Below are 142359 nucleotides of genomic sequence, written 5' to 3'. Positions count from 1 at the left end.
CTGTCAAGGCGATCCTCGGTGGCGAATTGTGTTCGATGTTTTTGCACGCTTAATGTTTTTCCTTGTTTGCGCACTTATTACTCTTTCTAACTGTCTAACTTTACTCGAATATTCTACGATCTGCTTACACATTACAACTTACAATGTAACCAATAACGGAAACGCTTGATTTGATTCAGTGGTCGGTCATTTACATGTGACAAAACGTCCTCTGACTAACTTCTATATGGGTAGTTGTCGTACTTGTAGGGTGTGACAAGACAGCACGATTGAATCGCAACTACTGTATGGGTTTTTTACGGTTTTTGTTGAATATCTCAGGAATGAATGAATTGACAGCTGCACAAAATGGTGTTCTTTACTCAAAGTGGCTCAAAATCGACATGCGACAAGTTAGAACGATCACAATGAACAGTTCTGCCTCGGATGTCGTAAATAATCATTTTTACTTCCAATCTCTTGCGGATATATTTTGACACCTTTGAAAGTACTTAGTCAAAGTTTTTATTGATGGGTTTTTTTTGCAATCATCCAAGCGTATACGAATGCTCATAGTAATCTGACTAAGCAAGAAAAGTTTTCAAAAAATTCACTGAAGTTCTTGAACTAAATTGAACAACTAGAGGCACTACAGTTTGGAGCTATTGCCTCCTTGGAATTGGCCTAACTTGTTCTAAATTCAGTGTGGCCAGTTGTTTACTATTCTTAGTTTTTTTTAATCTAACAAAATTAAATTTCAATCAAAACATGTTCAAAATGTCTATTACGTTAAGAGAACATACTCTCGCCAAACTATGTACATAAATGAAAACTCATGGCAAAGCTTCAATGCAGCTTAACAACATTGTTACAAAGAACACATATTTACGATACGCTCACAACGACAAAATACACAAACCCACCTACATACACACACACACACACAACTATAATTTAGCTGCTACTACTAATTTCCATACACTCACCCACCCACGTGTGCAACCATAGGACAAATTTAGAGAGTATTGTTAACCTTCTAGTTTTTGTGTCTAACGCATTAACGAGATGCTTTTCATTTCGGAAAACCTCCCCTCACCACCTCCGATGTAATCTGATAGAAAAGTATAACTTAAATTGCAGTGCCCCGTCCCAAGTGTGTGCTTCAGTGTTTAGATTAACCGAACAAACGCGTGTAAATACAAGTTTGCCCCAAACCCCACGAATCCCGTGTAAATATCTACGAGCACGCCAGAATCCTCTGAATAGGCAACAGCTACAGAACTAGCAGCAACAGAGCATCGTTGTCACGATGGTTGAGAATTTTTATATTCATATACACACATACACACGCTGAGAGATTTTAACCTGATGTAACGTGCGCGCCTACGCCCTTGAATGATTGAGAGTTGTAAAACTAGAGCATAAACTGCATTCCGATACATAACTAGATGTTTATTCGTGTTGTGGGTAGCGAGGGGAAACGGGCAAGAGCGGGAGAAACATAAACACCCATTAAATGTGTATTTGTGCAACATTGTATGTGCGGAGTACTTATGAAATTATGGAGCGCAAATTATGCTACGTAACTGGAAATTGTAGAATTCATACACAATACAAGCAAAGCAATGTAATTGGGCCAATGTCGACGTCTAAACAAAGAGTCTATTCTGCTTCCTAATAGTAGTTTATGCAACAAGTTGCAAAAAGAGGATTTTTTCAGCACGAGTCGTGAACCTCGTTGGATAAATACGAAGAGTGCTGAAAAAAACAAGTTTTGCAACGAGTTCCATACAACTTTTTTTGCAATTCCCAAAAACACTCACTGAGTGAAATTATAAGTCAAATTTTCATGTATTTTGTCAATAAATCGTTTAAATAAAAAAAAATGTTGAAAAGTGTTACTTATCGAAACAAGTGCTGAAAAGTAGAACTTTTCAGCATTTATTTTGAAAAGTGTTGCTATTCTATTCTGTTATTTTTGGTACAGAAAAGTAGGTTATTTCGTCGTTCAAGAATTACAGGAAAATTGAGTAGTTTCACGACGGAATTGCAAAAATAAATATTCTTTCTATTCTCGTTCCTAACGTAAACATCAACTGTCGTAAGCAGGATAGACTCTTTGTTTACAATTTGACACTGGCCCGTTTAGATTGTTTTGCTTGAAATACTAGAATTCAAAACTGACAAGAGTCGAAATGTCGGTCTTCTTTAAATTTTTCGTTTGTACGTTGGAAAAGGTGAACTTTTAATGTAAAAAAATGTTTTGACACACCTTCATTTAAAAAAACTGTAAATTATCAGCAAAAATATGCAGCAATTCCCCACAAAACCAGCCTTCGATTCGAAGTTGTCCGATAGGGCTAAAAATAGACTTGAGGTTTCTCTGGTCGAAATAATTAGACCCATATTTTTTTTGCACATTGGGGAGCGTTCTTTTATTACGTAACGCAGTTGGGGGAGGAGGCTCGGAGGCCGTGCTCTACATATATTTTTTATTAATTTGTATGGAAATTTTATTATAAGGGGGAGGGGGTCTATAAATCCATTTTTTGCGTTACGTAATAAAAGAACGCTTCCTGAGGGTGGCATCAATACTAATGTCTGGAGAAAATTAAAATACAAAATCCCAAGTAGCACACTTCGTTCGCCAAAAGATTTCCGAACTTGTTGTTGAACTCATTTACTATGTTTTCCCAACGTCCCTGAGAACTCTTGAACGCTGGAAAAAGCGCACGTTTTTCTTTTGTTGAACATCTCTTAACCTGTTAGAAATGTGCGTGGTTTCTGCCTTTAAGATTCAGGAGGGAGTTAGGCAAACGTTTTTATAACCGTTCAAGAACATATCGTGGCAGACAAGAATGTTAAACAGGCTTTTCATAAAATACGTCCAAGGTGTTCGCTCAAAAGTTGTTTTTTCTTTATTTAATCCTTTATTTGTGAGTAATGTCGCTTTACGATACTTTAACTACTAGTTTTTTGTAATTTATTAGTTTGGACAGGGATACGCCATTTATGAATAATAATAATATGAATGATGGATAATACAAAAATATCAACCATAAAAAATCATTCAGTTTCCTAGTTATGCCTTTGGGGATTTTTTTCAATTATGATTCAGTGGTAATGAACATCGCTTGCTGCTACTACTCTACTACTGCTGCTGGTTCCCAGTGCTGCATTATCAGTTTTCCTTTTTGATGAAGAATGCTCAGGGCAAGTATCGAACCCAAGATCACTCCAAATGTCAAGTCCGGGCGCGCGTCTGCTTCTTTCCACGAGGGGTTATGTTGGATGAGCAGGCCTAAACGTCAATAAGAAGTCTGCGGTCATCTAGGTTTTACCAAGTTCACTAACAGTTTGCCCAAACTTCTTTCGAACGTAAGCTGTTTCTATTTTTAGAACTATCCTTGCTTGTTTCGTCAACATGTCCTTGCTCGGATTTTAGAACACGAACGCGAACTTCACATAAACAACTTGTTTACGAGAAATCCCAGCCGAAGAGAAAGGTCAAATCTACTATGTTATCACGTTCAGCAAACTGAAATGAAACATCATGTCTGCAAATGTCATTTTGCTTTACGAGTTCTACGAGCATGTTTCATTGAGGTCAGAATAAACTTCAAAATGAACTATTCGTAATCCGTTGCTAGATTTGGCATTTGTGTTACACAGCCATGTTGAACAATGGTTTTTTGATTAAAATGTGAACAATTGACCAAATGTGTTGCCACTTGTTCAATAATTAACGAATAAAACACTTATGCAGCAATTGTTCAACAAAAAAATAAAGAGCGATGTTTTTCTTGCTACTTGGGTAAGAAGTCTGCGGTCATCTAGGTTTTACCATGTTCACTAACAGTTTGTCAAAACTTCCTTTGAACATTAGCTGTTTCTATTTTTAGAAATATATGTGCTTGTTTCGGCAACATGTTCTTGCTCGGTTTTTAAAACACGAACGCAAACTACACATAAACAACTTGCTTACGAGAAATCCCAGCTGAAACCAAAGGTTAAATCTACTATGTTATCATGTTTAGCAAACTGAAATGAAACATCATGTCTGCAAATGTCATTTTACTTTTCGAGTTCTACAAGCATGTTTCATTTAAGTCAGAATAAACTTCAAAATGAACTACTCGTAATCCGTTGCTAGATTTGGCATTTGTGTTATACAACCATGTTGAATAATGGTTTTTTGATCAAAATGTAAACAATTGACCAAATTGTATGACACTTGTTGAATAATTAACGTATAAAAACGCTAGTGGAACAATTGATCAACAAAAACAATAAAAAGCGATGTTTTACTTGCTACTTGGGAAAGCAAATGTAAAGTTCCACAAATTAAGTAAATAATTTAAAAAAATATATATTGTAGGTTCCTTAACGAAATCGAAAATAATGTCTACATCGAGAAAGGCCATTCAGCCACACGAATCGAGGTGGAACCTTTTTTTCCAATAAAAGGATAAAGGATACTAATATCGGTATCTTTCCATCAGCCAGGGGCCGGACATCATCACAAACCTGTCGCCCCACACCGTCCAGCTTTTTGGCTGCTGGTTGTTGGACAAAATGTAATATCGATGTTTTGGTCAAAGGACATTTTTGGGATCGTGGGAGAGAGTGAGTGAGTGAGTGAGTGTGTGCTCGTAACCCCTGGGTCTGCTGGGCATGCCCTAACCCAAGGCCTAAACCACATAGCGTGGCTAGCAAATGTGAAAAGTGGAAACAGTATATCACGAGTTAGTACCTTTATTGGGAGAAAGCTTTTATTTTAGAGTCGATTGGTTTGAAATCAATTCGTTGTTTTTTTATTCAAAAACATATAAAGTTGAATAATTGTGTCAAAATTTAGCCTAATATAGATCGGTTTACCTTATTTTTCGTCTTCTTCACTTTCTGTAGGTTTTTCTGAAGAGTACGGTCTATTGGAAGCTTTTAAGGTTGGCCAATTTATCTGACCAGCCAAGATTAACCAGAATTCGAGAAGTCAATTTTATTTTATTTTTTAGCTGAGACTGTTCAAATTAGATGTTCAAGAGGACAATTTAACTTTCAATTTGTCCTTTCCCTTTTTTGTAAGGATTCCTATTCGAGAAATAAACCTGGCTTATTATAGTTGCAGGGTATTTTAGTTAATTAAATTAAAATACTCCATCTCTACAGCTACGACTTGCAGGAGAAGAGTCAAATAGCAAATTATGAATTCATTATTTTGCGCTCCTCTCAATGCCATTTGGCGCACTGCTTGAATCTCATTCCGACAGACTCCATAGAATTGCTGTCGCCATTTTTTGAAAGTATAAATATTTCATCTCCTGTCAGCTGTGCAAATTTTTATCCCAGTGTTTATATTGCTATGTTGGTTGTCATTCAATGGTTCCATGGTGGCTCGAAAAAAATAAAAGCAAATGTTCTCTCTCTAACCTTGAACGTTGTTCAAAACTGATGATCTAAGGGAACAACGTCTAATTCCAGCGTGCCTCTAATGTTGGCAGGTCAGAACTTTGACGTTCAATTAAAGCGTTTCAACTGACATCGAGTGACAAATAGCTCAATAAGAAGTGAGCAAGCAGATTTCTATTAAAAGTTTTGCAACATTAGTAGTTTAAATAGTGAAATTCTGCAAATTGGATGGAGTTAGGAGCGAGTGCTTAACCTGCCAAACATACGAGAATTTCCCCTAATTTGCTCACTTTTGTCTTCTGGTAAGTAATAATTCAAAAACACATGCTGAAAAAATCATCATTTTACAGCTTGATGCACGTACTTTTTCAGTAAATATGCAAGTTATCGGAAACAAAATTCAGGATAGCCCTAAAAACTTTGAATCCTCAGATCTTCAAGTCTCAAAAGTTTCATATCTGAAAATCTTCTAAAATTAACTTCTTCATCATTGAACTCGAAATCCTGATATTGCTTAAATATTTAAAATCATAATTTCTTAGAAATTTTAACTCATAAGATCTTCAAATCTGAACTGCACGATCCATTTGATATTGCCACAAAAAAATGCAAAACTGAACTCCAACCCGCCGTTATCACCACTAGAGCGCAGACTAAACCCCACATAAGTATATCTTTTTCCGGACATTTTCCCGGAACCTTTTCTCCTCATACTCCCACATGGAAAAATGAGGGCCGAAGGACGACGACGACGACGACGCCGTCAAAAGCCAAACCACCTAGAGTGAGAGCTGGCCCAGCCAGCATGCTTTATGGTGGTTTTATAGCGAGTGTGACAAGCTAACCGCTTAATTAAATACGCCATGCTAATTAAGTCATTAAGCTAGATAAATTAGCTGATTAACGACGTGCCTTTCGCGCGCGCCAGCTTAGTCTTTCTCTCAAAAGGACACTGCAGTTGGTTGACGAGGTTGTCTTGGTGGGGAGTTGCTGTTTTCTTGGGAAATTAATTTAACACCCAAGCTCTCAACATTGAGACTTTAATTGCCTGGAAACGATTGCGATTAATGGGTGCGGTGCCATTGGTGGCATTCATGACAATCTGTCACGTGGATTATGAAATTGAATTTGCTAGGGTAACAACATACGAGCATTTACACCCAAAGGAAAGACCTTTGACAGATAATGCAACTGGTAAATCATAGCATTTATCAGCTTATCTATCATTACGATATATGATTGGTGTTTCAATCTTGTCAGAAGATTTGAATTCCTATTTTTAAGTGTGCAAAATACCCATTATCAGCACATCACCCATCGATTGAGGTCGACAAGATGAAAGTGCCATCTGCCGATACGAATGCCAAAGGTCACGATGCCACAATGAAATCGTACTTAGTCTTGTAACTTGTAACGATTACGTCCTCGGACCATTCCACATCAAGTGGCGGTTGCTGTGGCGTCCTTTGTGGTCACGAACAAAGATGCGAAGAAAGTTGCCCGTCCCCAGAGGATTAAGCTACTCTGGACCACTGCTGCTGGTCTTCATGAATAATTGACCTCTGGCCAGACAGAGAGTGGTTTTCCCCGGAAAGATTTTCGAAGGTTTCGTGTCTGGAATGATTAAGTTTGCCTGCACGGGGATGAAGCTACGCGATTCTGTAAGTGTCGAGGGATAGATTATTCTTCTGTCTTCGACAGATTTGCTGGGAATGTTTAGTAGTTGAATTGGATTTTTGGAACAAAGAAAAATAGGGCAAATATTGATCCTTTAACTGAAACTTGGATTTTCCCGGACCTTTTCATCGCACTTTTGACAACAAGTATTCAAATATCTTGGCATGCAGTTAATGGTTTGTTGACTTTCTGTCATTTAAAATTGTAAATTTATTAATTCAGTTCATCTGGTGCAAGTTACAGTCGACTCTCTGGTTGACAAAATATGTAAAAGAGACCATCGAAGAAAAGAAGCGTCAGTTAAGAGAACGATGAAAAATGAAGACTCGATTGGAAATATTGTTTTCGTGATACCCAGCGATTGGCTGATGCACGCAGAGATTTGCTTTGATTTTTCGACTCTCACCAGCACACCATCATTAATTCGTCAGTTGTATGCTATCTTGTGACAACCACCATTTAGTGGTGACACATTCTCCGGCAATGTACACCTTAGGATGAAATTTTGAAAAGCGTGTATGAGCTATTTGGATATTTTTCCTCGATTCGAACGTTTTGTTGTTCACAATTAAAAATGTTATGTTGCGCAGTTAAACAGTTATGGGTAATTCTCTACCAACTCACACGAAATCGGGAAAAGTTGCCCCGACCCCTCTTCGATTTGCGTGAAACTTTGTCCTAAGGGGTAACTTTTGTCCCTGATCACGAATCCGAGGTCCGTTTTTTGATATCTCGTGACGGAGGGGCGGTACGACCCCTTCCATTTTTGAACATGCGAAAAAAGAGGTGTTTTTCAATAATTTGCAGCCTGAAACGGTGATGAGATAGAAATTTGGTGTCAAAGGGACTTTTATGTAAAATTAGACGCCCGATTTGATGGCGTACTCAGAATTCCGAAAAAACGTATTTTTCATCGAAAAAAACACTAAAAAAGTTTTAAAAATTCTCCCATTTTCCGTTACTCGACTGTAAAAAATTTTGAAACATGTCATTTTATGGGAAATTTAATGTACTTCTCGAATCTACATTGTCCCAGAAGGGTCATTTTTTCATTTAGAACAAAATTTTTCATTTTAAAATTTCGTGTTTTTTCTAACTTTGCAGGGTTATTTTTTAGAGTGTAACAATGTTGTACAAAGTTGTAGAGCAGACAATTACAAAAAATTTGATATATAGACATAAGGGGTTTGCTTATAAACATCACAAGTTATCGCGATTTTACGAAAAAAAGTTTTGAAAAAGTTACTTTTTGCGTTTCTCTTTGTTTCGTCGTCCGTGTCTGTCGCGGGTGACCATGAACGGCCATGATCGATGACGACCAACTTTTTCAAAACTTTTTTTCGTAAAATCGCGATAACTCGTGATGTTTATAAGCAAACCCCTTATGTCTATATATCAAAATTTTTGTAATTGTCTGCTCTACAACTTTGTAGAACATTGTTACACTCTAAAAAATAACCCTGCAAAGTTTGAAAAAACACGAAATTTTAAAATGAAAAATTTTGTTCTAAATGAAAAAATGACCCTTCTGGGACAATGTAGATTCGAAAAGCACATTAAATTTCCCATAAAATGACATGTTCCAAAATTTTTTACAGTCGAGTAACGGAAAATGGGAGAATTTTTAAAACTTTTTTAGTGTTTTTTTCGATGAAAAATACGTTTTTTCGGAATTCTGAGTACGCCATCAAATCGGGCGTCTAATTTTACATAAAAGTCCCTTTGACACCAAATTTCTATCTCATCACCGTTTCAGGCTGCAAATTATTGAAAAACACCTCTTTTTTCGCATGTTCAAAAATGGAAGGGGTCGTACCGCCCCTCCGTCACGAGATATCAAAAAACGGACCTCGGATTCGTGATCAGGGACAAAAGTTACCCCTTAGGACAAAGTTTCACGCAAATCGAAGAGGGGTCGGGGCAACTGCTGTGTGAGTTGGCGGAGAATTACCCTTATATTATTTCCTCAAATTTAATTTAAAAAGCACAAAAGTCAACAAAATAAGTTACGTTGTTTGCAGATTACCCCTTAGGGGCAATGAACAAACGATATGGGCACTTTATTTATAAATTCAAAATAAGCCCTCCTGAAAACTTGAAGCTCCTCACCTCCCTTCTAAAACTTCCACGTGTTTTGTAAGTTGCCCAAAACCATTAAAATATTAAGGGTGCGTTCTTGCATTACGTAACAAAACATTTATATTTTTAGACCCCTTCCACTCCCTGGAAATACATTTCCGATACACTTTTTTTTCGTATAAATCCTCGAACCCTCCTCCCTCCCCCTTGATATTACGCCGTTACGTAATGCATGGACCGTGGTGTAGGGGTAAGCGTGATTGCCTCTCACCCAGTCGGCCTGGGTTCGATCCCAGAAGGTCCCGGTGGCAAATTTTGAGACGAGATTTGTCTGATGACGCCTTCCGTCGGACGGGAAGTAAATGTTGGCCCCGGACTAACCTAAAAAGGTTAGGTCGTTAGCTCAGTCCAGGTGTAGGAGTCGTCTTCTTGGGTCCTGCTTCGGTGGAGTCGCTGGTAGGCAGTTGGACTCACAATCCAAAGGTCGTCAGTTCGAATCCCGGGGTGGATGGAAGCTAAGGTGTAAAAAGAGGTTTGCAATTGCCTCAACAATCAAGCCTTCGGACACCTAGTTTCGAGTAGGAATGTCGCAATCGAGAACGCCAAGGCAAAGCTGTAGAGCGAATAATTTGATTTTGATTTGATTTGTAATGCATGGACGTCCCGTTGCATGGATAGAGGACGGGAGAGGGGGGGGGGGGGGTTTCCTTCGTGATAATGGAATAATACAAAAAAAAAATATTTTGAAAACCCTTTGGAAAACTTCGTAAATCGTACTGCAACTATGAAAGCAGAATAGGGGGAGGGGGGGGGGGGTCTAACATGGGCAAGCCAATCAATTCACATGTCCTTGTACTGTCTATTAATGTCTTATAATCAAATCTTAACCTACAGTTGTTCAGCCTAACAAAAACTATGATTTATTTTGAAACTATAATTTCGTGCCGTTGCAACGCCACGAAAAACCCTGTTTTCAAAAACAGAGCGTTGCAACGTCACGAAATGTAAGCGGTCTTCAAAAATCGAGGTTTATTTTTTTCGAAAAACTAATGATTGCATTCGATTTGTTGGCCAATTTTACACTAAAAATGGAAGAAGAACTCCAAATTTGCCGTTTAACAGAGCAGAGTTAATGGCGAAACATGAATTGGGTCAGAATTGAGAAAAAGTCACGCGTTGCAACGTCACGCTACATATCCCCCTCTCAAAAATAAAATATTCGCTTAAAATAATGTTTCAACATTGTTTCTTATAAGAAATTTAATGTACTTTCCGAATCTGTAATAACATATGCACCGTTTCAATGTAATTTTTGAGTTACAGCCGAAATACTGAAAAAAGAAAAGTCAAAGCGTTGCAACGTCACGGCGGAATGTGTCTAGTACTTTTCGAGAAAATCGATTTTTAAAGTTTGTTGGTAAATAATTTCAAAATTATGAATGATAGAGCCAAACTTTTTGAAGCAATCGGTTCGTATACTATCGCTTAACAAACGCTCCAAGTTTCAACTAATTTGGTTATACCAGTTAAAAGATACAGTAAATTATGTAATCAAAAATCTGAAAAGCACGTGTCGCAAGTGTGTTTCGAAAGTAAAATTGTACTACGTGTCACAAGTGTGCACAGAATTCCCATACAAACTAAAATAAGCTCAAATCAATTGTTTAATCGACTTAATAAGTATATTTTTATAAACAAAATGTTGCATTGCCTTTAGAAAGTATGTGTGTACATAAATTTGTGAAAAACAAGAAAAAATTTCCACATTTTCCAACAACACGTGACGTGTCACAAGTGTGCACAATCATTTTGATAATAAATTGGTCTATGTCACAAGTGTGTATTGCGATATCCGGGAAACGGAAGCGAGTTACCAAAATCGGGTTAAAGCATCTTGTAGTGTTTGTTAAGTATAGCAAAACGTCATCATTAACTCATTTTCGACCAAAATGGTCTATGTCACAAGATAGCACAACGCTGACGAATTGCTTCAGGATCTTTTCCGAAAGAAATCCGGGAAAAAATCCAACAACAATTTGTTCTACAGTAGACTCTCTCTGTGTCGACCAGAGAGACCACTGTAATTTGACGTTTTCTAAGGGCGTTGAAAAGTTTGGTTATGTCACTGCTTGCAAAAACAATGTGAGGAACCCATGACAACGTCCAGCCAACAAAACACAAACGAATGGGAGCGTTCTTTTATTACGTAACGCAAAAAACCGGATTTTTAGACCCCCTCCCCCCGCCTCGTAACAAAATTTCCATACAAATTTTAAAAAAATGTATGGAGCGTAACACGGCCTCCGACTCCCCCTCCCCCTATTGCGTTACGTAATAAAAGAACGCTCCCAATGTCATAGCTCCGTTTCTCACACTATCACTCTCCGAAAAATGTTTATGCAAGCCACAGCAATAACAACAATTTTGTCTTTAGTATTGACAATGAGAACACATTTTTGGAAGAAATACAATTTAAAGGACCGCCGAAAAGGTTCATCGAGAGAGAAAAAAAATCGAGGAAAGAATAATGCAGTTTGAAGTGACTACAGATAACAACAATAGAGGAGAAAAGCAACTCGCGACAAAATTTTTAGGCTAGGAATTTTGACAGGTATGAGTTTCATAAAGTATTCGCCTCCTTTTCTCTCCCACAGAAAAAGTACGGAAAAAGTAGCTGTCAAACTAGGCAAAATTGTTAGTCACTCACAAAATGAACTTTGAGTGATTTGAGTTCATTTCTGACGTCACGATTCTCCTCGTGACGAAATTCTTCTCTATAGAGGAGAAAATCGTGACGAAATTCTTCTCTATAGAGGAGAAAATCGTGACGTCAGAAATGAACTCAAATCACTCAAAGTTCATTTTGCGAGTGACTTTAACAATTTTGCCTAGTTGGACAGCTACTTTGTCCGTACTTTTTCTGTGGGAGAGAAAAGGAGGCGAATACTTTATGAAACTCATACCTGTCAAAATTCCTAGCCTAAAAATTTTGTCGCGAGTTGCTTTTCTCCTCTATAGCTGAAGCAATATTGAGATATCGGGGTAATTCTCCACCAACTCACACGAAATCGGAAAAAGTTGCCCCGACCCCTCTTCGATTTTCGTGAAACTTTGCTCTAAGTGGTAATTTTGGTCCCTGATCACGAATCCGAAGTCCATTTTTTGATATTTCGTGACAGTGGGGCGGTACGACCCCTTTCATTTTTCTGGTTTTTTACTAAGACACGTTTTTCAGTGATTTGTAGCTCGCAACCGTGAAGAGATAGAAACTTAGACGCCCGATTTGATGGCGTACTCAAAATTTCAAAAAAAAAAAGTTAAAAAATAGTTTTAAAATCGCTGCCATTTCCCGTTACTCATCTGTCAAAAATCGTGAGACATGCCATTTTATAGGAAATTTAATGTACTTTTCGAATCTGAAATAACCCAGAAGGGTTTTTTTTCATTTAGAACAAACTTTTTCATTTTAAAATAACGTGGTTTTTCTAACTTTGCAGGGTTACATTTTAGAGTGTAACAATGTTCTACAAAATTGTAGAGCAGACAAAAACAAAAAAAATGTAAAAAAAAAACACACATCGGGCGTCTAATTTTACACTAAAGTCCCTTTGACACCAAATTTCTATCTCTTCACAGTTGCAAGCTACAAATCACTGAAAACGTGTCTTAGTAAAAAAACAGAAAATGAAAGGGGTCGCACCGCCCCACCGTCACGAAATATCGAAAAATGAACTTCGGATTCGTGTTCAGAAATCAAAATTACCCCTTAGAGCAAAGTTTCACGCAAATCGAAGAGGGGTCGGGGCAACTGCTGTGTGAGTTGGCGGAGAATGATCGAACATCGACTATCACGTATTTTGCACGTATTTTTGACAGGTTGGTGATTGTATCGAAACAGGGGGAATTTGCGTATGTTTATTTCAAGAAGATTTATCTAATTTGTTGATTTTCCCTATTAATCAACTAATTTTGCAAAGCATTGAGATGAAACTAGCTTGTCCACTTCCAACTGAGCTATTTACAACTTGATTTTAGTTGAAATAGACTTTTAGAATAAATTTCACATTTTTCCCGTATTTTGAGATAAACTTTCCTGCTTATTTCCTACTTAGCTGTTCATCATCCCTCTAATTCCCCAATTTGTTTCGATAGTTTTTATTTTTCCCGTGTTCAGGGGGTCATTTTGAGTAACTTTTGTTCTACGAACTACTTTACTGTTCTTTTTTTTATGTTTTTATAATTTCATTTAATTTACATGTACCATGTTTAGTTTTAGTTTGCTTCTCAGAGTGTTTGGCTTGTTCTTTCTTTTGTAATTCAAGTTGTTTCATGTTTTTTACAGCCGCCTTTTAATGTTTTGCTTGTTTTCAAATTTTCTTTTGTACCATTATCATTGAAATTGTAATAAAATGCGTAGAGGCATAGTTTGGGCCATTACAAACATTACTGCATACTTATTTATGCATAAAATATTAGAAACGTTCGTAAAAACACAGCCAAAGTTGACCCCTGAAAAAATACATTTTTTTAATCATTAGGAAAATCGCATAAACTAGTCAAACTTCCAATCTTGATGTTTACTGAAAATTTAAAAGATGTAAATTTTAAATTGAAAGATTTAAAAGAATTCAGTTAAATAAACTTTTTTTTAGATCTAGAAAAGACCTAAGGTGGAAAAACACGATGAAAATACATGCGTTCCTCCTAGTCATTCTTTATGATTTTACCACTTATGCACAAAAAGTGCACCACATAATTCTCAGATGGATTACCAGATTTATGTTTTCGTTGCTTTTAGTACTAGTACCGAGTGTAGTTAGAGACAGTACGCAACAATGTAGCCATTAGTCGCTGGCTTTAACTATGTTTAGCCTTTATGTAAAATAAAAACAGTAGTAATCCGGCCAAAAAAACTTTACGTGACCTATAAAAATGAAGATCCTCCACATGTGTTTGTGTGAAAAAATGCTTTTCAGTCAAAATTATATGTCTCGCTTTAAAAAAAAGAACCTTGTTTTGTTAGTCTACTTTGTTTAGTGATGTATAAATAACATAGAAGGTACAGCTAACTAGTAGGAAAATACACTCGACAAAAACACTACCACAAATACAAACAAACAATGAAACACTTTTCACAAAATTAGTTAAACTGGCATCACTAATAAACGCTTATTTTTTCTTTCTCTTTTCCTTCTTCAAACTGTACGACCGACTCTTTAAACCGCATTCAGGTTATAATCTCGGTTGTACCTTACACCAGCACGAACCCGTCGAGATCCGCATAATCTTCCTGCCCAGATCCGGCGTCGTGTTGCAGTGTAAAATGCTAAAATATAGAACCTAAGTAAAACTATTGTTTGTACATGAGTTTCTTTTCTGTGAAAAACGCGATTTAGATATTTGCGATCTCGATAGAAACGATTAGAATTTGTATAAGTGCGGTTAGTTAGCCATTAAGGAAGGTATGATAAATTCAACTCCATCAAATCTGAACATTATCAGCAAAACAGTTTCAATAAACTGATATCAATCGACAAACGATGAGCTTTAACTACGCCCGGTACTCACTTCTTATGAGTTTGATCGTTAAGTTGGGGACGAGTTTTGTAAATAAAGTAAAAAAACGTACTTTGCTAGAAAACGGGAAAAATTAATCGAATTCATAGTTTAATATTTACGTCAAACAAACTTTACGCGATTGATTAAGTAAGTATTTTCTCATAATTAAGTGAAGTAGCTTATACGTTCAGTAAGGCGTAAACAGTATGAGAAACGTTTTTTCCTGTAGAAAAAAAAATCTTAAAATATTTCACTAAAACAATTACAACCTACTTGCAATATTTTTATCTGTCATCATTAAAAATTCAATGCATTGAAGAAAAACATCCTAGTTGATTAATTAAACTTAGTTTTGTTCCATGAAAATTAAAAAAGAAAAACATTTTATATCTCTTTCAAAATCATTTTTGCTCAATTCTACACGATACAATTTTAACATTTGCAGCAAGGATCAGTCTCAATTCACTGAAATGTTTGCATTTTTTTCCACTTTGCATGCTGACAATATTTGATTTTTCGACAAATGCAACAATCCGCAACGCAACAACCTTTTAACCAAAACATTAGCCTGTGCCTTGCCATCCCTTAGTTTATTCTCATCACCGTTACTTGCCCTGCAGCATGCGAAAAAAACAAACACCGCAAACTCACGCAATTAACCTGACCTCTTCATCAACATCCAACAATCCCTTCTTCATTGCCCGCGAACAGCACCAAAATATACTCAGTTTAATTAATTAAACTTTTTTCCCCTCTGTACGTGTTTCAATTTTTTCTGATTTATTTCACAGCCAATACTCGCCACCGCTTGAAAATGGCCCCGAAAAGGAACGCTACTAAAAAACGATGGCTTTTCCTTAAGGTCGTTTGATAAATGAGAGAAAAAAAACTTGAACACTGATACGAAGTCATTTAAATTTAGAATTCATTAAAGTAACACCGTTTGAAAAATAAGAGCATAATTGATGATGATGACATGAGCACAATTAATCCGCTAAACTAAATATTATTTAATTTACCAAAACTTAATAAACAGTTGACCATAAAACGCCCCTCTTACCCTATTTAAATATATTTCCGGCGACACTTCTGATTGGCATTCGTTATGGAAAGGGACGGACACACACATTGCATTCAAATTGGCGGAACGATTTACAGAGCACTTCAATTAGCTATTCCAGCCTCCGGAGGGGTTGACATCCGGTGGCCAGAATCTAGAAAGGTGATTAGCATAAATGGGATTTGATCGGCAAATTGGGTCTGTTATTCAACATCCCGGGAAGCTTCACAGTAGGTCAGGGTGGCCACCAGATTTCGATTTTCAATTTCCCGGTTTTTTCCCGGTTTTCTCCCGGGACCAGAAGGAATTTTCCGGAATGTTTTTAAACCAAATTACAATGTTTTTTAGGCTAACGTTAATATCATCATACTTTTTGAACGCATACATTTGGTTCGAAGTTTGAATTCCTCAAGGAAGCTTTCAAATCTTGAGTAAAAAGTAAGTAAGTTGTAAACGAAGCCGTTTTTATCTGTTATCAATTAAACCTCTAATTTTCAAATTATTGGGTTTTTTCATCAAAAGTCGTTTTTATTTTTTTAAATAAGGTAAATTATCAAAAGAATTTATGAATTTTGTAAAATAGATTTACAAAAATACGTTGCTATCAACATTGATGTAAATGCTCGTTAATTTTCTTTGAAAAAAGGTTTTGTGAATTCAAAAAGAACAATTCTTCCAAGAACTATCAATTTCTGTGAAATTTTTTTGCTAAAATTATGTGAGTACTTTCTTTTTAACCAAAAAAGTCTTTTTGCATCATTAGTCTAAACAAAAATGTATACACTTTGGCAGCAGCGCAGGAAAAGTGCCATACAAATGTAAAAAAATCGATACCTTGAAACTTTCTTTTTAGAATAATTTTAATAAAAAATACTTTCTAAAAAACCCAAAACACATAATGGTAAAAACAATTAAAAAATTATCGTGCTGTGAGTTTTTCAAAAACACATAAGGCGGGTACACATTTTATTTAAAGTTTTTGTTGGCCCGAAAAATCAGGGGACAAAAAATTATTTTTTTTTCATAAAGCATCAAAATTTTAATGGAAATTTAAGTGCAATCAGCTGAAATCAATTTAAAATGCATTCCCTTGCGTCTAGAATAATTTTTAAGCATGTTTGGGTTGATTTAATAATCTTTTGAATTTTTGAAAATTTTCGATCTTTATTTTTTATTCGTTCTTTTTTTTGGTTTCGTCAAATCTTGCATTTTTTGAAGACTTATGATTGCAAAACAACTGAACTAGCGTAAAATGCATTTTTAACACTTTTTGCATTCAAATGTTGTGACTATGGCTTGATTTTTTGAATTTTTATATTTTTTAAGATTTAAACAAACTACACATACTTTTTTGAAGTTGTAGCTATTTTCAATTAAAAAATAATTCTATTTTATCTCTAAAAAAATCAAATGGTTGAGAAAATTCTTTACAGCATTCTTTTTTGAACATTTTTGATCCATTCTTTTGTTGCTGAGATACAGGCCAAGAAAAATATTTTTTGCAATTCCGTTGTGAAACTACTTACTTTTCCTGTCATTCTTGAACGACGAAATAGCCTACTTTTCTGTACCAAAAATAAACAGAATCGAATAGCAACACTTTTCAGCACTTGTTTCGAAAAGTAACACTTTTCAACATTTTTTGGATTTAAACAATTTATTGACAAAATACATGAAAATTTGACATAAAATTTCACTCAGTGTGTGTTTTTTTGGAATTGCAAAAAATGTTGTATGGAACTCATTGCAAAACTTGATTTTTTCAGCACTCTTCGTATTTATCCAACTCGGTGAACCTCGTTGGATAAATGTACGACTCGTGCTGAAAAAATCCTCTTTTTGCCACTTGTTGCATAAACTTCTATTAAAAGAGTGTATTTTGTGTGACAATTTGAAGGAAAAGTCTTGATCTTTAAATTTAGAGAGATATTTACTGTAATGTTGTTTTCGTACCATGATATCCATATTTTCCACTTACAAAAAAATCCTAATTTTAATTTTATGCAAAACTAATTTTTTAGCAAAGATGGGGTAAATATCGCCATTACGGGGTTTGTCTTCCGGACCCCCTGAGACCGCTCGTGGTACCCCCAGGGGTACATGTACCCCAGGTTGAGAACCGCTGGTAGAGCAAACATTTTGCTTTATTAAAAAAAACAAATTCGTCTGGTAAAATTATCATAGGATACAACAGAAAAAAAATCCATAGCCAAGAAGCATGAGTCTATCACATAAATTCAAACATAGATTTCGCGATTTCTTCATTTAGAATAACAGGAATAATATTCTTATTGAGAAAAGAACATATTGAATACATTAAAGAGTCTTTTATCAAATTTTAACGAAACTTAAAATATTTTCCCGGTTTGTCGGTCGAATTCCCGAGTTTTTCCCGGTTTTCTCCCGGTGGATAAAAATCCCGGTTTTTTTCCCGGTTTTCCCGGTTTTTTCCCGAGGTGGCCACCCTGCAGTTGGTAAAAAAAGATAGTAGATTGTTGAAAAATTAAGAATTTTAGTCTCTTTGATAAAATTTTACCTCAATTCATATGTATAGAGCGTCCGATTTCTCGGGGTTACAAAATTCCCGGGAAACGAGAAATTTTCAGCTCATTTCTCGGGAAAATTGAAATTTATTGAAAATTGTTTTGATCCTGGTTCTGATCAATATTTTGCGCCAAAATTGTATAGAATAGCAACAGAAATGGACAAAATAAGTGTGAGAATCAATTAATGCCTTGACAGCAAACAACTTCAAGAAAATATATAAATTTCCTAAATTCATTAGCAGTCTTTAAATTCAAACAGTCATCCATAAAGTACGTCACGCTCTAGGGTGGGGGGAGGGGGGTTTGTCACAAGCGTGACAAAGTGTGACAAGGGGGAGAAGGGGGGTTCTTGAGACTGTGACGTCACGCCAGACTATTTTTAGAACACTGAAAATTCAGTCTTATAATAACTTAAAAAAAGTAACTTTGCATATAATGGATTTAATATGCTTAAATCATCATACTTAAAAAAAAAATTAAAAATTCAAACACAGCCTGTAAAATTAAAAATAAACTACCACGATTGAACTCCGAATTTAAAAAAAAAAATCCTACATTTATAAATCATGCAACATTTGCAAAAATAAATTTTCAAAACAACCTATGAGCCATGGGTTTCCTATGCAAACCTTTAAAAATTTAATCTAGATTCTACAAAAATCAAGATGGAGGGGGGGGGGGCTGACAAAGCGTGACGTACTTTTCGAAGGGGGTTTGGAGCCAGCGTGACAAAGTGTGACAAGGAGGAGAGGAGGCCCCCGGTCGGAAATGGCGGGCACAATTATGGCGTTCGTCTGGGGGCTTGCGCCAGCAATCTGGCAGAATTTCCCCCAGATTTACCTCAGATTTCTGCCATGATTTCTGGCGAATATGACACAAACCGGTCGTGCACGGTTCAACCGATTGAACCGGTTGATTTTGTTGCCAGACAGCAGGCTGAAATTTTGCCCGATTTTCGCCAGATTCGTCTGGCGTTACGCAAAACTTGGCTAGCATAAGTATGCCAAGTGTGTCTGAACTGCACGACAAACGTCCGCCTGCGCCAGACACTCAAATTTACCAGATTATTTTCCGAGTGGGTTCTAGTGAGGAAACAAACGTGTCACTGAAAAAATCAAATTCAAATGATGTATTCCGGCATTGTCAAAAAATGGTATTCAACTCGTTGCAAAACTTGATTTTTTTATGCACTAGCCACGAAAAAGAATGGAAACATAAAAAATCTATATTTTCTTGCTACACAAATACTACCCAACAATCAAATTTTGTTTTTTTCATCCGGTAAATTCAAGAATAATAAAAATGAATTTAAAAAACACGGATATTTTCAAAAGTGGACCTTTTTTTCTAAATTCTTTTTATCAATACCTATAACTAACTTATCAAAAATGATGTGATCAAGTTGTTTGAATATTCACATGACATTTTTGTATGGTAAGCTGTCAAATTTGTATGGACAGCAAAGCTTAGTGATTCGTGAACATAATGCAGAATTGGTTAGCATTGCACAAATAACAAAATTTTATGGACATCAATGTTCTTAATTAAGTGAAATGTTTTAATGAGTCAATATGAAAGTTCATCTTTTCCGGTTCTAAGTAAATCCTTCTTCGTTGATCATATTAAATTTAAAAAAACAAAATATTGTTTAGATTTACACAACATTCGTGGGCATCACATTAACAGACATCGTAATCGTTAGAATCATGGTAGAAGTCGTAGTTCCGCGTAAGTAGCAGAGCAAAATTATATATATATTCACAGAAAAAACAACAACACACAAGCATAAACGGGACCATTTCTATGTCTTGTTGTAGATTCCCTCCAAGAGCCTAAGAGTTTATAAAAAATGACAAAACGAAGGAAAGAGTTGTTTAGAGCGAAGAAAACAGTTTGATATTTTCGTACAAGTCAGTCTTAATAAATATATCAAGTAGGTAAAACCGTTATATCAGAAGATCTATAACTCCATTCGATGTCAATGTTTCCTGAATTTTGAGGATTTTTCCCAAATTAGAAACGAAAAAGGTGTTAAATAAATCCAATTAGTCTCCTGCTGTAGGCGAGAGAAAGCATTTCTACATAAGTATATGGATGAAATAACTTCTGTGTAACGAAGATGAATGTTGCCGTGAATTAAACTTTTATAAACAACCCCAGACGGATGGTGACGATGAAGCGAATCTACTTTTCATCCCTCGCAAAACAAATGGGGCACCACTCTGCATAACGCCTTAAAACTATGAAAGAGTTTTCTGAATTTATATTGTGAGAAATACTAAACACCACACATAATAGGAGCATTATTCTAGCGAACGAACGGACAGCATCTGTCACGGTATCAGTTAGTCAGTCCCCCTTTTCCAACTCTCTCTCTCTTCTAACTTCTCTTCACATATCCTAACCAACTTGAAACAGATTCCAGAATCTTCCTAGTTACTACTATCATTGTCGTCTAATCGATACTCTTGAGCATTGTTAATGAGTGTTAAGAAAACATTTTTCTTCCTCTGTTTACTATCCCGTTTAAATCCGTGATTAAACTAAGAACCTAGAGAAGCTCATTCAAATTACGCAAACAAAAAAACAAAAGAAAAACATACATACATACATACACAAATATACCTAAACCACTTACCATCGAGGACCACGTTTGATACAACATCACATTTTTTCTATAGAGCCTTATTCGACGCGATAATAATTTTTACCATTCAACCATTTCATGGTAGCCAAACAAAACGATTCAGAACGGTACGTCACTTTAATTTCCTTACGAGAATTTTATAGAAAAATGTTCAAACTTTTGACAAACCGAGTTTGATTTAGTCTGTTACAAAAATGTTTGAAAAAAAAGAGAAAAAAAAACTCATTAGGTACAATTTTGTTAAATTAACCATAAAAAAACTGTTAGTTTCTTAAAACCATAGATTTAACTAAAAGTAGCTGTAAACAATATCACAAAGTTCGAACGAATTGTAGACATTTTACTGAACGTACATAATCTTGTATATCTTGAAGACTAAGTATCTTTTAATAATAAAAACAAACAAATCTTTTAAACAAACCCCACCCTCACTACGCCAGTAATAATATCACAACCCCCAAACGAAATCAGCATTATTAATCAACCCGTTCCTCCCAGAGATCTTGATAAGCGGGCTTTAATGGATAGAAAATCGTGCCATTTCCCAAATAAAATAATGACAATTATGGCTCCATTTGACTTATCACACATCGCCCGCTCCACGAACAGTCACGCCACATCGAAATCAGGCTCTTTTGATCACCGAAAATTTACCCGGCCCCATTTCAAAACGTGCTCACTAGAATGCAACAAAACGGGTCAATTTTGTGGACATTTCCGGGCATGATCCGCTAGGTGTACTAAGCCCAAATCTCAAATATAAGCTTGATTGGTTGCAAAAGGCCCAGGCGCATTGTTTTGGAAGTTTAAATGGTATTTAACCCGTAAAATCGGTGCGATTTGGTTTTTACCAGATACCCCTTATCAATTATTGCGAAAAGACTTGTTCTTAACTCTCTTCTGGCAGCACCTGCTGCTACTGCAGAAAAGATTGAAGGTAGGCGTCGCGACGCTCAAGCAACCAAGCAAGCTGATGGTTGCCAGAAGAGCTTGAAGAAAAAAAATGAAGTTTTTAGCGGCGGTGTTATAACATTTTAAATAGTGAACGATACTTTTCGCACTCTTCAGCAAAGTTGTTCGCTGGAACACGGACTATGAGCTAATGAGGTTTTTGAAAAATGCAAAAATCGTTAAGGGGGCTCAAAACTGGCAAAAACCAAAAACGGACCGATTTTACGGGTTATCCCATTTAAAATTCAAAGTCAAAGTGACAAGTCTTGTCGCAACCGACCGAGCTCATAATATGATTTGGAATTCGGGCTCAGTACACCTAGGGGATTATGCCTTGAAATGGCCGCAAAATTGACCCGTTTTGTTACAACCTAGCGCTCACACATGTGGAAAAGCTCACGGACAAGTTTTCCGCTCCCGAACTTTTCCGTTACCCGTTCTGTCAGTGCCAGTGCAGCAGCAGCACTTCTAACATCTAACAATCGTTCCAAGATTGACTGCTACTTTTGCTACGGACAAGTTGATGACAGCGAGTAGCTCTAAGCGGGAGCGGCTCCCACCGCCGGAAACTCCGGCTGAGGTCGGAGAACATACGCAGTCCAAACTTATCAAAGTGCTTGCCGTGGAAGGCTTGCGAAATGTGTTTGATCCGCGAAAGCATCTGATGGAGAGGTGAGTTTGCTAGATAAAGCTGGAATAGGATGGGGTAGAATAAGGTGCAAGTTAGATGAACAAACTTACAACGTTTGCATTTGAACAGTTTGTCTGCACAGCAAAAAAAAGGTAGTTCAGCTTCATACCCAGAAATTTTAGGATGTAAACATTTTTATTTCTTTTCGTTTTGTTTCGAATTTTGTTCAACATTACACGCACAAATATGTAACTGTACCAAAACGTCAAACTTCTTATCCTATCCTAACTATCTTTATGAGCTCTGATAGCCATACGGGCTAAGGCGCAGTCCTCTTCGTGTTAGCTCAGTTTAAACTCATTAGGTTTTTAATATTTATTGTGGGATGTTTAATGTTGAGTGACTATTCCCATACTTGGTCATGAGATTTTGTACTGTGTAGACATCAACATATATCCACCATCATTTAACTTACGATTCTATTTTCACTTATTAAAACAATAATAAGCAATACTCTACGAAATCGGCCGATTTGGACCATTTTTATTTTTTGTATTTGTTGATTTGGCTCAAGCTTTGTGGGTGCCTTCCCTATGATCAAAGAAGCTATTTGTGTCATGTTTTTACCCATACAAGACTCCATACAATTCTGGCAGAAGCCCATACAAAAATGGTACCTAAACATTCCCAAATCTGTAACTTTTGAATGAATTTTATGATTAATTTGGTGTCTGTGGCAAAATTAAAGGTAGGGAAGAGTGGGGAGACTTGATCCCCTTATTTTGTATCGCACATAACTCTGTTCTCTGTTTCTCACAAAACTATGAACTTTTTGCATGAATTGAAAGCTTAAACATTCAACTATGTTTGGCTGATAAGGGTATTACATCAGATAAACTCTTCGAATCATGCCAAGCGTTTTAAAAAAATATTTTAAATTGGCATTTTCAAAATGTTGGGGGTAGTTTGATTCCCCTTTCAACATTTTAAAGAAATATTAAGCAAAATGTTTCTTATTCATCCAAACTGTTAATTTATTATAAGTTACAGCAATTTCATTTCGCACATTAAACCTGTAGGGGAGAGTGGGGTAATTTGGAAAACCCTAAGGAAATTGCTCTGTCACGGGCTGTATGGATATTTTAAAGGAATGTGGATGACACCAGAGGATAATAGAGACCATATTTGATGGAAAAATATAATTTATTTCGATAAATTTTGATGAAAAACCCCTTTTTATCCCAAAAATTAAAAGGTGTCCAAATTACCCCCACATTTTTGTGTGGGAGTAATATGAACACCCCTATGGAGTAATTTGGACATGTCTTGTGGGGTAATTTGGACATGCCTTGTGGGGTAATATGGACATACTTTGTGGGGTAATATGAACACCTTTTGAGGGGTAATTTGGACACATGTTGAAGGATAAGTTTAACATTTGATTTTTTTGAGCATGTTTTTATCCTTCAACCAGGTTTTGTAATTGCTATATATTTTGAAGTGTTGTTTTGCTCACAATATTTCATCAAAGGTTTAAATAATGATTTTGTGATAGAACTATATTTCAATAGGAAGATAACAAGTAGTTTAGTGTAGTATACATAATTTGATCATTAATACTGAAATGAATTAAACATTGATTCTGGATTAGGCACAAGTATAGTTTTTAGTGATTAAGGTATCGTTTATGTTTATATAAATCAATCTTTATATAGAATTTATTAGCCTGAAAATATCATTTTTTTTAAATTTTACATAATGCAGCCCTTCAAATTTAAATATTATTGTAAACCAGCATAGAAATTAGAAATGTCAAAGAAATTAATTAAAAGCAATCAACATTAGAGTCTTGTTAGAGCGTCCAATTTCCCGGGGTTACAAAATTCCCGGGAAACGGGAAATTTTCAAAAAAATTCCCAGGAAATCCCGGGAATTCCCGGGAAATTTGAAATTTAGCTATAATTATTTTAATCTTGTATCTGATTAATCTTTTGCAACGAAATTGCATAGAACGGCAACTTCAATGGTCAAAATGAGTGTGAGGATCAATTAATGGCTTGACTGCTTGTAAAAAATCCAGCAACTTTGAGAAAATATATGAACTTTCTAATTTTTAAATCTTTCAAATCGTCCCAAATGAAAAAAAAAAATATTATTAGTATTTTTTGTTGAAAAGGATTTTTTAAATCAAAGTGTTCAAAGTGACAGTGAAAATCTATGCTCCACAACCATAAAATTGCATTTCAATTTGTCTCAGTGACCATAAAAATAAAATAAAAAAATAAAAAACAAAAAAAAACAACTTGTGAATATATATATAATCATTGAATTTACCTTAAAAATCTAATTTCTAGCGTTTTTTAACTTGAAACACAATTTTTAAACTTGAAAGTTTGATACGAAGTTGTTTTTTATGGTTTTTCATGGTTTTATGATATGATTTGAGTTATATGGTATTCAGCCTAATAAATCAAATAGATTAAAATAATTTTGAGAATTTAAAAGTGGTTGAAATTCAACGATATTTTTTTCCTATATAACCCTCTTACGCCCTTGGTAGCTCACGTGCTTCATAAATTTATAACTTCAATTTGTAATTTCTCGAATACTTAGAAATAAATTCTTCTCACACAAACCTTTTTTTAAAGATTTAATTATATCAGTTGAATTTCCATCCAACATGTTCAAGGTAAAAAAAGTCAAACAAATATTAATGTTGATCTTGGCCGGAAGATGTAAATATCTTATTTTTAAATGATTTTACAAAAAAACAAAAAAACATTAAAAAAGGTTGCCAAAAATAAAATAGTTTATAATCATTCCTTAACAGCGTAAGTTTTGTTGTCCAACATATAAGCAAACAATATTCCTAGTGGTGAATGCTTCAGAAATAAATATTAGGCTGGATTTTCATGGATCATGCAACGACATCGTAAGCACGAGCATCGAAATTTTTACGATGCTCTTGGATGGCGTTATGACTTAGCTATGACTCAAACCTAAATAACGGGCAGACCGCCATTTTTCCCGTTTGCGTTTCAAGAAGGAACGGTAGAAAATGGGAGAGAAACGCTTGGGGAAACGTCAACACAAAGCAACACGTGCACGGAAAAACCAAAGATAAAAATTTTAGACAAATGCAGGGGAACTTTTAATTTAGAACCATTCAAAATTTATTTCCGGATAGAACAAAATAATATTAATATTAATAATGTTTGGCAGCATTTAGTAGAGCACGACAAAATAGACCGAAATAAGACCGACGAGAACGGGAAGTATCTAATTATAGAACGAAAATTCAAAGTATGCTATTTGAAGGGACTGAAAAATAATTGATATATGGAGCGATAGCGAATTGAAATTCAGAAATTTAGAAATTCAGAAATTCAGAAATTCAGAAATTCAGAAATTCAGAAATTCAGAAATTCAGAAATTCAGAAATTCAGAAATTCAGAAATTCAGAAATTCAGAAATTCAGAAATTCTGAAATTCTGAAATTCTGAAATTCTGAAATTCAGAAATTCAGAAATTCAGAAATTCAGAAATTCAGAAATTCAGAAATTCAGAAATTTAGAAATTCAGAAATTCAGAAATTCAGAAATTCAGAAATTCAGAAATTCTGAAATTCTGAAATTCTGAAATTCTGAAATTCTGAAATTCTGAAATTCTGAAATTCTGAAATTCTGAAATTCTGAAATTCTGAAATTCTGAAATTCTGAAATTCTGAAATTCTGAAATTCTGAAATTCTGAAATTCAGAAATCCAGAAATTCAGAAATCCAGAAATCCAGAAATTTAGAAATTAAGAAATTCTGAATTTTTTTCTTAATTTCTTAATGTCTTAATTTCTTAATTTCTTAATTTCTTAATTTCTTAATTTCTTAATTTCTTAATTTCTTAGTTTCTTAATTTCTTAATTTCTTAATTTCTTAATTTCTTAATTTCTTAATTTCTTAATTTCTTAATTTCTTAATTTCTTAATTTCTTAATTTCTTAATTTCTTAATTTCTTAATTTCTTAATTTCTTAATTTCTTAATTTCTTAATTTCTTAATTTCTTAATTTCTTAATTTCTTAATTTCTAAATTTCTAAATTTCTAAATTTCTTAATTTCTTAATTTCTTAATTTCTTAATTTCTTAATTTCTTAATTTCTTAATTTCTTAATTTCTTAATTTCTTAATTTCTTAATTTCTTAATTTCTTAATTTCTTAATTTCTTAATTTCTTAATTTCTTAATTTCTTAATTTCTTGATTTCTTAATTTCTTAATTTCTTAATTTCTTAATTTCTTAATTTCTTAATTTCTTAATTTCTTAATTTCTTAATTTCTTAATTTCTTAATTTCTTAATTTCTTAATTTCTTAATTTCTTAATTTCTTAATTTCTTAATTTCTTAATTTCTTAATTTCTTAATTTCTTAATTTCTTAATTTCTTAATTTCTTAATTTCTTAATTTCTTAATTTCTTAATTTCTTAATTTCTTAATTTCTTAATTTCTTAATTTCTTAATTTCTTAATTTCTTAATTTCTTAATTTCTTAATTTCTTAATTTCTTAATTTCTTAATTTCTTAATTTCTTAATTTCTTAATTTCTTAATTTCTTAATTTCTTAATTTCTTAATTTCTTAATTTCTTAATTTCTTAATTTCTTAATTTCTTAATTTCTTAATTTCTTAATTTCTTAATTTCTTAATTTCTTAATTTCTTAATTTCTTAATTTCTTAATTTCTTAATTTCTTAATTTCTTAATTTCTTAATTTCTTAATTTCTTAATTTCTTAATTTCTTAATTTCTTAATTTCTTAATTTCTAAATTTCTTAATTTCTTAATTTCTTAATTTCTTAATTTCTTAATTTCTTAATTTCTTAATTTCTTAATTTATTAATTTCTTAATTTCTTAATTTCTTAATTTCTTAATTTCTTAATTTCTTAATTTCTTAATTTCTTAATTTCTTAATTTCTTAATTTATTAATTTCTTAATTTCTTAATTTCTTAATTTCTTAATTTCTTAATTTCTTAATTTCTTAATTTCTTAATTTCTTAATTTCTTAATTTCTTAATTTCTTAATTTCTTAATTTCTTAATTTCTTAATTTCTTAATTTCTTAATTTCTTAATTTCTTTATGTCTTTATTTCTTTATTTCTTTATTTCTTTATGTCTTTATTTCTTTATTTCTTTATTTCTTTATTTCTTTATTTCTTTATTTCTTCATTTCTTTATTTCTTAATTTCTTTATTTTTTTATTTCTTTATTTCTTTATTTCTTTTTTTCTTTATTTCTTTATTTCTTTATTTCTTTATTTCTTTATCTCTTTATCTCTTTATTTCTTTATTTCTTTATTTCTTTATTTCTTTATTTCTTTATTTCTTTATTTCTTCATTTCTTTATTTCTTTATTTCTTTATTTCTTTATTTCTTTATTTCTTTTTTTCTTTATTTCTTTATTTCTTTATTTCTTTATTTCTTTATTTCTTTATTTCTTTATTTCTTTATTTCTTTATTTCTTTATTTCTTTATTTCTTTATTTCTTTATTTCTTTATTTCTTTATTTCTTTATTTCTTTATTTCTTTATTTCTTTATTTCTTTATTTCTTTATTTCTTTATTTCTTTATTTCTTTATTTCTTTATTTCTTTATTTCTTTATTTCTTTATTTCTTTATTTCTTTATTTCTTTATTCGTGTTTTTCCTAATTTCTTATTTTCGTAGTTTCTTAATTTAATCTAAATTAGAGAATTTGTTTTCTTCTTCTTCTCTCTCTCTCTCATATGTCTTCCAAAAATGAGGAGGGTGGAGGGGGCTTCCACCCGAATGTACCTGCCCTGGCTTGGGGCCTGTCCAAAATATGTCAACTACCACTTCGGTTTTTAAGAATTTGACGGTTTTAGCTACAACTCCGGGTCTACGAAAATCACCCGACTCCAATAACCTCAATCACGACTACACATTCCTGCTTTCATAAATAACATCAATTCCATTCCATTACTTGCTTTTCTTCTTAATTTCTCCCACCCTTCTAACCTTCAGCCAGAACTATGATGCAATTATTAAATATTTATTCCATAAAAATAAATATGAAAAAAAACTATTTTTTCCATGTTTTCAACTTTCCGTGCATGGTAAACCGTACACACTTTGATCTAGCGTACTGTTTAAAAATGTTCTATGTTTATGGGAAACACTCGTATCATAGGTGGCAATCAACATTTTCCTTGAATTACATACACTTCATGCTGTGAAATAAAATCAAAATTCTTTCTTGTTATTTGAAAACGTAAAAACCCACTTTAAAATAATTTGAGGTAGCCTATCGTCTCTTTTCAAAACTTTGTCGACATCAACATCAGCCGATTCCATTGTTGCCATTTTGGCATTGGAAAAATCTCATGTGTTTGCCACAAAACGCTTGAAACGCTTGCCTGCTTGAAATATTCACGGAAATATTTCACAGCGTTATTTGGTTTGTGTCCATGGTGTCGCGGCAGCAATATGACTGACAGGACAGGCATCGAACTACGATGCACTGACATTTTAGCAAAGCATGGTAGTGACTATGCTTTCGATGTCGGTCATCTTACGATGCTCGTGCATCGAAAATCAAAAGTCGGAAAATCACATTTTCGGGGCTTTCCGGCAATTAGTATTTGTTTCTATTGTTCGTACTGCCATGAACAATCAATCTAAACTATTTTATCACTTAACTTGGTCGAAAAATATGAGTTTTCGACCAAACTTGACCACGAGCATCGAAAGCCGCTTTCGATGTCGGTCATCGAAAAATCCATGAAAATCCACCCTTACAGTCGACTCTCTGGCTGTCGATCTTCTCGATGTCAATAATGCTCCATGTACCGATGAATTCTTCAGTCCCTTCAAACTGCATACTTCGATTGTCTTTATTCCTCGATATTTTCTCTTGCTTGAAAGATCTCTTCCTCGACGGTCCCTTGGATTCTATTTGGTTTAAATATCTATTCCGGTTGTCAATAATTTTACTTTCTCATGGCTTGCATAGACATTTTTCTTTGAGAAACGAAGCTTTGAAGGGTGTTTGACATTTATTTGTTTTTGTTTGCTGGACGTTGCCATGATTCTCTCCTATAGCTGGTCAGCAAGAAAAAACCAATTTCAATCGAGTCTTCATTTTGCATCGTTCTGTAAACTGATGCTTCTCTTCCTCGACGGTCCCTTGGATATTGACAACCAGAGAGTCGACTGTATCTGAACTAAACCTTTACATGAAATTTACAGACAAGCTGATTAGTTCAATATGAACAGTAGATAAAAATAAATAAAATCAAATCAGGTTCTCCAATTATATTTTTTTGTATAATTTCAAAACATGGGTGCCAAAAAGGTAGGAAAATGTATACTTCTGCAGGTATTTCGGGAATTCCCGGGAAATTAACAAATTTCCCGGGACACGGGAAATATTTTTTTCCGGGAATTCCCGGGATTTTTTTTCCCGGGACGGGAAATTGGACGCTCTAAGTCTTGTTGAACGCCAAATGTACAGTAATCAGATTTTCATCGATTCGAATATTGGAATAAATTTATCTTAATTAAAAAATAGGGGTTTATGAAAGTTCTCATTGCTCACATTCCTTTTTGATTGATTTGACATATTAAATCCCTCTAAATTTATCTAAATCGCTTTAAAACTCATCCAACCATGAAAGTTACTTTTTTGTTGCCTGACAGGTAGACTTTCAGGTATGTCCAAATTACCCCACAAGCCATGTCCAAATTACCCCCATAGCATGTTCTATCAAAAATTGCAATTTTTGATGATAAAAATGGATACGTACATATCTCAGGCATCGTCCAAGCAACCCCCTTAAACAAAAATTGCCCACTTTTTTGCCGTATAAACCCTGCAAAACCTTATTTCCCAACCCTCAAAAATTAGAATTATAAGGTAGTGCCAACCGGCCTTTGGAAACTTTTACATATTACACCACAACTACTTAACCTATTCCAACTTTTTTGGTTTGTCCATACTCCTAGGCCATTACTAGTACAGTCATCCCACATATTCGGAACGGTTTCCAGATCGGCCAATGTTCAAAAAATCATAGCACATCGATAATTGAACTTAATGATTCGCTTTTACCGTCATTTGAAAGCTTTTCTTGCGATCTTTCGAATGCTGTATCGAACATCTGCAAATTTTAACTTTTATATGAAGTTTTTGAAGAATTACTTTGACCCTTGAAATCCGCAAATTCGGAACACTTTTTTCTTACGAATGTAAACAAACTTTGGATCTCTCCAGGAGTACATATTTATTATCAAATAATGACTTCACACACTGAAACCAATAAAACTCAAGCTTAGTGATGTTTCATACATGGTTTGATAACTTTTTTAGTGAAAATATCAGTTAAATTCAGGTGTTCCACAATTGTGGGAGGCACAATAACATCCCACAATTATGAAACAGGCAATTTAGAGGAAGTGTTTTGCTGCTCTCAATTAAATAGTCTCGAAATGCAGTTTTTTGTTCAAAAAGAACTACTTTTACTGGTGAAATAGCAAGAGAATGTCCAAATGAAGATCCTAAAAATAGAAGGGTCGCCAGAAAAGATGCATTTGGCATGCTATTGACAAATTATCACAAAAGTGTTCCGAATTTGTGGGTGTTCCGAATATGTGGGATGACTGTACTAGCCTTATCACTTAAATTGCCGGTTTCACTTTATATCCGAAGAAAACGTGATTTTTAAAGGGGTGTCCAAATTACCCCAAACTCCCCTACGTTTATGTTCAAAATATGACAAGTTTAGCATGCAAAATATTTAAAAACTTAATTTTTTTTATTTTAGATCAAAATTGAGCATGTTTACAAAAGCTGGTAATTTTTGTTTACAAAACTTTTGAAAAATGGTTCAAACTACAGTTATATGCAACTAAACGAAACAATGTACGAAAACCCAGCCCAATTATTTAATCTTGAGGCTGATTCCAGTGACTGTAAAAATGCAGGGATCAAGTCTCCCTAAACGCACTTTTTTAAACAATTGATTGTAAAAATAGTATGACGATAAATTTAACGTGAAATGCGTAAGGGTTTTCGCGTTGATATGTTTTTCAAACAATTCATGCATAAAAAATATTTTTTTGAATAATTTTTGAGTGTTTTCTATACTTATTAAAACAAAGAAAAAAGATCTCTTGGAAGTTTCTTGCATCACTTTTTAGAAATATGTTAGTAACTCAATCTGAACATTTTTTAATTTTTTTTCTTTGTTTTCTACAATGAGTTTTAGTAAATTTCGCAAAACTTTCTAGAACAAAGCTAATTGTTTTACCCACATGCTGACGAGATACATGCTTGGGATCAAGTGTCCCCGGGGATCAAGTCTCCCCACTCTCCCCTATTGTTGAGGAATATTCAGAAACAATAGGTACACGAAAAAAATTTACCGATTACTTAATTAACTTTTTTTTACAAAAAATCAATTTCCCAACACATTGTTTCGAGGGCCAAACATTTAATATTACGCCCTTTTGAAATGTTAGTGTTGATACAAAAAAATATTGTTTTCGAAATTAACGGAATATACTACGAATAATTCATGTTTTAACATTGAAAATCGGACCATTTGTTGCTGAGATATCGACATTAGAAAATGGAAGGTTGATTGGGTTAGACTTAAAAAACTTCAATTTTCCTGTTTCTATTTTCCCAATCTTCAATGATTCTTAGACAAAATTATAGGGAATTTTCTAAGGCTGGTACAAATTTTATTTAAAGTTTTTGTCAAGTTTTGGGGTAATTTCAAAAATAGCTAGAAAACTGGTAAATTTGGATCAGAAACATTTATTAGAGGTCAGATATAAGTTAAACATGTAGGTTAGAGTCGCCCAGGACAGCTCAAGTATACAGTCGACTCTCTGGCTGTCGATCTTCTTCATGTCAATATTGCCCCAACTGTCAATAAATTTGTCAGTCCCTTCATGTAGCATAGCATTTATCGTTCTATAATTTAATATCTCCCGCTTTCGACGTTCCTTTCAATATCGACAACGAGAGAGTTCACTGTGTTTCGAGTGGTGTCTTTTGGCAGCAAATATCAATTTCATCCGCGTTCTTTTCCGTTGTGCTTTCAGTTGTACAAATTTCCCAACTTGTTTGGAATGGCACACTTCATTCGGAAGCGGAATCCTTTTTTTCCCCGCTCAATTTCACACTCATATCTGTACGCTTTTCAGAGTCCTGTGGGTGTTCCTGATCGGGTTCGCCGTGTACGGGGCGTTCTTCGTGGGTCGCTCCCAGTGGGTCCGGTTCCAGGCGAGCCCGACCGTCATTCAGCTGGACAAAAACTACCGCGAGTGGGTTGGCACGATGCCAGCGGCAACAGTTTGCTTCCACAACCGGTTCGATCTGGGCAGGGCCCGCGACTACATCGTGAGGTGAGTCATTAATTCAGACTATGGGGATGACAGCGGTTTCATCGATATTCTTTGATGTTTGATTTTCATTTGAATTTAAATAGCGTAAGTATTACAAAATGTAAATCGTTGACATTCAGGACGAGCTCACTTCCATGTATTTCGTTCAGCACACAACTTTTTTGTTTAATACGCATGAAGTAATCCTCACTTCAAAACCATATTGAAATTATCCGTTCCCACGAACACCGCCAGCAATTATGCATATTCTATGAGAACAGTGCAGTGTAAAGTTTATCGTGCTTCCCAGCAAAGGGGAAAATCTGTCAACGATGCACCCCCAGTTCACTGGAACATAGTTTGCAGAAGGATGCGCTGATAGGAATGCATACTCGTATGAAATATTAATAGCCACGCACATTAAAAATGCATCTGCACCTGTACTGATGAAGCATTCACTACGTTGAACTAAAGATGGTGCCTGAACGTTTAAAATGTGATGTGCGGGGAAAATTTTATTACACCCTAAAATGATACTAACCAAAACTCGTACTCATGAAACTTAATTCGTTGAGTGAACAGTTATAAAATATGCGAATCATCAGAAATCAAACTCCGTACTTTATAGACACATGTTTTGTTCCTTCTTTAATGATAGTCAGAACTACCATAACCAAATTCAAATTTCAGGGCAATGCCTAAAATTTGTTTTTCAGTCAATTTGTGAACGTGATGGTGGGTCTAGGTTGGAAAACAATAACTGAACTTTTCTGAATAAATTAAAGTCCCCAAACACGACATTTTTGGTACTTTTGTTTCTATCGAATTTCCTATCAACTACAATTTATTTCTGTTCTCGACAGATTGCTTGGTATTTTCTTTTTTTGAAGCCAATCAATTTTTAAATTATTTTTTAAAGTGTCAAGCAAGACATTGTTCATTTGGTACCTGTTATTTTAATCCTCAGTTTAAAGTGCAGTTCATTAAAAATTCAACGTCGCGCTTCAGACCATGTATGTTTGATAAGCAAATATTCGTTGAGTTTTTCCACGATTTCAGATGGTTCGACACTGCTACCCTGCCAGTAATTTTTCAAAATGTACTCTGTAAACTACGCGGACAACCAAAGCCACCAAACCAAGCTGGAACAGTCCTTCCGGTTCGTGTTCCGGGTGGCTCAATTATTCGGCTCAGCACCATATTTGGGTGAAAGCCCTTACTCGGTAGCACCTCCAAATCGAAACAAAATTAGGGAAGGATGCTTCCAAGTGCTGCTCGCGGTTTGGGTATCACTTCTGTACTTTGCCCATTGGTTCTGTGCGGTGCGAATTACTAAGGTTCTGCTGAGAAAGGATCTCCCGGTGTTTACTTTTATCTTGTACAATATGGAGATGGTCACGTCTCTGATGAACCTTTCGTTGATATTTTTTGGATGTCGGTATCTATCCGCCAAATACGAGGAATTTTGGAACAGAACTCTTGATCTCACCTCTGACTTGAAGCCTTTTGGAGGAGATTTGATCTATCAAAGTCCAGCTCGACAGCATAAGGCGATCGTCAGCGTAACAACAGTCCTTTTCCTCGTGGCTACATTCTGTGATTTTAGTAGCACTGCAACGCCCATCGATAGCTTGATATCAGCTGGAGCGTACATTCTACCACATTGGGTCCTCGTAATCGCCTTAACTCAGTACAACTTTTTAGTGAGTTTGATCCGAGAAGTTTTAAAGTGTGCCAATGACGCAGTGAAAAGCATAACCTTCAATCAAAGTGCAATTGGACCAAACTTACGTTTGCTTGCAATGCTGCATCGGAAAATTGTTACCATAAACTACCTAGTGTACGACATAAGCAAAGTGTTTGGATACTTGTTCCTGAGTGCAGTTATATCAATGATTTGTGTAACCAGCGTTCAGTTGCTGGAAGCTTACCAGTTCAGTCGACGCAGTCGAATTTCGTACCAGGATGGATTGTACTTTCTGTACACAATGATATGGATCACAATGCAATTTTCTCAAGCAATGCTTTTTCTCCTTCCGAACGATATGGTAAAGTATGAGGTAAGTATCTTGTAGTTTTTAGTGTGATGTTTGTTCTAAAGTTAACATTTTATTAGATGAACATAATAGGCCTAAATCTTTGTCAACTTGATCGTGCGCCGTTTATGAAGCTTGTAATTTAAATTCATTTATATGTTTGATTTCCTTTATTAATTTCAAATATTTCAGATGGTAAAATTTTCGGATCTCATACTTATAGGAAAAGGACATCTTTTTTCAGGTGGAATGATACAACTTGATAGGACGATTCTCGTTCCAGTAAGTGTGGGTTGCTTTGGTGTAACTTTTTGCTGAAAAAAAAAAACAATTTCAAAGCTTTATTTTCAAGTTCAAGCAACAAAAGCTATGATAGAATATGGTTTACAAATTAATATAGTTATTCTGCTGTCAATAATTTTACAATTCAAGTTGAGTTTTGTTGAGGTCTAAAAATATACTTACTTACTTACTTACTTGCCTACTTACTTAATTACTTACCGTCATCAGGGGTGATATTGGGTCTGGGCGGTGAGATTGAGTCATACATATTTTACAATTTGAGCAATTCTCTACCAAAACCGGAAATGTATTTTATTTGTATTATTTGATTTGGCTCAAACTTTGTGGGGGCCTTCCCTATGACCAAATAAACTATTTGGTGTGATTGGTTCACCCATACAAGTCTCCATACAATTTTGACAGCTGTCCATACAAAAATGGTATGTAAATATTCAACCAGCTGTAACTTTTGAGTGAATTTTCTGATCAACTAGGTGTCTTCGGCCAAGTTGTAGGTATTGTTTAGGACTTTTGAAAAAAAAAAAATAGGTACACGGAAAAAAATTGCAGATTTTTTAATCAACTTTTTTTCACTAAAACTCAATTTCCCAAAATACGTATTTTTTGATTTTCGAGATATTTTGATATGTTTTAGGGGACAAAAATCCGCAACTTTTGAGCCATAGAGAAACATGGTCAAAAAATCTGCCGCCGAGTTATGATTTAAAAAAAAAAACAATGATTTTTGGAAAAAATCGAAGTTTCATGCAAAAACAAGTTTGACATTATTTATTAATGCAAAATTGAATTTGCAATCGAAAAGTACTTTACAGATTTTTTTATAAAGGACTCCGTTTTCAAGATTTAGCCACCAAAAGTTTGATTTTAGCGAAATATTTGCAGTTTTTTCAATTTTTAAAAATAGTGACCATGAGTGACCATTTCTATTTTTTTTTTTTTTTTTTTTTTGAGAAGTTCAGAAAATTTGCTATAAAATTGTCTAAGAGACATTGAAGATTGGATCTCGGGTTGCTAGAGCCGCTTTAAAAAAAAGAAACACGAAAATTGAAGTTTGCTTAATCTCACCAAAATAACCCACCATTTTCTTATGACCGTATCTCAGCAAATAATGGTCCGATTTTCAATGTTATCACATGAAAAATTCGTGAAATTTTCCGAGCATTTTAAATGGGCGTAATACTCAATGTTTGGCCCTTTTAAAATGTTAGTCTTGATTCAAAAATCAAAATATTTTTTTCGAAAAGAACGGAAAATTTCACGAATGTTTCATGTATTAACATTGATAATCGGACCATTAGTTGCTGAGATACCGTCATTAGAAAATGTTGGGTTATTTTGGTGAGATTAAGGAAACTTCAATTTTCGTGTTTCTTTTTCTTAAAGCGGCTCTATCTCAGCAACCCGAGATCCAATCTTCAATGTCTCTTAGACAATTGTATAGCAAATTTTCTGAACTTCTTAAAAAAATATGTTTAGAAATGGTCACTTATGGTCACTATTTTTAAAAATTGAAAAACTGCAAATATTTCGCTAAAATCAAACTTTCGGTGGCTATATCTTGAAATCAGAGCCCTTTATCAAAAAATCTGTAATGTACTTTTCGATTGCAAATTCAATTTTGCATTAAAAAATAATGTCAAACTTGTTTTTGCATGAAACTTCGATTTTTTCCAAAAATCACTGTTTTTTTTTCAAAAATGCATAACTCGGCGGCAGATTTTTTTGACCATGTTTCTCTGTGGCTCAAAAGTTGCGGATTTTTGTCCCCTAAAACATTTGGGAAATTGAGTTTTAGTAAAACAAAAGTTGAAAAAAATTCTGCAATTTTTTTCCGTGTACCTATTTTTTTCTCAAAAGTCCTCAACAATACCTACAATTTTGCTGAAGACACCAAATTGATCAGAAAATTCAATCAAAAGTTACAGCATACATACCATACCAATCAGCTTAGAACACCATACGCGGTGCCCGTGCTGTATCAAGAAAGTTGTTCCATGTTGCTCGGTTCTGGGCTGCAGCTCGCCAGTCTCCTAGGTTGCAGATCTTTCTTAGGTCCGCCTCGATCTGATTTCCCCATCGTGCACGCTGTGCTGCTGCTCGTCGGCCTGTGCCGCCATCCGGTCGCGCGCGGTCAAAGAGCATCCTGACAGGATGGTCTTCGTCCATCCTCGCGACATGGCCGGCCCACCTGAGCCTCCCGATTCTCGCCAGATGGTCGGTTCTCCCAGCAGCGCGTGCAGTTCGTGGTTCATGCGTCTTCGCCACTCGTTCTGAGCTGTACGTACTCCACCGTAGATCGTTCGCAGCACCTTCCTAATCTAATCTAATCAGACCCTAGCGCAGCCAATCTTTCGAAGGGATCCTGGAGAGTGCCTTAGGTTAGATGACGCCTAGCTCTCTTCTTGTCATTTATTAACATTTGTAGTGCGCCATTGCATTAGAATGCATTGAAACATCACAAGCGTTAAAGCGGCCAGGCCTACTGCGTAAAGCCGAATCGCAGAGATGACTCGTAATTGGATTGAGTTTGAGCACTGAGTGTTCGAACAACAACACAATTCTGAATCTACAGGGGAGGAAGAAGCGTGGGGACACACCACCATACGCTCCGAGATTTGGTTGTATTCGTTGGGAGCACCATGCTAAGAAGGTTTGGTACTCCGGGACTCTCTGGGATGGGACATTGTATTTCCACGAATGCCCTGGACACTATTTGCCGTGGTTATAGCGCCACAACTCGCTCTGTAGATCGTTCGCAGCACCTTCCGTTCGAAAACTCCAAGGGCTCGTTCGTCCTCTTGCCGCAGCGTCCAGGTCTCATGGCCATAGAGGGCAACCGGTCTAATCAGTGTCTTATACAGGGTCAGTTTCGTGGCGCGTTGCACTCGATCAGATGTCAAGGTTTTCCGTAATCCAAAGTAGGCGCGATTCGCGGAGTGGATACGGGTCCGGATCTCTAAGCTGGTGTCGTTGTCGGCCGTTACCAGCGATCCCAAGTACACGAATTGTCGTCCGCATAAGCAAGAAGTTGGATTGTCCTGTTGCAAATCGTGCCTCTCGTATCTATGCCCGCTCTTCGCACAACTCCCTCAAGTCCGATGTTAAACAGCGCATTGGATAAGCCATCACCTTGTCGTAACCCTTGATGCGATCGGAAGGGGTCCGCTAACTCCCCTGCCACTCGCACGTGACGCATCACACGATCCAAGGTAGCCTTGATCAGCCGAGTCAGTTTGTCCGGAAATCCGTTCTCGTGCATGATCTGCCATAGCTGTTCGCGGTCGACTGTATCGTACGCTGCCTTGAAATCGATGAAGATGTGATGTGTGGGCACGTTGTACTCACGACATTTCTCACACGGAACAAAATCTGGTCGTTGGATCCGAAAAATATTTGCGATGAATTCGAAAACATTGGAAGTTTCCGAAATCATCGGGAATGTTTGCGATATTGGAAAAAATGTTTTCGATATTGAAGCAAAAAGTTTGCAAAATCGCAAACACCATGTTTGCGGCGCATTTTTTTGCCCAGTCCGCCGCAGCCAATGCGTTACACTGTCAGGATCAGCTGATCGCATCTTTTTTTTTTTTCATAAAATTATTTTTATTAGGTCCTTTTCGGTACTGGGACCTGGTTAGGACCGAGTCGGCTTTTGTAATTACAAAAAACTTAATAATTACAGAGGATCTTGTGTGTAATGTTCGCATCTTTCGCAAGTAGTAAACTAACAGCAAACATACCTGTTTTTATTTTGTTTATTTCGTTGAGTGTCAACTTGAGTGTCGCAGCAGGTCCAGTTGCTGCTGCTTTTCCCGGATAAAAAAACCACGATTCTGCGTCGGAAACAGTTCCGAAACGGACAAATCTTCAAGGATTTGGTTCTCGCGGTGGTGCCGGTGCGAGGTGCGAGCCGCGGAAGACGCGAACGGGGCCGTGGTCGCGGCAAGGAAGACTCCAAGGAATGGGTTCCAGTGACCAAGCTGGGTCGTCTGGTGCGCGATGGCAAGATCCGCACCCTGGAGGAGATCTACCTGTACTCGCTCCCGATCCTGAGCCGCTCAAATGCCCGTCCAAAAGCAGACTCGTGCCGGTCAGCGTACCCGTTTCAAGGCGCTCGTCGCCATCGGTGACTCCAACGGCCTCATCTGTCTCGGCGTCAAGTGCAGCAAGGAAGTGGCCACCGCCATCCACGGTGCCATTATCCTGGCCAAGCTGTCGGTCATACCGGTTCGCCGTGGTTACTAGGGTAACAAGATCGGCAAACCCCACACCGTGCTCTGCAAGGTCTTTGGCAAGTGCGGTACCGTCCTGGTGCACCTCAATCCGGTTCGCATTGTGTCGGCCCCGGTCCCGAAAAAGCTGCTCCAAATGGCCGGTATCGAGGATTGCGTTGGAGTCGCGAAACTAGAAATCCGGGTCACCAGCTACACCAATCTCTTCGGCGGTTCTTCCGCCATTGTACGTACGCTGACAGTGATTCAAGAAACTGGGATGCCGGTTCCAAATTTCGATCTGAATAGTTCAGTCCGGATAAAACGAACCGAGTGTTTAACCCGTATAGGCCTGGGTGAAATTGGAATCACTAAAATGACCATAACTCAGCGAAAACTCAACCAATTTGCATACTTCTTTATTAGTTGGACTCGTTAGAATGTCTATTTTCCGAAAATGACCCGCAGAACCCGGAAATGTTCCGGTGGCCGGAGATATTCCGGTGGGTCACTGGGTCAAATGGGGTCAAAAATGGCAATTTTTGGGACCCGTATAGATTTTCAAACAGAAATCTTGGAAAAAATACATTTTTTCTTGTTATGATCATTGTTCTACCCACAGACAATGCTAACCATCAATTTTGAACCACCGGAATTGTTCCGGATTGGACGGGTAGGTTCCATACCGCGGGGGAACCGGTCAGGGGGCGGCCAATAATACAAATATTTTTATCATGGCAATATGGGTGTCAAAGTTCACCATTTTCAAAATCTAGCTCATCTAGGATCCCCAAAACCATTTTTGGACCGATCTGGCCACTTTGGGACCGGTTCCCGGTACTCCGGCGAATCCCGGAATACGGCAAATTGCGGAATTATTTCAGAACAATTTTGGACCCAGCAATATGGGTGTCAAAGTTCACCATTTTCAGAATCTAGCTCATCTAGGATCTCCAAAACCATTTTTGGACCGATCTGGCCACTTTGGGACCGGTTCCCGGTACTCCGGCGAATCCCGGAATACGGCAAATTGCGGAATTATTTCAGAACAATTTTGGACCCAGCAATATGGGTGTCAAAGTACACCATTTTCAGAATCTAGCTCATCTAGGATCTCCAAAACCATTTTTGGAACGATCTGGCCACTTTGGGACCGGTTCCCGGTACTCCGGCGAATCCCGGAATACGGCAAATTGCGGAATTATTTCAGAACAATTTTCGACCCAGCAATGTGGGTGTCAATGTTCACCATTTTCAAAATCTAGCTCATCTAGGATCCCCAAAACCATTTTTGGACCGATCTGGCCACTTTGGGACCGGTTCCCGGTACTCCGGCGAAACCCGGAATACGGCAAATTGCGGAATTATTTCAGAACAATTTTCGACCCAGCAATGTGGGTGTCAATGTTCACAATTTTCTAAATACAGCTCATCTAAGATCACCAAAACCATTTTTGGACCGATCTGGCCACTTTGGGACCGGTTCCCGGTACTCCGGCGAAACCCGGAATACGGCAAATTGCGGAATTCTTTCAGATCAATTTTTGACCCAGCAATATGGGTGTCAAAGTTCACCATTTTCAAAATCTAGCTCATCTAGGATCCCCAAAACCATTTTTGGACCGATCTGGCCACTTTGTGACCGGTTCCCGGTACTCCGGCGATTCCCGGAATACGGCAAATTGCGGAATTATTTCAGAACAATTTTGGACCCAGCAATGTGGGTGTCAATGTTCACCATTTTCAAAATGAACCTGTCAGTTCAATTGTTCAAAATTTGTGTTGAACTGACTTCATTGTTTGTTTACTTTTTTTATATTTATTTCATAAGGTTTTACGCCGTGCCTTTATTTGACAGCTCGCGTGCAATGTTTACATGTTCTTCGTTGTCGGTTTCGATGTAAAATGTGGAAAACTTTGTCTAAAAATGACAACGCTATCCTCGTACAAGCCATGTAGTTGCGCGAGCAGGAAACCTAGCTTATTTGGCGCGAACCTCCAAACCCAACCCAAAGCAAAATATAAACCTCTTATATGGTGCGAAAATTCTGTTGCGTTGATTGCATCGAACAAAATTGGGTGAGTTGTCGTTAGCGTGTACATTGTGTGGCGCATCAGCTTTTGACAGGTTGCGCTCGTCGCTTCCCAACCCTGCGGACCAGTATCAGTGTTACCAGAATTAAATCGAAAAAAAAATCTGACAAAACTATCTGGGAAAATCTGGCATGCCACTTTCTCATAATTATTGAGCAAAATTGTGTTCAAAAATTGTGCAATTTTACATTTTATTCATTATCGATTACAATATGGATTTTTTAGCAAAGCCTTTATCTTTATCTGGCAACCTGGCAACTGTTCCATTGACGTCTCTTTGGTAAACGCGTGGCAAGACAGAGAGCAAGAGAAAATTTCTCCTTCTTTCCGTTTTATGCTTTAGTTCGTTCTCGCTTGCTCTCGACTTGTTCCTTGGTGATGAGGTTTCATTCTAGATTGAGTTCTTGATTGCGTCTGATCAAAGCATTTTTTTTGACCGAGTGATGGATACAGAAAGTGAGAGTGAACTTGATGATTACAATGAATCTTCTGATGCAGCGACAGTTTCCGATCTACCAAGTGAAGATGATGAATCAAATCAATCTGCAAGGTAATTTTTTGACTAAAAAGTTTTAAAAAATGTGTGAATGAATGTGTGTGTTTTTGTTTTTTCACAGCAGTGGCACTTCCGAGAGCGACGAAGATTTCGTCGCGAGGAACGGAGTAAGATGGCGAAAAAAACCGGATAAGAAAGCTTTTCGCGGTGAATTCGACCAGTGTAATCATGGGTTGACTGATCATTCGAAGGATTTCAAAACGGCCCAGGACGCATTCGAATTGTTTATGTCAGTCGGTATGCTTGGTATAATGGTGAAATACACCAATATGCATGCGAGATCGAAGCGCCGAAAATGGAATGATGTTACGGTACCGGAAATGCGGGCATTCATTGCTGTCCTAATCGGAGCAGGTCGTCTTCATATGAACGACGTCAACACAAACATCCTTTGGAGTTCAGATGACGTTTGGGCACCAAGGTTCTTCAAGTTGGCTATGGCACGCGATCGGTTCAAGGACATCTTCAATTTTTGGCGATTTGATGACCGAAAAACTCGGAAGAGACGTTTCCGAAAATCGAAGAACAAGTTGGAGCCGGTGAGATTGATTTACGACGATTTCGTGAAACGTTGCATCCGTAACTACAATCCTGGCAGCAACCTAACGATTGATGAGCGACTGTGCGTGTTTCGGGGTAAGTAAAAATTCAAAAATTTAAAAATTCAAAAATTCAAAAATTCAAAAATTCAACAATTCAAAAATTCAAAAATTCAAAAATTCAAAAATTCAAAAATTCAAAAATTCAAAAATTCAAAAATTCAAAAATTCAAAAATTCAAAAATTCAAAAATTCAAAAATTCAAAAATTCAAAAATTCAAAAATTCAAAAATTCAAAAATTCAAAAATTCAAAAATTCAAAAATTCAAAAATTCAAAAATTCAAAAATTCAAAAATTCAAAAATTCAAAAATTCAAAAATTCAAAAATTCAAAAATTCAAAAATTCAAAAATTCAAAAATTCAAAAATTCAAAAATTTAAAAATTCAAAAATTCAAAAATTCAAAAATTCAAAAATTCAAAAATTCAAAAATTCAAAAATTCAAAAATTCAAAAATTCAAAAATTCAAAAATTCAAAAATTCAAAAATTCAAAAATTCAAAAATTTAAAAATTCAAAAATTCAAAAATTCAAAAATTCAAAAATTCAAAAATTCAAAAATTCAAAAATTCAAAAAATCAAAAATTCAAAAATTCAAAAATTCAAAAATTCAAAAATTCAAAAATTCAAAAATTCAAAAATTCAAAAATTCAAAAATTCAAAAATTCAAAAATTCTAAAATTCTAAAATTCAAAAATTCAAAAATTCAAAAATTCAAAAATTCAAAAATTCAAAAATTCAAAAATTCAAAAATTCAAAAATTCAAAAATTCAAAAATTAAAAATTCAAAAATTCAAAAATTCAAAAATTCAAAAATTCAAAAATTCAAAAATTCAAAAATTAAAAATTCAAAAATTCAAAAATTCAAAAATTCAAAAATTCAAAAATTCAAAAATTCAAAAATTCAAAAATTCAAAAATTCAAAAATTCAAAAATTCAAAAATTCAAAAATTCAAAAATTCAAAAATTCAAAAATTCAAAAATTCAAAAATTCAAAAATTCAAAAATTCAAAAATTCAAAAATTCAAAAATTCAAACATTCAAAAATTCAAAAATTCAAAAATTCAAAAATTCAAAAATTCAAAAATTCAAAAATTCAAACATTCAAAAATTCAAAAATTTAAAAATTTAAAAAAAATGTTTTGTAAAATAGATTGTTTTGTTTCTCCCTCCAGGTAAATGCCCTTTCAGGGTTTACATGAAATCGAAACCAGGCAAATATGGCATGAAAGTTTGGTGCTGCTCTTGTGTCCATTGTCAGTACATATGCAACTTGCAGGTGTACACAGGAAAAGTCGACAAAAAACCGGAGAAGGGACAGGGCAAGAGAGTGGTACTGGATCTGATGCAGCCATTTACGGGTCTTTGGAGAGAGGTGACTACAGATAATTTCTTCAGCTCTCTCCAACTCTCCGACGACCTGTTCAAGGACAACACCCTTTTCACGGGAACGGTTCGAACGAACAAACCAGATTTGCCGGATAGCTTCGCCAAGTCGGCCAGCCGGGCACCCAACTCGGTACTGGTCGGCTATAACGGCGTAAGCACCCTGACTTCTTTTATCGACGGACACAAAAAAAAGCCGGCCATTGTACTGACATCAACCCTTACCAAAACCACAATCTGCGGCAAAAAACCACCAATCGTGCTTCACTACAACGGGACGAAGGGCGCTGTTGATGCAGGCGATTTCATCACTCGCAAGACGAACTGTGTCCGAAAGACCAGGGTATGGACGAAGAAACTGGTGATGGAACTCCTGAGCGTCGCCTGCTTGAATGCGAGTTGCCTGTACCGGTTGAAGTACCCGGAGCGGTGCAAGGGCAAAAGTTGGAGATCAAATTTTCTGCAACAACTGTGCGACCAGCTCATTCAGGAGAACGTACAGGAACGTGTAAAATCTCAAAGGCTGACAAAGGAGTTACGAGGGCAGCTGAACGCGTTTTCTTCTCGCCAAATGGAAGCGGGCGCAAAACTGTGCAACTGGTGTGGCAAGGAGTCTAGGCCAATCCGTACCTGTTGTATTTGCGCGGAAGCAGTCTGTAAGCAACACTACACTGAGATGGACCTAAAGTTTTGTAGAGAGTGTAAGAAGCAAGGCCTGAAACCAAAGACGATGAACACAAAGATAAGTCGAGTTCGGTGCGAGACGTGCAAAGTGGATCGGAAAACTGAAACGAAATGTGCTCATTGTGAGACTGCCATCTGTGGCGTATGCGGAAAGTCAGCCAAAGTAATGTTGTGCGAAAAATGTTCAAAAGCTTGAGAGAGAGAGAGAGAGAGAGAGAGAGAGAGAGAGAGAGAGAGAGAGATAGAGATAGAGAGAGAGAGATAGAGATAGAGAGAGAGAGATAGAAAGAGAAAGAGAGTGCGAGCAAGAAAAAGAGTGTGGAAGAAAGAAAGAGAAGGACATAAACAGTGAAAGGGCAACAGAAAAACTGAAAGAATGAAAGAGAAAGAAAAAATAACAAACGAGCGAGCGAGATAGTAAAAGAACAGAACGAATGAGAGACAAAAAAGGAAAGTGAGAGAGAGAGAGAGAGAGGCCTGAATATCTTCAAACTCAAAAAAATATAAATACATTGGACTAATCATGAACTTTTGATTTCTTAGTAAGTAATCCCATAATTTGCCGTTTTCCGGGTTTCGCCGGAGTACCGGGAACCGGTCCCAAAGTGGCCAGATCGTTCCAAACATGGTTTTGGGGATCCTAGATGAGCTAGATTTTGAAAATGGTGAACTGTGACACCCATATTGCTGGGTCCAAAATTGTTCTGAAATAATTCCGCAATTTGCCGTATTCCGGGTTTCGCCGGAGTACCGGGAACCGGTCCCAAAGTGGCCAGATCGGTCCAAAAATGGTTTTGGGGATCCTAGATGAGCTAGATTTTGAAAATGGTGAACTTTGACACCCATATTGCTGGGTCAAAAATTGATCTGAAAGAATTCCGCAATTTGCCGTATTCCGGGTTTCGCCGGAGTACCGGGAACCGGTCCCAAAGTGGCCAGATCGGTCCAAAAATGGTTTTGGTGATCCTAGATGAGCTGTATTTAGAAAATTGTGAACATTGACACCCACATTGCTGGGTCGAAAATTGTTCTGAAATAATTCCGCAATTTGCCGTATTCCGGGTTTCGCCGAAGTACCGGGAACCGGTCCCAAAGTGGCCAGATCGGTCCAAAAATGGTTTTGGTGATCCTAGATGAGCTGTATTTAGAAAATTGTGAACATTGACACCCACATTTCTGGGTCGAAAATTGTTCTGAAATAATTCCGCAATTTGCCGTATTCCGGGTTTCGCCGGAGTACCGGGAACCGGTCCCAAAGTGGCCAGATCGGTCCAAAAATGGTTTTGGAGATCCTAGATGAGCTAGATTCTGAAAATGGTGTACTTTGACACCCATATTGCTGGGTCCAAAATTGTTCTGAAATAATTCCGCAATTTGCCGTATTCCGGGATTCGCCGGAGTACCGGGAACCGGTCCCAAAGTGGCCAGATCGGTCCAAAAATGGTTTTGGGGATCCTAGATGAGCTAGATTTTGAAAATGGTGAACTTTGACACCCATATTGCTGGGTCAAAAATTGATCTGAAAGAATTCCGCAATTTGCCGTATTCCGGGTTTCGCCGGAGTACCGGGAACCGGTCCCAAAGTGGCCAGATCGGTCCAAAAATGGTTTTGGTGATCCTAGATGAGCTGTATTTAGAAAATTGTGAACATTGACACCCACATTGCTGGGTCGAAAATTGTTCTGAAATAATTCCGCAATTTGCCGTATTCCGGGTTTCGCCGGAGTACCGGGAACCGGTCCCAAAGTGGCCAGATCGGTCCAAAAATGGTTTTGGTGATCCTAGATGAGCTGTATTTAGAAAATTGTGAACATTGACACCCACATTTCTGGGTCGAAAATTGTTCTGAAATAATTCCGCAATTTGCCGTATTCCGGGTTTCGCCGGAGTACCGGGAACCGGTCCCAAAGTGGCCAGATCGGTCCAAAAATGGTTTTGGAGATCCTAGATGAGCTAGATTCTGAAAATGGTGTACTTTGACACCCATATTGCTGGGTCCAAAATTGTTCTGAAATAATTCCGCAATTTGCCGTATTCCGGGATTCGCCGGAGTACCGGGAACCGGTCCCAAAGTGGCCAGATCGGTCCAAAAATGGTTTTGGGGATCCTAGATGAGCTAGATTTTGAAAATGGTGAACTTTGACACCCATATTGCCATGATAAAAATATTTGTATTATTGGCCGCCCCCTGACCGGTTCCCCCGCGGTATGGAACCTACCCGTCCAATCCGGAACAATTCCGGTGGTTCAAAATTGATGGTTAGCATTGTCTGTGGGTAGAACAATGATCATAACAAGAAAAAATGTATTTTTTCCAAGATTTCTGTTTGAAAATCTATACGGGTCCCAAAAATTGCCATTTTTGACCCCATTTGACCCAGTGACCCACCGGAATATCTCCGGCCACCGGAACATTTCCGGGTTCTGCGGGTCATTTTCGGAAAATAGACATTCTAACGAGTCCAACTAATAAAGAAGTATGCAAATTGGTTGAGTTTTCGCTGAGTTATGGTCATTTTAGTGATTCCAATTTCACCCAGGCCTATACGGGTTAAAGTAGGAAGAAAGAAAACAAAGGAAGAACAAAGGGGTCAAAGTGATGTCCTGAACGTGGGAGAAGCTGGAAATAATCTTTTTGGACCCACGCAAGTAGCTTTTCCTAGCACGCGTTTGTGGCAAGGTAGCATCATTTGCTGGTTCTGGGTGAAGAAATTAAAGATGGCGGATTGAAAGGAATAAAAAAGTCCACAGAAGGACACGATGATGCAAAAATTGAAGAGCTGACGTCCGATGCCTACTGCGATCATTTGGGTGAGTTCGTTCTATGTTGAACATTTTTGTGGGTGTATGTTGTTGGGTTTTGGGAGCGTTTTATTAATTTGCAACGAAAAATTTAGGGATTTCGTCCACATGATTTTTAAACTAGAGTCAAGTTTAAAGATTTTGGATCCATTATTTAAATTGTTTCAATGCATTTTAGGTTCACTTTTGGATACATCTGGAAGATTTTCATCAAATATATGCAGTTGTTATTAATTTTGATGTCTCTATTTTCGATCAATATTTCTTTTGTTCTATTGATATAAAATTTAAAATAATTCGATTCAATGAACTGTGTCTTTATGGCATTCAATGTTGCAAGTGTTATGTATTGTATGGTTTTATTTTAAACTAATGTTGCTGTCAAAATTAGGACGTTTAATGTATCTACCAAATTGAAATATAGTTCCCTTTCAAAGTTTGCATAAATTAAAAAATGGTCAATTTTAAGTCACAATTTTGGCATCAACATTTATCTATAACATCCATCGCGACCTCCGACACTTATTTGATTATTTTTTTCTGAAACAAATAAAATTTTCATTTTTATGCATATATAGAGCATGTGCAGTGCAGATAAACACTTCGAAGCCTCTTTGAATTCGATAATACGTGAATTGATCGAGAACCGATCGAAATACGACTTTGTTTACAGCTGGCGCTTAAGAGCTTTTGAAAACTAACTCGAGAAATGTTTAATTGTTGTAATCTCAAATATTACAGGTTTTGATCAATCTGGTGGTAAGATTTAATATATATTTTTTAAATATGTTTTCAGATACTCTAAATTTCAGATTCATAATGGAGAGTACTATCATTAAATATTTCACTGTACTTTCTTGTATTGTCTCGATTTTGGCACCAATTTTATAATTACTTAGCTTTATTTACAGATTATTTTAATAATTAAAAAGATATTTTCATGATATCTTTAATGGTTAATACTTAGAGATTTGATGAATTAGTAATTATTATTATTTTTAACAGCTTGGCAGCAAATGCTGTCAAAATCGGGACAGATTATAACTACCAATTAAAACAAGGTTTTTCTTCTCATGCCCTACATTTCTCTATGATTCGGTTTTAGCTTTAGCTATTGTTTTTTTTTTTTTTTTTGCCTAATATGTGTATGGTATTTTAATAAATTATACTGCCCATGTTCGCATAAATGTCCCATATGCAAAAACAGCGAGCTGAGAAAAACGCATTTGAAGTTTGTCCCATACATAAGACTATGTGTTAAGTTCTCGCGAAAAAAAAAGGATTTCCTCCTGATTTCTAGAACAAAGTACTGGATGTTATATGCTCTTTTGAAAGAGCACACGATTTTGAACCAAACTGCATCAATAAATTAATAGTGATGAAAATGCATATGGGACGTTTATGCGATCAGGGGCAGTATAGCTGCTTAAACAAGCATTGGTTTTTTTTTATCCATTATTTAAGATACAATATTATGAGTTGAAACTTCGAAACAATGTGACAAGTTCTTACGTTATATTATATTTATTTATTTTTTTGTATTATTCATATATTTCATATTTATGAACTCTTATTGTATTTATTATATTTATTATATGTATATTATATTTATTATATATATTATATTTATTATATTTATTATATTTATTATATTTTATATATTATACGATATTATATTATATTATATTCTATTAATCAAATGATACATCCCTATAACCCTTCCCTTCCTCCAAACCCAATTCCCTCCCCTCTCGCCCTCACCCCATAAAAATATTATTATGCCAAATTTACACTAACACACCCAACCACAACTGATCCGGAGCGTTTGGTACGGTATGTCCACGCATCCTTCCTCCCCTGTTGATTCTGTGAAATGTGCTCCGTTCACAGAATCTGTCTCTGCGGTTAATGCAACGCAGTAGGCCTGGCCGCTTTAATTTTTGCTATACATCTTCAGGGTTACTCAAGTGTACTGCAATAATTAATATTGACAAGAAAGAACTTGGGGCGTAATCTAACCACAAGTTCTTCCAGGATGCTTTCTTCGGACTGGCTGCGCTTGTGTTCGATTAGATTAGATTAGATTAGATTAGAATAGTTCAGTCCGGATAAAACTAATCAGACTAAGGTTAGTGTCCAATTTTGGCAAAGCTTTCAAACAAAACTCAAAAGCTTCTTTCTAATTCCAGCAGGCGAAATTTGCCACCCCATCTTTACATTTCCGACGATAATTGGGTACTAAAGCCCTATGTAAATTTTTATGTACAACGGTAAATAACACGATTAAAAACAATTTCTGATCACTTTTTTTTTCATTTTAATGCAAAATTTTTTTTGACTAGACAACATTTTTTCGATAGATCAACTATGGTCCCCTTGGAACGAACTGTCAAGTAGGAACTTTTCTGTCAAGAAGGACCGCGAGGTTAATTTTTCAAAATTGATTTAAAAATCCATTTTAAACTCTTTGTGGTCGTATAAAGGTTCATTGTACTCAGAAAAATAAGCTTTATCGCTGTAAACAATAATATCAGCAATCAAAACTTCATTTTAGGACCCAATTGACACGGATGTCCGGTATCTTTGTGCCTCGCTAAGCGATTAGAGTTTGGCCGGAACATCGTTGGTGTAGGTCCACAGCCATACGACTTCAACAGTATTAGCCATTGCGTACGCTACAGCACCGACGACAACCTATACTAGAGGCTCGCCAGAAAAAAAGCCAAGTTTAAAAATACCAATGAAACCAGAAAGAAAACAACAACACAAACATACGAAAAAAATTATACAACATAAATACAAAAGAAAAAAGGAAATTAAAAAATCACACAAATACAAAAATACAAAAATACAAAAGTACAAAAATACAAAAATACAAAAATACAAAAATACAAAAATACAAAAATACAAAAATACAAAAATACAAAAATACAAAAATACAAAAATACAAAAATACAAAAATACAAAAAAACAAAAATACAAAAATACAAAAATACAAAAATACAAAAATACAAAATTACAAAAATACAAAAATACAAAAATACAAAAATACAAAAATACTAAAATACAAAAATACAAAAATACAAAAATACAAAAATACAAAAATACAAAATACAAAAATACAAAAATACAAAAATACAAAAATACAAAAATACAAAAATACAAAAATACAAAAATACAAAAATACAAAAAAAATACAAAAATACAAAAATACAAAATACAAAAATACAAAAATACAAAAATACAAAAATACAAAAATACAAAAAAATACAAAAATACAAGAATACAAAAATACAAAAATACAAAAATACAAAAATACAAAAATACAAAAATACAAAAATACAAAAATACAAAAATACAAAAATACAAAAATACAAAAATACAAAAATACAAAAATACAAAAATACAAAAATACAAAAATACAAAAATACAAAAATACAAAAAAACAAAAATACAAAAATACAAAAATACAAAAATACAAAAATACAAAAATACAAAAATACAAAAATACAAAAATACAAAAATACAAAAATACAAAAATACAAAAATACAAAAATACAAAAATACAAAAAATACAAAAATACAAAAATACAAAAATACAAAAATACAAAAATGCAAAAATACAAAAATACAAAAATACAAAAATACAAAAAAAAACAAAAATACAAAAAGAGAATTTTAGAGAATTTTAGAGAATTTTAGAGAATTTAAGGGAATTTTAGGAAATTTTAGGAAATTTTAGAAAATTTTAGAGAAATTTAGAGAATTTTTGATAGTTTTAGAGAATTTTAAAGATTTTTAGAGATTTTTATAGAATTTTACAGAATTTTAGAGAATTTTAGAGAATTTTAGAGAATTTTAGAGAATTTTAGAGAATTTTAGAGAATTTTAGGGAATTTTAGAGAATTTTAGGGAATTTTAGAGAATTTTAGAGAATTTTATAGAATTTAAGAGAATTTTAGAGAATTTTAGAGAATTTTTAAGAATTTTGAAGAATTTTACTGAATTTCAGAAGTTTTTGGAGAATTTTTGAAATGTTTAGAAATTTTGTTGAGATTTTTAGGTAAATTTAGAGATTTTTGGTTTTTTTTTTTTTGAGAATTTCAAAGAGTTTTGGAATATTTAACAGAATTTTGGAAAAACTTCTCAAATTTTAGATAATTGTAGAGAATTAAAAAAAATAGGGAATTTTTTTTTTTTTTGAATTTTGGACAATTATTTTATTTGAGTCGAGAGACAATAATATTGCAATTTATTTTTGTGTTATATTTCACAGGCTCGCGACTGCAGCGTGAGTTTGGCAAACGCCTTCACAGATCCGACTTCTGGTGAAGATTCTGAGGACTTGTTCAATCGGAGGACACTCTGCTCAAGTCGATCCTTGAGGTGTAGGAAGGAATTGGAATCGTGATCGTGACTTTGGCGCCTTTGTTGCCCTCGTGTGGCGCCACATGCTCCAGAGTCACTCGGGCTCCGCCATAAACCTACGCGAATCCGCTCAAGGGACGTGCCAGATCAACCACCCGTGCACGCTGCACCTGTCTCAGCACCTCCATCCGGATCGGCTAGCCGCCGACGTCACCGAGCACGAGAAGGACCTGAAGAATCGTCACCGAAGCATCGCCGTCGCGGTGACGGTTCCGGTCACAAAGACTTTAGCAAGTGCATGGCGTATTTTTTACCAAGCAAAAGCAAAACACAACTGATATAATCAATATTTCGTAGTAAGCAACTCACGTAATTTCTCTGATTCGGTTTTGTACTATGAATAAATAAATTCAAAAAATAAACCTCTTCTTCTTCTTCTTATTTCCACCAAAAAAATCGGGAATCAACGGTCAATTCAAAAAAGTAAATATTGTGGTGGCTGCGTGCTGCGTGCTTTTGGCGGGGTAGGCGTTACTGCGTTACGTTTGCGATATCGAAAATCATCGTTTGCGATATTGGAAGCAATGCTTCCTGCTGACGGGTGCAAACCAAGATTTGCGATTTTTAGAGTAAATCGGAAGCAAAGTTTGCGATTCCGCAAACCGGATTTTGTTCCGTGCAAGGATCTGCCGGAGCGAAAAAATTTGGTCCGTGGTGGCCCGAGCGCCAGTAAACCCCGCTTGGCCCACGAACCTCCGTGCGTACGGCGTCAGCAGACGGCAGAGGATCTGGGAGAGGATTTTATAGGCCGCGTTGATAAGCGTGATGCCGCGGTAGTTGTCGCAGTCCAGCTTATCGCCCTTTTTGTAGATGGGACACACGACACCATCCATCCATTCTTCTGGTAGTTTCTCCTCCCTCCAGATCTTAGAAATCACCAAGTGGATCACCCTCGCCAACTGCTCTCCTCCATATTTGAAGAGCTCACCGGGTAACCGATCTTTACCGGCGGCCCTGTTGTTCTTCAGTTGCCTGATCTCCTTCTTCACCGTCTCCAGATCAGGTGCCGGGAACTGTTGGTCAGCAGCGGGCGGTCCAAGTTGGGCTTCAAAGCCGTCTCCATGCGCTACATCGCCGTTGAGGTGCTCGTTGAAGAACTGCTGCCACCTGTTCAACACCTCGCCTTTGTCCATAAGAAGGTTTCCCTTGGCGTCCCGACAAGTGTTGGCTTGCGCCTTTGCGGGACCGGTTAACCTTCTCGTAGAACTTTCGCGTCTCGTTCTGCCGGAACAGCTGCTCCATTTCGGTGCGATCACGATCTTCCAGCTGGCGCTTCTTGAGCTTGAAGACCGTTCTCTGCTGTTTCAGCGCTTATTTGTATCTGGCCACGTTCTCATCAGTTGCAGCTCTCAGCTTCACCGCATAAGCTGCTTTCTTCTCGTCAAGTAGCCGCTGGCACTCCTCGTCGAACCAGCGCTGCTTTCCAACTCGGACCGTACTACCTAGCGCGGCTTCAGCGGCACTGCCGATGGCCGAGCTTATTCTGCTCCATCCATCGTTGACAGCTTGACAGCTCCAAAGTTACAGCTGTTTGAATATTTACATACCATTTTTGTATGGACAGCAGCCAAAATTGTATGGAGACTTGTATGGGTGAACCAATGACGCAAAATAACTTATTTGGTCATAGGGAAGGCCCCCACAAAGTTTAAGTCAGATAAAAAAATACAAAAAATAAAAATGGTCGAAATCGGCCGATTTCGTAGAGAGTTGCTCATTTTTGTACGACCCAATCTCACCCCCAAGACCCAATGCACCCCTGATGACGGTACTTACGTATTTACTTATTTACTTACTTACTTACTTACTTACTTACTTACTTACTTACTTATTTTTTAATAAACTGAAAACCTTACACATGGGGCGAATTGCGACAGCAGTTTTAACCAAGTTAGACAGCAGTATTTTGATTTTTCTTGTTGGTTTCGGATAGAACAGACTCAGACCAACAAAAAAAAATGTGTACATCCATTTCCAAATTTAAAACCTTTAAGTGCTCTTAACACTGCTGTCCCTATTCAGACTGTAGTCCCGATTCACCCCAGATGACGGTACATTGATTTACACCTAAACACCTTAGCTCGAGAAAAAGGAGGAATTTCCACATAAATTCCCCTTTTTCTCGACCTTGGATGTTTAGGTGTTGAAGGTGGTAAAGTGGTCAGTTTGGCTAACTGCATCATTTGACCTAAATGTCCAAATTATTATTCTCGACATTATTTGAACGAAGGTTCAGTTTTTTTTTCTGAGTTTCTTAATCTTTTAACAATCCGTTTGTTCCAGATCACTGGCGCATTGACTACATTCGTCGTTCTGATGATTCAGTACGATAACGGAGGATACCGAATATTGCAGATTGATTAAGATTGATGTTACACCACCAGCTAAATACGATTAATTTGAATAAAGGAAGCATATCAGCCTTTTTCTTTGTTATTTTTACTACAATTTATCTTAATTAATATAAAACAACAAATTCTAAAGCTTTTCACTTTCAGAAATAATTTATCTCTCCAAACCAACCAAACCCACATCAACGACCTGTTGGAACTGGCCGAAGCGCTAGTCTCCACGACCGCACCAGACTTCAGCACCCTGACTCGCTTCGCACACCAGCGCCACCTCCTGGATTCCGTGGATATCCTGCAGCTGATTGGTGCCGCCCATCCGGAGTACGACACGGATGTGAACAGTTTCGATCCCGAGTACAATGGACTGCCAATTAGACAAATTATAACGGAACGTGGCATCTGCTACGCACTCAACGCACCACTTGCCAGCACGCTGCAAGTCACCAATTTGACGGGGTATTGCTCCATATTAACATTTGAATAAGTTCAACCTTAAATCCGTGTTTCACTCCACACAGTTCGTCGGATAAAACGGTCAACCAAAGGTCCGCGACTTGCACTTACACCAAATACCAGTGCTACATGAAAATCGACACTTACGAGTCGACTATTTCGGTAAGAGTTTCAATTAAAAGTTGTCATTGTCATAATTTAAATGAAATAATTGTTTTTATCACCACAGTTTATCATCCATTCTCCAACCGAGCTTGTAACAAGTGATACTCCCTTCACGATGATGGGAACCTCCGACGAAGTTGTAGTATCGTACGAAGTCCAAGAAACTGTGTAAGTTGTTTCTTTTCTCTCATGCAAAAATAAAACATTTCGGGATTTTCGGAAGAAGTTGCTACATTTTTTTTCCACTATTCCTATTCAGCGCCAGTAAACGATTACGGGACCTCACAGTAAAGCAACGCAATTGTATCTTCAACGACGAGCGCCACCACGGCTTGGAGGCAAGTAAAATCAACCGTATAATGTGCCCAAATTCCTCTCTTAATTAGTCCTAAACTCTTCCACCCGCATCCAGTTTTACAGCTACAATCTGTGCGTCATGCGTTGCCGGGCGGCCAAAGCGCTGGAACTGTGCCATTGCAAGCCTCACTTTTATCCCTTCGTAGGTCAGTTCCACTCTCAGCAAACCCATTCACGCGTAAACTTAATCAACTGAGTACACTTTTTCACGCAAATTCCGCGCCACCAGATGGACCCACGTGCACCGTGGCCGGCCTGCTTTGCCTAGCGGAGCAACCTTCCGGGCGTTGGTACGACGAGAAGCTGTCCTGTCGGTGCCTGAAGCCGTGCACCGAAATTGTCTACATCCTGGTTGGGACGACCCAAAACCAGTGGTGAGTATGGTTCTTCAGGCTAGCAAAACGAACCGTTTGAATCGAAACACAAACATACTTCCATACTTCACAGGAGAGCCGAGGGTGGCATTCCGTTCAAACAGAGGACATCCGTGCGGTGGGAGATTCTGCAGCCCAAAACGCGACTGCTCCGGGATGTGCTGTTCAGCTTTGAAGATTTATTGGGTAAGTTGCGCGTCTTGAAGTTAAAGTGTTACGGCGGAAGGACGACCGACGCGGCCAATAAAACGCGGTTTAGTTAAACGATAGATAAAGCGCGTGTATTTCGTTTGGTAACTCTTCTTGAAGTGAGGCGAAGCGAAGCTTCCCTCCAAAGCAGCGTTTGACAGCTAGCGCGTGCACTGGCGGCGCAGTAAAGTGAGGGCACACGGGTTGCAAGGGGTTGCACACTCAATACGCCCGCTCAAACACAGCAATCCGGTACACCAGCACTGGTCAGAATCCTCCGTTTCTCACGGTCCAGTCGCTCCCGTAGCTCGTCCAGCAATTCCAGCGAATAGTCAACGTAGGACAGAGCACTTGAAGCAGAATGACCGTACTCCACCTCGTAGTCTTTGTGCCACGCTGGAGGATTTCGATTCCGGTCCGGTCTGGCGGCTGGAGCAGGAGCGCCGTCGATCGGCACAGGTGCTGGCTCGGTAGCAGGAACATCTTCGTCCGGCTCGGTGCAGCTCTCAAAGTCTTCGTCTTCTTCAACGACTTCGTCGTGTTCCACAACACTTTCTTCTTCATCTCGACGAATCAGAATCATTGGCACATCACTTTCTTCCGTTGACTGGATCACACCCTCGGCAACTTCCACTGCATCCGGATTCTCCACGAAGTCGACATCTCTTGCGACGCTCTCCTGCTTTGTTTCCGGATTCCACACCCGATATCTGTTGTTGGAATAGCCAATGAAGATCCCTTTCCAGGCCTTTGCGTCCAGCTTCTTGCGGCGCTCTTTGGGAACGTGCACGTACACCTTGGAGCCGAACACACGAAGGTTCGAAACGTTCGGCCGCCGTCCTTCCCACACTTCGAACGGTGTTTTGTTTCCTTCGTTGGCGTTCGTTGGACTGCGATTCGTTAAGTAGGCTGCAGCCTGAATAGCTTGGACCCAGAAACTCTTATCAATCGCAGCATCTTCCAGCATGGCACGTCCTTTCTCGACGACTGTGCGGTTCATTCTCTCACTGGTGCCGTTCTGTTCGGGGGTGTAAGGCACTGTACACTCCATCCGGATCCCCTTGCGGTCGCAGAAATCCTCGAAGGCCTTGTTCTTGTACTCGCCTCCGTTATCGCACCGCAGCCGGGAGATCTGCACTCCGAACTTCGCCGTTACGTACGCTTCGTACTTCATGAACCGTTCGAGCACCTCATCTTTCGTCACCATCGGGAACACCATCAAGAAATGACTCCAATCATCTATGAATGTGACGAAGTACCGTTCACCGTTAACACCTTCCGGTGAGATAGGTCCGCAAACATCCGAGTGAACAATTTCAAGCACTCGCGACGACCTCTTGCCATCGCGCACGGAGAAGGGCTTTCGTGTTTGTTTCCCGACGACACACGGTTCACACACGACGACGCTGTTATCACCGGACTGCGGCTTCAAACCGTCGACAAATCCTTTCGCAATCAGCTGGTTTAGCTGATTCATGTTCAGGTGCCCGAACCTGCGGTGCCACAACTGTAGGCTCTTCGTAATGCGTCCACAGGCCAACAACGACTCACTTTCAACACTTTCGATTCTGTACAGATCGAGCTCGTAAAACAGACCACGACGCGCACCATTGGCAACCAGTTCGGAGTTGCTGAAGATCTTCACACTTCCTTTGTCAAACACCACTTTCATGCCTTTCTTCTCCACTTGCAGCACTGAAAACAGGTTCATCCGCAGCTCCGGAACATACAGCACGTTCGACACCGAACAGCGCCGACGCTCACCACCGACGATGGTGTGCAGCCGCACCGTCCCCGAGTAGTGCGCCACGATGGACTCTCCATCTTTGGCCACGGCAATCTCCACCGGCTTGGCCAGCAGCGTCAACTCATCGAAAAGGGTCTCGTCATTCACGAGGTGATCCGAGCAACCGGAGTCCACAATCCATCGCACCTTCGACTTCTCCGGTGGGTATCCTGCACCCTTCTCAGCGGCAAAACAAATCTCGCCACTACTGCTTTCAGCAGCGTTCGCCTTCGATGTTCTCCCGGTCGCTGGCCTCGGCTCCTTCTGTTCCTGCATCTTCTTCGGGCAATCAGCGGCCTTGTGCCCCTCTTGTTGACACCCGAAGCACTTCAGCTTCTTCTTCGGTCGCGACTCTTTGTCACCAGCAAAAGCCGCCGACTCAGTTTTCGGGGTGACCAACTCGACACCTATCGCCGATCGCTTGACTTCTTCATCGAGAAGACGACACTTCACCGTCTGCATGGTCAGTTTCTTCTCCTCCATCGACTCCAACGTCGTGACCACTGTCGCGTACGCCGATCCCATGTTGAGAAGCAGGTTGCAGACGACGTCTATCTCGGAAATTACCGCTCCCGTTCCGCGGAGCTGTCGCACCAGTCGATCGTGCTCGAGGAAGAAGTCCTTCAGCGGCCCGGAAACATAGCGGTGGGCCATCAGTTTCCGCTGCGCGGCCATCCGACCGGCGATGCTTTTGCGCTCGAAGATCCCGACCAAGGCGTCCAGAATTTCCTTCGGCGTCTTCAGATCCTGCACATGCTCCAGCTGGGAGTTGTGGATTCTCGACACCATCAGCATCTTGCACCTCCGATCCTGCTTCAGCCGCTTCGCCAGCAACGCCTTTTTCGCCGCCTTCTGCTGCTCGGAATCGCCCGCTGTTTCCGTCAGCGCCGGATCGTCCACCGCCTCCACTTCCACACAATGCAGAAGTTCAGCGTCCTCCAGCATCACCAGGAGCCGGTACTTCCAGGCGGGAAACTCGGTCCCGTCGAACAGCGGCATAAAGAACCGCTCGCCCTTGTCCTCTTCCGCCATAATTTAACTTTCACTCACTCGCTGCGCGTTGCAGGGCCCATAACCTAAAGTGTTACGGCGGAAGGACGACCGACGCGGCCAATAAAACGCGGTTTAGTTAAACGATAGATAAAGCGCGTGTATTTCGTTTGGTAACTCTTCTTGAAGTGAGGCGAAGCGAAGCTTCCCTCCAAAGCAGCGTTTGACAGCTAGCGCGTGCACTGGCGGCGCAGTAAAGTGAGGGCACACGGGTTGCAAGGGGTTGCACACTCAATAGAAGTCTTGCGGCGGTTGAGGAACCACATTCAATCGGGATTCTGTGTTTTCTTTTCAGTTTCGTTTGGTGGAGGCTTTGCACTTTTTATTGGAAAGAACGTATTTACGCTGGCAGAACTGTTCGATTTTATGCTACATGAAGTTATGGACAAAATACACCGATGGTTTCAAACAAGGGCATAAACAACTTCTTTTTAGCATGCGAAAAAAGTTAGTATTGTGTGATAGGACAAATAAACCCATTCCCAACCTACCAAGCAGTCTGGTCTAAATTATGCTGAATTATCTGGAGTGTTACTTGAAATTTACTAAAACTAAGTACACCAACGAGTAGAGCAGCTGTTTGTGAACATTTCTGTTTAATTTGACTTTTACTAAAAGTTATTCGTATTCCTTTTACAAGCATCTTACAAAAATATTTCCCAAGTGTATTCTGGTCTGACTCATTTTTCTTTCAGCGCTCTTTTGTGTCTGCCTAGAGCTGCCATTTGTGACGATATTTTAAGCGAACACACACGAAAAGCAGCATTTTCGGAAAGTTTCCTGACATCATTGGAACCGGTTGTTGCGTTTGAAACGGAATTTGTATACGATTCTAATTAGATTCCGTTTCAGAATTCAGATTGATTTGACTGGGCTCTTACACGCGCTGCTGGTGGTGTTGGTAGCCAGCAATTGTTCTTTATTTGCCTACGCTTCTCCCTCGGGTTTCGTCAGCCTTTGATTAGAATAGGTAAACGTTGAGTTACTCAGGACGTTTGTTTTTTTTTTTTTGTATAGCGCATGGTAATTAATTACACGTTTCGGCATTATTTTTCGAATGAGTGGCTAAACCATGTTCAAAAACATGTTGCCAGCAGTTGGAAGCAATTTCATATCTTAAAAATAGAAATGTTGATCAAAAGTGCATTAAATTTGATCTTGTTGGCCAGTAAATGGCATAAATTTGAATTCTTACTCGAGGCGGAGCTGATGCTGGTATGTTTATAGCCTAATCGAGCAGCAAACTCTCCATATGCTGAAGGTTTGATTGGAATAGGTATATTTCCCCTAATTCTCAAAACATATTGCAATAAATTCCAACTGTCTCATTCAGAATTGAAATCTACCTCATCCATCCCTGCTTTGAACTATAACCTAACCATATTTTTTTCAAAAATATTGAAAATGTACTCTAAAAATTTACAAAATCATATCCAAAATGTTTAAAGGGAAAGTTGATCATACTACTGTTTTTATAATTCTAGTACAGTCATCCCACAAATTTGGAACACTTTTGTGATAATTTGTCAATAACATGCCAAATGCATCTTTTCTGTCGACCCTACTATTTTTAGGACCTTTTTGGACATTCTCTTGTTATTTTACTTAATGGTAAAATAGTACTTTTTAGTACTTTTTAGAACAAAAAACTGCATCTCAAGACTATTTCATTTAGAGCACCAAAACACTGCCTTCAAATTGCTTCCGATTTTTTTTCAAGATTTCGGGAGGCAAAAAACTGCGTCAGAAATGGGTGCAGTTTTGCGAAGTCAGTTTCGAACAAAATGTAAGCAAGAACTCCCGGAAGTCCAGTGCACATTTTAAGACAAAGTAAACCGTTTGGAAAAATAACATTTGGACTAGAAAAAGGGAATCGCGCCTACCATTCGAGCGGAATAAACTGATGAAGACGATCTCCGGATAGGCGCTGAAAAGGGAATTAGCCTGGGTTCATTGAAGGAAAAATGGCTCGACGACGGTTTTTCTGGTAATGTTAGAGCAATTCCAGCCCAAACAGGAATTTTTTTAGGTACTTTTCTCTCGACCCTCTCCGATTTCAATGAAACTTTGTAGACATGTTATCCTAGGCATATATAAGCCATTTTTGTGTATATGGAGCCAGTAACACTCGATAATGACATTTTAGAAGGGCGTACGTGTTTTCAATATTTTTGTATTTCGTAATTTAAATATTGCTGTATCTTGAAGCCGTTGCATCGTATCAAAAAGTGCTCAAAGACTAACTTGTAGGAAATTTGACGGGCTTTCCGAAAAAAAACACTGAAAAAAAAAAACACTCCACTTTTATGAGATTTTTTGATTTTTATGTTTGAAAGACAAATTTGAAGGTGAGCCCACGATTTTTTTTCGTTCAAAATTTTTGTGAAAATAGCCTAAGATGTTACAAAAAGACTCACTAAAAATGCAGGATGGAGCAACTCACCTAAAAAATACAAAAATCATTTACTGAAACTGTTTTTTTGAAAAGTGCTCTAAACGTCAAAATTTTCAAAAGCCGAATACGGGAATCGATTTTCCAGACAATTTTACATAAAAGTGTCCATATTGACCATTGTCCTAAGTCCAATTCTTGTGAAGTTACAGCGGTTTTAAAAATAAAAATGTTGAAAAAATAGGTTTTTTGATGGTTTTTGACAATTTCTATATGACGGACTTGATTTTTCAGTTTTGAAAATATTTTTACCAAAAAGCTCGTTCAATTTCCCATAAGTTTGTCTTTGACCACATTTCAATTGGATGTTAGGCTTACAGATATAAGCCTATTACATTGCCCATAATTCAAACATAACATTTTTTCAGTGTAGTAAAGTAACCTGGATAATAAATTGGCTTTCATCTGTAAGCCCATACATCCAATTGTAATGTGGTCAAAGACAAACTTATGGGAAATTGGACGAGCTTTTTGGTAAAAATATTTTCAAAACTGAAAAATCAAGTCCGTCATATAGAAATTGTCAAAAACCATCAAAAAACCTATTTTTTCAACATTTTTATTTTTAAAATCGCTGTAACTTCACAAGGATTGGACTTAGGACAATGGTCAATATGGACACTTTTATGTAAAATTGTCTGGAAAATCGATTCCCGTATTCGGCTTTTGAAAATTTTGACGTTTAGAGCACTTTTCAAAAAAACAGTTTCAGTAAATGATTTTTGTATTTTTTTAGGTGAGTTGCTCCATTCTGCATTTTTCGTGAGTCTTTTTGTAACATCTTAGGCTATTTTCACAAAAACTTTGAGCGAAAAAAAATCGTGGGCTCACCTTAAAATTTAACTTTTAAACTTAAAAATCAAAAAATCTCATAAAAGTGGAGTGTATTTTTCTTTCAGTGTATTTTTTTCGGAAAGCCCGTCAAATTTCCTACAAGTTAGTCTTTGAGCACTTTTTGATACGATGTAACGGCTTCAAGATACAGCAATATTTAAATTACGAAAAACAAAAATATTGAAAACACGTACGCCCTTCTAAAATGTCATTATCGAGTGTTACTGGCTCCATATACACAAAAATGGCTTATATATGCCTAGGATAACATGTCTACAAAATTTCATTGAAATCGGAGAGGGTCGGGTACAACCGATTCCCTATTTGACATGGAATTGCTCGTTACTGATAATAGAGTTATCTACGTGCGCATGTATTGCGTGTACGTACACGAAAAAGATTGAGGTTAAATTTTGTACCGACCAGCAAAACAAATGGTGTGCTAGTGTGCGTGAGTTCGGACTTAGATAACTCTGTTACAAGAATAATCACAAAATGTTCGTAAGTTAACAAATATAATGAAAATATTAAAAGAAAAGAAAATTAACAAGCCAAATTTTGTTTTTACAATAATTTCCCTACTGATCGATAACAATACTTTCTGCTTTTGGCGAACAGTAAAATGGTTCCACTTTGACAGTTCAAAACGTTTCCGCTTTTGAGCCTCTCTATTCACCCCCCAGGGTTTGGTCTGCAGGGTGCGTTACTTTCATCCAAATATTCTCAAAAGTGAGATTCTTAATGAAAATTTAATGCTCTACAACTTTGTACAACATACCAAAGCTGTAAAACTCGATCCTATAAAGCAATTTAAAAAAGTAATTTTTGTATGAAAAACGTTACTTAATCCACCGTAAGGTGGTTGATGCCCTTCTCATAATATTATAGTTTTTTTGGTAAAATAAAAATGTCTACCTACAAATATTCTCTAAATAAAACTTCATATACTCATTACTCGATAGGGTTGTCAGATATTTAATTTTTTTTGACTCGTTGAATCTGTATTAAGATTACGCATCCAACGATAGCTCGCGTGATTAATCCGGACATCGTATCCATCGAAATATATGAGTTCCAGCTACAAAAGAGTGTATAAACAACACTTAAGTGATCATAACTTTTGATAGGGTTATCAGATATTCGATGATTTAGGCTCATTTGAACGATCTTTCCGGATCTGAGATCCGGCCTCTAAAAAGTGTGTAAATTACACTTAAGTGCAAATAAATTTTGATAAGGTTGTCAGATTTAAATCTTTTGAACCCTTTGGAAAGGTCTTTTGAATACCTTTCTAAAAATGTATAACATGGTGTGTTCGGGAGTAAGGTCTCCCAGAGCTACATCCCTGGATGGTTTGAACTTTGGTCATTTGCGTTTTTACCATTCCTCTTTGGCCGCAATACCACTGCACTGATTTGAGGAACAATTACAGAGCCAAGATGTGCTGGTCAGCAGTTTTGGTCATCTAGTTTGGATATGGTCGATGGTCAGTGGTTGGTAGTGTGCACAAGAGATAAGCCGATAAGAGAGAACGATCTCTCTCTCCGATCGGTTGGGGTTCATCCCGACTGGAAGGGAATTGGACCAAGTAGGGAGTAATTATAGAAGGCAATTTAAGTAGTCCTAGAACCTAGGGACGGTACGGGTCGGACACCCGTCCGTCGTGACGCGTTGTATATATTTGTACATATTTGACGACAATAAATGTTATTCGTATAACTGTGGTTTAATCGGAACGCGAATGTGGTGTTTTATTTGTAATCCGGATGGTGCTCTTGGATCACCTGGGCGTTGGAGTACTTGCGCTGGAGTCGCAGTACGATCTGCTGGTGTACGGGTAATCCCCCCCCCCCCCTGGCGTCGTGGTTTCTTATCGTGTTGGGACTTGGCTCCGAACTTCATCATCCACTTGAGCTATCGAAGAAACTCCGGGAAGGACCAAACCCCAACATGGTGGGTTTTTTTTACAAAAACCATTCTTTTTACAATCGTTTTTTCAGCATAACTTTTGAAGTACTTTTCTAAACTTCATAATATTAACTAGGGTCTTACGGGACCCCAAGACGGATCGAATGAGAGGAGATAATCGTGTGCATATTTTTCGGTGCACGGACTCACATCCAGACACACGAACAGACATTTGTTCAGAATTTGATTCTGAGTCGATAGGTATACGTGAAAGTGGGTCTACGAGGTCGAATTAGGAAGTTCATTTTTCGAGTGATTTTATAGCCTTTCCTCAGTAAGGGAGGAAGGCAAAACATTTTTTTCACCAACTTTAGACTCGGGTATCAATGGGTTAATCTCATCCAATTTCGCTCGAAATTTTCACAGATGCTTGAAATAACCCAAAAATTCGTTTTCCGCTTGTGGAGCAGGAGGTCATTTTTTCTGGGCACCCTACTGTATCATATATTATCCTATTACTACTCTACACGAAGCATTTGTGCTTTAAATTATAGATAATTAATTTACAGTTTCTTTTGAAGCGCGTAATGATTGCTTCTGTAATTCTCTTTATTTTGCATAAACTCGAAAGTTCAAGCTGCTTTATCATGCTCATATTTTTGGTTTAATACTGTGTTGATTGATCGAACTGAATCAAAATCACCAAATATGTTGTGAGAGCTCCAAGCATCTGGAAAAAAATGTGTTTAAATATCAAACAGCACTTACTATCAAATTACCTCTGCCATTAGATTCAAGTTTAGATACGTTAGCCCACATACGAGAAATGACCCTTTTTGGTGGAGTATCAGCCGAGAGAAAACAGTCAACTAAAATAATAAATATATATGTACTACATGACTGGTGTTTAGTAATCGGCTTGCAGTTACTTCTATCATGTACTGTTCATCTTCCATGGAGGGGAAATTCTGCAGCAGCAACCCCGTAAAGTCTCGCTACAAAAAATAAACAGTTTAATGCGCTAAGAAAATGCATCAGATTCGCTTCTCCTAACCTCATTTTCCACCAAATGGTTAGGATAAAGTATCAAAACAATCCGACCAATGTACAGTCCACCCCACAGCACGCCCAAAACTGCATGAATGCCCCACTCGCGGAACAGTTCGGTATTTTTGGTAAACTGGTACACCTCGAGACAGGTGATGCTCGTCCCGACGAGGACCGAAATAGCTGACATAACAATCAACATTCCGTAAAGCTCGTTAACTCTGAACGCCAGCAGATGCAGTTGGTGGTGCTGTTGCTTGAGCGCGTTCAACGAGTTGCTGCAGCTCGTCAGGTCCGACTTGAAGACTTCGGCCATCGCGACCAGGGCACCGTTGATGGCCTTGTAATGCAGGTAAATGAACATTAACACGTACGCATACTGCATCAGGGAGAACACTTGAACGACGTTCGGAACAAACTGAGCCGCCAAAGTGGTTGATAATTTCGTCAGCTCTCCAGTGTGAATAAATTCAAACGTTCCCAGCAGAACTAGATGAACCACAGCAATTAGCAGTAGCTTGCTGAACATGTTACGTAGCCGAGCGGAATCCTTCTCGACGCTTGATTGATCCGCCGAAAGCTTCTCCATCGTGGTTACTATTTCATCATATCCACCTCGTTGCCGCTGACAAACAACGAAAATCATCAAACTGTTTGCCAATCCCAAGTACAAATCCACATTGTACAGGATGTACGTGAAGAACGGCATGTTGGACTGCTGCAAACGCCACTGCTTCTTGTACGAAACGGCTACGAATCCGGCGAACAGTAACATTGCGCCCCAAAGCAACTGCATCGTACCAATGGCAAATATTTTCACTCTTCCATAATTCGAATCCGGATCGAGAGCCTTGATGTGAAATGGGGCAGCACTTGCGAGCTGGGAAATGGTGAGCAACGGACGAAGCGATCTTTTTAGGACAGTCCTGCCATGCTCCTTGTTGGAGCTGGGAGCCACCTTCACGATTGGGAAATCACTCATTTGTGGTGCCTGTGGGTATGTTTTATTACTGAATTTCTTTATATCACTAACATTTCTCACCATGGTAGTTTTCAGTTGCTACTGTAAATTCCTCTGACCGTTTGATTGTTCCCTGACTCGGGATAGTGGCTATAGCAGCCAGCAGTTTTCATGATCTAAGTTGATGATAAGAATGCAAACATGAACATTAGCAATTACTGTGAGCATAATAATACCCATGGCCATCGCATGGCTTTGAATTGTGATGTTCAACCGCAAATAAATAATCTATTTTTTAATTTAAGGGATCAAATAAGTTATAATTTTACCATTGCACAGTGGTCCAGATCGCAAAATTAAGTGGAAAATGGATTTTCCGAAAAATGGTTAAGTTTTGGAGCTTTGGTGTCTTCAGAAGAGTTGTTGCATATGGAAAGGGGCAACTTTTGGTTTGGTTGAAAATCAGGGTGGTTCACGATTAGGGTGATTTTGGAAATCTAACTTTACAGGAATATTTTTGGGAATTTTTTCGTCTTCTAGAAAGTTGACGGGCTTGCCAATCCAAGCAACTTTGTCGAAGACACCAAAATTTTATCTCGTAATCTACGCCTTCTACGACAAAATATATAGAAAGCATCTGAGCAAACCTTCAAAAATCAGTTTTTTTAACGTGGCAATTCAGGGTTAAGTTTTAGAGAAAAGTGGTATTCGGAGCACTTTTAGAGCTTTAAAAAACAAACATATTGATTATCTGACAAGTCAATTTGGACTTAAGGGTCAAAAGTTACAGCGATTTTATGGTAAAAAAGATGCAAATTTAAAACTTAAATATCTCGAAAAGACGCAAGCCAAATTTTAAGCACTAGGCTGCATTTGAAACAAGAGATCCAGCACTACAAACGCTGAAAAAATCTCAGGGGTGTTTTTCTTTAAACTCAAGATATCTTCATTTGAAAAAGTCTAATTTTCAAGGGAAAACCTTATGGGACCACCCTAACGAATTTCGAAAATTGTCCAAATATATGTTTTTCCATGTAATTTTGCCCGCTGAATCTGAATCTGCCCTCAGAATTGACCCAAAGTGTCGAAAAATCGATTTTTGGTCATATTTTGGGTTTCCATGTAAAAATATCATTGCCAAAATTATTATTTTTTTTTTTTTTTTGAGAAATTAGCTTATAAAGTTCTGACTTTATTATCCGATGGCCTTGGTAAAATTTCATTTTGATTCTTCGGATAATCGAATCACGATTTTTTGGTATTGTCTTATTTTTGATTGTAAGCATGAGCATGAGTAAGGCTACCAACTCTTTCTGAGCAAAAATCCGTATACTTTACCGACATGACACCATGGTATAACAAAAAATGTCAAGGAATTGGGTACTAAAATGAAGCTTAGATTGCTGATATTATTGTTTACAGCGATAAAGCTTATTTTTCTGAGTACAATGACCCTTTGTACGACCACAAAGAGTTTGAAATGGATCTTTAAATCAATTTTGAAAAATTAACCTCGCGGTCCTTCTTGACAGAAAAGCTCCTACTTGACAGCTCGTTCCAAGGGAACCATAGTTGATCCATCGAAAAAATGTTGTCTTGTCAAAAAAAATTTTTGCATTAAAATGAAAAAAAGTGATTAGAAATGGTTTTGAATCCTGTTTTTTACCGTTCTACATAAAAATTTACATAAGGCTTTAGGACCCAATTATTTAGATAATTTTGGAATTTGGGAATTAGACATATTTTTGTTAAACGTTTAAAAGTTTACGAAATATCAAGTTTTTTTCTAGAGTTTTTATTGGAAAGGTCCTATAAATACAAGCATATCACAAGGTTTTCACAAGCTTTAGAAAGCCTTTTGATCTTTTATTTGATAAATATGTTTAGTAAGGAATTTGAAAAGAACAATTATTGACAATCAAGTTTGAACTGAGGAAAACCCCAAACTGACAGTTAAATAAAAATATCTAATTAGCAAAAGCTTTGACCCAATCAAAAAAGCAATGGATTTTTTAAAAAGTTGTTAAAATTCCGTATAAATCCGTACTATGCGAAAAATTCCGTACAAAAATTCCGGCCTGTTTAAAATCCGCGGAGAGGGTCGAAAATCCGTACGGTAAGGAAAAAATCCGTACAGTTGGTAGCCTTAAGCATGAGCATGAGCATGGTTGACTGCCAATGAGCTGCTACTCCGTTATTGACGGATCAGCTGAAGTTACACAATGAACCAACAGATGAGTAGTGGGAGCTAATCATCCTCACTGTATAACCCCTGAAGATCTCTGCTTTAAGTCAATACCGGCGCCCCCCAAGGAGATGCAGTTCAACAAAGGTAGGAATGTTAGTCCGATAGTTGAAGTTGCAGACTCATCAGACACAGAGTTTGTCGCTCTATATCTGTTGACACCGCATGAGACCGTTGAATCCACAGCATCTCCTTCAAGCATCACGGGAAGTGGGGGAATTGTGTTAATAGGGGAAGGAAAGGGAAGGTCAGGATTCATCTTGGTAGATGATATGACCAGAAAATGAAACATGATCCTTGCCTTCCGAGCTACGACGCTATGAGAAGGACTTATTCAATCGCGTATTTTTTGAAACTTCATACCGACGGCGTGCCATCCGAGCAACGAAGCTATGGGAAGGGCTTTTGAAACGAAGAGTTATTATGATTAACGTTTTAATCCATGACGTGCATTTCATAATATAATATCCCAAAAGTATGAAATAGCTCTGCTACACCGCGCACGACACAGCGCCAAAATTCACACAACGACACGAATTCCCGAATTTCCACTACTATCTCGCGGGTTCTCGCGCGTCGATTCACGAACCGATCTCCCCCACGAACACCAAGCGACTGAAGGCCAAATTTCCATGGCCACACCGCAAACACTTTTTTGAAGAAATTCCAGAAACTTCCATCACTCTCTCGCGGGTTCTCGCGCGTCGGTTTACGAACCGATCTCCCCCACGAACACCAAACGACTCAGTATTGTCTTATTTTTGATTGTCGAGCTTAAGTAAGACCCTAAGCTACTCTAAAGTGATTTACTGCCCCTAATTCCTAATTGCATAAATGTCCCATATGCTTTCTTTTTATCGTTTTTGAGTTATTGAAGCAGTTTGGTTCGAAATCATGTGCGCTTTCAAGAGTCTACAATATCCAGTACATACATTGTTCTAGAAGTCAGGATTAAATCCAGTTTTTTTTTTTTTTTGCGAAAACTTAACACGTAGCCTTATGTAAAATGCAGTGATACCTTATTCACAGAATTCCACGCAAAAAGTTTTAGTATTTTGAAAAAAAAAACTACGAAGCATCTTTTCCATTTTTATGATTTATGTTTTTAGTTCAATTCACGTCGTACTCGAATTAATGTTCGGTTAAGAGATTTTTAAGAAATATACAAATACGTGAATATTGCTGAAATTAATAAATAAGTTTATTTTCCCTGCGATTCAGTCTTTCCACAACCGGCTGTCTAAGAATAAATCGATATTAATTCAACACCATAATTTTCGCTTAATATTTACTCGATACAGCCGGCTGTATGAGTTTAAAATCTACATAATATGAAATCGTAAATACCTAAATCTTTATTTTTCCCAGTACAGCGGGCTGACTGAGTAGTATAATAAAACGGTAGTGATAGAGCTGCATCCCGAAATCATGAACTTTACAACTACTATCGAAATGGCAATTTTCATGTCCAGTCTCAAAAACCATGTTGCCAAAGTCGTATGGTTCGATTAATATCCCCGGTAGAAACTTCCCTCAGGGCCATGGAAACTCCAGGTGTGGCCAATCCTGTCAAAATGGCCATTTTCATTACCAATATCAAAAACCATGAATTTTGATACCCATATTGCCCCAAGTCGAATGGTTCGATAAATATCCCCCCGGTAGAACCTTCCCTCAGGGCCATGGCCACTCCGGGTGTGGCCAATCCTGTCAAAATGATCATTTTTATCACCAGTATAAAAAACCAAGAATTTTGATACCCATATTGCCCCAAGTCGAATGGTTCGATAAATGTCCCCGATAGAACCTTCCTTCAGGACAATGGCCACTCCGGGTGTGGCCAATCCTGTCAAATTGGCCATTTTCATTACCAGTATCAAAAACCATGAATTTTGATAGCCATATTGCCCAAGCCGAATGGTTCGATAAATGTCCCCCTGGTAGAACCTTCCCTCAGGGCCATGGCCACTCCGGGTGTGGCCAATATCCTACCAGTTTGATCCCAACCCCATTGCCTTAAATCATTCTGGTTTTCGAGTGACCGTTCTAACAATCTTCTTTAGAGCAGAATTCCTCCCAAGTTGGTGCACAGCCTGTTTCTTTCAATGTGTGTATGTGTGTGTGAGCAATAAAATTACCACCGTCGATCCGTCTCTGACGGATTTTCAGTCAAAACTAAAATTGTTCAGAGGATATCTGTTAGCTTATATGGTTCGCATGAAATGTGGCAACATGGTGCAAATTTTGCCTCGTCTACTGCTTTCTTGGAACTGTCACGCGAGAATGTTGCACCATTGCACAGTGGTCCAGATCGCAAAATTAAGTGGAAAATGGATTTTCCGAAAAATGGTTAAGTTTTGGAGCTTTGGTGTCTTCAGAAGAGTTGTTGCATATGGAAAGGGGCAACTTTTGGTTTGGTTGAAAATTAGGGTGGTTCACGATTAGGGTGATTTTGGAAATCTAACTTTACAGGAATATTTTTGGGAATTTTTTCGTCTTCTAGAAAGTTGACGGGCTTGCCAATCCAAGCAACTTTGTCGAAGACACCAAAATTTTATCTCGTAATCTACGCCTTCTACGACCAAATTTATAGAAAGCATCTGAGCAAACCTTCAAAAATCAGTTTTTTTAACGTGGCAATTCAGGGTTAAGTTTTAGAGAAAAGTGGTATTCGGGGCACTTTTAGAGCTCTAAAAAACAAACATTTTTATTATCTGACAAGTCAATTTGGACTTAAGGGTTAAAAGTTACAGTGATTTTAAGGTAAAAAAGATGCAAATTAAAAACTTAAATATCTCGAAAAGGCGCAAGCCAAATTTTAAGCACTAGGTTGCATTTTAAAGAAGAGATCCAGCACTACAAACGCTGAAAAAATCTCAGGGGTGTTTTTCTTTAAACTCGAGATATCTTCATTTCAAAAAGTCTAATTTTCAAGGGAAAACCTTATGGGACCACCCTAACGAATTTTGAAAATTGTCCAAATATATGTTTTTCCATGTAATTTTGCTCGCTGAATCTGAATCTGCCCTCAGAATTGACCCAAAGTGTCGAAAAATCGATTTTTGCTCATATTTTGGGTTTAAATGATAATTTTACATGGAAACCCAAAATATGAGCAAAAATCGATTTTTCGACACTTTGGGTCAATTCTGAGGGCAGATTCAGATTCAGCGAGCAAAATTACATGGAAAAACATATATTTGGACAATTTTCAAAATTCGTTAGGGTGGTCCCATAAGGTTTTCCCTTGAAAATTAGACTTTTTGAAATGAAGATATCTCGATTTTAAAGAAAAACACCCCTGAGATTTTTTCAGCGTTTGTAGTGCTGGATCTCTTCTTTCAAATGCAACCTAGTGCTTAAAATTTGGCTTGCGCCTTTTCGAGATATTTAAGTTTTTAATTTGCATCTTTTTTACCTTAAAATCACTGTAACTTTTGACCCTTAAGTCCAAATTGACTTGTGAGATAATAAAAATGTTTGTTTTTTAGAGCTCTAAAAGTGCCCCGAATACCACATTTCTCTAAAACTTAACCCTGAATTGCCACGTTAAAAAAACTGATTTTTGAAGGTTTGCTCAGATGCTTTCTATAAATTTGGTCGTAGAAGGCGTAGATTACGAGATAAAATTTTGGTGTCTTCGACAAAGTTGCTTGGATTGGCAAGCCCGTCAACTTTCTAGAAGACGAAAAAATTCCCAAAAATATTCCTGTAAAGTTAGATTTCCAAAATAACCCTAATCGTGAACCACCCTAATTTTCAACCAAACCAAAAGTTGCCCCTTTCCATATGCAACAACTCTTCTGAAGACACCAAAGCTCCAAAACTTAACCATTTTTCGGAAAATCCATTTTCCACTTAATTTTGCGATCTGGACCACTGTGCATTGTTGTCACATTTTATTCGTTGCAGACCCCTTCCGCAGTACCAAGCAAGCAACATTTTCGTAACGCGCGACATTTTTCGTTTTTCTGGATTGACACCTCACCAGAATAGAGCCCTTAGGGCAAAGTTCTTTGTCAAAACTCCAGAAATGCAGTTTACGTGACGTTTTTGAACTCCCGACTAACAAAGACTCGGATTGTTCTGCTTCGGATGGCCTCCTTCGAAAATTCCCCGGCTTTTGTCCTGCGTGAGGCGCCCTCGAATAACCGGCATTGGTGATGAAAACAAATCCTTTTCCTCGAATCTGACGCTAAATCGAACAGATGAACGGATTTTAGGTTAGGAATTCAGGCTTTCAGCGTGACGTGACGAGCGCGCACACGCACACTCTTTCTCAATGAGACACAAGTGCAAAAATTTAAACAGATCACGGGAGCTTCTAACCTAAAACCGAGTAGGCTTTATTGTCATCCGATGAAAACCGATGAATAATCGATTGTCGAAAGTTTTTTTTTTTTCCTAGTATTTTGGAGAATCGAGTTTAGACTGTATCATTGTTTCGACTTCATAACTTTGTGATCATAAATCCGGGTTGCGTTAAATTCGTTTCTTTTGATACCATGTATTAACGTTTCTGTCATAGACTGCACGATCCGATCTAGGCACACGATCGCATCATCTCAGAGGAAAGATCGTCTTTGGCCGTTCCTTTCGCAGGTATCCCGGCCCAGTTAGCAACGACTCTACATTCCGCCCTGGGCATCAACCTCTGTAGGTCGGAAGGAGGATCAAGGACTACACACTTGCGACGTCCAAAGTAGCAAAGTTATATGCGTAAATTTAATTTTGAAACAATATTTTTATGTGTTCAACGTGTTTATATTGACATTACATTCCGGAACCGAGCTAGCGCGTTCTGATCTCTCGGCGGCCGACAGCATCGTTTAATCCTCAGGAAGATTGTCACAGGCCGTCCCGTTTGCTGCCTCAGTTGTAGTTTCGTTCCGGCCACGGTGGCGACATCCAGCTGCTGCGGTAAGCTACTGTTTTGTGATTTCGTCGATCATGCGACTGAGAGCTATCTTCAATAGGGTATTTGAAACCTGAAAGAGTGGAACTAGGCAGTCGCTTAAAAAACAGTACATGAACTTTGAGCACGGATGACTTTTCCATGGCCACATTGCTCTTGATTCGGCATTTAGATATCTTGATGATGATGATATTCACTCTCACAATAAACTCAGTTTGATGTTCGTTTTAGTGGAACTGTTAGAAAATGGAATTAAGTTTATACAGTCGACTCTCTGGCTGTCGATCTTCTCGATATCAATATTGCTCCTGCTGTCAATAAATTTTTCAGTCCCTTCAGTTTGCATACTTTTATTTTCTTCATTCCTCAATATTCTCTTTTGTTCGACGACCCTTTTCCTCGACGGTCCCTAGGAACATGATTGAATGAAAATTATATTCTGGCTATCGATATGGTTACGTGTCATGGCCTCCAATGATGTGATTATCTAGAAGCGAAGTTTTACGAACATAAGTTTGACGTTTGTGCTGTGTTCCGGTTCGAAGTTGTCTCCATCTCTTATCCCGAAAATGTCGCCCCGGCCAGATACTCGGAGGAAACTAACGGTTTTGACCGTTCACGAGCGGATGAAGATTATTGAAAAGCACGCAGCTGGCTGGAAGATCGGTGCAATCTCGGAAACTTACGGCGTCCCTCAAAGCACCGTGTCCACTGTCGTCAAAAACAAGGAGAAGTGGATTGCGATGCAAGACAAGGGCAATCTTCGAAAGCCACGAGCCGTCTCGAACGAACGCCTTGAAAAGGCCATGAAGCTGTTTGTCCAACAAGCGCGGGAAAACAATCTGCCGCTTTCCGGGATCATGATCCGTGAAAAAGCTAAGGATTTCGCCTGTCAGCTCGGCTTTACTGAGTTCAAAGGAAGCGCCGGCTGGCTCTCAAAGTTCGCAAAACGGCAAAATCTTGCGTTCAAGAAGCTCTGTGGCGAGAGTGCCAGCGTTGATACGAACATGTGCGACGACTTCAAGCAGAAAACGCTGCCGGATCTGGTTCGCGGCTACGATCCGAAGGACATTTACAACGCTGACGAAACTGCCTCGTTCTATAAGTGCCTCCCCGATAAAACCTACACGATGCAGAGTGAGGCGTGCCACGGCGGTAAATACTCCAAGCAACGAATCACCGTCCTGTGCGCCACCAACATGGACGGCTCGGATAAGTTACCGTTGTTGGTGATCGGTAAGAGCAAGAAGCCGCGTTGTTTTAAAAACGTGAAATCTCTCCCCGTAATTTACGAGAGCAACTCGAAAGCCTGGATGACTTCACTCATATTTGAGAAGTGGTTGAACGATCTTGACAAGAAGTTTGGAGAAGAGAATCGGAAGGTGCTGATGTTTGTCGATAATTGCACCGCTCATCCCAAACGCCTTCAAGACAAGCTGATAAACATCAACTTGCAGTTTTTCCCGCCCAACGCGACTTCAGTGCTGCAACCGTTGGACCTTGGAATCATAAAGAATCTTAAGCATTACTATCGCTACTCTTTGGTTAAGCGCAGATTGGATGAAATGGAGCAGAAAAAGGTATTTTTTTAAATATTGAATGAAAAAAAAAATGTATTTAACTTTAACTTATTTAAAGGATTTCTCCGACATAACCGTTCTGGATGCGATAAAGTACATGTCCAGGAATTGGGCAGCGGACGTGAAACCGTCCACTATCGCCAATTGCTTCGCCAAAGCCGGATTCGTCTGTCCGGATGCTGATCAACAATGGAATGAAGACATCCAGGAAGATCTTCCCACCATTACAGATGATATGATGGCGCACTTGTCCGAAGGTGTCTCATTTTCGGCGTATTGCAATGTTGATGACGATTTGACCACTGCTGAGCTGATGTCGGACGACGACATTCTCGAATTCGTTACTGAGCCAAAATCAGTAAACGGGGAAGACGTCGAAGATACGGAAGACGACCCCCAACAGCCATTGGAAGTGACCAGCAGCATGGTTCGTAACACGCTGGGCGCTATGAACAACATTCTGGCGGCTACTGAAAATGTTCCTGCTGAAATGTTTGGAATTTACTATGCGCTTGAACAGTTTCTTCAGCAGAAGTACTGATCGATTTGTTATTGTTGTTGCTTTCTGAATTTATGAACGATTAAATAATATAACTAAGCTTATTATTCACAAAACAAGAAGCAGTTTTATTTATAATTGAATGCGACCTAAGAATACATCGAAGATTTAACTAAACAATTAATTACCTTTGACTTTGTTTTGCTGACAGCTGTACTCCACTTTGCACATTTACAGTTTTAATCTAGTACTCATTTCGCACTGGTTCTATAATTTGATAACTCTTTTCCTCGACGGTCCCTTCAATATTGACAGCCAGAGAGTCGACTGTATAACGTGAAAATGTATGTATTTCGGGATCAGTTTAAGCAAGGTGAATATTTACCAATCCACCAACGAGGTTCGTCAAGATAATGCAGAAAGTATGCGATTTTAGATTTTTTCTTTTAAATAAGAAATATTTATTTTTTTTTTGTTTTTCGGTTTTTAAGAAAACTCTTTATTACTAAAAGAGGATTCAAAAGCAGCCTGAAAGATCATGGCCTAGCACAGACAAGCAGAATAAACTGCCTGTTCAAGTGCTCTCCAGCCACGTCTGCCATAAAATCAAACGCCATAAAAAAGCGTCTTCTCTCGACAAAAACATCCAACTGTCAAAACGAACCACTATCGCCGGTTTGTTATTGTATGCGGTAATCACATCTCATCAGCGCAGCTGATCCAGTTTTCGATTTCGGTGCATCGATTACAAATCCCAAAAAAGATGGGCCGATCCAGCCGGTTCGCGTTCTTCGTCACTGAAGCCGGCCGCCAGTGGATGTTCTACGGCTCGACAACCCTCGCCGTGGGACTGTTCGCCGGTCATTACATGCCCCACACGGTCGGAATCAGCTACTTCAAGGAGTTTGTCCAGGCGTACAAGTGAGTGTGATTGAGTTTTTGGGAGTACGGTCTGTGGTTAACTTGAGGTTTACTTTGTAGACATGGCCAGGAACGTGAGCTGTCCGAGAAGATTCAGAAGCGCTTCGAGCGTGCCGTTCAGCTGGTGGACCTGTCGGTGTTCGAGAAGAAGTTCGTTAAGCCATTTGCGGTCTTTGGCTTTGACGTGTTCAACGCCGGTTCGATGAAGTCTCGGTTCGGAGCGTTGGTTGGGGTTCCGACAAACTACGAGTACGACAGTGTGGCGGACATCGAGAAGGAGGACGTCATTATCCGGGGCAACAAGATCAACTGGAACTCGGAGGGTGGAAAGCTGCTGGAGGATTGCTTGGTTGTGTCGGAAGACGAGCAGGTGTTCGGGATGGCACGCGAAATTCTCACTCTGAACTCGCACAAGAGGTTGATCCAATCGATGATTCCTACCGTTTCGTGGGTCTTCACGTACAGCGTGGCGTCGTTGGTGAATCAGAGGTGTAACTTTTACGTGAGGCCGTTCTCGCTCCGGTGCATGCTGTACTTCATCTGCGGCTTTCTCGGGTACGGCATCTACTCCTTTTCGACAGACATGAGCGAGATCTACTTCGACACGAGTGTGGACAAAGAGCTGGCAAAGCTGGGACCGGAAGTGGTGGATGCCGGAGTGCGGTTTTACGACAAGATTCTGAAGAAGAATGTCGCCATCCGTAAGCTGACCGGCGACGACTATTACACCGCCAAGGGTAACGTCAACTACATGATCCGACAGAAGGCGGCCCCGTTAACAGTGCGCAAAGATTTCTTCGTGACGGGTTACAAAGAGTTCGTCGGTAATGCACAGAAAAGTTAGATGTGTTGAGATGTAATAAAACAGACTTGGTTATTTAAAATGACTTTATTTACTTTATTATGAATATGAGTTACCAAAAAAAATGTAATTTACACAGCGTTCTCGGCGATGTTGGTTCGGATCCACTCGTGGTAGTACGACACTCGAGCGTACGCGTCCGGATATCCCTTGGCACAGGGAACTCCAAAGTTCACAACTCCAATCACCTTTCCGTCATGGGTCAACGGACCACCAGAGTCACCCTATTGAAAGAGAAGAACTTCATCAATTCTCTTCGCAAACGATTATGCAATAAATACTTACATTGCATGCTCCCTCGCCGGTCTTGGTCAGCGTACAAATATGACCGATATCCACGTTACCAGCTCCGGGCGATCTTCGCTTGCACTCGTCGTTGCTGATCGAGTTGAGGTCGATCGTCTGCAGCTTGGTCGGAACAGGTCCACCCGCCGAGGTACGTCCCCATCCGGTAAGCGTAACGTGCTCGTCCTGGCCAACGGTCTTCTCGGAGTAGCCGATTGCCTTAACGGTGTCCGAAAACTGCAACTTGGACTTAAGCCGGATCAGGGCGATGTCGTTGTGGAACTGAGGTCGGTTGTAGCGGTTGTGCTTGATGAACTTGTCCGACTCGTGCAGTTGTCCGCCCTCCTTGAGACTGTTGGTACCGACCAGGACGTTCAACTGGCCTGGGGTTTGGCCGTCGACGCAGTGGGCTGCGGTGAGGATCCAGCGGTCGGCGATGATGGAACCACCGCAGTAGTGACCGAATCCTTTGAGTTGGAGAGACACCTGATGAGGGACGGAACCGCTAGCGGCTTCGTGACCTCCGACGATACGGTTTACGTAGTTGTCGTCAAGTTGAATCACTTCACGACCAAGCACTGACACTGACAGAAGCAGCATCGAAGCTACGAAACGAACTGATTTAGCGGTCATTTTGGAATACAACTCTGAATCTCTGTTGAAAGCGTGAAGCTGACTGATACAATTCGCTGGGAATCTTGCACGTTTTATAGTGAAACGAATTGTACCAATTACATGAAGCATGCTTCCGTAAACAAAGACTTTTGAAGTGGTAGACTTCAACCTGACCTACATCAATTTTACAAACTTTGGATTAGGATTCAGTGCATCACTCCAAGTGTTTGTATCCTTGATGTAGGTCAGTTTTAAGATAGCTCAATCCTTAGATTACTAGTAAGTAAAAATCTACCACTTCAAAATAAGTCTTCGACTAATCTAACGGCCATTGTATACGGAAGCATGGTTCAAGTACTTGGTACAATTCGTTTCGCTATAAAACGTGCAAGATTCCCAGCGAATTGTATCAGTCAGCTTCACGCTTTCAACAGAGATTCAGAGTTTTATTCCAAAATGACCGCTAAATCAGTTATTTTCGTAGTTTCGATGCTGCTTCTAGCAGTTTCAGTTCTTGGTCGTGAAGTAATTCAACTTGACGACAACTACGTGAACCGTATCGTTGGAGGTCACGAAGCCGCCAGCGGTTCCGTTCCTCATCAGGTGTCGCTCCAACTCAAAGGATTCGGTCACTACTGCGGTGGTTCCATCATCGCCGACCGCTGGATCCTCACCGCAGCCCACTGCGTCGACGGCCAAACCCCAGGCCAGTTGAACGTCCTGGTCGGTACCAACAGTCTCAAGGAGGGCGGACAACTGTACGAATCGGACAAATTCATCAAGCACAACCGCTACAACCGACCTCAGTTCCACAACGACATCGCCCTGATCCGGCTCAAGTCCAAGTTGCAGTTTTCGGACACCGTTAAGGCGATCGGCTACTCCGAGAAGACCGTTGGCCAGGACGAGCACGTTACGCTCACCGGATGGGGACGTACCTCGGCGGGTGGACCTGTTCCGACCAAGCTGCAGACGATCGACCTCAGCTCGATCAGCAACGACGAGTGCAAGCAAAGATCGCCCGGAGCTGGTAACGTGGATATCGGTCATATTTGTACGCTGACCAAGACCGGCGAGGGCGCTTGCAATGTAAGTATTTATTGCAATATCGTTTGCGAAGAGAATTGATGAAGTTCTTCTCTCTCAATAGGGTGACTCTGGTGGTCCGTTGACCCATGACGGAAAGGTGATTGGAGTTGTGAACTTTGGAGTTCCGTGTGCCAAGGGATATCCGGACGCGTACGCTCGAGTGTCGTACTACCACGAGTGGATCCGAACCAACATCGCCGAGAATTCGGTGTAAATGATGAATGATTACAATTATGAATAAACGAAGTATACACAGAAAAAAAATCGGTTAAATTACATAAGCGCTAGATTTAATCCAAACTAGTCTAATCTTAATCTAGCGCAGCCAATCTTTCGAAGAAATCCTAGAGAAATCATTTTGTTAGATTACGCCTAGCCATCTTCTTGTTATTTATTAACATGCTGAGATGTTTTGATGCTCCGGGACCCTCTAGGATCAAATCAAATCAAATTATTCGCTCTACAGCATTGCCTTGGCGTTCTCGATTGCGAGATTCCTATTCGAAACTAGGTGTCCGAAGGCTTGAGACCCTCTAGGATAAGATATTGTATTTCCACGAATGCCCTGACACTATCTGTCGTGGTTATTTATTGCACCACAACGCGCTTTTTTAAAATAGACTTCTGAAACTCATGTTCTTAATCTCCGATTTTTCATCAGTCAGTCTGTGAACACATTCGTGCGCTAACGCAGTATACGATCAAGCTGGATGAATCATCTGGAATCTAGTACAGTATAGAGTTATCTACGTGCGCATGTATTGCGTGTACGTACACGAAGGATTTTTAGGTTAAAATTTGTACCCGCCAGCAAAAACAAATGGTAAGCTAGTGTGCGTGAGATCGGGCTTAGATAGCTCTATGGGAAAATCTACCACTTGTTTTGATAGTGTCTGTGAGCGCCGTGTAAAAAATGACAGTTCGACGGTAACATTTCAAAAGGCATCATGTACATTTTGACACTTTCTGGGTTATTGCATATTCTGAAAGTACTCCTAATAAGCTACCTCTCCACCAAAAATGAGCAAAAGTTTCTTCAGTAAAGTCTGTTTAATCATGATTTTAAATAAAGTAACATAAACAAAATCTCTGCCATCAGCAGTCTCTGTTTATATAGCCCTGTCAACCTGTCAAACAAAAGACTACATGAACTTCGTGACGGGAAAAAGCAACATAAACAAAGCGCCATGTACATTCGGCGAAGAAAACCGAATCATAACAAAGCGTCCCCCTCAATGCCAGCAGGGTGATATAAACGTTAGTGATTTCAAAAGAAGTTATGTTTGTTTTTCTCAAATAAAATTACGGAAATAATGTTTTATTGAATTTGGATGATCAAGTATCAATAAAAGCAACGTTTTTGATCGTTTGTTATCATTAGAACATCTTATTTTGCTTTTATATTAAAATGGGAATTGAAAATGGATGCTCAACATTCAAATGCGTTTTTCTCAAAACGCATGGTTTGTACATGATGCTTTTTGAAATGTTGGCGTCGAATTCGTCACTTTTTAGTTTGAGACGCGGGTTCGATTCCCGCCTTATCCACTGAGCTTCTATCGGATGGTGAAGTAAAACGTCGGTCCCGGTTTCTCCTGTCTCGTCAGAGGCGCTGGAGCAGAAATCCCACGTTAGAGGAAGGCCATGCCCCGGGGGGCGTAGTGCCAATAGTTTCGTTTTTTTCGTTTCGTTTTCATGTCAAACCAACAAAGTAGAAACTAAATAGTTTCAAACGAAAAAGTGACCAACCACCGGGGGATGAGTGTACCTAGAATGCATTCCACCATATGGATTAAAGGTTATGTACAATAAAACCTTCTAAGGGTTTCAAACGCACTCAACATCGGAATGTTTTATTCGCTTTCCTACAACATATTTAACAAAACACAATTTTACACACAGACAATAGATTCGCATAACTTGACGATCTTGCTTCGCTTTGCTTGGAGACGGTGAATAAATGCGGTTTGCAGACTGGATTTCGTCATTTGTGTGAAGATTTATCTAGCTCAGGGCTCTCTATGAATTAAAAATTCAACACGATGACAGCCATCAATTGCCGGCCGCTCTCATCTGCACGGCGCACCAGTGCAAGCAAAGAGATTTGGAAGATGGGACACTTCCCAGTGTTGATGCTCCACTTTTTTAAGGGGATAAAGGAAAATCTCCACGGTGTCCTTACATATGTTTCCCTTGGAGTTTGACGGGCTTTGGAAAGGTATAAGATCTAGGATACGGTCTAAGCAATCGAATAGATTTAAAGACAAACACGTTTTTCAACTTAACTTTTATCTGAGTGTAAAAAGTCGTTGTCGGAGAACATTTCTAAAGTTTTTTTAAAGGTTCTATAAACTATTTCTTTCATATGTTTATAGAACCTTTAAAAAAAAATCTAGATTTGCGTTTTGCAAACATAATGAAGCATTGAATATTTTAAATTAAAGCTATTTTGGCAACGTTGAAAGTTCAATAAAAATTTGCTAAATAAATTTCAAATCGAATGGTTCAAATTCGTGCCATTTCGATTTGTCTGAAATGTGACCAACAAAATCTTCTGGATCCGGAATAGATTTCACAGCCAATCATCCCATAAGACCGTAACTCGGGTGGAACGTCGACGGGTCTGACCTATTATCCTAAGGGAAGTTCTTTCAAAATAACGACAATTTGCGATCCACAGCTTCTGCCGAGCAACTACATCTTGCGCAAGATCTTTAATTTGAAACTCTACTAGAAAAAACCAACGGGTCTACAAAGTTTTCGTTAAGTTTTGCGTTGTGTTCAGAGCTTGCAACTTGGTTTGGAACGATGCCTCGCATGGAGAAAGAGTGGAGAGAAGAGGGGGGAAAAACACTACATACCTTACATTAGAAAATATTTCTACAAATCGGACAGGTCGACTTGTTGCTCGTGCTGAACCACCGGTACAGACACGGGCCGTGGAACTTCTTCTTGCACGTTTTGCACGACAGCTTCGGCAGCTGGCAGGTGTCCTGGTGGATGACGCTGTAGCACACGTAGCACTCCTCGACGCCCTCGAACTTGCGGTCCAGGTTGCGCTTCCACAGCGAGAGCCCGTCCCAGATGGAGCCGTTCTGTTGATTGCAGGATAGAATTTAGAAAAAAAAATGGGTATTGAAGAACTGTAAGATCATCTTACCTGATGCGTCAAGAAGATCGACAGCTGCATGACGACCTGCCGCGACTGCAACCGTCCACCGATTTGCTTCCCATCCTCGACGGTAACCGCCCCAAGCGGAAAGTTGTTCGGCAACGTGATGTGCAGCTCGATCTTGGCCTCGTCGATCGCGTACACGGCGGTGACCTGTCGGGCGGCCGCGTGCACCTTGATCTGCATGTTGTCCTGGCGGTCCTTCTTGTCGACCAGCGACTGGAACTCGTCATGGCACAGCAGGCCGGACACGCAGTTGCTGGTGACCTTGCCGACGATGGCCGCGTGCCGGTGGTTAAGCCCGTTCCACCACCTCCGGACCACGGCCGGCAGGAAGCGCAGCGATTGGGTGTACAGATGACACGCGTACCGCTCGGGCTTCAACGTGGGACCTGCGGCGAACAGAAAGGCGAAAGACGTTAGATCAGCAGGCTGTGCTCAGTTACGAGTTGTTTGTCATTTGTTCAACATGTCGAAAAGTGTTCCAAATCCTAGTCAGAAGGGAGTACCCGAGAAATCTAAAAATGTGGTCCAGGAAAAACCAAAGCCTTCGGTTGCCGAAAAGGCCAAAGAAGTAGGTTCCGAGAAATCAAAGACTGTGGATTCCAAGAAAACTCCAGAAGTAGTTCCTGACAAGTCCAAGGAAGCGGTTTCCGATAAATCCAAGGAATTAGTTCCGGATAAGTCCAAGGAAGGGGATCCCAAAAAGCCCAAAGAAGCAGAAGCCGATAAATCGAAGGAAACGAAATCCACGGAAGTGGTCGCAGAAAAGCCGCCCGAAGTGATTCTTGAAAGAGCCACCTCCGTTGTCCTCTACCCGGACCTGTTCCCCGAAGAACCACCGTCACTGGAAGCGGAGCTCAAGCGAGGTGCCCGAGAGCTTAAGCTCAGACAGCGAAAAACCCAACGCGAACGTAGCCGCAAGAAGAAAAAGGATGTTGATCCGAAGGTCTCCAAAATCGTGTTCCCTGAGACGCCGAAATTCTCCGGCTGTCACCACAACGAAACCATCGTGATCGAGCGGGAACTGCTCCGTCCGGAGGAGCACATCAAGTTGCTGGCGATGCCGAAGGAAAAGGTGAGTTCAGTGGTTTTCCGGACTTTCTATAAAGCTAACATCCAAATTTCTACTAGCCAATTCCGCAATACGCACGCCTCGTTCATGTGCCAATTCCACCAGCAACAAACCACATCAAGGTTCTTGCCCAACCCCGGGCGTACTACATCAAGGACACCATCAACCGCCATGGCAAGTACCTCCAAAAGCAGCAGATCCAGCGCATGAACGAACGGCTGCACGCCCGGGACTTCCTCACCCTGCAGGAGTCCCACCAATTTGCGCGTCAGCAACGTCGTGACGAAAAACGCTGGAACCGCTTCCGCCAACGTCAGGAACAAACGCTAAAGAACCGAATCATTCGGCTCGAGCTGGAATATCTGCGCGAGATGATGAAGACAATCCATCGCAAGACCAGAAGCTACTTCCTGGAAGGAGAACCCGCGAAGCTCGAGGGTGACCAAGCACTAGCTTCCGATGTCATTCTGGCCAAGATCTGCGGCCTGATTGGCGTGCAGGTTCCCCGACGGGACGGTCCAAACCTGCTGGACCAACACTACTGCGAAATGGCAGACAAAATGGCCGCGTGGATGTGCCGAATCATGCAGTCCTGCGGGATGACCTTCGAGCGACCGGAAGACACAGCGAGACGCTTGTCGGCTGCGTCGAGCATTTTCGAGGATCCGAGACCGGCTAGGGAAGCGGCGGCCGCCGCTGAAACGCTATCGATTGCGATGGCGATTGTGGATATTTGCTTGGTGGCGGCCATTACTCAGGCCGAGGGTGGCAGCATAGGTACGGTATCGACGACGGCATCCCGCGATGGCAATGGAGGACGGAGCGTTTCGCAGATGGTGATGAAGGCGGAGAGTCAGGAGACGACGCGGACGATGCGGGACAAGGGCTCGAAGGTGAACTTTTTGCCCGTTGCCAGCGAGTCGGAAGCGAAATCGGAGGGAGTTGGCGGGGAAGCGAAGGATAAGAAGTAATGATGTTTGGAATACAAAATAGTGTGTTGACACTTGAGATTCTGTTCCTTATCACGAAACACTGAGAATGCGAGGGGTTTGTACAGTATAATCGTCTTGCAGTAGAAGAAGCAATGCAAGAGCCTCGGAAATTCGTGTGTGATTTGCAACGCTCCAACTCCAATACGATTAAATCAAATTTTGTACGCGGTTTTGAAGTCGTTGGATAGGTGGAGTGCTTGGGGGCTTGATAGACGCGACACTTTTAGAGGATTGTCGCACAGTGAAGATTTTATTGTACCATCGACAAATTACGACTTACCATCGAAAAATTACGATCCAAATTTAACTTTCGAGAAATCTCGAGCGTGGACCGAGAAATTAATATCGAAATGTGTAATACAGTGGACTCTCTCTGTGTCGATATTGAAGGGATCGTCGAGAGCGGGAGGTATCAAATAATAGAACAAAAAAGCATGCTTTTGAAGGGACTGAAAAATTAATTGACAAATGGAGCAACATTGATATAGAGAAGATCGACAGCCAGAGTGTCGAATGTAGCAATTTAAACAAAAAAAACAAAATTCTCAAAAAGTCAAAAAAGAAAAAAAAATTTCATAGGCCGTTGCAAATATTTTTCAAAAATCAAAGGGCAAAAACACTTCAAAATTTCAAAGGAAATAAAGGTCTAACCAACTGAAAACAATTAGAAATGCATTTTCCTGCATTCAAAATCATATTTAGCATGTTTGGGATCGATCAAAAATATTTTCATTTTTTGTAAAAATCCAATGTACAACACCGCAAAAAGTTTTTTTTCGGCGAAAAAAAATCTCTTCAATACTTGCATATTTTTAACACTAATCATTACAAAATAACTAGGGTGTAAAATGCATTTTAAACACTTTTTTCCATTCAAATGTTGAGACCATGGCTTGTAATTTAAAATTTTATAAAAACTTTTTTTAAAAACTTAAGCTTTATAAATATAGAAAACAAAATTCCAGAAAATCAAATATAAAAATTCTGGCTTAAATATTTGAATAGTTTTCTTAAAATTTTCGAAATTCTGATTATTTTCTAACTTTAAAAATGTTTTCACTTTTTTTTCAATATCTAGAAATATTTTAAAATAATGTTGAATATCACTCTTTAAGAACTTTTAGAAAAAAAAAGTTTTTTTTTTATTTTTGACTTTTAAGATTTTTGAAATACATATTAAAAATTGTTACATTACAATTACAATTGGTAAATCGAAAATTCTAAAAAAAAATAACCGTTTTAACCCTCTACAACCCAACCTGTCATAACCAAGTCTCAGTACCGAGAAGGACCCTATAAAAAGAATTTTATGAAAAAAAGCTCGAATTTTGAAAATAAAAATAATTTATAAAACTTAAAAAAATGTTAATAAAATAAGAAATCTGAAATTATGAAAATTTGAAAATTTAGAAATCAGAATTTTTTGATAAATAATAGTTAGAAGTTTTCAAATAACCTTATAATTTGTGAATGTAACAAATATTAAATTTAAAATTCCTCGGATTTTTTGATTCTTAAACTTTAAAATTAATGAATTTTTAAATTTTGGAATTCTATATTTTTGGATTTTTGAAACTCTTTTTTTAGTTTCATAATTAAAAAATTTTCTATTTTTAGAATTTTTGAATGTTTTTTTTAAGTATTCACGTAAGTATTTTAAAATTCTTTGATTTTTATTAATTTTTTGAACTTTAGAATTCTTGAAATGAAATAAAAACTTCAAACGTTAAAAAAACGAATTTTTGGGTCTTTTTTTATATTTTTTATTATTTTATTTTTATGAGATTTTGATAATTTTACCCATTTTTTAACCCAAAAAATAAAATGTTTGATATTTTTACTTTTGATTTTCTCAATTCTTAAATTTAAAAAAAATATGAATTTTGATATTTTGGAATTTTATATTGTTTTGGATTTTCAGAACTCTTGATGTTTTTGTTATAGATTTTTAATCCGTGATTTTTTTTATTCTTTAATACTTACGGAAATTTTTTTAAATTTAAAATTCTTGGGTACAGGTATTTTTAATTTTTTTGGAGCTTTTGAATTCTAGAAATGAAATTGTTTTTTTTTATGCAAAAAAATTAAATTTGCCTTTTCTTGGATTTTTATGTTTTCTTGTAGCTCAAATTCAATTTGTTTGAATGTTAGAATTTTTGATTAGTTTTTTTTATTTATTTTTTTATTCATGAACTTTAAAATTTTCCATTTTTTATGATTGAATTCTTAATTTGTTTGTTTTTTTTAATTTTTAATCTGTAAATTTAAAAAAAAAATAATACCGGTATTTTTAAAGTTTTGGAACTACAAAATTGTGGAAAATAACATAAAAGAATTAAATATTTAATTTTGAATTTCTTGAATTTGGATTTTTTGAAATTTTTTATATTTGTGAATTTTTAAATCATTCGTTTTTTTATTTTTATTTTGTAATCTTTAAATTTTGAAGTCTAGGTTTTACAATTTTATATTTTTTTGAGTTTTTGAAAATAAGGTTTTTTTTTATGTTTGAATCTGCCGATTTTGAAATTTATTATTAAAATTCTTCGATGTTTGTATTTTTTATTTTATTTTTTAAAGCTTTGAATTCTTGAAAGCTTCAATCACTCATCGAGATTTTCTCGATCGTCAATCGTAATTTGTCGATAGTAGGTAGAGCGAGAATTCACGATCGAATGATATCAATCTACAACATATCGAAAAACGAAGTTGACTTTATAGCTGTCGGCCACCATTGCTAGTACCAACCACTAGTGTCTTCCTTTTATCTACAAGGACTTCGCCGCCCTGGGCTCCTAAGTGTATGAAAGTATGGCACGGAGCGACGGCGCCGAATACCCATATTTACACAAAGAATTTTAGAGCGCCCGCCGCGGGATTCGAACCAGCGACCTCTGGATTGTGAGTCCAGTGCGCGGTCCGATTGATCCACACGGGCGGGCATATCGACATATCGACTAATTACAATAATCACCACGAAAATCTTCTGCTATGGACGACAGGCGGCTGAAGACGATCTGGGAGAATACTTTGTAGGCCGCGTTGAGTATTGTGATCGCACGACAGTTCTCACAATCTAACCCTTAAGTTGCTTTTCTGGCTATGAGTCGGTGCAACCAGGACGCCTCACCGAAACCATAATTTCCTGCAGCTTTGTTGTTTTTCAGCTTCTTAATGACATCCTTAACTTCCCCCATTGATAATATGTACATTCGAGGTCTTACAGCAACTCATCAACATCGTCCGCCAACGTATCCAACACAAACATATGGCACAGTGTTGTACTTACTTTTGATTTGGCTCAATTCCAGGCTGGCAAACAAAGTCGGCCCGTAAATTGCCCCGGAATCCGGATTCTTCAATATTTCCGGGGGCATCAACTTGAACAAGGCTGGCAACAAAATCTGCGAAGAATTTCGACTTTAGCGTTTCAACTCAGCCAGCGCGAACCGCTCATCCCCCACAACAGACCTGCTCGTAGTGGTTCCTCGTGATCCACGACGCGTAAATCGATCGCAGCTCCGACGGTGATTTGGCACAGATTCCCAGTATGCAATCCCACAGCAGCAGATAGGCCAGCGTCCGGTCGCGGCCCAGCACCTTCCGCTCCGCCCCATCGGGCGCGTCGGCCGTCGAGTCGGCGATTTTGTAGTTGAAATCGCCCACAAAGTCCCCGAACGGTGTCTGGAACTCGTCCAGCTTGGCCTTGAACCGGTGCAGCAGGTGCCACGTGTCGTCCAGCTCCTCGGAGCTCTTTTGCTGCTGCTCGGCCTGCTCGTGCCGCCGCAGCAGCTGCTCCAGGTCACGCTGGATCAGTCCGGCCGACAGCTTGTGGATGATGACGGCTGCGGACACGCGAACGGCGGCGTTCCAGTGGTTGACGTTGGCGAGCGCAAACGTGATCAGATCGTCGAGGGACGTCTTGGAGTCGACCTTGTTGGCCTGGGGGGTGGGAGCAGGTTTGAGTTGATTTTGAGTTATGGATTTTGATTTTGAGCCTACCTTGAGAACGTAGTTCATGTCGATGGAATCGATGTGAGGACTGATTGCGTCCAGGAAGTACTCGTCCGATTTTTGCGAGCGGTCTAAATAAAGTGAAGATTCGTGAAATTTTAAAACTCAACTTTTCGAGCAGTCAACAAACCAATATCCTTAACGATGTTGATGTACGCCTTCAGCAGAACCAAGTTGACATCCTTGGCGAACACGTTGTCCCACTCTTCGATCACGTTCGTGAGCATCTCCGTTGAGCTTTTGATCTTTTCGTCCGTGAAGAACTTTGTCACCGCGCTGAACAGCCGGTAGATTGACGCAACAAAGATGGAGATCTGGAAACGAAAACTCGTAAATTTTCTTAGCTCAAAAAATCGTAGAAACACCAACATTGTTCGCGCGGAAGTTCTGGTGGTTCTTGGACACGGTCAACGTCCACGAGCTGAGCGCGATCCGCACAAAGTCCCACTTGGCGAGGTCCAGCTCGGTCGGGAAGTGGCGCATCACGTCCGCCAGCACGTTCGCCAGCTCCGTGTCCAGGTAGAGGCGGCCAGTCTCAACCGCCGAAAGATCACTGTGAATTGAAGTAGGGTTATCAATATCTGCGTCATTGCAGCTACTTGGGAGGCCTACCAGTTGTACAGCAAACACTTGCTGGCGTTCTGCTTGCTGATGATCTCGTGCAGCACAATCAACGTGTTGCCGATGATCTTCTTGTCGCCGATCTCGTTAAAGCTGGACGAGAAGTGATTCCCAATCAGACTGCGCGTGTCCGCCAGCTTCACCAGAATGTCAAAGTAGTTCTCGAACAGATTTGGTCGAATCGGAAGGCACTTTGGTGCCATCTTGCGGGACAGGATCTAGAGGAATTGAAAGTGGTTAGGTCAAGATTTCCTACTACGTTAAGCAAGCAATACCTGCAGGATATTGATGTAGCTGATCAACTCATCGCTGTTGACCACCGTCGAGGCGTCCTCGTAGAGCAGAACGGCGCCAGCTTCCGGGTCCGAGTATTGCTTGGTTTGGAGGAGAGCCGTGAGCGCCTTTGCCCAGAGTAGTCCGTGATCGTTGGCTAGGCGGAATAGGCGTTCCTTGATCTTGTCCAAAATCGATACTGGTAGAAGCTTCATCATCGATGACGTCTTCTCCTGCAGAGCCAGGATCAGCGTTTCGACTGTTTCGTCCAACTATAAGTTAGAATAGAATTGTTTAAGTTCGGTAAGTAACTTCTTTGCTCAACCAACTCACATCGTTAGTGCTGTAGAGCATCGTATCACCGATCGCGATCGTGTACAGCACAGACAAGACCCGTTCGTACATCAATTCCGACCAGCAGTGAAGGAAGTTTTCGTCGTCCTCCCCGTAGCCATCGTCCTCGTCTTCCCCGTCGTGATCCATCCGGCTCTCGTCGTCCTCCCTAGCCGACGGCCGCTTCTTCGGATTACAACTCAGCTTGTACATGACCATCAGACAGAACAGTTCACGGACCATCGCAAGCCTCGCGTTCTTCGTGAACGATTCCGCCGACAGGTTCGTGCTGTACTCCGCACTCTTCGTGATGATCGCCCCACTCATCAAGTCAATGTAAACGGCCAACTTCTCCAGCACACTCCTCGCCCCACCCACCTCCAACCTCCCAACATCCATCAACGCCCTAAACACCACGTCAATCTGTGCACAACGCGCCACTTCGTCCCTCTTCAATGCTTCCGTCGAGCACATGGCCAACTTGGCACAAATCTCCGCCAGCTTCTCAAACGCTTCCACCCCAAAACAACCCTCCGAGAACGCCGTCAATTCCTTGTCCACAATTCGCGTGCAGTCCTCAACCAACCCCCCATCCAGCGTCAAATCCTCGCTCGACAGCGCGTCCTGCCAGGCCGTCGTCACCTCCCACAGCGTGTCCTCCGAAAGGTACTCACTAACCCCGTTCTCCGCGCTAAACTTGAACAGCAGGGCAAACATCACCCGCTGAAGTTCCCGCTGGCGGCCGTCCCCACAAATCACCGGCATAATCTGCGCCAGAAAGCTCGAGCAGGTGTCCTTCAGCTCAACCGCCCCGTCCTCCCCCAGCGGAGCCGCCAGCGTTTCCACGATCCGCCGGCAGGTTCCGGGATCGATCAGCACGTCGCCGCTGTCCGAGATGAGGAAGCACTTGTGCAGCAGAATCAAGTTCTCCTTGGTGTCCCCGCGCGTTACGGCCCGGGCGCACTCGATCAGGTTGTCGCTAACCTCCGGCAGCGTCAGGAACTGCGTAATGTTGGCGTCCTGGCAGAGCGGGTGACTGAGCGCGCGAAGGATCAACCACGAGCGGACCGTTTTGTTGGCGAGCTGAAAGAGAAAGAAAGGTTTGTGGTGGTTAGTGAACTGTTGAGCGAAGCAAATCGAAGTCGATGAACTTTTGCAATATAGAGCGAGGGTGGAAAGGTGGTAATGCCGGTGGCCACTAGCAACGAGTTTAATAAGGTCTGGTAAAAGTTGGCTACATGCTTTTTACAAATCCTATCGCAATCGTTTTAGAGTAAAGAACCCATAAATGAAACTGGTCAAATTTTCGCCTTCATCCTTATAAAAATTAGAACAACAAAAAATAAATAAATATTAAAATTTAAATAACTAGTCCAAATTTAAACATTTTCATGAAAAAGACATGGAAAGTGCATTATATGGCTGTAAGTCGGTTTGCAATCATTAGTTTTCAAAAGTATTAAGTTTAAACCTTTTTTTGCGGAGGAAAAAACTTTTTTCAACTCAAAAATTTTAAAAAATTATTCTAAACGCAAAGAAATGCGACAAATCTAAATAGTTGATTATTGAATTACAAATTGCTTTTTTGGCCACCATTTTGGATTTCAAAAATCAAACCATCCACATTAACGACCCCCGGGTCTTTTGTGCTCTTACTCGTGTCAAACGCGTTCTGCCCTGAAATCCCTTGGGCCAGTTGTCGCACTTACATCAATTTTCAGACTATTTCAGCATGTCAGCACGAGATGAAATTTTTCGGTTTTTATTGAATATCTCAGGATTGAAATCGAATTTTGGGTATCGGTATAGGTCAAACGATGAGACATTGTGAGCTGCAAAATGACGTTCTTAACTCAATTTGGCCCAAAATCGACGTACGAGTAGTAAGCACGACAGCGACGAAATGTGAAAAATAGCGGGACGCTTCTATTTAGATTTGTTCATTAGGCATATTTACTCTGCTCAAGATGTTCTCTTTATTTACATCATTTGTGATAGTCGGAGTTTTTGTTGTATTTGGTGGAGTCAGTTCTTTTTGAAAGGCAGTTGGAGTAACTAAATCTCGGAATCCGGAGTTCGAATCCTTTAACTCCGCAGATTTGGAAAATATTCAAAATTCAAGTGAAGCTCAGAATTTTTTGAACGCTCAATTGTGGATATGATTCTTCATTGATCGCCACTTCCCCGAACCCGGTCAGTCGAGTATGCCCGTTGCCCAGAACCGCGCGTGCGAGTCTTTGGGGAAAATGGCCGTTCAGGCATATGGGAAAATGATTTTCAGGGATATGGAAAATTAGGGGAAGTGGCCATTCGGGGATGTGCTAAATTAGAATTGAAAAAAAAACAAGAATTTTTAGACTTTTTTCGCAGACTTCTTGATACACCCTTACCAAAAACCAAAAACCAAAACAATTTCCGGATCCATCAACCGACCGACGACAAAGTATCACATGAGTTTTGAGGGGTTAGTAAGATGGGTATGAGGTCAGGATTTACTGTGGTAGGTGATGCAACCATAAGCCATTTGTTTATCGGTTTAAATTTTAAAAATCTTAGGCAGCCGGCTGCGGAAAGATAGTTATCTAGGGATTTAAATATAGTATTAATTCGACCGCGATTCTCCAGAAATTCTCCGTCGGCGAGCCTTCCGATCAATGGTGATGTAGGAAGGGCTTCATTTATTAAAATGATTTTATATCATAACCCTTAAAAAATATTCGACGGCGTGCCTTCCGATCATCGATGATATTGAAAGGACTTCATCTAGCAATACGACTTGCTAGTCTCAAAAAATAGGTACGTTTTTTTAGAAAACTATAAAAAGAGAACAACACAAAAAAAAACTCATCGGCCAACGAACGCAAGTGAAAAAAAAACAATGAAAAAAAGAAGAAGTTAAAAAAAACAGAACTGCGCGTCCCGAAAAGCACCACACTAATGATGCTATTATTTAATTATAATGGCCAATCACCACACCCAACTGGCAGTCGCATGATTGTGATGCATGGCGGCATGAAAGTATATCAGAATCTGTATGAAATCTGTCCTCATGCATTTTTTGCGATATAGGAGTATGACATTTTTGCCCGTTACCGATAATTATCGACATTACCGACGGCTTTTTGGTTGTATTTCACAAAAAAAAACCCTTAACAGAACGAGGATTGAACCACTAACTTCTTGTTATTGATCCGACACGCTACCACCGCGCCATGGACGCTTGATGAAAAGTGGGTGAAAGAGCACCAACATATGCTTCTCTTTGGAGTGTTGCTCGGGGATGGGCCAGCGTTATATGTGTTGGTGAGAGCTGCAGATCGCTGAAATGTTTACACGCGGGCAAAGATGATCTAGGGGCTTGCTGCAAAAAATGTTATAAAATATGACATTTTCTGCAGCAAATCTACTGTTGCAGATTTTGAGATATATTTTTCCTTTGGGTGCACATGCACTCGAACAGCGACACAAAAGAGACGGAAAATAACGCAAAAAAATAACAGAACTGCGCGTCCCCACAGGCACCGCACTACTCAGTGAGGAAGGCATCAACTACATAGGTGGATTAAGTTAATTTTTGCATGGATCGTGGACTATCACTGAATTTAAAGTGATTGAAATTCAAAAAAATAATATTTAGGATTTCTTTTCATGATTTTTTTAATGCTTTAAATTTTTTTGAACTTTATAATTTTAGAATGTTAAAATTTTAAATGTTAATTTTAACTATATAAAATATATAATTTTCTTGCGTTTATAATCATATATAGCATGATTGGGCTCGTTTAAAACTATTTTGAATATTTGTGAAATTCTGATGTACGGTACAGCAAAAAGTTTTTTTTTTTCTCGAAAAAATATATGTTTGTCAATACTGAGATATTTTTTCAACTAACAAACATTGAAACATGTTTAATTTTTATATTTATTAATTCCTGAAATATTTAATTTAAAACTTGTTTCTTTTTAACAACGAATCGATCTCGTTGTACCTTTAAAAGCCCTTTTAGACATTTGTCAACATGAACATTTTTATTTTTTTAAATGAATTTTGATTAATTCTATCTAAAGTTCAAAGCAAAATATTTTCAAATGAAAATTAACCCTCTAATGCCCAAATTATTTTTCTAGAATTATTTATTTTTCCTGTAGCCAGGAGGTCATTTTGAGCATATTTTGTTTTACGATAAACTTCACTTCTCATGTTTGAGGTTTTTCTTGTTTCATTTTTCATAATTTAATTTGCATTTATCCTGTCATTCATTACCTTTTTACTTTCAGGTTTTTGCAACTACTTTTTCAATTTTTTGCTTGTTTATCACATTTTTTTTCTATAGAATGATACCATCATCATATAAATTTAAAAAAAAGTCTGGGACAATCGAGAAACTAAAAGTAAGAGTGTGAGCGTCCAATATGGAGATAAACTTTTTGAAAAGCCTTGGTGAACTTCACAGCAACTGCACAGAAAGTTTAACTCCATGTTTCGATTTGACAGCTTGATACAAAAATTACTGCATAAAAAATAGAGTATTTAGGGAAAAACACAACCAAAGTTGACCCAGAAAAAAAGTCTTGAAATACATGTGAACGCTAGGCGATCATCTTTCACTTCGTAATCTGTACACCCACGTGTAATTTTAATAAAGTTTATATTTAAAATATGAATTTGAAAACGAAAATATGACGCCACAAAAACATGCTCATGGGAAAAGAAATCGATAATTTCAAAAATTTCAATGAATTTTATGGAGCAACTCTTGTCGCTCATCCTGATGCAATATTGTTGAATCCACGTCCACGTTTTTCTGCTAAATGTGAAATCGATTATTGCAATTGCCGCAGCTGACTGTCTGTTGAATCACAATTTTATTAGAAAAAGAAAAACAGTATTTCATACCACCCTAGCACTGAATGATACCCCATCGATAGACAACGAATGACAACCCACATTTATTGCTATGCTAAATTCGCGATTCCCCCCGAATCAATTGCACGCTACCGGCCGGCAATTTACGACCCGTCACGGAGGTCGATAAATTCCAAACAAGGACGAAACGCCGCACCACGGCAACCTTTCGCCGACCTTTTAGTCCGCCTTTGATTGACGTGCCACTTACCTGTATCCACCGGTTCAAAAGGGCAACACGCTCCTGTTCGGCGAGGTATTTGTACAAAATGAGCACCACCTCGACGATGTACTCCGACTGGAGGCGCGAGTCGCCGAGCCAGGTGCCGGCAAAGGTGTCGAAGAGAGAGGTGATGGGTTGGGCTTGACCGGTCAGGAATTGGAACAGTTCGACGCACTGGAACTGCCGCACGAGGTTCTCCAGGTTGAGAACGTACGCCTGGTCACGGGTGAGGGTGATGCGCTCGACGTACAGACGGCAGATTTTGTAGACCAGCGTGTGGAGTTGGTCTTCGAAGCGAAGCGCGTGGTGCGAGTTGGCGTCGGGTTCGTCGTGTCGCTCGGCCGAGCCGCTGTTGAACTTGACGCGTTTGTGCGAGGTGCGTTTGAGGTTCTGGATCAGCTCCACGTGGGAGGTCGTTATTTGTTGGACGTCTGAGGCGACGGCGATGCTCTGCTCGACGATTTCGAAGAGCCGGTTCCAAAATTTAGCTAAGAGTTGTTCGTAGATTTTAATGCTGGCACTGTACTGACACCAATAGTCGAGGAGGGTCGCGATATTGCCGAAAATGTACCGTCCCGAGGAGGTCTCCGTCGTTATACACCACTGAATGACTTTGATCAGGTGGTCCTCGAGCATTCGTTCGCAAAATTCGTTGATTTGCTCCGCCGTCAGTTGGCCGTCTTTCACCGTTTGAATTACGACGTACTGAAACACTTCGTAGTACGCCTGCGAGATGGCCGAAATGTCTGTCCGGCTCGAGTGAACCGCCTTCAACCCCTCGTTGATGCTTTCGAAGAACAGCGTGTGGAATTTGTCCGTCCGCTCTCCGAGCACTTCCCGCGTAAACTTCGAAACCAGTGGCAACATGTGCGGAAAAACGCACGCCGCATTCCCACTCGCTCCGCTCTTCAGCACCTTCCACAGCTTCGGAAAGACCGCCTTGTCAAAGTTCAGGTGCCCACTCCAGTCCGGAATCTGCGTCTGCACCAGCACGATCGAACTCCAGACGTGCGTCACCACCGTCGGATCCGTCTCGTCCATAAACTGAAACGCACTGCTCACGATCTGGGCCCGGTGTTTCTCCACCAGAAATGGCGCGTGCTGAAGCAACGCCGACACGACCTCGAACCACGCGGACCGAATGGCCGGAGTTTTGTGCTTGTGGTAAGACCAAAATTTGCCATTGTCCAGCAGGGTCCCGTTTTTGTCGACCGATTTGTGCAGCTGTTCCTCGGGGACCTTGCTCAGGTAAAGGGCGTACCCGCGCAGGCTGGCGATCAGCACGCGCTGGTACTTGTTTTCGCACTCTTCCGGGGTGTTGGATCTAAATGGGGTAAGAGATTGAGATAGTTTTAGTTTTGTTTTCTTCGTTGTCTTTCCCCAGCATACTTCGGATTGCTGAGCGTGATCGCCGTGTGCACCGTCAAATTCCTCGTGTAATAATCCAGAATTTCCGCCTCACAAAACACAAACACTTCGCGCAGCTTGCTGGGCGGGAACGCACTGCCAAACGACTGGCTCGCCAAACTGGCCGCCGGAGCGTACGTGTCGTACTGGGCCGAAATCCAGGCCGGCGCCAGCTGCTTCAGATACGGCGCGATGTTTTTGCCTGCCTTCGCGACGACCGCCGCCTGTGCCTGCTGGGCCGTTTCACGCACCCGGTGCTCCACGTCCGTGGACAGATTCCCGTACAGCCGGGGCCAGAACGGGAGGACCGCTTTGACGACGTCCAGCTCGGACTTGCCGATCAGCTCGGTAAATTCCTGCAGAGCTTTCGTCTTCGTGGTGGGGTCCTTTTTGAGCATCTTCTTCAGCACGATCTGAAACGTGTCGTCCAGGTTCGGGTCGATGTCCTCGCCGCCGTGGGTTTCAATCTGGACAAAGCTCGGCACGACCGGCATCTTGCTGCTGTCCAGCGTCGTGAACCCAAACAGCGTCGGAACGGTGCTGCCCAACATTTCCGCACTCCGGCCACTGCTCGAGGGCTGGAAGGAACAGAGGGAGAAAGGTGTTAGAAACAACATTGCGAAATCGATAAAGCAGGAGAGGCATTGTTTTATTCACCCCACGTCAACAAACTCTTCACCAGGGGCAAGATAACCTGCATGTCGTAACCTGCATGGTGTGCATGTCGTAACACTGGCGCAGAGAGATTCCGCCACCCAATTCATGGTGCATAAACACCTTGGCAATAACCACAAATCGATTTTATTCCGTTCCGATGGACGGGCCCTCCCAAATCAACAAAAAAAAAATCCCCCAAACAACCCCACCCAACCCCCCTTTCAATCACCCACCTTGGTGTTATTTTTAGTGCGTTTTCCACCCATCGCGAAAAATAAACACGAGCTTGCTTCTGTCTTGATGATGACCGCGCTGGAGGTTCAGGGTTCCGTTGGCAGGAACTGGACTGGACAAAATAATCCGGAGAAAAACGCGCACGAGAAAAAATCAAAAAGAAAAAATTATCGAAACGAAGAACAGCGCGGATCACTCGCGATTTGCCACCTGCCCGTGCAAACGTCAAACTGGAACTGATGGTGAGAAAAGAAAGCCATAATGACGACGAACACAAAAGTCGATGACGATGATGACAGATACTGACGATTTTTTCCCGGGAAGAAGTGCAGTACTAGAATGGCAGTATAAATTTACAGATCACAGATCACGGACGTCACCAGCTACAAAATTAAAGATTTCAAATTTTTAAAGCCAGCGTTCACTAGCACCATCTACATTCAGAAATGCGAAGAGCATCTTGGCATAAGATACCGAGTTTTAGAAGTATTTATGAACACAGGGAATATAAAGATTGGAATTTGTGTTGTTTGAGGTTACACTGAAACACCGTTGGTTTGACACCAATTGGGTACTAAAGCCCTATGTCAATTTTTATGTACAACGGTAAAAAACACGATTAAAAACCATTTCTGATCACTTTTTTTCATTTTAATGCAAGTTTTTTTTGACAAGACAGCATTTTTTCGATGGATCAACTATGGTCCCCTTAGAACGAGCTGTCAAGTAGGAGCTTTTCTGTCAAGAAGGATCGCGAGGTTATTTTTTCAAAATTGATTTAAAAATCCATTTTAAACTCTTTCTGGTCGTACAAAGGGTCATTGTACTCAGAAAAATAAGCTTTATCGCTGTAAACAATAATATCAGCAATCTAAGCTTCATTTTAGGACCCAATTGTTGTCAAACGAAAGGGGTCACTTTTTAGTTTGACAACCTCTCGCCCTCTTAACACAGCGCTTACACTTACTTTTACGACCCCCTTACGACACCCGCAGGGTGGTGTAGTTGCAGGTCGTGGGGGTGTAACAATAAACAAATTAAAAGGACCTTTCGTCCAACAAATAAAAACACGAGTTGTTCTTCTGACTACAAAACAAGAATAACATTTATTTACAACAACAATGACAACTCTCATTTCCCTTGACGCGCTGTGTTGACAGTCGCAAGGTGGAAGCTCAAAGCTACCAAGTGCGAGTCCAGCGGCGTAGACCTAGAAAGGGGCCGCAATTCCAGTCACCACAACATCCCCCCTCTTCAATTGAGGTGGTACGATCTACCAACGCCAGGCATCTTCCTGGTGAAGATCCACGTGGCACCAGTACACGTGCACATCCGCTCAGTAAGCAATGGATCGCGAGGGTGTTGCTGAAGTTCTAGACAAAACAAACTTTGGAAGCACCGTACCACCGATCCTTGGGTGCTCCGGGGGCCGTCCTAGACTCCACGTTCGCTGCTTCGATGTGCCGAACCGCGTTGGCGCTGTTGAACTTGACACCGAAGAGGACTTCTGGTGTTTGCGCGACCCCGACCGGACATCGATGGACTTGAACCGTTTCTCCAATCCATAACAACTAATTTGCCGAACTGCGCGGAGGCCGACTGTCCACAACAGCACACGACCGACACATGTTGATCGCGTCTGGCAAATTCGCGCAAAATTTTCGTTGTTGCTCACCTGGCAGCGTTGTTGTTGCTATTTGTGGTGGTGGCTCGAACTCCAGCTTCGAAAGGATTCGTTCTCCATGTGTGATCCCAGATCCGTACCGGGAATCGTCTGCCGAGGAAACCGGTGCAGTCCTGCATCCAATCCGGCCGAGCGTCGCACGAAGAAAGAGGACGCGATCTAGACTTACTTTGTCAGCTGTCACCGAACCGTTCGTGGCTGCGTCCATGCACTGTCAGTGCATGGCTGCGTCAAGTCCATCGTACGAGGGGCCTATTCGACTCGATCCAATGGAGTGCGCTCACTTACACCGCAACAGGGTGTATCACTCCACACATCTCTCCTCTTCTCCATAAAAAAAATCTTCCATGTTTTGTGCCACATATTTCTTTTGATCCACCATCGACGGGGTACAAACTAAAAAGTAAACATGCCTTATTTATCTGCGGGTATCGAATTAATAAAATTTCACTGTAATTGGGTCCTAAAATGAAGCTTAGATTGCTGATATTATTGTTTACAGCGATAAAGCTTATTTTTCTGAGTAAAATGACCCTTTGTACGACCACAAAGAGTTTAAAATGGATTTTTAAATCAATTTCGAAAAATTAACCTCGCGGTCCTTCTTGACAGAAAAGCTCCTACTTGACAGCATGTTGTCTTGTCAAAAAAAATTTTGCATTAAAATGAAAAAAAGTGATCAGAAATGGTTTTTAATCGTGTTTTTTACCGTTGTACATAAAAATTGACATAGGGCTTTAGTACCCAATTGGGTACTAAAGCCCTATGTCAATTTTTATGTACAACGTTAAAAAACACGATTAAAAACCATTTCTGATCACTTTTTTTCATTTTAATGCAATTTTTTTTTTTGACAAGACAACATTTTTTCGATGGATTAACTATGGTCCCCTTGGAACGAGCTGTCAAGTAGGAGCTTTTCTGTCAAGAAGGACCGCGAGATTAATTTTTCAAAATTGATTTAAAAATCCATTTTAAACTCTTTGTGGTCGTACAAAGGGTCATTGTACTCAGAAAAATAAGTTTTATCGCTGTAAACAATAATATCAGCAATCTAAGCTTCATTTTAGGACCCAATTCCAGTCGCCACAACATCCCCCCTCTTCAATTGAGGTGGTACGATCTACCAACGCCAGGCATCTTCCTGGTGAAGATCCACGTGGCACCAGTACACGTGCACATCCGCTCAGTAAGCAATGGATCGCGAGGGTGTTGCTGAAGTTCTAGACAAAACAAACTTTGGAAGCACCGTACCACCGATCCTTGGGTGCTCCGGGGGCCGTCCTAGACTCCACGTTCGCTGCTTCGATGTGCCGAACCGCGTTGGCGCTGTTGAACTTGACACCGAAGAGGACTTCTGGTGTTTGCGCGACCCCGACCGGACATCGATGGATTTGAACCGTTTCTAAAATCCATAACAACTAATTTGCCGAACTGCGTGGAGGCCGACTGTCCACAACAGCACACGACCGACACATGTTGATCGCGTCTGGCAAATTCGCGCAAAATTTTCGTTGTTGCCCACCTGGCAGCGTTGTTGTTGCTATTTGTGGTGGTGGCTCGAACTAGAGACCCTAAATAGGGAGACTGGTCTAAGCTGGCTAAATCGATCTGGCAACGTATGTTTTGAGCTTGGCAACACTGATAAGTTTTGCTGGGCGTAAAGGCAAATGCTCGTTTGGATACGTCAAACTCGTGTCTGTTTGGGTACGTCAAATTCACTTCGGCCAGTCTCCCTATTAAGGATCTCTAGCTCGAACTCCAGCTTCGAAAGGATTCGTTCTCCATGTGTGATCCCAGATCCGTACCGGGAATCGTCTGCCGAGGAAACCGGATCTCTACCATCGACGGGGTACAAACTAAAAAGTAAACATGCCTTATTTATCTGAGGGTTTCGAATTAATAAAATTTCACTGTAATTCTCTATGATTCGTTCTAGTACCTCCCGGAAAAAAACATCAAAGCACCCCCTTTTTTCCACGCCACTGGTGCATCATATGTTTTTATTTTTTTAATCATCTGTCATCGTGATCTTGATCACGGAGGATTATTCTGTTTGTGAGATTTTTCCGCCCAGAGCCATTTGGAGGTCGGTTCGGTATAAAACGATTGCAACCGCATCTTGCCGGGTTTAATACGCGCTCGCGAAGCTCCGGAGAAAGAAGTGACCGAAATTAAGCTGAGCATTTGTGATTATCATTTTAGTCTAGGGTGCTAAACGAAGAAATTTAGTGCAACGTTTGAAAGCCGATCAGTGATCCTGTTGTGTAACCCTCTGTTTATCAGGTTTGTTTTCGAACGCGTAGTAATCTTACAAAAAATGCATTCTTTTACATTATTATGTTGCTTACACAATATTTGTAAGCTAGAGAAAACCAAAAGGACATTTTACTAAAACTTGGATACTTAATTTTAGAAGATTTTTGCTACCAGAAGAAATTCTTATCTATAAATAGACCATTGGCATACCTATAACCCAATATTAGTACATAAGTGCTAATTATACCGATTACAATTCTCAGAATGATAAGCATAAATCATTTATGCTAACTTTATGAAGCCATCTTGAAGAAACACGCCTTCAAGAAAAAAATAATACGAGCAGTAACGATGACTGGCAAGTTTTTTATTGGTCTCCAAATTAACGCTTAAAGTAGCAAACTTCTTCTCAGTTTGTTTTGATCCTTATTTCTTGTTGGGTCGCGAAATGTGTGATTCCCAAAAGAAAAGTGTGTGATTAAATGCCTTTGACGATGTCACTCACTCACGGAACTTTCGCTTTCTTATCAGCGCAAGAAGATGCAATGCTGGATGACGAAACGTAGCGATTTTCTAAATTAAAACTAATAGGAATATGGTAGGCTAATTAATTTCTAAATTCCGCTAGTTGATTTATTTGCTACTTCGAAAACACACTTTTGTATATGATTTTGTTTTTGCGCTTGGAGAGTAACTTGAACTTTTTGCAAGTCGTGTTTTGGACGATGAAAAGCGGACTATTTCGTCACTTCAGAAAAAAAGGAAGTTGTTTTACAACAGAATTCCAAAAATATTATTTTCCAGATATTCAGCTTTTAAAGAAAATCTTTAAATTAACCTAAGCAAACAAAAAATCAAGTGAGTTTTGTGTTTTCGTTTGGCTTAAATTTGGCATATATGCGTTATCCGTTCGTGTAGCCAATGAATCACATTTGAATTCTCGCTTACTTTTACAAAAGGTCCTATGCAGGGGAAATTTACACATTTTAATCAGTTTAAGCCGTTCGACCAATTCTAGTCACTTTTGCCGTTTTCCGCTATTCAATCAACATTTTTAGATGTATTAACAATGGAAAGTTGCTTGCTCACTTTCATTTGAGCTATTTATTACCTTGGAACAGTCAAAAACACGTGTTTTTTATAGACTGTGTCACAGGTTTTTCGTGGTGCCGAGAATTGGATGAATCTTTCAGCGTTACAGCGTTTTCCAATAATATTTACCTTTCCAGTACATCGAACATTTGTGGAATTTCTCGAAGATTCAGAATACATTAGAATACAATCTACAAACCATGGTTATTATCATAAATTCTTCAGAAAACCCATCCCAATTTGCTTCAACACCTGTTTTGGACATAATAGGAATATTTCCTTTTGTGTTCGTGCGCAGGGTGAGGGAGGCACGAGTCCCAGCGTCTGGGATCGACGGAATAACGCGCACGCACAAAGAAAAGAATAATTTAATATCTAACAAATTAAAATGTGTATTTAACTACTGACGACCATACAGAGAATGAAACATAAACAATGACAATATATGACGTTGGACAGATGACTTTTCTCCATCTACGCGCTCACAGCATCACAAGTCAACAGCCTGGCAGTTGATTGTGAGCCCTGCGGCACGTGAAGCATAAAAGTGCATTAGGGTAGCTTCACGCATTATCGCTGTCTGCAACATTTCCTTTGATCTCGGACCTACGGATATGAATTGGCGGAACTGACTACACAGGAACGGATGTCGAATTCTACATCAAGTCTAATATGGCTTCCGACATGTCAAACAACACTAATTTAGCTCAGGAATTCAAATTTGACATCCTCAGTACGATCTGGTGCCATTTGGCAACCCTGCCATCAATTCGGAATATCCGTAACATGGTTACGATGGACCAATTTCGGTAATTTCACAAGTACCCTTTCCGATGTGTCAAACAACACTGATTTTGGCTCAGGAATTCAAATTTGACTCTGTAAGATCTAGAACTATTTGGCCACCCCGTCACCAACCCGGAATATCCGTAACGTGCATCCGATGGTCTAATTTCGGTAATTTTACAAACACATATACCTTCCGACATGTGAAACAACACTGATTTTAGCTTGGGAATTCAAATTTGAATTCCTGAGCCAAAATCAGTATAGTTTGACACGTTGGAAAGTGTACTTGTGAAATTAACGATATTGGTCGATCGGAATTATGTAAGGGCAGGGTGAAGAGATCTTCCCCGGTGACTTCTTGCTGGGCCGTACTGCCGCTACCGGCAGCGACCACGCTGGCGAACGAACGCCCCCAACCAGGAGGGAACGCTGAGTTTTCCGCTGGAACCGTAAGCTGTTCAGCTGCAGGAACGGCTGCGCTCGTACTTCGCTGAGGAGGGTGGGACGCTTTCTTCTTCCTCTTTTCCTGCTCCTCGAGGTAGGCCTTGCGCGCGACGCATCCGCGGTAATTGCCGGTATGGTTGTCGTCACAGTTCGCGCACTGTATGCGCGGCTTGGTTTGTTCTGCCTTGTCCCCCAAGTCCGCCTTTTGTGGCATTGCGCACGCCTCCGAGAGGTGTGACTCACCGCACTTCACGCAGCGGGGCCGGAGGTTGCAGTTCCGCGAGCCGTGGTCAAATTTCTGGCATCGGTGACATTGCGCTGCGTCCGTCGGGTTCTTGGTGTAAAACCGCCAGTTTACCCAAAAACCGTCCAACGTCTTAGTCCGCCGCAGGTCTTGAATCTTGACGGTGCCGCGGTCGAAGTACAATAGGTACAGTGTGTGAGTACCTGTTACCGTTGTCTTGCGCGAGAGCACTTTTATCTCCCGTGGTTTTATTCCGGCGACCGAAAGGTGCTTCTTCAAGTCGGAAACTGGACGGTCTTGGTAACCCTGTAAGACAGCCATTCTCAACCTTCTTCTACGCTGGTACCCCCTGCCATGTAAATCAAGTAGGCCCGGTACCCCCGTTGAGAATCGGGGTTGAATGTGTAGAAGTTGAAGTTGCTACGCTTCAATTCTTCAAACACCAGGTCGAAGTTCTTTTAATTCAGTGTGATCACTTGCACTGCCGACTTACCGATTTTCAGACAATATCCGAGGTCTTCCAGCAACTCGTCAACATCGTCCGCCAACGTGTCCAAAACAAAAATTGGTGGTGGTCTTCGTTCCATCGGAGAATTGTTCTTTTTAGTCGTCGACACTTTCTTCCGTGCACGACCATAGACGTATCCAGTTTGAAATGACCGCTAGGTGGCCAATGGTGTTAGAAATGACAGCTTCCATGTATTTGAATATGGGAGCTCAGGAAAACTTAACTTTTAAGCAATAAAATGATTATTTATGATAAAAGTATTGATTGATTAGGTGCACAAAATGTGTCTAGAATATTATTAAAATAAAAACTGTTCGAAAAATTTGCAATTGAGATAAGTACACCATTCGATTCAGCAGGAATTTTGAGCACCAAAAATATATAGTTTTCATATGTTAAGTGTTTTATTTTAGAAGAAAATTAACAAAAAGTATGAAAATCGAGACATTTAGTATGGGAGCTGTCAAATCTCTCACCATCAAAAAGCAGCGTGGAGCTTTCGCTGGATTTGTCTATCGTCGTCGTCGTCGGTAGTGCTGCTACAGTCGGAGTTGTTGTTGTTGTTTTCTTCGTCGTCGCTCAGCAATAACCCACATAGAAAAATGGGCGGAAAACGACCAGAAAGCGGGGACGTTTTGCCTGAAAGCGGGCCCGATTTTCAGCACGCTTTTTCCCCTCGTTGTGGCCCATTTCGTGCCAGAATGCAACATTTAGGCGGGCGTTACGCATTTTGGCCGAGCTGTTACGCCCGTCTGTGGCACGCTTCTGGGCACATTTTGACCACGATAACGGGCAAAAAAGCGATGGCGGAACGGGGCGCATTTTGGGGGGTGCTTCTTCTTCTTCTTTAGTATTTCCGGATCCAGTTTAGAGCGGTTAGGGTGATCAAAACAATTAGGGTGACAAAAAAATAAAACAGATTAAAATGTTTATTCAAAGAGTTTCTAAAATTACAATAAAAGCCACTTAACCTATTTAAAACTAGCCTATATAAATGAAAGTTGAATTAATATGTTCAACTTAATTTAAAATGGCCCTATTGGTTTAAATAACTGAATTTGATAAAATTATTTTACTAAACTAACCAAAATAGTTTAAATAACTTTAAATTAGTAGTAATTATTAAAATTTAGTTGAATTTAGGTAAATTTTGTTAAATTAAGGTTAATTTAGAATAATTGAGTTAAATGTCAAGTTTAGTTTAATTTAGTTAATTAAGTTAAATAAATTTAAATTAAGTTAAATCAAGTTAATTTAAGTTAAATTAAGTTGAAGAAATTCAGATGAATTCATATATAAGTAAAAATAAGTTAAATTTAGTAAAATTTAGAAAAAAAAATATATTTATTAAAATTTAGTTTTGTTTCGTTTAAAAATTTTTAAATATAGAAAAATTTAGTAAAATTTATTAAAATTTTGTAAAATTTAGTACAATTTAGTAAAGTTTCGTAAAATTTAGTAAAATTTTCTAAAATTTATTAAAATTTAGAAAAATTCAGTAAAATTTAGTAAAATTTAGTAAAATTTAGTAAAATTTAGTAAAATTTAGTAAAATTTAGTAAAATTTAGTAAAATTAAGAAGAAATTAGTAAAATTTAGTAAAATTTAGTTAAATTTAGTAAAATTTAGTAAAATTTAGCATAATTTAGCAAAGTTTAGTAAAATTTAGTAAAATTTAGTAAAATTTAGTAAAATTTAGAAAAATTTAGTAAAATTTAGAAAAAAATAGTAAATTTTGGTACAATTTAGTGAATCTAGTAAAATTTTATAAATATAAGTTAAATTAAGTTTAATTTAGTTACGTTTAGTGAAAGTTAGTAACATTTAGTAAAATTTACTAAAATTGAGCAGACTTTATTTAAATGCAGTTAAATTTATTATTATTTTTTTAAATTTAGTTAAATTTAGCAAACTTTAGACAAATTTAGTTAAATTTAGTTAAATATAGTTAAATTTGGTTAAATTTAGTTAAATTTAGTTAAATTTAGTTAAATTTAGTTTAATTTAGTGAAATTTAGTTAAATTTAGTTAAGTTAAGTTAAATTTAATAAAATCTAGTTAAATTTAGTTAAATTTAGTCAAGTTTAGTAAAATTTAGTAAAATTTAGTAAAATTCAGTAAAATTCAGTAAAATTTAGTAAAATTTAGTAAAATTTAGTAAAATTTGGTAAAATTAAGTAAAATTTAGTTAAATTTAGAAGAATTTAGCAAAATTTAGTAAAATTTAGTTAAATGTAGAAAAATTTAGTAATATTTAGTAAAATTTGGTTAAATTTAGTTAATATAGTAAAATTTGGTAAAATTTAGTTAATATAGTAAAATTTAATAAATATAAGTAAGATTAAGTTAAATTTAGTTACGTTTACTAAAAGTTAGTAACATTTAGTAAAATTTAGTAAAATTGAGCAGACTTTACTTAAATTTAGTTAAAGTTATTAAAATTTTGTTAAATTTAGTTTAATTTAGCAAACTTTAGATAAATTTAGTTAAATTTAGTTTAATATAGTTAAATTTAGTTAAATTAAGTTAAATTAAGTTAAATATTGTGAAATTTAGTTAAATTTAGTTAACTTTAGTTAAATTTAATGAAATTTAGTTAAATTTAATGAAATTTAGTTAAATTTAGAAAAATTCTGCTAAATTTAGAAAAAAATGGTAAAATTTCATAAATTTAGTTAATCTAGTAAAATTTAATAAATATAAGTTAAATTTAGTTACGTTTAGTAAAAGTAAGTAACATTTAGTAAAATTTAGTAAAATTGAGCAGACTTTACTTAAATTAAGTTAAATTTATTAAAATTTTGTTAAATTTAGCAAACTTTAGATACATTTAGTTAAATTTAGTTAAATTTAGTTAAATATAGTTAAATTTAGTTAAATTTAGTAAAATTTTGTTAAAGTTAGAAAAAATTAGTAAAATTTAGTAAAATTTGGTAAAATTTGGTAAAATTTGGTAAAATTTGGTAAAATTTGGTAAAATTTTGTAAATCTAGTAAAATTTTGTAAAGTTTAGTAAAATTTGTAAAATTTAGTGAAATTTAGCTAAATTAAGTTAAGTTTAGTTCAATAGTTCAGTTTAGTTAAATTTTGGTAGATTAAATTAAATTGATTTGAGTTAAGATCAGTTGAAATAAGTTTAATTCAGTTAAACTAAGATAAATTCTATTATATTTAGTAAAATTTGGTTCAATTCAGTTGAATTCAGTAAAAATTAGTTAAAAAAAATAAAACTAAGTAAAATTTAGTTACAATAAGTTAAATTCAGCAAAATTTAGTTAAATAAAGTTAAACCAAGTAAATTTAAGTTATATTAAGTGAAATCTAGTAAAATTTAGTTAAACTTAGTTAATATCAGTTACATTTAGTTTAATTTATTAATATTTAGTTTATTTCAGTTAAATTTAGTTATATTTAGTACTGACTTACAATTTAGTAAGAATAAGTTGACTTTAAATTTAGTGAAATTCAGATAAACTAAGTTAAATTTAGATAAATTAAATTAAATTTCACTTAATAAAATAAATAAAGTTAATTTGGGTTTGCTAAGTAAAGTTGAATAAAGTGAATTTAGTTAAATTAAGTTAAATTAAGATATGATTTTAAGATTGACTTTAAATTAAGTTAAATTCAGTTAAACTTAGTTAAATTTAGATAAATCAAGTTAAATATCACCAAATTAAATTAAATAAAGTTAAATTGGGTTTGCTTAGTATAGTTAAATATAGTGATTTTTGTTAAATGAAAATATATTCAAATAAATTATGTTAAATTAAGGTAAGATTGAGTTAAATAAAGTTAAATAAACTTAAATAAGCTTATAAATAGTAATATACAGTTAAATAAAAATAAATAAAGTAAAATTGTGTTAAATATTGCTAAATTTAGTAAAATTTTGGTAAACTGAGTTAAATTACGTTAATTTAAGTTAAATTAGTTTATATTAAGTTGAATAAATTATTTCGGTAACATTTACTTGAATCCAGCTAAATAAAGTTAAATTTATTTTAAATTAGAAAAATTAAAAAGCCAAATTTCACGAAATTTAGTAAAATTTGATTGAAAATTGTTGAATTTAGCGAAATGTAGATGAATTTAGTAAAATTTCGTTTAATCTGTAAAATTAAGTTACATTTAGTTATATTAAGTAAATTTTCGTTTAAATGTAGTGAAATTAAGTTGAATTTAGTAAAATTAAAAATAAATTAGTGAAATTAAGTGAAATTTAAATTTATTTTAGTTGAATTTAACTTTAAATTAAGTATAATTAAGTTTAATAAAGTTAAGAAAAATTTATCTTTATTTGAGTAAAAATGAGTAAAATTAAGTAAAATTATGTTCAGTTTTGTCAATTTGATTTCATTTATGTAAAATTTATTGAAATTTAGTAAAAAAATAGTAACAAATAATTTAATTTATATCAAGTTTGAAAAAAATGTTAAATTTTGTAAAATTAAGTAAAATTGATGTCAATTTCGTTATTTGTTTTGATTTAGTTCATTTTTTAATAAGTTAAATAAATTTCAATTTTGTTTAATATAGTTTACTTTAGTTAGAGTTAGTTAAATTTAGAAATTAATGATTAAATTTGTTTACAATTGCTGTTATTTCAGTTAAATTTAGTTATATTTTGTAAAATTTGTAAAATATAGAAATATTTAGTTAATTTTAGTAAAATTTTACTAAATTTTAATAAATTTTATTAAATTTAACTAAATTTTATAAAAAAAATAACTGAATTTAACTACTTTTGACTCATTGTAACTAAATTTTACTCATTGTAACTAAATTGAACTTAGTGTAAATAACTGTAACGAAATAAAAAAAAACACGTTTTGCAAAATTAAATGACATTTCACTATAAATTGAAATAAAAATAAAATAAAATCAATTTGACTAAATATGAATCAATTTAACTACGTTTTAATCATTTAAACTAATTTTAAATCAAATAAACTAATTTTAAATAAATTAAACTCATTTTAGATCAATTAAACTGAATCTTATTAAGCATAAATCAATTTACTTCTACAAAATTTCACATATATTTTACTAAAATTAACTACATTCAACTGAAATAAAATAAATTGTGCAAAATTTTAATCATTAATTTCTAAATTTAACTAACTCTAACAAAAGTTAACTTAAATTGAAATAAACTAAGCTAAATAAAAATTTAACTAAATTAAAACAAATAACTAAATTTGAATCAATTGGCTACATTGACATCAAATTAACAAAATTTAACATAATTTTACTTCATTTTACTTCATTTAGATAAGTTTAGCCCAATTTAACTTTACTCAACTTAATTTTACTAAATTCAACTTAATTTTACCTAATTTAACTGATTATAGCCAAATTCAACTAAATTTTACATAAATGAACTAAATTTCGCCAAATTTAAAACTAAATTTAATTTAATTTCATTAAATTTAACTTAATTTCACTAAACTTAACTTCATTTTACTTTATATAACTAAATTTAACTAAGTTTTGCAGATTTTACTAAATTTAACAAATTTTTTCTTAATTCAGCAACATTTTACTAAATTTAACCATTTTAATTAAATTGAACTAAATTTAGTAGATTTCAGCTATTTGTTTTTTTCTAAATTTAACTAAATTTTACATATTTAGCTGAATTTAGCTTTAGTTTACTAAATATTACTACTTTTTACCTAGTTAACTTACGTGAACTAAATTGAACCTAGTTTATTTTTTTTTTAATTTTTACTAAATTTTACCTAATTAAACTTAATATACTTGTTTCTACTTATTTTTTTCTTTGTTTATTTTAAAATTTTACTCAATTTAACAAATTCAAACTAAATTTAACTTAATTTACATAAATTTAACTAAATTTTACTTAATTAAACTTATTTCAACTAAATTTAAGTTAATTTAACTTAATATAAGTTAACTTAATTTTATTTACCTAAATTTAACTAAATTTACCTTAATTTTACTATTTTTTTAAATTTAAATTAACTTAACTTCATTTCACCTAGTTTAACTTTTTTTAACTTCAACTAAATTTCACTTAATTCACCTAAATTTAACTTAATATAACATAATCAAACTAATTTTTACTTAATTTTGCAGAATTTAACTTAAATTACATTAATTAATCAAAATTTAACAAAATTTTAAATTTTTTAAAATTCAGTTGAATTTTGAAAATTTTGTTTAATTTGGTGAAATAATGTTTAAATTTGTAAAATTAATTTAAACTTAGTTAATTTTGTTAACATTTAGTTAATTTGATTTAAATTTAGTTACTTTTATTCAAATTTTGTTAAATGTAGTTAAATTTAGTTAAATCTGGTTCAATTTAGTAACATTAAGTATAATTTAGTTAAATTTTGTAATATTTAAAATTGATATAAATTTAGAAAAATAAAAAAAAATGTTCGATTAAATATGATATAATTAAATTTATTAAAAATTATCAAAATTTCGTTGAGCTGCTTTAAATTTACTTGAATTAGATTTAGTTTTAGTTAAATTGATTTTTAATTTAGTTAAATTTATTCTGATTTAATTAAATTGATTAAAATATTTTTAATTTGTTAGAATTTAGTTATTTCTAGTTAAATTTATTTAAATTTAATTCAATTATGTCAACTTTAGATTAAATTAAGTAAAATAATTTAAAATGATTACCTGAAAAAGTTTCAGTTTGTTAATTTTCGAAAATTATAGTAAGAATTACTCAAAATTGCAAAAGGTATAAGAAATTTACTTAATTAATCAGTTAAATTATCAAAATTTTGGTAATTTGTTTATGTTCAATTAAAATTTAGTTAAGTTTAGTTGAAATTTCTTAACAAATGGTTTCCTGTTTTGATGCTGTAAAAAAATGATGTTGCTAATTTTTATTTTTGTATTTTTGAACTTCTGTAATTTTTTTAAATTTTTGTTGATTTTTTAATCTATGTTTTTTATATTTTTTATTGCAATCGAGAATATTAAATTAATAATTGTTTAGTGTTTTTGTTTAATTGTATATTCGTATCTGTAATTTTTTGTTTTTTTTTTTGTATTTTTGAATCGATGTATTTATATAATTGGGAATTTCTACATCATTAAAAAATATTTAGTAATGATGGAAACTTTATGTCGTAAAAGAAATACTGAGGGAACGAAACACAGTAAAGAATCGATAAAAAAATGTTGTGGGGGGACATTCAAATAAAAAAAAAACATTGAACTTTGAATAGTAAAATAAAAGCTAATTTCCTGCAGATGAAGCAGAACAAAACGGGTGCGAGATGTCAATTCTATCTCGGAAGAAGAAATGGGACAAAATGCGGAACACTCTAGCAAACCAACGCTGGTCAGTTGAGGTTCCCGCTGACGGTACTCATGCCGAAGTGACCTCGGCCGGACCCGGCGGCGTGACGTCCCTAAAGTTGTGAGTGGTTGCATCTGCTGCCTCGAGTTGGTCAGCTCGGTTGCGGTTGATCCGACGGGGAACAATTAGTTGGCCACCGACGGCTGCAGTGGCGGCGCAGAAAACTGTTTCCCTCCGGCGGCCGTTTGGCTCAGCGCCAACAAACTGCGCTGGATGTTGGGGCAGGCGGACGGGATAAACTGCTGCACGGCCGGGTTGGCGGCGGCCGGTTCGACGGCCTACTCGTACAACATCATGCGCAGCAGCTCGTTCTGCATGATGCTCTGGGTGTGAATCTACAGCTCTTGCGGGGTCGGAATATGCGGCTGGTGTTGCTTTGTGCTGCTGGTTCTGGGCCAGGAGTTAGTTGCCTGCTCGATTTCGGGCCACCATGACGACCAGCACCAGTTGGAACGGCGGAACCAATCACTGGAGCACGGTCCGGATTGGGCGGTGCCGCTAACGATCCTCAAAAATCGAGTCAACGTTCTCCAAGTTGACTCCGTTCCGCTGGCCCAACCTCCGGCGGCCATCCACTTCCGCGGCCAGCCACTCCGGCTCCTCCTCGATGACCGTGTCCTGGAGGCGGTAGTAGTGATGGTGATGGTGGAATGAAAATGAAAGATAAAAACTTACCTTTAATCTGCCGACCAAAACACACCAGAACAACATTTTTTTTCTAGCCAACTGAAAAGTTCAAACGAAAAAGTTTGACAGTTCGCGCGTTATGAAAAAAGAGAGAGTGTGCGTTTTGGCATGCACGAAGTTTATTGGTGTGCGTGTGCAAACATAAAATCAACATTTTCGCGGATTGAGTCTTGGATAGAGGGTCTGAACTGGCACTGGGGATGCCCGATTTTCGCCCGCAGCCCCCCTAAAGTTAGAGTGGGAACTTGTTCCTGATGGGGATGCCCAGTCACGGCGTTCTCACAGGATTCTTACAGAGTTCTAACAGAGCGAAAATATTCTTACTAGAACCACAGACAAACAGACGTAAATCTCTTTTTAATTCCATCAATCAGGAATATAACGGCTGATTTGAATTTAAACTTAGTTCTCGGATTATCCACCAGAATAGGATGGCGCTGCAATCAAGGCACACTTTCAAATGACGTTTAAGCTAGCGCGCCAAAAGTTTCAGGTAGCGCGCCAAAAGTTTTGTTTTTTTTTTCTGCTGCTACTTGAGTGTGAGGATGGTCCAGTTTGGAGAAGATTGGTCGGTGGAATTTTTGGATCCGGACCCGCCTCCGGGTGTGGATTCCGCTGAATGGTCTGTTGAGCATTTAGATAATCCTCAATCCTTCCCGGCCGAACCGTTAGAAGAAGAGACGCCGGATTGGTTTGAAAGTGATAATCTTAACTCCGTCGTGGTCCTCAAATCCGGCCATCATGAATGAAGCTGTGTCCAGCGATGGCGATTGCGCTTACCACGATTTCAGCAACTCGGTATTGACAACCCGGCCGACCTCGAGAATGTTGACTCCGTCGTGGCCCTCAAATCCGTCCCTCATGGATGAACCGGTGTCCAGCGATGGCAATTGCGCGACCCGGCCGACTTCGAGCACGAGTCTACCAAACAGCGTTCGCCGATGTTGGTCTCCAGGAAAGCTGGATGGCAGAAACTGGCCACTGGTAAGGTTGAAGATGTAGGTATAGACCGTCGACAACAAGGTCAACCTGGTCTCATACGATTATTTGGTTGCTTGCAAGTGGACTAAATTGCTTGCCGAGAAGGTAGCTTAACCTCACGCTAAGAAATTTATTATTTAAACTCATGGCCAATTTGTGGGCATTGTTCACAAACAGCGCAGTGATACCCAAACCACCCTCAAACTGGTGCATCTTTCCATCAACCTCTGCAGCCTACACGAATGTTTCCTCGGCAAGATTTACCTAGTGCATGGCCGCAATCGGACGCGGACGTGGACCGTCTGCGTGAGTTAAGAATTCAGTAACAACTTTTCAAAAGGGCGAATCCCTCAGATGTAAACAAACTGAGTTTTCGTCAGAATCATGTAAAGCGAACAAAACTGATTCTAAAACACCCTCCAACATCTCAAAATTCCGAAACTACGTAGTTTTACAAGCAAAAAACAAAAGGGCTAATCAACAACATCAATCAAAACAAACCAAATTGAGTTTCCGCCCTTGTGTTTTTACCCAATCACGAGGGGCGAATGTAGTATTTTCTGCAAGTTCCGACGTATATTTAGAAACACCAAATTTTCGTTATAATTTTGTAAATTTTAACCTGACAATCCTCAAAATGGATCAAAATGTATGTTTCTGATGTCTCTGACCACAATTCCACAACAAACACAGATTTGTATGATCCATAAATACATAAATTTTTAATTTCAATTATTGTAGTATCGGATCTGGTCTGGATTCACAATCTAGATATGAAGGTCCATAAATTGCCGGTTCTGGGAACATCCGGGGATTCTGTTTCGAGCAGTTGCAGGACAAAAAGTTAGTGTAGGGAGGTTTAGGAGGAATGCCGTACAAAATCATCGCCTCCGTAACCATTGAAGCTATGCAAAGATTGAGAAGGCAGGATGGCGTCGCGGGGTGGCCTAGTCGTCAGGTGCCATGTCTCCCACTTCCGGCGGGGACACCCCAAGGAACGTCACTTCAATACAGACCACATCGTCAAACCAACTTGCTACTCACGGTGTATCCTGGCTCAACGAGAATTGGCCTGAATCGGACTCCTTATGAAGGCTTTCTAGACCAATTTTTTATCACTGAGGTTGCAAATATCACTGTATTATCACTGACTGTAACGTTTCACAATGATAAAATAGTTGTTTCACCACTTTTTTCTTTAAAAACCCGAAAAATGAACAAAAAACAAAAGGGCGAATCTGTTGTTTACTTCTGCTTTGTGGCGTAACCTGACGGGCTAAACCGTTGTTTTGGTTGAGTGGGTGGCGAATACGGTGGGGCGAAAATGTAGGCACGCTCTTCAAAAAGGCGTAATTTCTTTTTCTCAATTTTTAATAGCAAAAATACTTTAATTAATTCCAAATTGCTCTCTATGATGAAATTATTGCTATTTTCTATAACGTTTTGACAAAATTGATGGTTTTCATGCTTTTTTGTGGAAATAGGAATTGATCGAAATTGCAAAATTTTGAATGTTGATTTTCCCGAAACGGCAGGATCGTAGGTTTCGCCCTTTTGAAATGTTGTTACTGAATTTGAACTTCTTGCATTCTTCTCACATGTTGGTAAACAAATGTAAAAGTTAGTAAACAAATCTCCCTCCTCTCACTACAACAAGAGTGACCGCGTTCACTCACACACTAACCAATTCTCATATACAGTGATGCTTAATGCTAGTATTGGCCACCACATCGAGCTACTAGCTAACCTTTTTCCATATTTTTGTGATTGATGGATTTTCGTTAAATTTGTTCAATGATTTACGTCTGTTTGTCTGTGCTAGAACTGTGCCGTCATTCTGCCAAATCTTTGCAAGAATTCTCAAAGAATTCTAGCTCAAATGCAATAACCGGTTCTGCTAGAATCCTGCTAGAATGCTGCTAGAACTGTTCTGACAGGCCAGCTGCTAGATTTCTGTTAGAATCTTGCTAGAACGAGCTGGCAGAAATTTTCTGCTAGAATCCTGCTAGATTTTTGTTAGAATAGAACGGATAGAACTTTTTGTGTGAAAAGTTTGTTTGAAAATTTATCTTTATTCAAAAATCACACATTTTTAAGCAGAAACTTTTCACTTAAACACTTATTATTTCACGTTTTCTGGTGCGATTGGAGCAAACACTTTCTGTCTTGATTCCACCTCACGTTTGTTCGCATGGTTTTAATGTGCTGGTTCCGGATGGACACATTCCATAGAAGTTGACACACGACGACTTGAAGTAATCGACATTTCGATTGCGCAGTTTTCTGGGATGCTCCACGTGTGGAATCGCCGACATCTCCGGTGCTGCGCTCACCGGCCTCCGAGAAACAAGCAGAATGTTGTATGTTTTGGATTGATTAAAATTACTCAAGTTCATTTTACTTACCGAATTAAGCAGTGCAGGGGAAAATGCATCTCCATTCAAGACAAGAACGTTAGAAAAAATGAACTTGCCTGAACATGTTCAATGACAAGATGGTAATTGCGGAAATCACATTCGCCACAAAGCGGTTGGGCGGAAATGACATCATTTTCGACAGATTTTGCCCTGTCAGAATTTTCTCACAAAATTCTTATAGAATTCTAACAGATTTCATTCTGTCAGAATGTTAGCAAAATTCTAACAGAAATCTAACAGGCCTGCTAGAATCATTCTAGCAGGATTCTAACAGAGCCAACTTTGCACACGGCCGGTAGACGAACTTCGCGGGTTTTTCGAGGCCGCACTCGAACTGCCACGGCCACGGCCGGCCTTTGGCATGCTGGAGAAGCAAACTCGCGGGTAAACACAATCAATTTCGTCGAAAAAATCCGAAAAAAACGATAGAGCACTGAGCACTTGACTGCTGCTTGCTCTCGTGCGTACACGGAGGGGTTCAGAACAAAACAACTTTTCGATACAAGTGTTGAAAAGCTCAACTGTTCAGCATTGATTGATTTTCAAATCAGTTATTTGTGGTAGTTAAAAGCTGGGTGCAGAATAGTTGTCCGCAAAGCGGCCTCAATTTAGAACTGTCTAAGCGGAACCAATTTACTGTTTGAAAAATGATACCAAGTATTGTAATCGATCTATGATTTTTTTTGTCAGGAATAAAAAAGTCGAGGGCGTCGAGCTTTTGAGGTATTCGAAGTCAACAAATTGTTAGAAGAGTGTTGGAATCGAGATTGGCATAATTTGTCGCTAACATTTAAATAAGCGCTATATCTCACGCAAAACCTATGTTTATGAGGTTTTTTGAAATGTTAGCGACGAATTATCAATAGCTATGAATGGCACCAGGTAAATAAAATTGAATAAACTTACTCCGATATTATCACTGCGCTTCAAAGATACAAAATCAAGGAACTTCCATTCGGTTGCTCTTCAGATTAATAAAATTCCACCCACTTCTGACGCAATTGTTCGTCACGTGGAAAACAAAGATTGACTCTTTTGGCCGCCCATTATTTAGTCTACGAACAAAAAAAAACGCAAAGCACTTAATTTTTCAGCAAAAACTATAAAATCAACAGATCTAAAATGTTTCAAAACAAGTCACTTCAGCAGCAAAAAATATGTCACGCTTGAGCGTGAACATAGCCTTCTACTTTGTTTATGTTTAAAGCTGTAGTGCAGTTTTATTAGTGAAGAGCAGTAGGGATCATTCAGTAATCACGTTACGCATTCTGTCTTTTCAGTACCCAGGTTAAAAGCTGGGTGCAGAATAGTGGTTCGCAAAGCGGCCCCAATTCGACGGTAACATTTCAAAAGGCATCATGTACATTTTGACACTTTCTGGGTTATTGCATATTCTGAAAGTACTCCTAATAAGCTACCTCTCCACCAAAAATGAGCAAAAGTTACTTCAGTAAAGTCTGTTTAATCATGATTTTAAATAAAGTAACATAAACAAAATCTCTGCAATCAGCAGTCTCTGTTTATATAGCCCTGTCAACATGTCAAACAAAAGACTACATAAACCTCGTGACGGAAAAAAGCAACATGAACAAAGCGCCATGTACATTCGGCGAAGAAAACCGAATCATAACAAAGCGTCCCCCTCAATGCCAGCAGGGTGATTTCAAAAGAAGTTATGTTTGTTTTTCTCAAATAAAATTACGGAAATAATGTTTTATTGCATTTGGATGATCAAGTATGAATAAAAGCAACGTTTTTCATCGTTTGTTATCATTATTTTGCGTTTATATTAAAATGGGAATTGAAAATGGATGCTCAACATTCAAATGCGTTTTTCTCAAAACGCATGGTTTGTACATGATGCTTTTTGAAATGTTGGCGTCGAATTTAGAACTGTGTTCGCAAAATGATACCAAAAAGTGGCAAGTATTGTAATCGATCTATAATTTATTTTGTCGGTGGCGTCGAGCTTTTGAGGTATTCGAAGTAAACAAATCTTAAGAAGAGGGTAGAAATCGAGATTCGGACAATAATTGTCCCAATTGATTGATAATTATGATCTCATAATAAAAAGTAGGCCGTTTCGTTTCTCCAAAAGGACAGGAAAAGTTTACAGTTTCACAGCGGACTTGCAAAAATATATTTTTTTTTCAATGTTTTTTATGTTTGTTTGTATATGAAGTTTTTGAACTTTTAGAGGATTGCTCAGTTACCAGCTATTTTTTCAAAAGAATCCTATCGACGTAGGACGCCAATGGCGCATAGGACTTTTGGAAAAAGTAAAGTGGGCTTGATTAAAATTATAATCTAGTTTGTTTATTAATCTCCGCTAAGAATCGAATCTGTTGATATGAAAACAATGTTTTTTTTTCAGCAGATGTTTTCTTATCAACAAAAACGGTTATTTTTCACTTTCAACGAAGTTGGTAGTTTATTCCTAATTTTTTATTTGAAAAGTTCCTATAAGCATAGAGAACCCCATAGTTTCATTTTGCTTCTAATGTTTGATCCAACCAGATGTTGCTGAACGCCACCTTACTCTCATAGTAAACAACCATGACGTCACAGTCATTCAAGCGTTGATGCGTACGTGCATTTCCGAGCATCATCATCGTGTCTCTAGTCCGGTCAGCCGGCCCGGCTCATTTATGTTGCATGTTCCTCTTTGCGTCGCCATTCTACCAAACAAACTAAAATAATTCAACTTGTTCCACTTTTTTCCCCCTTCACTCTATCTCTCGCGGGTCACGTAGACGAAGGCGGCTCCCCAGAAAGCAATGAGTTTCATCAGCACATCATGCAATTTGGCACGTCTCGCCGGTCGTCAGCTGAGAGCCGGCGGCACGGGACTCCTCCAAAGCCGAGCCAGCAGCTCGGTTGAACCGTCGAAGGAGGCACCCCCAAAGAGTCCGGCGGCGGCTTCCGGTTCTGCGGCCAACATTGGGGCGCGCACGCACGCCCCCAACAACTTTGAGAAGCGACTGCTGGTGTTTACGAAAAAGTACAAATCCACCGACGATATTCCGCCGCTGATCAAGTGAGTTTGTGGTTTGTAGAGTTTAAGTTTGATGATTCTAACGAGTTTTGTCGGGTTTTTCAGCCAGGACGTGATGGAGCGGTGCCGCAACCAGGTGCGCATCAAGATCGCCAACTACATGATGCTGGCGACCGCGATCGGGTGTGTCATTATGATCATGAGCGGCAAGCGCGCCCAGGAGCGCGGCGAAACGGTACAGAAGATGAACCTGGACTGGCACAAGGAGTACAACGAGAAGGCGAAGCAGGAGGACGCGGCCGCGGCGGCTTCCGCGAAGAATTAGGGGTTGTGTTTTTTCGAGTTTTGTTTTTGTGGCCATTGTTTTGAGGATGGCTTTAATTGATCACTTGAAACGTGAAATTCTCACAGCTCGTCGCTGCGCGAGCAGCGAAGCCAACGGCTGTTGAAACGAAACGGAAGAGTAATAGATATTGATGATATTTTAGCTGTTTGTGTCGAACTCAAAATATATATTCTTAAATTTATGAAAGTGGAGTTTTCGGATCGTAACGTAATCTCACAACTTTATTCCGAGACCCTCAATACAACTGCACCGTTTCAACGCTGTACCATCGATTCTGCTGACTTCCGCCCTGGTTGTGCTTCCCCGCGACCAGTCGCTGAATCGTCGGCGCAAGGGCCTTCAGCTCGTCCAAAGCTTCCGCGTGGCGTTTCACCACGGCGGCCCAAACCAGCAGCCGGCGCTTCACCTCGGCGTCCCGCGAAAGAACGATCTGCTGGTAGTGCGAGTCGATGAGCAGGGTGGCCCACGCGATGACCTGTTCGTCGCTGTCGAAGGTGTCGGCGTTGGCGGGAGTTTCCGCGAGGGTGGCGACCGGGTCGGTTAGCAGGAAGAGCAGATGGTCGAGCAGGGCGAGCACTGAGCTGAGGTCGATTTCTTTGCGGAGCAGGGGGAGGATCAGCGTGCGGTGGACGCTGCAGGAAAGGATGATGTTGAGCAGGTCGACGATGGGTTGCGGGGATTGATCTTCCAGGATGAACGAGGTTGGTTGCTCTTCAGACACTGTTGGAAGCTTGCTGCCGGAAACCTTCTCTAACAATTGTTCAACGTCCGGGATTGTCGCCTTTGGAGGCGTCTTCTTCTCCTGGCAGCCAAGGGCGTACTTCAGCGCGGACACCAAGCTCCGCTCGGATACGGTGCTGTACCGCTTGAGACACTTTCCAATGTCAAGCGAGGCGCCAGCCTGGATCATCAACGGAATAATCTTCTCCGTTATCTCCATCTCACAAAAGCCGTGCTTCTCCAGCTCGCTGGCCAACAACTCAAACGACTCACTGAACAGCAACGGTCCAACCGAACAATCAACGTTCGACATCAACCGCATCGAGATCACGTCCTCCGGCAAACCCTCATCCCGAACGGTCTCAACCATCAAATCGCTCTTGTACGCCTCCTGCAGCGTCTCCTCGAATCGCCCGACACTTTCAAACAGCTTGTAGACCACTTCCGGACCCTCATCTTCCCCTTCACTCTCCTCACCCTCACTAACATCCTTCAAATCCCCAACAAAGCCATAACCCTCGTTAAAATCGCAATCCTCATTAATGCTCTCGTTGTCCACGTAGTTCCGCACCTCCGCGCCCTTCTGCGTCCCCACCATATCCGACAGCTGCTCCTTGCTGATCTTGTACGGCACCACGGCCAGCGTCTGCCCGAACGCCAACAGCAGATGGTTCTCCACCAGCCAGAAGCGCGAATTGCTGAAGAACACCTTGAAGAACTGCTTCGCCTGCACCACCTTGAACTGCACGTTGTACAGCAGCAACGAAGCGCCGTCCTGGTTCAGATTGTTCGCGTAGATCGCGATGTAATCCCGGCTGATGCCCACCATCGAGAGCGGTTGCGACGTGTTGATCATGTTCAGGATCGAGATAAAGTTGCCGATCGAGTGGTCGTCGCCGGACGAGCCGTCCGAGTCGAAGGTTAGGGTCTTGGTGAAGATGCGCTTGTCGGACCCTGAATGTTTAAGAATAAAGTAACTTAAGCGCTGAAACAACATTTCCCAATTCAATACTCACAAATCGTAATCAACGAAACGCTCCCCCCGCCCTCCACCAAGCTCTGCCCCACCAGGTGCACCTTCTGCTCGGCCCTCTCCAGCCTAACCTTCCGGAAACGCAGCGGCTTCAAACTCTCCTCCGCCAGCAGACAATAGTGCAACGTCATCGCCCCACTCTCGCCGTCCCGCACAAAGTACCCCAGCACCAGCCGGCCGCTGTCCAGCGCCACCGTACACACGTCCACGATGCTCTCCCGCGCCGCATCCACGATCGGCACGCCGCGCTCGATCTGCTCCGGCGCCTTGCGGTCCTCGTTGCGCGTGTCCACGGCACTCTCCAGCGACTCGCAGCTCCCGTCGTCGTACAGCACCAGCACCTGCCCGGTGGCGACCGCGTACAGCTGCGCGATGGTGCGGTAAAACTTGACCTTCTTCACCTTGTTGATGTCGGCCTGGTCCGCGGGCCAGCAGCGCACGTACCGGCCGCCAAACACACCGACGTACCGCCCCGACCGGAAGTCGTACACCACCTTGCTGGAGAGCCGCTCGAGCGAGGTCCAGCTGTGCTGCAGCTTCTGGTTGCTCAACTGGAAGAAAGCAAACGGTGAAGCGACGTCCCACACCACCCTTTACCAACGCTCAAATTCCCACCTTCACCACCTGGACTATGTTCCGGCCGAGGGTGTTGATGGCGCAGCCGGCGTTCACGTCGCGCGAAAGACCCAAAAACTCGGCCACATCGTTGATCGGGCACAAACTGTAGTACGCTAGCATTTTCGCCATCCTTTTTGGCTTAATTTATCACCGAATTACCACTAAAATACGATAATATCCATCCAACAAGCGACTCGTCGCGAAGAAAACGTGCTGAACTCCAATGAAAACACGCGTGAAAAAAGTAAACATGTCAAAATCGGCTTGATGGTGTGCGAGAAAACGGGGATCGGCTCCCGGGAATTCTCGATTTTCATCATCGCGTCGCGATGCAGTACTAGAATGAATGCCCGAATCACCCCCCGGCGGCGAAGGTCAGTCAGCTGTCAAACTTTTTTGTTGTTTTGATGACGGCGAATGAGTCACTCTGAAAGGAAATCGTAAACAAGACGAGAATTTTTAGGATTTCTGTTGAAAATTGTGATTTTTATCGTTATTACAGAGTGATTCGGTTTCCTAAGAAATACATTGGAATAATTAGCTGTAAGTACTCGAAAATCAACAAAAAGCAAGTGTTTTCAACCAAATAAATCGAAAACTCCCGCAGCACCAAATTCCCAGACGAGACCCGCCAGCACAAAGGGACACCCCAAAATGCAGGAAAACCGCCCGGAGCTGTACGAGGAGGTCAAGCTGTACCGGCACGCCCGCGAGCGCGAAAAGTACGACAACATGGCGGATCTGTTCGCGCTCATGTCCACGCTGCAGAACCTGGAAAAGGCGTACATCCGGGACTGCGTGACGCCGCAGGAGTACACGGCCGCCTGCTCGAAGCTGCTCGTCCAGTACAAGGTCGCGTTCAAGCTGGTCCAGGGCGACGAGTACCCGTCGATCGAAACGTTCGTCAAAAAGTTCCGCCTGGACTGCCCGGCCGCGCTGGAGCGAATTCGCGAAGATCGCCCCATCACGATTCGGGACGACAAGGGCAACACGAGCAAGTGCATCGCCGACATCGTGTCCATGTTCATCACGCTGATGGACAAACTGCGGCTGGACATTCGGGCGATGGACGAGCTGCAGCCCGAGTTGCGCGATCTGCTGGACACGATGAACCGGCTGTCGCTCATTCCGGACAGCTTCGAGGGCAAGGAGAAGGTCGGAACGTGGCTGGGAACGCTCAACTCGATGCAGGTCTCGGACGAGCTGTCCGAGGCGCAGGTGCGGCAGCTGCTGTTTGATCTGGAATCGTCGTACGCGGCGTTTAACAATTTGCTGCATTCGACATAAATTGCGGAACGGAACCGGGACCGAGAGACGGAGATAGAGAGATTGGAGGAATTGTTTTGCGCTGGGCTGCCATGCTAGAGATTGTTTTACGGAAATCGAGATACACTATAGTTGGGACTTTGAAGGAATCGCGTATAGATACATATTATAACTATTATATTTTACAGTGCTAGAAATATATCGTTTGTCGGATAAGAAAGTCGTTTCCGTTGTTGTTTTTTTAATGCAAAGCGATCCCTAGCCCTGTACTGTCCTAAGAGAAGGTGAGCAATTCTCTACGAAATCGGCTAATTGCGAACGTATTTTTTTATTTGGCTCAAACTTTGTGGGGACCTTCCCTATGACCAAAGAGTCTATTTTGTGTGATGGGTTCATTCATACAAGTCTCCATACAATGATGGCAGCTGCCATACAAAAATGGTACGTACATATTCAAACAGCTGTAACTTTTGAGTGAATTTTCTGTGTCTTCGGCAAAGTTGTAGGTCTTATTGAGGACTATTATGAAAAAAATAGGTACACGGAAAAAATGCCGATTTTTAGGTTAACTTATTTTTTACAAAAACTTAATTTCCTAAAATACATATTTATGATTTTCGAGATTTTTTGATTTGTTTTAGTGGTCCAGAAACCGCAACTTTTGAGCTATAGAGAAGTACAGTTCTTGTTCGGTAACTGGGCTGAGAACGTAGCACAGTCACCGAATACTGCTCGTTAACTGGACTGATAAAAAAAATCACGAAGGGACCACCGATGCAGAATATTTTCCAGATGAAATATAAAAATAAAAGTTACTCAAATTTATTTACAACGCTTACTTTTCATATTCCTTAAATTTTGACTTGAAATTAAATAAAAGTTTTGATTTTTTTTTTTCATTTATTGAACATGATTTTTACATCCATTAACCCCTCGGTCATTTCGGTTTGTTTTGGTTTTTTGACGTTTGTCTGCTTTTTAACTGGGCTACGGCCCAGTTATCGAGCGCCCTGTTAAAAAGCAGCCCAGTTAAACAATGCCCAGTTACAGGCTAGTACACTGAAAGCCCGACCATGGTAATTTTAAGAACATTTGCTGCTGCTTATTAAAATAACTGTTGCTTTTTGGTGAAAGTAAACGCAAAAATGGTAGAATGTACCATGCTTCCACAAAATTGCATGGTAGCAATTACGAATTCATTATCATTCTTTCCATATTGGAGGGTTTAAATTACCATACCGCTCTCGACATAGTAAAACTGACTGCGTTAATCAGTTAATTCAAGCACGGAATGTTTTTAGCAAAAATACGTCGGTGCGTGTTCTCAATTTAACCCTACAATATGGTAGCAACTACCATGGTTGGGTTTTCAGTAAATGGAGATCGAGAGGAAAGGGGTCAAGAAACAGTTTTACGAACAGCAGAGCAAAGGATCGTTTTCTAGGGGCTTTTCTTCACCCTCTCTGGCTTGCTTCCGCTGCCACTGCCGCCCATTTGAAATTTTCCTTGACCGATTCCTTCCGAAGTGCATACACCGCGTACCAAACAACTACTGTATGGTCAAAAAATCTGCCGCCGAGTTTTGATTTTTTGAAAACAGTGATTTTTGGAAAAAAAATCGAAATTTCATACAAAAAAAATTTGAACTCATTTTTTAAATGTAAAATTGAATTTTCTATTGAAAAGTACTTTACAGATTTTTTTTATTAAGGGCTACGTTTTCAAGATATAGCCACCAAAAGTTTGATTTTAGCGAAATATTTACAGTTTTTTGATTTTTTAAATAGTGACTATTAGTAACCATTTCCATTTTCCGCTGCGCTTCGGGATTCAAAACTTAAAAACTAACTTAATCCACCTATGTGGTTGGAGCCTTCCTCACTTATTACCTACAATGGCTGATATGATGGAATTGTACAAAAATTTCATCTATTTTTTTTTGAACCGGAACTAAAAAGTTCATAAATATCACTTAAGTGGACATATCTCAAGACAGAGTTGCCAGATCATCAATGTTTTGGACTCGTTGGAAAGGTCTTTTGACAACCTAACCACGGATGATTTTCAATGTTTTGAACTCGTTGGAAAGATCTTTCGATAACCTAATGTCATGATGCACATCAAAATGATGGGGACGGAGGCTGTGAACCTCCAACGGGAGTCGGTTGCCCTCTCGTCGTCGTACAATCGGCTGCTGTTAAAACTAAAAAAGAGTCAGCCGAAAAAATCACGGCACGACTCTCAGTTAGCTGACACGATCCAGACACTCCAGCAGGAGTAGCCTGGCCTGGAAAAGTTGTTGTGGTAACTTAAGTGTTTTTCATATTTGTGATTTTTGATTAAGATTTTATTTTTTGTATTTTTGTGTTTAAATATAGTCTGAAGATGGCCGAAACCAAGAAGTAGGCCGAAACGTAACGAAGAAGAATTTTGTTTCATTTCTCACCGAAAAACATCAACTAAAGCCAAAAAACAAAAGTTCTCGGTGACCAAAACTATCAAACATAACCTAATCAACGAAGGGTCGGATGGTGAATCCGGACATAGTTTACATACATTTAAGTGAGATCCGGCTTCAAAAAAGTACATAAATATCACTTAAGTGGCCATATCTCGAGACAGGGTTGCCAGATCTTCAATGTTTTGGACTCGTTGGAAAGGTCTTTTGATAACCTAACCAACGATGGGTCGGATATTGGATCCGGACATAGTTTACATACATTTTAGTGAGATCCGGATATATATGAAAACACATTTTTATACATAACTTTTGAACTACTTATTGAAACTTCAATCTGTATAAAACTCGATCTATGGGACCCTAAACCAAGTCGAATGCAATAAGTTCGGGTCAAATCGGTTCAGCCAGTGCCGAGAAACATGAGCTAGTTTGTTGGTCACATACATACATACACACACACATACACACACACATACACACACACATACACACAGACATTTGTTCAGTTTTCGATTCTGAGTCGATATGTATACATGAAGGTGGGTCTACGACGTTTTTATACGAAGTTCATTTTTAGAGCAGGATTATAGCCTTACCTCAGTGAGGAAGGCAAAATGAAGTTGAAAAATTTTTGCGACCAATATTTCGATTTTTTGAAAAAATCAGTATTGATTCAAAAAATCATAACTCGGTCAAAGATTTTTTGCCCATTCTGGAAATTTCAGAAAAGTTGGCATTTTATGTCCTCTAAAACATATCAAAAAATAAAAAAAAATTAAAAATAGTGTTTTTTTGCAAATCAAGTTTTAGTGACAAAAAGTGAAATTAAAAATCACAATTTTTTTTACCGTGCATAATTTTTTTCAGTGTAGTCCATATTCATACCTACAACTTTGCCGAAGACACCAAATCGATCAAAAAATTCCTTCAAAAGATACAGATTTTTGAATTTTCACATATCATTTTTGTATGGACAGCTGCCAAATTTGTATGGAAAATTAAATGGACAAACTAATGATGCAAAATGGCTTCTTTGGGCATACCGAAGGCACCAAAAAAGTTTCAGCCGGATTAAAAAATACAAAAAAAATCGAATGACCGAAATCTCAGAGAATTGCTCAAATATAATTTCCTGCAACTTTGTCGAAGGGTGCGAGAAGATCCGAGTTGATCCTGATGAGTTTGTAGCAATGCAATGAAAAGAAATCGGCTGATATACTTGAAGGTATATAAGAGGTATAGAGAAAGCATATAAGAAAATACTTTTTACTAAAAAAATCACCAAAAATCAGGATCAACTTAAATCGTTTTGCACCCTTCGGCAAAGTTATAGGGAATTGAATTTCCTACAAGAATCTCACACTTGGACAATTTTGGGCGAGACCCGCGCCACCTGGCAGAAAAATACTGAAACGATGTTTTTCTGCATACATTTTTGCGATTTTCTCCATATAAACTTCAACTAGAATAAGCGACCCTTAACTTTAACCGATTTGGCTCAAAATTTACACAGATACTCATTTTTGCCTAAGGAATCGAGCCAGAGGGTATCCCTGATGTCGATTTATTTTTTATTGTCACCCTAGAGCCCATCCAAAATCCTTAAGCGATGTTTTCCCCCATACATTCCCGTACAAACTTTAACGATCTATCGGGGCCCTAACCATTACCCGATTTGTCTTAAAATTTGGTCCTAAAATGAAGCTTAGATTGCTGATATTATTGTTTACAGCGATAAAGCTTATTTTTCTGAGCACAATGACCCTTTGTACGACCACAAAGAGTTTAAAATGGATTTTTAAATCAATTTTGAAAAATTAACCTCGCGGTCCTTCTCGACAGAAAAGCTCCTACTTGACAGCTCGCTCCAAGGGGATCATAACTGATCCATCGAAAAAATGTTGTCTTGTCAAAAAAAATTGCATTAAAATGAAAAAAAAAGTGATCAGAAATGGTTTTTAATCATGTTTTTTACCGTTGTACATAAAAATTGACATGGGGCTTTAGTACCCAATTGGCACAGTTACTTATTTTTGTCTAAAGAATCGAGCCAGAGGGTATCTTTGGAGATTTTCAAAAATGTTGAGTTTTTATTGTCACCCTATCGGACATTTGCCGACCACCAAATTTCATGTGATCGATCAATTTCTTAGAGAATTGCTCAAAAACTAAAATTGGTAGGAAAATCGATTTTCAACGAATTTTAGGTCGCCCAGACAAATCCGAAAAGAATATATTTAACGCGTAAATCAATCAATTATAAGGCAAACCATCCCATCACATTATCTAAAAGACCTTTCAATCCGTCGAGCTACTTGGTTCTGGTTGAGGCAGGTATCCCCATTACAATAAAAAAAGATGCGACTTTATTCGCACCTTTAGCATTGAAATCGATCTACGCTTCGATTGGCGTGGGCATTTTATACCGACAGCAATTTGAACCCGCGACTTCCACTTTGTCACATTTATAAGAAAGCGCGTCAATATATTTACAAAGAAGGCACCGCAATGAGTATCGTTTTGCATATATGCAGCAGAGACACCGACGACGACCACCCGGTTTAATACCTACCGATTTGTATTTAAGGACAGTCGGGCGGAAATAAATAAAAGCGCACTCTCACGGCAGCCGGATGGGATCTTGCCGAGTAGACACGTAGACGTCTATGTTATCCTTGGAGTTGGGCCAGAAATTTCCGTTTCGTTCCTGTGGCCGCAAACGACACCGGATTTAGTTGAAGGCGCTGCTGCGGTGTATCATTCTAAATCGATATTTTTAAAATGTTTCACGGTTAGATTAGTGTTACCAGTTGTTTATTTTTGAAAATTTATTTGTTATTAAAACATATGAAAAATAAATTCATCGACTAAAGCTTATTTCTCTGGGTACAATGAATCTTTGTACGACCGCAAAGGATTTAAAATGGATTGAAAAAAAAATAACTATTTGACTAATACATAATTCAGTCTTATTACGCGTGAAATTGTCAAGTGACATCAGTTCGCTGTTTCAAATAAATATCTATCCAGAGATCTCACTTGCAACTCGTCCCAAAATTGGGACAAGGTCCCACCCTTGAGGAAGATGCAATTAATACGCGTCTTCCAAAAATAACCCCCCACCGTCGTCGTCATCATCAAGAGGAGGAAAAGTGCAAGTGCAGTACGCAGCTGGTCGCGACGACACGAAATGCCTCCTAACTGCAGTCGGTCCCAGCATCCATCTCTCCCGCAGTCTCTGTCTCAAATTCACAAAGACGAGTCGACTCAAGGAGAACCGTTGCTGGTAGTACAAGCTCATTCATATACATGCGCGCGCTGAATTTGGAATGTGACAAGGTTCACTGTGAGAAATTCCTCATCTGAGTCAATCAGTGCAAGTTTATGTGTACTTTTTTTTCCTCTTCTCTGCCGCATTGCTTGTTAGTAAAGTAAAGGGAGGTAATTTTAAATAATAAAATTTACTGTTTAATTTGTGTAAACAAAATTATTTATTTTCCGGTAGTTTAAATTTCTGTTTTTTTTGAGTAGAAAAAAAATCAAAATATTTGTATTTCAAAAAGGTAATCAAAAATTTGTCATTTTACTCTTTTGACATACCAACCGAAGGCGTTTCATACATAGGTGCGTGTTTCGAAGTCACAACATGCGTTGGACCTTATAAAGTTGAACCTCTAGTAGATAGAACGTACATGTTTCATTTGGAGATCCGGTTATTGACATTTTTCGCGCGCTCAACTATCTAAGAGCTACACAGCTGGTGAGGTTGTTGCTGCAACGCGTTCGAACATACGTTATTCAAAAATCAAAAGTAAAGTCAAAACGCACACCAGTCTTGGGGCGCCGGTACCGAGAAAAAACTATGTCAAACCAGTTTTGTACATCGGTTGGGTAAAAATTGGTTGAGACTGGAAGAATTTAAGCTGTGAGCAAAAAACATAAGCTATCTATTGTTGAATAATAAACTCGAATGTTCTTGCACCCTTCGACAAAGTTGTATGAAATTGAATTTCCTACAAAAATCTCACACTTGAACAATTTCGGGTGAGAACTTCGCCACCTGCCTGAAACGATAATTTTCCCCATACATTTTTTTCTAATTTTCCCATACAAACTTCAACGAGTAAAAGTGACCCCTAAACCTTAACCGATTTGGCTCAAAATCGTTACAGTTGAGCAGTTCTCTACCAAAACCGGAAATGGTATATATTTGTATTTTTTTATTTGCCTCAAACTTTGTGGGGGCCTTTATTAAATCAAGACTAGCATTTTAAATGGGCGTAATATTCAATGTTTAAGCCTTTTAAAATGTTAGTTTTTTTTCGAAGAGATTCCAAAATTTCACGAATGTTTCATGTTGTTACATTGAAAATCGGACTATTAGTTGCTGAGATATCGACATAAGAAAATGGTAAGTTGGTTTGGTGAGACTCAGAAATCTTCAATTTTCGTGTTTCTTTTGGCTTCCTCTCCGAGGAATGCCATATAAAATCACTTGAAAATTGGCCAAAAAATTGCACTTCGATTTCTCGGAAATGGCTGAACGGATTTGGACACTTCCGGTTGCATTCGATCCCTCTTAGCTTCCGATAAGTCGCTATTGAAAATCTTCCCCGTAGCCCTTTCCTGTCAAAAGATATTTACGAAAAACGATTTGCAAAACTAAAATGGAAAAACAAAAAACGATGAAAAATTTTCAAAATTGCTTCATTTTTGCACAACTAGGTAGTCTGGAATGTCCTCCATCCACGGCTGAAACGGGACAAAAATCCATTGAAATTAGCCAAAGTTACAGCCACTTTAAGAAAACTGTTTGCATTCAGCCGCCTCCAAATCGACTAAAACGTGGCCAAAATTAACCAAAATTTCGGCATGTTGCACATTTTTGTAAAGCTTTTTCAAAACCCAATCCAATGAGATACATATCTCGACGAATTATTAGGCTTAGTCGCTAATATCTGCACTAAACTGCTATTTTTGACGATACCAATGCATTATCACATGCTGGTTCGCCCATCCGGCTAAAAAACCCAGAACTATTATACTTCACTCGAAAGCATTTTTCATCGTGCTTCGAATGTCATTTTAGGAAATAAAATTCCCTTTGTGAATCGCGTCCAGCATGCAAAGATTCCGCCGACCTCAAATCAGGTCCAGCATGGCCCCAAAAGTCGAGCGGCCGGAAGATTGCTCGAAAAACCAAGTCGAGCACCTTCCGGCCGGAAGATTGCTCGACAACGCGCAGAGAGAAAAAAAAAAAACAAATCAGCTCAGAGAGCGAGCGGGAGAGAACGAGATTCGAACCCACGGCCAAAAATAAAATTCTAGGGCGCGCCCTAGCTCACTACGCCGACTCGACTTGTTGAGAAGAGTGCAACAAGAACGCGACCAACTGGTCGCAATTGGTTTACGGCAGATTATTTTATTTTGGGGGAACCCGAGTTTTGGCTTCCTCTCCGAGGAATGCCATATAAAATCACTTGAAAATTGGCCAAAAAATTGCACTTCGATTTCTCGGAAATGGCTGAACGGATTTGGACACTTCCGGTTGCATTCGATCCCTCTTAGCTTCCGATAAGTCGCTATTGAAAATCTTCCCCGTAGCCCTTTCCTGTCAAAAGATATTTACGAAAAACGATTTGCAAAACTAAAATGGAAAAACAAAAAACGATGAAAAATTTTCAAAATTGCTTCATTTTTGCACAACTAGGTAGTCTGGAATGTCCTCCATCCACGGCTGAAACGGGACAAAAATCCATTGAAATTAGCCAAAGTTACAGCCACTTTAAGAAAACTGTTTGCATTCAGCCGCCTCCAAATCGACTAAAACGTGGCCAAAATTAACCAAAATTTCGGCATGTTGCACATTTTTGTAAAGCTTTTTCAAAACCCAATCCAATGAGATACATATCTCGACGAATTATTAGGCTTAGTCGCTAATATCTGCACTAAACTGCTATTTTTGACGATACCAATGCATTATCACATGCTGGTTCGCCCATCCGGCTAAAAAACCCAGAACTATTATACTTCACTCGAAAGCATTTTTCATCGTGCTTCGAATGTCATTTTAGGAAATAAAATTCCCTTTGTGAATCGCGTCCAGCATGCAAAGATTCCGCCGACCTCAAATCAGGTCCAGCATGGCCCCAAAAGTCGAGCGGCCGGAAGATTGCTCGAAAAACCAAGTCGAGCACCTTCCGGCCGGAAGATTGCTCGACAACGCGCAGAGAGAAAAAAAAAAACAAATCAGCTCAGAGAGCGAGCGGGAGAGAACGAGATTCGAACCCACGGCCAAAAATAAAATTCTAGGGCGCGCCCTAGCTCACTACGCCGACTCGACTTGTTGAGAAGAGTGCAACAAGAACGCGACCAACTGGTCGCAATTGGTTTACGGCAGATTATTTTATTTTGGGGGAACCCGAGTTTTGGCTTCCTCTCCGAGGAATGCCATATAAAATCACTTGAAAATTGGCCAAAAAATTGCACTTCGATTTCTCGGAAATGGCTGAACGGATTTGGACACTTCCGGTTGCATTCGATCCCTCTTAGCTTCCGATAAGTCGCTATTGAAAATCTTCCCCGTAGCCCTTTCCTGTCAAAAGATATTTACGAAAAACGATTTGCAAAACTAAAATGGAAAAACAAAAAACGATGAAAAATTTTCAAAATTGCTTCATTTTTGCACAACTAGGTAGTCTGGAATGTCCTCCATCCACGGCTGAAACGGGACAAAAATCCATTGAAATTAGCCAAAGTTACAGCCACTTTAAGAAAACTGTTTGCATTCAGCCGCCTCCAAATCGACTAAAACGTGGCCAAAATTAACCAAAATTTCGGCATGTTGCACATTTTTGTAAAGCTTTTTCAAAACCCAATCCAATGAGATACATATCTCGACGAATTATTAGGCTTAGTCGCTAATATCTGCACTAAACTGCTATTTTTGACGATACCAATGCATTATCACATGCTGGTTCGCCCATCCGGCTAAAAAACCCAGAACTATTATACTTCACTCGAAAGCATTTTTCATCGTGCTTCGAATGTCATTTTAGGAAATAAAATTCCCTTTGTGAATCGCGTCCAGCATGCTAAGATTCTGTCGTCCCTAAATCAGGACCAGAATAGCCTCAAAAACGTCTTCGCCAAGCCAAGACAAGTCAAGTCATTTCGGGAAATGACAATATGTAATGTGTTCTTAGATACCTATCCATGAGCCATCGATCGACTCCGTTAGCGATACACTTTTTACCCTTTCTTAAATTTTCGCTTTAGCTGTAGAAGGTGAGAGCGGAATGCAAGGCGAGAGAAGGAGAGAGTTTACGGAAATTTTGACTCGTTCGAGCACTGCATAGGGGGATGGCGTCACTATTTTTAGACCACACTTTCCACTTTTTCTCATCGAATCCTACTACTTTATCGACTTCATTTTGCTGGGCGAGATAGGACGCCGTCTATTTTTAGACGATGACTCAGCACTTTTCCACTCTTGCGCTTAAAAAAACCAGGTGGCAGCACGATGTAACGCCACATCCCTATAGGGACGTGGCGTTACATCGTGCTGCCATCTGGTTTTTTTAAGTGCAAAAGTGCTGAGTCATCGTCTAAAAATAGACGGCGTCCTATCTCGCCCAGCAAAATGAAGTCGATAAAGTAGTCGGTTTCGATAAGAAAAAGTGGAAAACGTGGTCTAAAAATAGTGACGCCATCCCCCTATGCCGTCACGGTGTAAAAACTCGCGTGCATTGCTTACATGGATTTTCGTCGACGAACATGGGCGTATTTTACTTCTACTCGGATTGAATAGCATTCGATTTAGTAAGTCTCTAGACTATATACTAAGTATTCTGCTTTCAGTCAAAAAGGATCGCAAAGTTATTATTTTAAATTGTTTTAAAAATCCATTTTAAATCCTTTGCGGTCGTACAAAGGGTCATTGTACCCAGAAAATTAAGCTTTATCATTGTGAACAATAATATTACCAATTTAGTTGAATTTTAGAACTCAATCAACGAATCGCCTCTATATATACATGTACATTCTCAATACATTTATTTGTGTATGAACCGAGAAGAGGAAGCCCCCATTCACCTAGGTGGATTAAGTAACGTTTTTCTTTAAGCGGTTGTATCTCAGCAACCCGAGATCCAATCTTCAATGTCTCTTAGACAATTGTATAGCAAATTTTCTGAACTTTTTGAAAAAAATATTTTTAGAAATGGTCACTCATGGTCACTATTTTTAAAAATCAAAAAACTGCACATATTTCGCTAACATCAAACTTTCGGTGGCTTAATCTTGAAAACAGAGCCCTTTATCAAAAAATCTGTTGAGTACTTTTCGATTGGAAATTTAATTTTACTTCAAAAAATCACGTCGAATTTCGACCAAAAACCACAATTTTTTCAAAAAATTATAACTCGGCGGCAGATTTTTTGACCATGTTTCTCTATGGCTCAAAAGTTGCGGGTTTTTGTCCTCTAAAACATATCAAAAAATCTCGAACATTTTTTTTTTACTGTGAACAGACACGGACCACTGCGACACTTGCGTATCTATTGTAGTATGATCTGTTCTCAGGTTTTCTGTTTTGCTGCTATACACAGCCTGCCGAACGATCGTCTTCCGTAGCGCTATTGTTTGAGCGAGACAGTTTTTGACGAATTATTCGAGCAGTTGCCCCCTCTCATTCCCCAAACCAATCACTCAATGCCATGCCACACGAGCACGAGAGACCGATCCGAAGACGTGGAGATGAGCTAGATTGAGGGGAAATCTCGTTTATTTTTGACCCATCTAGAGATCGTTACCGATCATATAGCCCAATCTTCAGCTCGAATTTTGCCTGAGAGCATGTGACCGAGTCGAAAGTAGCATTTGAAGCTCTTCTCTGTGTATTGCTGCAGAGTTCTTCAACGCTCAGACTCAGTCGCCAACAGATCGTCCGAGAGATTGGATGTGATGGGTTTTGGGGAGGCTTGGGACTTGACAAATCAATTCCCGCAGCAGCCGAAATCCCCTCTCGACCGCCTCGCCAGATGGGTTTCAATCCATCGACCTTCCGCTTACAAAGCGAAACCCGTACCACTAGACCACAGGAGCTCGGCAATCTCGAACATCAAAAAAAATATGTATTTTGGGAAATTAAGTTTTTGTGAAAAAAAAAGTTGATAAAATAATCCGAATTTTTTTTTCCGTGTACCTATTTTTTTCTCAATAGTCCTCAACAATACCTACAACTTTGCCGAGCCGAACTTCCGGGGCCGTGAGGTTATGGGTTTCGCCTTGTAAGCGGAAGGTGATGGGTTCGATTCCTGTCTGGCTCGGCAAAGTCAGATCCCTTCAAAGAGTAAATCTGCTCACTGGGAATACTGACCGGTAGGGGATGGGTTTCGACTAACGGCGTGCTGGATTTCCAATCCAGAGGTCGTGAGTTCGATTCTCGTACCGGAATGATGAGGATTGAAAATATTTACGTACCATTTTTGTATGGACAGCAGCCAAAATTGTATGGAGACTTGTATGGGTGAACCAATGACACAACAAAGCTTCTTTGGTCATAGCGAAGGCCCCCACAAAGTTTGAGCCAAATAAAAAAAAAAAAATAAAAATGGTTGAAATCGGCCGATTTCGTAAAGAGTTGCTCAGTTACTTAATTTTGCCAAAAGAATCAAGCCAGGGGGTATCTCTTGAGATTCTCCAAAATTTAAATTTTTCTTGTCACCATAGGGACGTGGCGTTACATCGTGCTGCCACCTGGTTTTTTTAAGCGCAAGACTGTAAAAGTGCTGAGTCATCGTCTAAAAATAGACGGCGTCCTATCTCGCCCAGCAAAATGAAGTCGATAAAGTAGTCGGTTTCGATGAGCAAAAGTGGAAAATGTGGTCTAAAAATAGCGACGCCATCCCCCTATTGAGCAGTTCTCCCAGATTTCGGTCATTCGATTTTTTTTTTGTATTTTTTAATCCGACTGAAACTTTTTTGGTGCCTTCAGTATGCCCAAAGAAGCCATTTTGCATCATTAGTTTGTCCATACAATTTTCCATACAAATTTGGCAGCTGATCATACAAAAATGATGTATGAAAATCCAAAATCTGTATCTTTTGAAGGAATTTTTTGATCGATTCAATATTACGCCCTTCTAAAATGTTAGTCTTGGTTTAAAAATTTTGAAAATACAGTCGACTCTCTGGCTGTCGATCTTCTCGATATCAATGATTCTCCATCTATCGATGAATTCTTCGGTCCCTTCAATCTGCATACTTCAATTATCTTCATTTCTCGATATTTTCCCTTGCTTGAAGGATCTCTTCCTCGACGGTCCCTTGGATTCTGTTTGCTTTAAAAATCTCTTCCGGTTGTCAATAATTTCACTTTCTCATGGCTTGCATAGACATTTTTCTTGGCGAAACGAAGCCTTGAAGGGTGTTTGACATTAGTTTGTTTTTGTTTGATGTACGTTGCCATGATTCTCTCCCATAGCTGGGTATCAAGAAAAAAATATTTTCAATCGAGTCTTCATTTTGCATCGTTCTGTAAACTGATGATTCTCTTCCTCGACAGTCCCTTGGATATTGACAACCAGAGAGTCGACTGTATTTTTTTTGAAAAGATCGAAAAATTTCACGAATGTTTCATATTTTAACATTGAAAATCGGACCATTAGTTGCTGAGATATCGACATTACAAAATGGTGTGTTGTTTGGGTGAGACTTAGAAAACATCAATTTTCCTGTTTTTAAACCTTTGCATGGCAATATCTCAGCAACTAAGGGTCGTATCAACAAAGTTCAAAAAACAAAATATAGAGAATTTTCTCAGCTTTTCAAAAATATTTTTTTCAAAAGTGGGCAAATATGTGCACTAATTTAAAAAAATGAAAAACTGCGACTATTTTCAAAAAAGTCACCTAAAAATGGATTTAACTTGAAAACGGTGCACTTTATCAAAATTTCACTAGAGTACTTTTTGATTGCAAATTTGATTTTACATCGAAAAATAAAGTTGAAAAATTTTTGATTTAAAAAAAAATCAGTATTGTTTCAAAAATTTATAACTCGCTCAAAGATTTTTTGCACAACCTGGAAATTTCTGAAAAGTTGGCATTTGATGTCCTCTTAAACATATCAAACAATAAAAAAAAAATCAAAAATAGTGTTTTTTTTGCAAATCAAGTTTTAGTGACAAAAAGTTAAATAAAAAATCACCAATTTTTTTACTGTGTATCATTTTTTTCCAGTGTAGTCCGTATCCATACCTACAACTTTGCCGAAGACACCAAATCGATCAAAAAATTCCTTCAAAAGATACAGATTTTTGAATTTTCATACATCATTTTTGTATGACCAGCTGCCAAATTTGTATGGAAAATTTATGGACAAACTAATGATGTAAAATGGCTTCTTTGGGCATACCGAAGGCACCAAAAAAGTTTCTGTCGGATTAAAAAATACAAAAATTAAAATTCAAGAAAAAATACCGATTTCGTAGAGAATTGCTCCATTATGTAAATAACAGTTGACATTATTTTGCTTTACTGTACTTTCTCGGTGAACTTAAAATTCTTAAAAGTTGAGGTCTCACTCCAGCTCGAACTTCAATGTCAGCTCCGACTTCCTCGCTCTGTGAAAATAATAACAGTTTTTGTTATTCACATTTCAAAAATTCTCAATAAATAAATCAATTCCCTTAGAGAATATAACAAACTTAAAAAAAAACAACTTTCAAAAGTTTATTTTATCAGATTTATTTAAGCTTAAGGATCCCGTTTCATGGTTATATAAATGACCACGATTAAATTGGTCAAAATTATTCCATAGTTCTAGCCAATTTTAGTTGATTTTTTTTAATTATTTGGTATACCCCCTAAGGGATATATCAAATAATTAAAAAAATCAGCTTACAAAATTTCAACTTTTAAGAATAATTTCAGTTCAAGGTCCCCATTTCATGGCCAAAATAATGACCACGATTAAATTGGTCAAAATTATTCTATAGTTCTAGTAATTTTAATAAAGTCCCAGCGGGTATATCAAATGCTAAAAAAATCAACTTTCAAATTTTCAACTTTTTCGAATAATTTTAGCTTAAGGACCCCATTTCATGGCCAAAATAATGACCCCGACTAAATTGGACAAGATTATATCAAAGACCTAAACATATTTAACAAAAGAAAAAATAATAACAGATTTTGTTATGGACACTTAAAAACTTTTCCATTTGTGCGATTAATGGTAATTTTATTTCTAAGTCAGAATAACAGACGAATAACAAATCTTGTTATTAGGAGAGTTTTTGAAATGTATAACATTTCCTCTTATTAGCGTGTTATTAAACATTTTCAGTATAATATAACTTTAATACCAAATCTTGTTTTTTTATCAGAAACTGTTATTATTTTTTCTTCTTGGAGTTGAAGTTCAGGATAAAATAATAAAACCGGGCGCCCAGGCGAGCCTTAATTTTGAAAGTTCAAAATGTAGTGTTGCAAACTTTCTACGCCCGCGAATAAGAGGAGAGGCGAAACATTTTTTTTTGCAATTCCGTCGTGAAACTGTTTATTTTTCATGTCATTCTTGAACGACGAAATAGCCTACTTTTCTGTACCAAAAATAAAAGAATCGAATAGCAACACTTTAAAAATAGTGTTTTTTTTGCAAATCAAGTTTTAGTGACAAAAAGTTAAATAAAAAATCACCAATTATTTTTTTTACTGTGTATCATTTTTTTCCAGTGTAGTCCGTATCCATACCTACAACTTTCCGAAGACACCAAACCGATCAAAAAATTCCTTCAAAAGATACAGATTTTTGAATTTTCATACATCATTTTTGTATGACCAGCTGCCAAATTTGTATGGAAAATTATATGGACAAACTAATGATGTAAAATGGCTTCTTTGGGCATACCGAAGGCACCAAAAAAGTTTCAGCCGGATTAAAAAATACAAAAATTAAAATTCAAGAAAAAATACCGATTTCGTAGAGAATTGCTCCATTATGTAAATAACAGTTGACATTATTTTGCTTTACTGTACTTTCTCGGTGAACTTAAAATTCTTAAAAGTTGAGGTCTCACTCCAGCTCGAACTTCAATGTCAGCTCCGACTTCCTCGCTCTGTGAAAATAATAACAGTTTTTGTTATTCACATTTCAAAAATTCTCAATAAATAAATCAATTCCCTTAGAGAATATAACAAACTTAAAAAAAAACAACTTTCAAAAGTTTATTTTATCAGATTAATTTAAGCTTAAGGACCCCATTTCATGGTTAAATAAATGACCACGATTAAATTGGTCAAAATTATTCCATAGTTCTAGCCAATTTTAGTTGATTTTTTTTAATTATTTGGTATACCCCCTAAGGGATATATCAAATAATTAAAAAAATCAGCTTACAAAATTTCAACTTTTAAGAATAATTTCAGTTCAAGGTCCCCATTTCATGGCCAAAATAATGACCACGATTAAATTGGTCAAAATTATTCTATAGTTCTAGTAATTTTAATAAAGTCCCAGCGGGTATATCAAATGCTAAAAAAATCAACTTTCAAATTTTCAACTTTTTCGAATAATTTTAGCTTAAGGACCCCATTTCATGGCCAAAATAATGACCCCGACGAAATTGGACAAAATTATATCAAAGACCTAAACATATTTAACAAAAGAAAAAATAATAACAGATTTTGTTATGGACACTTAAAAACTTTTCCATTTGTGCGATTAATGGTAATTTTATTTCTAAGTCAGAATAACAGACGAATAACAAATCTTGTTATTAGGAGAGTTTTTGAAATGTATAACATTTCCTCTTATTAGCGTGTTATTAAACATTTTCAGTATAATATAACTTTAATACCAAATCTTGTTTTTTTATCAGAAACTGTTATTATTTTTTCTTCTTGGAGTTGAAGTTCAGGATAAAATAATAAAACCGGGCGCCCAGGCGAGCCTTAATTTTGAAAGTTCAAAATGTAGTGTTGCAAACTTTCTACGCCCGCGAATAAGAGGAGAGGCGAAACATTTTTTTGCAATTCCGTCGTGAAACTACTTACTTTTCCTGTCATTCTTGAACGACGAAATAGCCTACTTTTCTGTACCAAAAATAAAAGAATCGAATAGCAACACTTTTCAAAATAAATGCTGAAAAGTTCTACTTTTCAGCACTCAAATGGGTGCTGAAAAGTTGAACTTTTCAGCACTTGTTTCGAAAAGTAACACTTTTCAACATTTTTTTGATTTAAAATTTTACTCAGTGTGTGTTTTTTGGAATTGCAAAAAATGTTGTATGGAACTCGTTGCAAAACTTGATTTTTTCAGCACTCTTCGTATTTATCCAACTCGGTGAACCTCGTTGGATAAATGTACGACTCGTGCTGAAAAAATCCTCTTTTTGCAACTTGTTGCATAAACTACTATTTTGCAATTCCGTCGAGAAACTGTTTATTTTTCATGTCATTCTTGAACGATAAAAAAGCCTACTTTTCTGAACCAAAAATAACACAATCGAATAGTAACACTTTCCAGAATGAATGCTGAAAAGTCCTACTTTTCAGCACTCAAATGGATGCTGAAAAGTTGAACCTTCCGGCACTTGTTTTAAAAATTATACTTTTCAACATTTTTTTTTTATTTAAACGGTTAATTGACGAAATACATGAACATTTTACTTATAATTCCACTCAAAGGGTGCATTTTGGAATTGCAAGAAATGATGTATGGAACTCGTTGCAAAACTTGATTTTTTCAGCACGAGTCGTACATTTATCCAACGAGGTATACCGAGTTGGATAACTACGACGAGTCTTCTTTTTGCAACATGTTGCATAAACAACTTTTTTTTTATTCAAACGAATAATACAGATGATTCAGATTTGTAAGTTGTGATTAGGAATTTAAGGAAAAAACTACTTTGACTTTTTATCGCTAAGGCCGTTGCAAATATTTTTTGAAGTTTAATAAATTTTAAAACTTTGTTTTCTGGTTTGTAGGTCTCGGGTTCAAAGAGCTCATAGCTGAACATATGTTTCAATGATTATTCAGAAGTTTTACGTTAAATTTACAAAAATAGTTTGTGATTTTTTTGGATAAAAAATTGGAAAACATTAATTGAACATGAAGCACCATTAGTTTGCACAAAAGGTCATTTTCAGAAGCTAATAACTTTTTAGCAAAAAATCCTAAAAATATGGTGTCTTCGGGAAAGTTGTTCTAAATTTAATTAAGGCCCTACATCTGAGAATAAAAAAATATTATGCCCTCTACAGGTAAAAACTGAAGCAGTTGCTTTTCTCCATACATTTTGACGATTTTTCCCATACAAACTTTAAGCGATTAGAGGGAGGGGTTCCTGTGGTCAGAATGAGCTCAAATTTGGAATTTAGCCTAGTGATGGGTCAATCTTTGATTTCAGGGGGTAGCCCCGAGAAAGCTCGGATTTGGACCACCCTAAGCACCATGCGTCTCCATCAAAATGTACTGAGAACTTATTTCGATGGAGAACCATGCTACCATGTTTGAGTTCGATTGATTTACCGAAGCTTTCTCAATGAATTTCGCCACCATAACCATGAATGAATGGAGCATTTACGCAAAACTGTAAAATTGGATTTTGGAAGGTTCTTGTGGTAGGACGTACGCTATTCTTAGCCCAGAAACCAAACACTCTCAGACCGTGGCAAATTGACCAATGTGTGAACAAAGAAAACAACTGACGTAATATTGTAGCATAAGTACCACGGATTGCCAAGCCCGAATTGCGTCAACGGTGGTGACCACATGCAACACATAATTCCATTAACGGTATTTAGTGTCGTTCTTACGTGTAATGATACTTCCGAATGGGGGGCGTTTTTGTTGGGTACGATATTTTTCGGAAGTTTATTTTGACGTTGTTGAGAAATAGCTGTCCTCCCGTTGGGAACACTTGTTGATCCGTAACAACAGGGTATCAAGTAAAGCCTTGTGGCTCAGTTTCACGCACCACCTGGACTGCGACCGAGAATGCTTTCTGACCTGCGAAGGGCGTTGCTCCAATAGAACGATCCAAGGGACGTGTCACAGTTGTTGTCAGTCGCGGTTATGTAACATGGAGAGACCGACCTCTCGAATAGCCGCATTAGAACGGGTGTTATAATATAAAAAGGGGAAAAGAGTCAGTTGTTGGAACTGTTGGAACAACGTACATCTGTCGAACACATGAACTGGTAGCACTCCCCTATATCCAGTGGATTAGTTCTCTGTTGCTCCCTTCGTTCAGTTGCGTTTGTACTTCAAGCGACCCCGTTAAACGGCTTACTCGAAATGGGATCATAAATAAGTCGATACGCAGCATTCACTTATAAAGTCACCAACAAACCCTGGGACGTCAGCGGTCAGCTAGTACCAAGAATAAGCTTAAAAATCTGTACATGTTAAAATTTTCATAGAAATTTAATTTAATTTTTTCAACAACATGTTGTGACGGGTGTTTTTTTAAAGAGATTTCTAATTTGTTCTAAAGCTGAAGGCTGATTTTGAAAAGTTTCGTCAGGAACTAGCTCAACGAGGGACCATTCCACCAGGGAGCTGTTGACCCGGGTATGACATCACCCACCTGGTTTCGGTTTGCGCACGAACTGACTTAAAGTTGCGTTTTTTTCTGCAAGATGCAGGCACCTTGTCCTTCCAGCCAATCGAGAAGTCAAATGACTGCTCACGCAAGTGTCGAAGTGCAGGCATGCTAGACTTCACTGCCGTTTTACGGCGATATGATGTATACGCCATTGAGGTGATTTTGCTGTAGACACGATTTTCTGTTTTTGTTCATTTTTTCAATTTAAAACGACTGATTTAAGGTCTGCTCTGTAGAAACTGTTAAAAAGTACAATAAAAATGTGGCCCCTACATAATTTCTTGTTTTTTCCTATTCTCTACGATTTTAAACCACAAACATCATTTGGCCGAAAAAATAGCAATTAAAAATCACTACTTTTCCTGCCCAATAATGTATGTATACATTGCTCGATCAAAGGGTATTAGGGAGCGTTCTTTTATTACGTAACGCAGTTGGGGGGAGGGGGGTCGGAGGCCGTGTTACGCTCCATACAAAATTTATCAAATTTGTATGGAAATTTTGTTACGAGGGGGGGTCTAAAAATCCGATTTTTTGCGTTTCGTATTAAAAGAACGCTCCCTTAGCGATTGTCTATGCTCCATAAACACATTTTTTGCATGAACAATTGTCAGCAAGGGAGGTGGGTGGGTCTAAAATTTTCAAAAAAGTGTCTACGTGGATGTGTATAAGGTGTCATCCATTAATTACGTCACATTAAAATCAGCCAAAATTTACTCCACCCCCCTTTGTCACGATTTCCCTATGCTTTTAACACGCAACGTCACGCTTTCTCAAAACCCCCCTCTTCCCTCAGAACGTGACGTACTTTATGGATGATGCCTAATGGACGTCCCCTTAAGAATTTAATCGAAATAATGTAATAAAATATTGCCCAGTCTTGATTTGGTCCCAAAACCTCAAATCAACATTCAAACAGTATTGAATTTGACTTCTATCAATTCTCAATGTATACATACATCATGATGAGT

General features: G+C 38.5%; 12 protein-coding genes and 1 long non-coding RNA gene across 15 annotated transcripts in view; 9 read left to right on the top strand and 4 right to left on the bottom strand.

Moving 5' to 3' along the window:
* LOC120422283 (uncharacterized) overlaps window positions 1-15999 on the top strand; it is a 211033-nt gene extending 195034 nt beyond the window's left edge. For all 3 annotated transcript variants that reach the window (XM_052710157.1, XM_052710158.1, XM_052710159.1), the window contains one exon: window positions 15495-15999. In XM_052710157.1, coding sequence (XP_052566117.1) covers window positions 15495-15543 — 49 coding nt within the window. In that variant the 3' untranslated portion in view covers window positions 15544-15999. The remainder of the gene's footprint in view (window positions 1-15494) is intronic.
* A 6431-nt stretch (window positions 16000-22430) lies between these two features.
* On the top strand, window positions 22431-33050 carry LOC120423759 (uncharacterized). Its single transcript, XM_039587674.2, has 2 exons — window positions 22431-22579; window positions 32651-33050. Exons 1-2 carry the CDS (start codon window positions 22431-22433, stop codon window positions 32955-32957), a joined length of 456 nt encoding a protein of 151 aa, XP_039443608.1. The 3' UTR covers window positions 32958-33050.
* A 19003-nt stretch (window positions 33051-52053) lies between these two features.
* LOC120423762 (uncharacterized) lies at window positions 52054-59196 on the top strand. Its single transcript, XM_039587675.2, has 10 exons — window positions 52054-52260; window positions 54314-54354; window positions 54529-54837; window positions 54900-54996; window positions 55064-55167; window positions 55259-55337; window positions 55412-55502; window positions 55586-55730; window positions 55804-55916; window positions 59051-59196. Exons 1-10 carry the CDS (start codon window positions 52054-52056, stop codon window positions 59173-59175), a joined length of 1311 nt encoding a protein of 436 aa, XP_039443609.1. The 3' UTR covers window positions 59176-59196.
* Window positions 59197-64568: 5372 nt separating this feature from the next.
* LOC128093299 (uncharacterized) lies at window positions 64569-64946 on the bottom strand. The gene is made up of 3 exons (XR_008212387.1): window positions 64879-64946; window positions 64729-64818; window positions 64569-64679 (listed from the first exon to the last, which is right to left on the bottom strand). It is a non-coding gene; the product is annotated as an uncharacterized LOC128093299 (long non-coding RNA).
* Window positions 64947-73451: 8505 nt separating this feature from the next.
* Window positions 73452-75524, top strand: LOC120423780 (tigger transposable element-derived protein 4-like). Its single transcript, XM_039587698.2, has 2 exons — window positions 73452-74697; window positions 74756-75524. Exons 1-2 carry the CDS (start codon window positions 73687-73689, stop codon window positions 75236-75238), a joined length of 1494 nt encoding a protein of 497 aa, XP_039443632.1. The 5' UTR covers window positions 73452-73686; the 3' UTR covers window positions 75239-75524.
* Window positions 75525-75869: 345 nt separating this feature from the next.
* Window positions 75870-77004, top strand: LOC120423766 (transmembrane protein 177). Its single transcript, XM_039587680.2, has 2 exons — window positions 75870-76117; window positions 76178-77004. Exons 1-2 carry the CDS (start codon window positions 75960-75962, stop codon window positions 76959-76961), a joined length of 942 nt encoding a protein of 313 aa, XP_039443614.1. The 5' UTR covers window positions 75870-75959; the 3' UTR covers window positions 76962-77004.
* On the bottom strand, window positions 76980-78154 carry LOC120423768 (chymotrypsin-1-like). Its single transcript, XM_039587682.2, has 2 exons — window positions 77265-78154; window positions 76980-77203 (listed from the first exon to the last, which is right to left on the bottom strand). Exons 1-2 carry the CDS (start codon window positions 78006-78008, stop codon window positions 77051-77053), a joined length of 897 nt encoding a protein of 298 aa, XP_039443616.1. The 5' UTR covers window positions 78009-78154; the 3' UTR covers window positions 76980-77050.
* Window positions 78155-78276: 122 nt separating this feature from the next.
* On the top strand, window positions 78277-79637 carry LOC120423767 (chymotrypsin-1-like). The gene is made up of 2 exons (XM_039587681.2): window positions 78277-78968; window positions 79030-79637. Exons 1-2 carry the CDS (start codon window positions 78336-78338, stop codon window positions 79180-79182), a joined length of 786 nt encoding a protein of 261 aa, XP_039443615.2. The 5' UTR covers window positions 78277-78335; the 3' UTR covers window positions 79183-79637.
* A 2004-nt stretch (window positions 79638-81641) lies between these two features.
* Window positions 81642-97112, bottom strand: LOC120423764 (E3 ubiquitin-protein ligase listerin). The gene is made up of 13 exons (XM_039587678.2): window positions 96875-97112; window positions 95967-96562; window positions 94566-95901; window positions 89449-90531; window positions 89118-89387; window positions 88834-89060; window positions 88591-88774; window positions 88352-88535; window positions 88210-88292; window positions 87679-88149; window positions 87497-87611; window positions 82129-82532; window positions 81642-82063 (listed from the first exon to the last, which is right to left on the bottom strand). The coding sequence occupies exons 1-13, from the start codon at window positions 96905-96907 to the stop codon at window positions 81836-81838; spliced, it is 5214 nt and encodes a 1737-aa protein (XP_039443612.1). The 5' UTR covers window positions 96908-97112; the 3' UTR covers window positions 81642-81835.
* Window positions 82593-84400, top strand: LOC120423765 (uncharacterized). The gene is made up of 2 exons (XM_039587679.2): window positions 82593-83218; window positions 83275-84400. The coding sequence occupies exons 1-2, from the start codon at window positions 82610-82612 to the stop codon at window positions 84184-84186; spliced, it is 1521 nt and encodes a 506-aa protein (XP_039443613.1). The 5' UTR covers window positions 82593-82609; the 3' UTR covers window positions 84187-84400.
* Window positions 97113-100615: 3503 nt separating the features above from the next.
* LOC120423776 (UPF0389 protein CG9231) lies at window positions 100616-118861 on the top strand. The gene is made up of 3 exons (XM_039587695.2): window positions 100616-100845; window positions 118088-118371; window positions 118435-118861. The coding sequence occupies exons 2-3, from the start codon at window positions 118112-118114 to the stop codon at window positions 118652-118654; spliced, it is 480 nt and encodes a 159-aa protein (XP_039443629.1). The 5' UTR covers window positions 100616-100845; window positions 118088-118111; the 3' UTR covers window positions 118655-118861.
* Window positions 118862-118890: 29 nt separating this feature from the next.
* On the bottom strand, window positions 118891-121290 carry LOC120423774 (uncharacterized). The gene is made up of 3 exons (XM_039587693.2): window positions 121044-121290; window positions 120412-120979; window positions 118891-120349 (listed from the first exon to the last, which is right to left on the bottom strand). Exons 1-3 carry the CDS (start codon window positions 121173-121175, stop codon window positions 118911-118913), a joined length of 2139 nt encoding a protein of 712 aa, XP_039443627.1. The 5' UTR covers window positions 121176-121290; the 3' UTR covers window positions 118891-118910.
* Window positions 121291-121433: 143 nt separating this feature from the next.
* On the top strand, window positions 121434-122537 carry LOC120423775 (vacuolar protein sorting-associated protein 28 homolog). The gene is made up of 2 exons (XM_039587694.2): window positions 121434-121589; window positions 121654-122537. Exon 2 carries the CDS (start codon window positions 121701-121703, stop codon window positions 122331-122333), a length of 633 nt encoding a protein of 210 aa, XP_039443628.1. The 5' UTR covers window positions 121434-121589; window positions 121654-121700; the 3' UTR covers window positions 122334-122537.
* The last annotated feature ends 19822 nt before the right edge of the window (window positions 122538-142359 follow it).

The sequence above is a fragment of the Culex pipiens genome, chromosome 3 (assembly GCF_016801865.2).
Source record: "Culex pipiens pallens isolate TS chromosome 3, TS_CPP_V2, whole genome shotgun sequence".
Classification (NCBI taxonomy): domain Eukaryota; kingdom Metazoa; phylum Arthropoda; class Insecta; order Diptera; family Culicidae; genus Culex; species Culex pipiens.
The sequence above is the reverse complement of the archived record's forward strand: the minus strand, read 5'-3'. Positions and strand labels throughout refer to the sequence as shown.

Excerpts from the sequence above, each read along its gene's own strand:
- LOC120423759 (XM_039587674.2), top strand. The coding sequence starts at position 22,431 with ATGACAGCGAGTAGCTCTAAGCGGGAGCGGCTCCCACCGCCGGAAACT. Across the intron at positions 22,580-32,650 it reads CGAAAGCATCTGATGGAGAG|TTGTACAAATTTCCCAACTT; the intron begins GTGAGTTTGCTA and ends TTGTGCTTTCAG.
- LOC120423762 (XM_039587675.2), top strand. The coding sequence starts at position 52,054 with ATGCTCCAGAGTCACTCGGGCTCCGCCATAAACCTACGCGAATCCGCT. Across the intron at positions 55,168-55,258 it reads TACGAAGTCCAAGAAACTGT|CGCCAGTAAACGATTACGGG; the intron begins GTAAGTTGTTTC and ends ATTCCTATTCAG. Across the intron at positions 55,503-55,585 it reads TCACTTTTATCCCTTCGTAG|ATGGACCCACGTGCACCGTG; the intron begins GTCAGTTCCACT and ends CCGCGCCACCAG.
- LOC120423780 (XM_039587698.2), top strand. The coding sequence starts at position 73,687 with ATGTCGCCCCGGCCAGATACTCGGAGGAAACTAACGGTTTTGACCGTT. Across the intron at positions 74,698-74,755 it reads ATGAAATGGAGCAGAAAAAG|GATTTCTCCGACATAACCGT; the intron begins GTATTTTTTTAA and ends ACTTATTTAAAG.
- LOC120423766 (XM_039587680.2), top strand. The coding sequence starts at position 75,960 with ATGGGCCGATCCAGCCGGTTCGCGTTCTTCGTCACTGAAGCCGGCCGC. Across the intron at positions 76,118-76,177 it reads GAGTTTGTCCAGGCGTACAA|ACATGGCCAGGAACGTGAGC; the intron begins GTGAGTGTGATT and ends TTTACTTTGTAG.
- LOC120423768 (XM_039587682.2), bottom strand. The coding sequence starts at position 78,008 with ATGCTTCATGTAATTGGTACAATTCGTTTCACTATAAAACGTGCAAGA. Across the intron at positions 77,204-77,264 it reads CCGGCGAGGGAGCATGCAAT|GGTGACTCTGGTGGTCCGTT; the intron begins GTAAGTATTTAT and ends CTCTTTCAATAG.
- LOC120423767 (XM_039587681.2), top strand. The coding sequence starts at position 78,336 with ATGACCGCTAAATCAGTTATTTTCGTAGTTTCGATGCTGCTTCTAGCA. Across the intron at positions 78,969-79,029 it reads CCGGCGAGGGCGCTTGCAAT|GGTGACTCTGGTGGTCCGTT; the intron begins GTAAGTATTTAT and ends CTCTCTCAATAG.
- LOC120423765 (XM_039587679.2), top strand. The coding sequence starts at position 82,610 with ATGTCGAAAAGTGTTCCAAATCCTAGTCAGAAGGGAGTACCCGAGAAA. Across the intron at positions 83,219-83,274 it reads TGGCGATGCCGAAGGAAAAG|CCAATTCCGCAATACGCACG; the intron begins GTGAGTTCAGTG and ends AATTTCTACTAG.
- LOC120423764 (XM_039587678.2), bottom strand. The coding sequence starts at position 96,907 with ATGGGTGGAAAACGCACTAAAAATAACACCAAG. Across the intron at positions 89,061-89,117 it reads GCTACATCAATATCCTGCAG|ATCCTGTCCCGCAAGATGGC; the intron begins GTATTGCTTGCT and ends CAATTCCTCTAG. Across the intron at positions 88,536-88,590 it reads AGAACTTCCGCGCGAACAAT|ATCTCCATCTTTGTTGCGTC; the intron begins GTTGGTGTTTCT and ends TTTCGTTTCCAG.
- LOC120423776 (XM_039587695.2), top strand. The coding sequence starts at position 118,112 with ATGAGTTTCATCAGCACATCATGCAATTTGGCACGTCTCGCCGGTCGT. Across the intron at positions 118,372-118,434 it reads GATATTCCGCCGCTGATCAA|CCAGGACGTGATGGAGCGGT; the intron begins GTGAGTTTGTGG and ends CGGGTTTTTCAG.
- LOC120423774 (XM_039587693.2), bottom strand. The coding sequence starts at position 121,175 with ATGGCGAAAATGCTAGCGTACTACAGTTTGTGCCCGATCAACGATGTG. Across the intron at positions 120,980-121,043 it reads ACATAGTCCAGGTGGTGAAG|TTGAGCAACCAGAAGCTGCA; the intron begins GTGGGAATTTGA and ends GCTTTCTTCCAG. Across the intron at positions 120,350-120,411 it reads CGTTTCGTTGATTACGATTT|GGTCCGACAAGCGCATCTTC; the intron begins GTGAGTATTGAA and ends TTAAACATTCAG.
- LOC120423775 (XM_039587694.2), top strand. The coding sequence starts at position 121,701 with ATGCAGGAAAACCGCCCGGAGCTGTACGAGGAGGTCAAGCTGTACCGG.